At 40.7% G+C, this 121,896-nt stretch overlaps 6 protein-coding genes and 1 pseudogene across 6 annotated transcripts in view; 6 read left to right on the forward strand and 1 right to left on the reverse strand.

Moving 5' to 3' along the window:
• Nucleotides 1-2,014, forward strand: part of LOC149995289 (uncharacterized) — an 18,143-nt gene extending 16,129 nt beyond the window's left edge. Inside the window, exon 3 of the mRNA XM_090260346.1 lies at nucleotides 1-2,014. This exon is cut by the window's left edge and continues 654 nt beyond it. Within this exon, the coding sequence (XP_090116472.1) occupies nucleotides 1-1,826 (1,826 nt within the window). The 3' untranslated portion in view covers nucleotides 1,827-2,014.
• Nucleotides 2,015-6,410: 4,396 nt separating this feature from the next.
• LOC149995290 (keratin, type II cytoskeletal 8 pseudogene) lies at nucleotides 6,411-7,250 on the reverse strand (annotated as a pseudogene).
• Nucleotides 7,251-10,595: 3,345 nt separating this feature from the next.
• Nucleotides 10,596-28,287, forward strand: LOC149995291 (uncharacterized). The gene is made up of 5 exons (XM_090259169.1): nucleotides 10,596-10,715; nucleotides 10,932-11,013; nucleotides 11,873-12,144; nucleotides 12,996-13,122; nucleotides 23,235-28,287. Exons 1-5 carry the CDS (start codon nucleotides 10,596-10,598, stop codon nucleotides 25,283-25,285), a joined length of 2,652 nt encoding a protein of 883 aa, XP_090115295.1. The 3' UTR covers nucleotides 25,286-28,287.
• An 18,410-nt stretch (nucleotides 28,288-46,697) lies between these two features.
• LOC149995292 (uncharacterized) lies at nucleotides 46,698-49,619 on the forward strand. The gene has a single exon (XM_090259539.1). The coding sequence runs from the start codon at nucleotides 46,699-46,701 to the stop codon at nucleotides 48,136-48,138; it is 1,440 nt and encodes a 479-aa protein (XP_090115665.1). The 5' UTR covers nucleotide 46,698; the 3' UTR covers nucleotides 48,139-49,619.
• Nucleotides 49,620-59,651: 10,032 nt separating this feature from the next.
• Nucleotides 59,652-96,772, forward strand: LOC149995293 (uncharacterized). Its single transcript, XM_090260588.1, has 3 exons — nucleotides 59,652-59,878; nucleotides 84,725-84,851; nucleotides 93,869-96,772. The coding sequence occupies exons 1-3, from the start codon at nucleotides 59,693-59,695 to the stop codon at nucleotides 95,587-95,589; spliced, it is 2,034 nt and encodes a 677-aa protein (XP_090116714.1). The 5' UTR covers nucleotides 59,652-59,692; the 3' UTR covers nucleotides 95,590-96,772.
• Nucleotides 60,364-72,237, forward strand: LOC149995294 (uncharacterized). The gene is made up of 4 exons (XM_090260877.1): nucleotides 60,364-60,376; nucleotides 60,541-60,614; nucleotides 60,742-60,868; nucleotides 69,776-72,237. Exons 1-4 carry the CDS (start codon nucleotides 60,364-60,366, stop codon nucleotides 71,503-71,505), a joined length of 1,944 nt encoding a protein of 647 aa, XP_090117003.1. The 3' UTR covers nucleotides 71,506-72,237.
• Nucleotides 96,773-103,168: 6,396 nt separating the features above from the next.
• LOC149995295 (uncharacterized) lies at nucleotides 103,169-121,526 on the forward strand. The gene is given in 4 exon segments (XM_090259171.1): nucleotides 103,169-103,208; nucleotides 105,976-106,211; nucleotides 107,073-107,199; nucleotides 116,145-121,526. Coding segments are annotated over 4 exon segments (2,421 nt in total). The 3' UTR covers nucleotides 118,163-121,526.
• Nucleotides 121,527-121,896: the final 370 nt, after the last annotated feature.

A 121,896-nucleotide genomic window follows, 5' to 3' on the forward strand; every position in this document is an offset into this window, starting at 1 on the left:
GTGGGAAATCTTATCGCAGTAGCACTGGCTTTCGTTATCATCAGAAAGTTCACACTGGGGAAAGGCCTTATGTGTGCAGTGAATGTGGGAAATCCTTTGCTAAGAGCCGTGACCTTTATGTACATGGGAGAGTGCATACTGGAGAAAGGCCTTATGAGTGCAGTGAATGTGGGAAATCTTTTACCACCAAACACTATCTTAATGTACATCGTAGAATTCATACTGAGCAAAGGCCGTATGAGTGCAGTGAATGTGGAAAATCTTTTATTAGGAGGTATGTCCTTTATGTACATCAAAGAGTTCATACCGGGGAAAGGCCTTATGAGTGCAGTGAATGTGGGAAATCTTTCATCCGAAAGGAAGCACTGCGTCGTCACCAGAGAGTTCACACAGGTGAAAGGCCTTTTAAGTGCAGTGAATGTGGGAAGTCTTTTAGAACCGGCCATTACCTTCATGTACATCGGAGAATTCATACTGGGCAAAGGCCTTATGAATGCAGTGAATGTGGAAAATCTTTCACCTGGAAGACTGCCCTTTATGTACATCAGGTAGTTCATACTGGGGAAAGTCCTTATGTGTGCACGGAATGTGGCAAATCTTTCAACCGAAAGCAAGCACTACATTGTCATCAGAGAGTTCACACAGGAGAAAGGCCTTTTGAGTGCAGTGAATGTGGGAAATCTTTTACCACTGCCTATTCTGTTCATGTACATCAAAGAATTCATACGGGGCAACGGCCGTACGAGTGCAGTGAATGTGGGAAATCTTTTATCAGGAAGCATGACCTTTGTGTACATCAGAGAGTTCATAGTGGTCAAAGGCCATATGAGTGCAGTGAATGTGGGAAATCTTTTATCAGGAAGCATGGCCTTTGTGTACATCAGGTAGTTCATACTAGGGAAAGGCCTTATGAATGCGCTGAATGTGGGAAGTCTTTCATCCGAAAGCAAGAACTACATCATCATCAGAGAGTTCACACAGGAGAAAGGCCTTATGAATGCAGTGAATGTGGGAAATCTTTTACCACTGGCCATTACCTTCATGTACATCTTAGCACTCATACTGGGCAACGGCCGTATGAATGCAGTGAATGTGGGAAATCTTTTATCAGGAAGTATGACCTTTGTGTACATCAGAGAGTTCATACTGGTCAAAGGCCATATGAGTGCAGTGAATGTGGAAAATCTTTTATCAGGAAGCATGGCCTTTGTGTACATCAGAGAGTTCATACTAGGGACAGGCCATATGAGTGTAGTGAATGTGGGAAATCTTTCTCCCGGAAAGACACACTACAGTGTCATCAAAGAGTTCACACAGGTGAAAGGCCTTATGAGTGCACTGAATGTGGAAAATCTTTTACCAGGAAGACTGACCTTCATGGACATCAGAGAGTTCATACTGGGGAAAAAAGACCTTATGAGTGCAGTGAATGTGGGAAATCTTTCATCCGGAAAGACGCACTATATTGTCATCAGAGAGTTCACACAGGTGAAAGGCCTTTTAAGTGCAGCGAATGTGGAAAATCTTTTACCAGGAATCAGGATCTTTATGTCCATAGGCGAGTTCATACTGGGGAAAGGCCTTATGAGTGCAGCGAATGTGGGAAATCGTTTAGTACCAAAGGGTACCTTCACGTACATCGGAGAGTTCATACTGGACAAAGGCCATATGGGTGCAGTGAATGTGGAAAATCTTTCATCACCAGCCAGAACCTTCATAAACATCAGAGAGTTCATACTGGAGAAAAGCCTCAGCAGTGCAGTGAACGTGGGAAATCTTTCATCCATAGCGGTGGCCTTCAGTATCATCAGAGTGTTCACAGATGAGAAAGGCCTTAGCGTTGCAGGGAATGTGGGAAATCTTATAGTATCACTGGCCTTGGTTATTAGGAGAGATTTCACATTGTAGAAAGGCCATTAGTGCAGTTAATGTGGGAGATTTTTTAGCTAAAATTCTAGCCTTCCTGCATATATGAAGGCCCCATGGACTGAAGGTCTTAGTTGTTTAGGAAATGTACAGGGTTTGTTTGTTTGTTTTTTTTTTCTTCGTTTTTAAACAGTACTGTAGATAACTTTGAAGCATTGTTTGTCTGAATCAGGTTTCATGCAACCAAACAGCACTAGGAAGGTTCCTCATAAGTTTTATATTGGCATCATGTTTCCATGTTGCGCGATCTTTATGTATCCGGGTTTTTTTCCAGATCCACAGCACTGCGTATGTCTGTTGCTGAAGGTATTTCACCTGCACCACCTATAGGGTTTACAGAGATTGCATGAGTCAGCAGTATCATGTGTTCCCAGCAGGTCACTCTTCCGAGATTTGATGTAGAAAATTAGGAAGAGCCTAACTTTCTGGGTCTTGATTCTTGCACTGGCAGTAGTTGTAGAATTGACCTGACTCTGAGTTGGCCCAGAGAATGTCATCTGAGTTCAGCTGTCGGCCTGCAGAAGGACTGCCTTTCTCAGTGACAGGCTGTTTTTATATGTCAGGGATAGTTTTTCAGTGTCTAAATGACCAATGCAAGGACTGCCGGGCTAATCTCCCTTTGGTTTATACAATAATGGAGGCATTTTTTCTAACTTTATTTTCATCTTGGGTGTTATATTTATGGTGTGGGTTAGTATATAAACAGTTTTGGACCCTAGAAGTGTAAAGACATGAACAACTTTTATGTGTGTCTCAGTGTTCTGTTCCGTGGGGGCTGTTTGGTGCAGAAATGAACTCGGCAGTTTTTCCTAAATTTGCATTCCTGCTCCTTTCCACCTAGTAAAGGTTATGAACTCACTAGTTCTCATGAAAAGTCTTAATGCTGTGAATTTCAGGAGACACTGAGATTACTCCAAGTGCACCTGGGAATAGCATGAATTTTCTTCCATATTTAAAACAGAGGGCAATACTATTGGAGGGAATCTCTGGCTCTATTCCTGCAATAGGCCAGGTGCCTTAATGTCTGGAATTGCATGGGTGATGGTCACTGGTTGTATCACCATAGGGGTTATCACCATAGGGGTCAGGGGACACTGTGAGTGCAACAGAAACACTGGCCTAATAGGTGCTGGAGGTGACTGCAGCCAACTAGAGTGAGTTTGCCCCTTCTGAGCTTGAATCCAGAAATGTTTCTGAGAGACAGTGCAGGATCAGTGTGTACACAGATCACAGGATCTGCAGGAATATTTATCTCCTGTTGATTCTGTCATTGTCCTTGAATATCATGAAAAGGGTTTAGGCATGTGTCCAGGTAGCTGAGTTGGTTACAGTATTATCTCCTGTTAACCCAAGGCTCTCATTTCGATATCCGATCAGGGCACATAACATGGAGCAACAAAATGAATGCACATGTAACTGGAACCAGAAATCCAGATTTCTGTGTCTCTCTTTTTCTTTCTCTAAAATCAATATAGTTTCTTAAAATGTGTCTGGATTTCTCTGGTCCCTCAGATGTTCATATCAGAGACACTGATGCCCTAGTAGAATGAAAAAAAGTGTATCTGTTTGAGGGATTTTGCTATTTTTATCCAATCAGCAGTTCCATTGGTTTGAGTTACAGTAGTCCCTCTCTATATCACAGTTCACTTATCACAGCCTCACTGTATTGCATGATTTAAAAAAATATTATATTTAATTATTTATCGCGGATTTTTTGCTATATCGCGGGATTTTGTGGTACTGTATATGTATGTTGTTAAAGTTATGTAGGTTTAAGAGTGTAGAATATGTTTAAGAACATAAGTAGTGTTTATAAAAGTGGAAAAGGTTAATAAGGGAGTGGGAAAGGTTAATAAGTTACTGGAAACAGTTTATAAGTGTGGGAAGGGTTTATAAAGTCTTAAAATATATATAAATACTAAAACAAATGTAAGGTTCCTACTTCACTGATTTTCACCTATCACAGGGAGTCTAGAATGTAATACCTGCAATAAGTAAAGGAATCTTGTATTTTTTCTTGAAAGATTTTATTTATTTTTATAGAGTGGGGGAGCAAGAGAAACATCAATGTGTGTGTGTGTGGTATACATTGATCTGTTGCCACTCACATGGCCTCATTAGAGCCATTCTCAGGCATATGCCCTTACTGGTAATCAAACCCCCAACCTCTTCGTCCATAGACCAGCGCTAATTCTACTGAACCACAGCAGCCGGTGCAGTTTCACTGAGCTTTTCTTGTAGGCTGTGTTTGCTGTCTGTGAGGCAAAGTCTCATTCAGAGTGTATGATTTTTGGATTGAATATTTAATTGATAAACCAATTTCAAAATGAGTTGCACATATTAATTTTTAAAACCATTTTTAAAAAACTTAATTAGTAGACATACTTCAAGTATAATATTTGGTCAGCCTTCCCCTGTACATGACAGTGAAACCATGACCATTGTCATAATATTGACCGTTACAGGGAATTTACTTCATAGGCATTTTAATCTCAGCCCTGCACAGATCAGTTGGTAAACGTGATTGATACTCCATTGTAGTAAATAACTGCGAATAACGGTGTTTTTTCTGCTTGTGTGTACGTTGCTTATATATTTGGAGTTATTTTTTAATGATGTATTAGTAGCTTATCAGTTTTTGCAGAGGAATAATATTTTCTTTGAACATATCCCTATGAATTTATTCAAAATGAATATTTCTAATTTCTGACTTTCAAGCTAGTTAAAATATTTGTTCATAATTCTTCATGTGGACATAAATTTCAATAACCTTTGTCAATAATTCAATGCACAGTCTGAATGTAAAGTAGGTAAATGTATAAGTTACACATATTAGCAATTTGTAATCTAAACTATTATCATTTTGAATTCTCCAACAGTCTATAACAGGTTCAGTTTATCCAAATCTTTTATTTTTCACTTTTTCTTTAGCATTGTTCTGCTACTTCATTGTATTGTTTTAAGGATTGATGGTGAACTTTTTCTCAGATATGTATTTGCTCTGTGTGTATCTTTGCTCAGTGTCTGGTCCTATGTTCTATTACATCTGATAGGAGTTTTGGCAGTTTTTTATAACAAACTGACAACTAATTTTAATGCATGTTACAATGTCACTGATTTTTGGCATTTCTTGCTTTATTAAATAAATGGTATTTTCTTATTGGAGTAATGTTTTAATATTGTGTACTCTTTAAGCTTTACACCATGCAATGGATGCATTTCATTTTTAACATCTGGTATTAACATTCTTTATCAGTTTAAAATACTGAGTTTTTCACAATACAGTACGCTCTGTTTTGTATTTTCTTTTCTTTTTCTGGTCTGCTGTCAAAGGGGGTTCATGGCTTGGAACAGGTTTGTAAAGGAGAACAGATGGTAACAGGATGTGTAGGGTGGGTTCAACTCTGAAAGCTCAGAGCAGAGATAATAGGAGGGCAGTGCTCAGGCACCCTGGGTCTGAATTTCAGATTATAAACTATTGGAACTCAAAGTGAAATTACTACAGGACAGAAACCAGCCTGGAGTATGTTTATTTGGGCCGAATACGTGAAACACAGGAAGGATTTCGGGTGGAGAAAGTAACGAATTAGCCTAGGCAGTGATCTGTTTCGGCTCCCTGCAGAATTTACAGGAAAGCAGTGAGTTAGCCAGGACTGTTGTTTGGTCACACGGATGTCAGAGAACAGGGGACCTTGGAGACAGGATCAGGGGGTAACTCGGGTCGAACTGCTGCTGCCCACTGCTCCCCTGCCTGCAAATCTCCTCGAGACCCTTAGCGTTTAGGAGCAAGTAAAAGGTTCCAGAAACAACCTCTAGCGCCGCTGTGAAACACTCACTGGGTCACGTACTGAGTGGGGACCAGAGAGGCTCAGCTGAAGCTGCTGTTTCCATTGGTACAATTACTATGATTCTCCCCCTAATTCCCTGAAACATCAAAGCACTCACCGTCTGCCATTCAGTCCTCCAGGGTAACCACCTTGTATTATATTTAAAAGGTATTATTCATTTTCCAGAGAAGGGAAGGGAGGGAGAAAGACTGAGAAAGAAACATTAGTGTGAGAGAGAAACATCGATTGGTCGCTACTAAATGCTCGCCAAGTAGGAACCAAATCCACAAGACAGGCTTGTGCCCTGAGCAGTAATGTATCCATGGATCATTCGCTTTTTATGATGATGACCAATCAACTGACCACACTGTCAGCACAAAGGGAACCTCCTTTATTTTTTTATTTTTAAAATTTTTTATTTTTTGGCAGAGCCTGGTAAGACTTTATTTTGGGGGAAAAACAAAAACAAAACACTTGATATGTCTTTTAGTCAGGGGCATGGGTGAAAGGCCGTCCCCCAGGCAGTAAACTCCCCCACCCCAAGGGGAGCTGAGGACTGGGTGAGGTGGGGCTTCTGGCGGGCCTCCTGTGCTCTCCACTCTCCTGCGCAGCTCCTTTCCCACTGGCTCGGAGAACAGGAGGGACTGCAGCAGTCGTTTACTTGGACAGGAGATCAGATGAATCAGGCACCAACTTCCCATTGGGGGTCTCCATCTTCTTCACAACCACCGTCTTGGATGAGCTGGTGCTGGTGTGGCTGAAGAAGCCAGAGCTCCCACCAGAGCCAAAGCTGGCCTGGAAGCCCATTCTGTAGTTGAGGGTCCCATAAGCTGGGCTCAGCCCACTTGAGTAGCTGGTGGTGGTCTTGGTATGGATACTCACGTTCTGCATCCCAGACTCCAGCTGGTTCTCCTGGCCCTCCGGCAGCTTGCGGTAGGTGGCGATCCCCACATCCAGGGCCAGCTTGACGCTCGTGAGCTCCTGGTATTCACGCAGCTGCCGGGCCATGTCCTGCTTGGCGGTTCTCAGAGCAGCTTCCAGCTCAGCCACCTTGGCCTGAGCATCCTTGACGGCCAGCTCCCCTAGCTGCTCGGCATCAGTGATGGAGGCTTCCAGGGCAGCCCTCTGGCCTTTGAGGCCGTGGATGTGGCTGATGCTCCGGGTCATCTCAGAAATCTCTGTCTTTGTGCGACATAGGACATCCCCATGCTTCCCAGCCAACATCTGCAGCTGTTCATACTTGATCTGGTACATGGTCTCAGCCTCAGCCCGGCTGCGGTTGGCGATCTCCTCGTACTGGACCTTGACCTCGGCGATGATGCTGTCCAGGGCCAGGGAGCGGCTCTTGTCCACGGACAGCACCACAGATGTGGCGGAGATCTGGGACTGCAGCTTATGAATCTCCTCTTCATACAGCTGCCTGTAGAAGCTGATCTCATCGGTCAGCCCTTCCAGGCAGGACTCCAGCTCTACCTTGTTCATGTAAGCTTCATCCACATCCTTTTCTTGATGAGGACAAATTCATTCTCCATCTCTGTGCGCTTGTTGATCTTGTCCTCGTACTTATTCTTCAAGTCCTCCACCATCCCCTGCATGTTGCCAAACTCCGCCTCCGGTCTTTCTCCTGGGACAGTGTTTCTAGCTGCCGGCGAAGGTTGTTGATGTAGTTCTTGAACATATTGTCCATGTTACTGCGAGTCGTCTTCTGCTGCTGCAGGAGAGTCTACTTGGTCTCCAGAATCTTATTCTGCTGCTCCAGGCTCCACACCTTATCGATGAAGGAAGTAAACTTGTTGTTGAGGGTCTTGATCTGCTCCTTCTCCTGGTTGCGCACAGCCTGGATGTTGGGGTCCACCTCCAGCTTCAGGGGACTCAGCAGGCTCTGGTTCACTTGGACGGCTTTGATGGACCCTATATTCCCCGCTCCGCCGAAACCTCCAGCCAGATTCATGTTGGCACCCAGGCCAACCCAGTAGGCGCTGCCCACCTGGGAAAAGTCTAAGGAGCTGATGATGGGCCCACTGAGAATGAGTGGCTGCTGAAGGTCTGGGGGCCAGAGGTGAACACCTTGTACGTTGTCTTCTGGGTTATCCTTGTGTACATGGTGGAGGCCGGAGTGGAGGCAAGGAGGCCAAATCTGACAGAGGTTCGAAAAGGAGCCAAAAAGCTGCTGGGGAACCTCCTTTTGGATGGAGCTACAGTTTGCCTTTTCCATTGACCACACCTTGGAGTTCGACCCTCTGCAGGTCTTGGTAATTTGGGCTTGGTCTCTGCACCTCCACCACCATTTTGGGTGTCAGCTGGTGATTCCATTTAGTCTGGTGAATTTCATGCCTTACTTTGACTGCGACACTGACATTCACCCTGAAGTGGATGGGCCAGCTGGATGTGAATGGTGAATCTTCACATTCAGGAGGGATGCAGGAGACCTAAAGAATCCCATTCTCCATATCAAGTGATCACCTCTTTTTCATGCAAGGGACCCCACTACCCAGAATATTCTGTCTCTACATCCCTACTGAGTGTATGAGACAATTAAACTCACAAGTGTTCCCTGCAGGCAGGACCATGTTTTGGAACCAGGTCCTCTTTCATAATCTTCTGTTTTTATTTTTGCACGTCAAACCTTTGTTTTCAAACATAGTTCTTCTGAACACAAGCCCTCACTACAGTGCTCAGCATCTTGGGCCACAGCTAAGGCCTTTATACCATATTTCAGTTAGTGGAGAGAAACAAGTACACTTTTTAGACACAATCTAAGAAAAATTAAATGAAGTCATTTTAAAGAGAATAATAACCATGGTCACAACCTAGGTCCTCTAAGCACAGACCAGGTATTAGGCAAGTATCACCATTTGAAATCCACACATCGAATTCTAACATCAACATTATTCTGTAGTTTTCAGATTGTTTGCATGCCTGATTATCTCAACCTTTGTATTTATAGTATTTTATTAGCATGCTTTTAAAGAGTTGCTGCTTTCACTAAAGCCATCAGGAAGATTTAACCCCCTCCTTTATCAAAAAGGTGTTAGTAAAATTACCCTGCAGATTCCATTTGTAATTCATGCTCTATAATGTTGAAAAATGCACATCCAGCAGTTGGTGTAAAAACATTAAGATTCACAAAAACACGGAACAAAACACTGGGTCTTCATTCTCTTTAGTTCAAGGGTATCAAAGCTCTTAGAGTGAACATAGGAAGGTCCAGTGTGCTCATACAGTGATCAGAAGAATAATACTTCAGACAGGTATAGAGGGATCATGGAGGGTGATATTAGGCTGCCCCAAAGCAAGTGGATATGGTTCCACCCTATAATTTATTTCCTCAGAATATATTCCATGTGGCTCTTTCTCGGTATTTCATTTGCAACTCCAGAAATTATTTGTTTTCCTCCAAATGATTTTTAAATGTATTTTAGAGATGTACCTTACTTTTCCTAACAATGGAGGGTATACCTGGGGGTCTGGTTCCACAGCAAGGCTACATTTGCTACAAGATGACACATCTGTACAATGTTGGCACATCCATGAAGGTATTGAAAGTGGGCATCAAACCCTGAGAAAATGGTTTTGGATTCATAGATCTCATCTCTTTGCAAGGAAATAATCATTTCACCTGTATTTGCATATGACATTTGATACTGAATTTTTTGAGATGTGTTCTGTTTTGAAAATCTTAAGAGTATGACCTGGATCTGCCAGTACTATGTACCAAATTTACATTCAGTGCCAGGATGGCTGCAATGCCAGCATCTGTGGAGATTGAGAAAGTAGGATTCTGAACCTGAGAAAAATGTTCTTCATTTCAGTATTTAACCCCCTTGCTGGGAATTGATGATCAGTGCCCCTGGAAATTCAGTGACAGTGTCTGCATGGGACCGCACGTTATTTCTCGCAAATTATTAAGGGGTGAGCAAAGTGCACAACATTATGAATGATGATTAGTATAGTTACAAAGTGATCATTTTTGAAATAGCTAGCAGACAGAAGGCTCTGAAGCCTTAGAACAGGTTAGTCTCAATGGGTGGCAATTAATTAATGGAGGGTGAGTTCTTAGAGGTGAGAGAATTTATATGAACTATAGCTATGCTGGTAAACTCGCCAACATGAAATTTTTGTTTCAAGGAAGTGTGAGTCCTTTTTATTCATTACCAGTTGAGGGCAAGAAGTGAGGTGAGTAAGCTATTGTAACGTGTGAGGAGAAAAACGTAGAATTATGGAAGAATAGGGTGGTATTATGTTTCTTTGCTTGAATAATCCATTACTAATTATCTTAATTCTTCAGAGACTTATCTAGGTCTGTGACATACAGCAGTGAATAAAGAATTGTGATCACACCATGGCTTCCTCAGTGGCTTTATTGAAGGAATAGCCAAGAACTAACAGAAAAATAATGTTTGTAGTAAATTGTTGGGTGATAGATGATATGGAAACACAAACTGAGCAGCACTCAGGAGTTCCAAGCATGTGGATCCTGAGGATTGTAAGATCACACGATTAAGGGAGGGGAGAAAGACATTTGATTAAATGGAGACGGTGTTTCATGGACAAGAAAACGCTGTACAGTCTTCCCTTGCCAGGGGTTGGCTGAAAGTGTCAGACCACTTCTATGAATATTGTGCCAGTTTCAGTGCGCTGGAGATCGTGTTCACTACAAGGGATTTCTACAATTTCTGGTAAGAAGATTTTTTCAACTTCTCTTACATTACTTAGTTTAATGTTTTTAAATTTTGGATTACATTTCATTGTCTTTATACTTCGAATTTTTAAAAAATATTTCAATTATTTGTAGAGAGGGGAATGGAGGGAGAGATTCATGCGAAACATGATTGTTAGGAGATGCCTCCCCGCAGATGGAACGCACTGGTCGATCTTGTGGACTGCAAGCAGAGGCTTGTTCAGCAATGGAAGGAAAAAGCGTCTATGAACAATCAGTGGACGGAGAACCCCGGGCAATGGGTAGAGCGGTTTTTAAACATTCGATCTGGGGAAAACTTTTGGGGCTGCTTGTTCTGTGGTAACCTTTTGCACCATCTGTTTGCTGCCAGGCATCCTGTTTTACACCCAGACCTTGTCTCGGCATTCTAAACCCTGAGGTCACCAGGTTCCAGGAAAACTAACAGCAGGTGTTTTTCTCAGAACAGGTTCTGCGCAGGTCCTTTCCATTGCCTGCAGAGGCCTTACAATGATGTGCTAGAGAAACATGGATCGGATGACTCTCACACATCCCCAAAGGGGGACCAGTCCTTCAACACAGGTACGTGCCCTGATTGGGAACGGAATTGGCAATCCTTAGGTTTGTGGGCTAGGGCTTAATCCAGTGAGCAACATATGTCAGAGCTATACTCTAAGCTTTTAAATAGCAAAACTATTACAGATTATTATTGATTTTTAATAATCATTGCACATATGTATCAAAACTGTTATTAATATATTTCATGTGATTTTTAAAGGTTTCTGAGCTATACGTACAATAGTTTCATTATAAATATGTACTTCATTTACTCTCAATAGAAGTTCTCAATATGTTCGTAATATTATTGAAAATGCCTGAAACATTGTCTCACCTATCTTATATATGTTTGTGATAGGCAAATTTTCTTTCATTATAATTACAATACCATTTTCACATTCATAAAAACACCAATAATCGTGAGAATTGAATTATCCGACATTTAACTATTATCCTAGTTCTATTATTTTTTTCAAAGACGTGTTCTACAGTCTTGTACTATATTTGTCACATACATATATGATATTGTAAGTAGGTCATTTGTACCATAAGTTTTCTATCTCTGTAGCGAAGTAATAGCTCTTATTATGACTCACTGTTGGGGTTTGGAGATAATGTGTTATCAGTATGTACTCAAGTCGCTAGGCCAGGAAAATATAAATCTTTTAGCCATTTTCAAAATGTGTTTTTTGTGCGACGTGTCATTTCCCATGGGCCCTAGCGGCGGATCGTAGTCTTTTTTTAGCTGAATGATGTAGGAAAAGGCTGAATAACCAGTTTGGTCTCTGTAACCCGCATTACCCAGAATACCGTGCGAGGAACACCGCCCTGCCTTGTCACTGAGGGGTCGAGGAAGGCGTTTTAGTTGGTGCTTGCTGCCTAGGGCCGAACTTTCGGCGCAACGACTGGCGTTTTCTCTTTGTCCTGAGTCCATTTGAAGTCGTTCTAGACCGTCTAGGTGGCTGTGTGCTGGTGGAAGTGCGGGGAGGGCGGGGGGACAGCGCCAGAGTCGTGGTCCACGGAGCACACGGGGGAGTAAGGAGCTGGGCGAACCGGACAGGGGCCACCATGTCTCTAGTGTCCTCGTTTCCTGCCGTTACTCTCCCGCCTCCCCAACAACGTTCCTTGGCGGCCTCGCTCAGACACTTCCGTGAGGTGAGTGCGCGGCCTCCCGCATTCCCTCCTTCACAGCGTCACCGCGCGACCCCGACATCCCTGTGCCGCGTCCTACCTGTGAGGCTTCCGGTCAGGCATCGTGAGGAGAGTTTAGAAGAACAGTGTTGTGGTTTCTGAGAACACAGCAAACAGTGCAGAGTGAACACGGGGTTTTTGTGTGTAAAAGTCCCTTGCGGCTCTGCATGGTAATGGTTGACCAAAGACCAGCAGGGAGGAGGGGAGGAATTTACAGCCTCCTCCGGGGCTTTGCGGGCTGTGGGGTCCGTCAGATAAGGGGTTAGTACGGATCCTGCTGGAACATGCCAAGCCCTCTGGATACCGAATGCCTGGTTTGGGGGTGTCCCGGAGATGTACGTGTGCTACGGAGCAGGAAGGTGACAGCTGAGGGAGAGGACCTGGGGTCTGAAGACGTGAAGGAGGCACACATGCCACAGTGCTGTGCACTAGTAGAGGAAGTGAGAGATGACTGTGCCCGGTACCGGTTTGGGGGACTTAAGTATAAAGCATAAGGTCGTGTTTGGCGGTGTCTTGGAGGCATGATCTGGGAATTGCTTCTTGAGAAGAATGGAACCCTACAGCCACGTCCTAATGCTTATATGGCATTTATGTGCTCTCCGCTCCCGCTAGTGCCCCAAAGACGTTGCTGTTGCTGACGGTGGTAACACTAATTAATGGGGCTGTGATGACAGAGCGGCCAGCGCTGATATATGGGCCTGGTGTCCACAGTGAACTGGGGAGCCCCGGAGGAAATTGAGTGTGGGGACTATTTGTAAGAGAGTGTTACGGTTCTGCAATAAGACGGCTCTTGTCATTTGTTTCAATTTCGACAGGTTGATGTGACCTTTGGGGATATTGCCCTGTACTTCTCCAGGAAGGAATGGCGCCTCCTGGATGACAATCAGCGACGCCTGTACCTGGGTGTGATGCTGGAGAACTTTGACCTTATATCCTCTCTGGGTAAGACCCTCACTTTGGCCTGTTACATGGACCTGGCTGTGCATTTCCCATGCCCCCTGTTCTCTAGGGGGTTCCCTCTCCTCACATGTGGGCGGTAAGCCCTGCTTGATTTTCCAGGTTTCTGAGCAGTTGCTTTCCTTGGTAGGTGTGGTTTGTTTGCACTGCCCTTTACTCCTCCTGCAATATCAGTACCTGTTGTACTGAACTCGTAGGGAAGGATTTGTGGTTGGTAATGTTACAAGGAGGCTAATGAATACCACCTTGATTAGTGAGAATATGCCTATTTCTCTATTCCTTTTGATCATTAGTGCATATGTGGGAAATTGCTTCTACATTTTTTTTACTAATGAGTTTTGAATGTCTTGTGTGTTTTCTAGATGCCTTTTCTTGTACTGGTACATGGCTTTTAACATTGGCATAACTTTGCCTCCCAGATGTTGATTTTGCTCCTTTTTTCACTTACATGTTTTTGGCAACCCTGCATTTAGCATGCCTAGTGTTGTCAGTTTTGTAGGAAGCTGAGATGCTGGTTACTGGTTTCAGTGATAAAGTAATTTTAGGTAAGTCATGTAGAGTTTTTTGTAGACTCAGGTGTTGCTTTGTTAACACTCTACAGTATAGTGTTGACATAAGTTTATATTTACTGGTAAATCAAATAATTTATGTTACATATTCTGAACGGAACCTACAACAGCTCCAAGCTATATATTTATACATTCTGCAAGTATTTTCTCCCATCTGGAGTTCTCCTTTTCTTCCTTTTTTCTCTTTTCTTAATAATATTTTTGAATTTCTATTTTTAGATAGACTGGAAGGGAAAATAGAGGGAGAGATCTGCCAACATGAGAGAGAAACATTGATCTTTGCTCATCTCTCCATCCCTAGCCAAGGTCTGAGACACCAACCCAGTCATGTGCCCTGATCAGGAATTCAACAGGCCGCGTGTAGGTTTACAGGATAACTTACCATGAACTGAGCCACACTGTGCCGGGCTGCCTTTTCTTTCAGTTGCTCTTCTGTGTAGAAGCCTTTTCATTTGTTGTAGCTTGAACTGCTTATATCTGCTCTTTTGCATTGTGGTTGTCACAATCATTAGATTATTTCAAATCAGTTCTTCAGCTCTGAGTAGTTAGTGGGTTGCGCATCTTCCTGCAAACCGGCAGGTCATCGGTAGGATTCCCAGTCAGGGAACAGGCTTGCATGCTGGCTGGGTCCCCAGTTGGGCTGCAGAAGAGGCAACATATTGATGCGTGTCTCACGTATCCTTGATTCTCCTCCTGTCTGATCCCCGTTTACCTCAGTCTTGAATAGAAAAAGAATAAAATATTTTTTAAAAAATGCTTATACAGATGAAAAAGAAAACCAAATCTCTGAAGCATCTTCTCTAGGTTGTCTGCAAAGTGTTTTGAGTTTTAGGACTGCCATTTAATTTTTCATACAGTGTGAGCTAATTTTTGTCCATAGTTTCCACTTTTGTGATTTACATGTGATTGTGTATTTTTCCCAGCACCACTAATTAACATAACCATTTTTCTCTTTTCTTTTTTTAAATTTTAGGTATATTTTATTGGTTATGTTGTTACAGTAGTTCCAATTTTTTCCCCTTTGCTCCCCTGTTCCCAGTACACACCTTCCCTCCACCAATTCCACCCATCTTAGTTCATGTCCATGGGTCGTGCATGTAAGTTCTTTGGCTTCACCCTTTCCTATATTATTCTTAACACCCCCCTGTCTATTTTGTACCAACTGATTATGCTTATTAGTCCCTGCCACACTTCCCCATTTCTCCCCCTCTCCCCTCCCAGCTAATAACCCTCCAAATGATCCCCATACCTATGATTCTATTCCTATTCTGGTTTGCTTAGTTCGATTTTGTTTTGATTTTTTACGTTCAGTTGTTGGTAGTTGTGTTTGTTGTCATTTTAGTGTTCATAGTCTTGATCTTTTTTTTCTTAGTCAGTCCTTTCAACATTTCATATAATAAGGGCTTGGTCATGTTGAACTCTTACTAGCTTTACCTTGTCTGGAAAGCACTTCATCTGCCTTTCCATGCCAAATGATAGCCTCGCTGGATAGAGTAATCTTGGTTGTAGGTTGCTTTCATCAAATTGAATACTGATTGCCAGTTCTTTCCTGCCTACAAAGTGTCCTCTGAGAAATCAGCTGATAGTCCAATAGGCACCTCCCTGTAGGCAACTTTCTGTCTTCTTCTTGCTGCCCCGAGGACTCTGTCTTTTTCTTTCACCTTTGGCATCTTAGTCATGATGCATCCTGGTGTGGTCCCCTCTAGGTCCAGCTTGCCCAGGACCCTTGTGATTCCCAGACCTGTATGTCCATCTCCTTTGCAAAATTTGGGAAGTTTTCCTCATTTTTTTCAATTCTTGCTTCCTCATTCTGCACTAGTTGTTTTTTTCTTTCTTATGTTCCAAATCATTGATTTGAACCCCGGTTTCCTTCCCTTCACCATTGGTTTTTTATGGATTTTCCTTCGTTTCACTTAGCATAGCCTTCACTACTTCTCTTATGCGTTTGCCGTACTAAAGCATGTCTGTCAAGCCTGTGAGCATCTTTATCACCAGAGTTTTGAGCTCTGCATCTGTTAGGTTGTCTATCTCCTCATCTGTTAGGTTGGCTATCTCCTCGTCTCTTAGCTTGGCTATTTCCTTGTCGCTTAGTTCTCCTACTGGAACCTTGATCCGTTTCCCCTTTTGGACCATACTTCTCTGTCTCCTCATTCTGACAGGCTCCTGTGTGTTTTTACCTTCGCGTCCCAGGTAGAGCTGTTGCTCCTGTTATGTTGTAAGGGGCAGAGCCTTAGGGATTCCTCAGTACAAGGCGACCTGTTTCACCAAATTGTGTCGCTGTATGTGGGGGAGGTGTCCAAGAGGAAACAATGCTGCCTGACCAGCAATCGCCCCTTTTCCAGGCACCTCTCCCACTGCTGCCCTAGACTGGGGCACCTCTAGCTGCTGCCCTGGCCATCATTCCCAGAGTGGGTGGGTCTGCGGATGTTAAGGGCCATAGGGGCCCTTTAAATAAGAGGACCCTGCTGAGACCGGCAGTTTCTGCCTCCACCCCATTGCCCACTGATCTGCCCAGTCAGAAGCAATGAGGCTTGATTTTCCCCAGAGCTGAGACCCTGGGCTGTGAAGTCCGGAGAGGAGCTGGGATCGCTCCCAAGGTGTCCCTCCTGACTTTCTGAAATGTGTGACTGTACTTTCTGCCAGCCTGCTGCTGCCAACACACTGCGTCCTCTCTGCCCCAGCTCTGCCCATCCTACCTGTCTGGATGATTATTTCTTCTTTATATCTTTGTTTGCTGGACTTCCATGCAGTTTGATTTTCTGGAACTTCTAGTTGTTTCTAGTTTTGAGGTAGTTGTATTCCTTCTTAGTTTTGGAGGGAGACGCAGCATGTTGTCTACACCTCCATTTTGGCCGGAAGTCCCATCATTTTTTTCTTATGCCTTATGCCTTATAGTTCTTATGCCTTATAGTTTTTGTCAAAGATTAGTTTCAATGTTTTTTGTGTTCTTATATTGGGCTGTGTTTCTGCATTCATTTTAATAACGCACTGTTAGGTTGCTTTGGCTTTGTAATAGATTCAGGTCAGGCAGAGTGATGCCAACAAACTTCGTTTTTGCTCAGGATTGCTTGTGCCGTGTGAAGTGTTTTGAGGCTCTGTACATGTCAGGATTCTTTTGATTTCTGTGTAAAGTACGATTAGAATTGCTAAAATTACATTTAATCTGTAGATTGATTTGCATAATGTAGAAACTTTGTCATTATTAAATTTTAAGTTCATGAACACTTGCTGTCTTTCAGTCATTTGCCTTTTCAGCATTTTTTTAAGTACTGTCTTGTCCTGTTCAATGTTGAGACATTTCTCCTTTATCGGTTGCATTTATCCATGCGTATTTTATTGTTTTTGATGCCATTGTAATGTTGACTACCCTCTTCATTTCTTTATTTTCTTTTTAATCCTGAACTGAGGATATCTATATTGATTTAGAGAGAGGAGGAGGAAGGGGGAGAGAGAGAAAATTATGTATGTGAGAGAGAAACATCGATCCGTATGTCCCTCATGTGCCCCGAACTGGAACCCAGTGAGCAAACTACTTGTGTTCTCTGACCTGGAATCAAATGAATTGAGTCACCTGCCATGACTCTTCATTTCTTTTTCAAAAAGTTTATTATCAGTGTGTAGAAATGGAACTGAGATTTGTATGTTGGTTTTGTATCCATTCACTATCTCCCTTTATTTATGTGTATCTTCAATTTATTTTTTATTTATTGAAGTATATTTATTGATTATTTTGTTATATTTGTCACAATAATTTTTTCCTTTGCTCCCCTCTGCTCACTACCCCTCTTCCCTCCAGCTCCCACCCTTGGTAATTGAGCCCATGTGCCGTGCCTGTGTGTTGTCTGGTTCTACCTTTCCTGTACTATTCTTAACACCCCCTCGTCTATTTTGTACCTTCTAATTGTGCTCCTTAATTTCTGTACCATTTCCCCATTTCTTCTCTTCCCGCTCCCAGCTGATAACCCTTCCAATGGTCCCCATAGCTCTGATTTTTTTCCTATACTGGTGAGAGTTTTTTTTTTTTTTTTCCTTAGATTCTTTCAAGAGTTGAGTTCGTTTTCAGTTTAATGTTCATAGTTTTGGGAGTCTTCTTTTCCTTAAATAAGTCCCTTCAACATTTCATATAATAATAGCTTGGTGATGGTGAACTCCTTTAGCTTTACCTTGTCTGGGAAGCACTTCATTTGCCCTTCCATTCGAAATGAAAGCTTTGCTGAGTAGAATAATCTGGGTTGTAGGTCCTTGCTTTTTATCACTTTCAATACTTGTTGCCAGTCTTTTCTTACCTGAAAAGGTAAGGTCTTTTGAGAAATCAGCTCTTTCCTTTTAAACATTTTATTTAATTATTTTTTAACAAAGGGGTAGGAACAGTGAAAGAGAGCAAAGAGAAACATTAATGTGTGGTTGCCTCTCATGCACCCCCAACTGGAGACCTGGCCTACAACCCAGACATGTGCCCTGACTGGGAATTGAACCAGCAGCCCCTTGGTTCTCGGGGCATCGCTCAATTAATTCACTGATCCTTACCAGCCAGGGCTGACAGTCTTATAGGTGCCCTTTTGTAGGTAACTCTGCTCTTCTCTTGTGCTGCTTTTAAGATCCTCTCTTTATCTTTACCTTGTCATTTTAAATATGATGTGTCTGGTGGGTGTTTCTCTTTGTGTGTAGTTTGTTTGGTACTCTGTGCTTCCTGGATTTGTATGTCTGCTACCTTCACCCAGCTAGGAAAGTTTTCCTTTTTTTTTTTCCACATAACTTTTCAATGTCTTGCTCTTCCTCTTCTCCTTCTGACACCCTTATGATGCAGATGTTTAAAATTTTCCTGGAGGTTCCCAGGCATCTTCTCATTTTTTCAATTCTTTTTCTTCATTGTGTACTTACTGGTTGACTTTCTACTTCTTCTGTATGGTCCAAATTTTTGATTTCAACCCAAGCTTCCTTCCCTTCACCATTTCTTTTGTGTGGATTTCCTTCATTTCACTTAACATAGCTTTCATTTCTTCCCCTATGCATTTGTCGTAGTTAATCTTGTCTGTCAAGACTGTGAGCATCGTTATCACCAGTGTTTTGAACTCTACATCTATTACGTTATCTATCTCCTCATTGCTTAGTTCCTCCGCTGGAACCTTGATCTGCTCCCTCTTTTGGGCCACACTTCTCTGTCTCCTCAACTTGACAGGCTCTTATGACCCTTTATGTGGTGTTCTTTTTGGTGTGATGGAATTTTAGCTACCACTGCTCTCTAGGTCTCTTTTGCATGGAATACATTTGTTTTTTTTTTTTTTCTTCAAGATTTTATTTTATTTTTTTGAGATAGGGCAAGGGAGAGAGAGAATGAAGCAAAGAAACATTATTATGTGAGAGCTACATTGATAAGCTGCTACTCACTGTCCCCAACCAGGGACATGGCCTGCAACACAGGCATTTGCCCTGACCGGGAATTGAACCACTGACTTTTCAGTTTGCAGGAGGGTGCCCTACCCCCAGTCATACCCATCAGGACCACTATGTGCCTTTTGAGTGGAGAATTTGTTTAAGGAGCTGCTATTGCCACTTCTGCATTGGTTTTTTCTCTTTTTCAGCTTTTTAGTTTTTCTGTCTTGCAGTCTTCCTTTGTGATGGTGATTTCCTATAGTGTTTTCACTGACTTATCTTTTATAAAATTATTTTTGCTGGTGATTTTCAAATGACTATGTAAAAGAACTCATACTCTTAACAATTTATTTTACCTGGTAACACCTTCACTGCATCCAAGCATACCGCCTTTTGACTCTCTACCACATGTCTCTTTTTTTATTTTTTATTTTTTTGGTGTCACAATTCACATTTTTTATATTGTGTATATAATATGGTACAGAATGGTGGCTTTATTATTTTTACTATCTTTAATTTTACACCTTTATAATAGCTGCGTAATGTACATTCCACCAATCTGCCGCTGCTGTATAGTGAATTTGATATTATTCTCACCTTTGCTAATGAGAATTATACTTCCCTATCTATTCACTTTCTATTCAGTATTCTTTTATTTGATCTTGAAGTTTTTTTTGCATTCCTAGTAAGTTTGGTTGAGTGGCAGTGCAATTCCTTAGCTTCTGTTTGTCTCGAAAGTATTGCTAAGGAACAGGATTCCTGGATAAAATACGGATTGTTTTCATTTAGTGTCCTAAATATATTAGTTTTATTTTCTCCTAGTCTGCAAGTTTTCTTCAGAGGAATGTACTGATACCCTTATTGAGGCATTCTGTGTGTAATGAGTTTCTACTTCCTCTGTTTTTTCACAGCTCTCTTTGCCTTTGATTTTTGACAGTTCCATTTTTCTACGTCTTGGTGAAGTCCAGTTTGCTTTGAACCTGTACAGGAACTTGTGGGGAGGCATGCACTTGATTATTCAGAGCTCTTAAGTGTTCTACCTATCTTGGTCCTTGCCTCCTTTTCTTTTCTCTGTATTTGCCCCCACTCCCCACCCCTGTCCCCAGTGAATCCCATATGCAAGTATTAGGTATCCTGGTGGTGTTACTTTATTCACCTTGCCATATTTTATAAAATTTATTTCCATTTTTTATTTCTCTCCACCTTTATGATTTTAAATAACCTGTCTTTGACATGACATGTTCCTTTCATGAATTCTTTTAAAATTTTGTTGCATTTTTCATTTAGTTTTATATCATTTGACAACTGTATCATTTCTCCTTTATCAAAAAAAATTTTTTCTGTACATCTGATATTCTCATTTTGTTCCTGTGTCAATATGTCCTTTGGTTCCATTTGTATTCTCTGATGGCTCATGGATGTTTTTTGAAGTAAATATTTTGGATTACTTATCAGGTTTCCATAGAAATGGATCTAGTTGGCATTAATTAATGGAAAATTTTTATGTTTCCTTGGTAGTAGCTTTATTTGTAGGATTTTTTTTTAATTATGTAAGGATGTCTAAGCATTTGAGGAAGCGGAAACTCCTTTAAATTTTATGGACTAATTCTGGATAAAGAAATGGATCATCTACATGTGGATTTGGGTTGGCTCAGTTGCTGTTGTGGTTCAGTCTTGAGACAAGTCCCAGCGGCCTACTCTCCTTGATGCTACATGAGTTGAGGTCAGAATGACAAAAAATGCACAAGTCCAATTGCTTTGGTGGAATATGTTTTCTTTGATTGTCAGGTATTTTGGATTCTTTAGTGGCAAATACTGTTGGGAACATACTGATATTTTTTGTGTTCTTCCTAGAGTAGGTTGTGGACAAAGCGATTTGTTTTGGATTCCATGCCAAAGGACCTCTGTAGAGTTGCCTAATGTGTAAACTGTGGGAGCGTCACAGATTTGCAGGGGTTTCAGTGGTTCTTAAAAAATTTCCAGTATTTGTCACAGAACACTTGCATAAATTCAACTAGCGCAGTCATAGTGATTGACAGAGGTAACTCGGACCCTGGTTTTCATCCTAACCGTCTTCAGGCAGGTTTGGTAACCCACATCCCAGTCGTGCTTTCTGTGAGGTTCTATGTTTTTTGCTCTTTTGCTGCTTGCTTGTTGTTGTTGATTATTAATTGCTTTTAGAGATACAAGGGAAAACGGGTGGGGAGAGAGAGAGAAGACCGATTTCTTGTTCCACTTATGATTTTATTCATGGGTTGCTTCTTACATGTGCCTTGATGGGGATCCAATCCACAACCTTTATATATATAGATGACCCTCTCACCAGTGAGCCATCATGTCTGGTATGATTTTCTGTTTGTCTTAACTGGGTTTTTATTCCTCTTTTCTGTGGATGATTTAGTCTGTCTATAGCTGTCTGCTTGTACTGGTGGAAGGGAAAATTGTCGTATTTCTTATTCAGCCATGTTCCTGAGTCACTCACATAGGTCTTATTTTGTGGTCTTTTTGTGCTTTGTGGTTTTACAAAGTGCTGGCCATCCATCTCTTGATTTTTTAACTTAGAGTTTATATCATCTATATTCCATGGAATGGCTCCACTGGGACTTAAGGGAGGAATCATTTTTGCATCCCATGAGAAACACCACTCCGTCCATGCCAGACTGGACCTAGATCTACTTTTACCTTAGTGAATAGCTGTTGGAGATGTTTTTAACACTTGGGCTTTGTTAAGGTCATAACTAGGAACGCATTTTGTTCATCAATATTTTGTTCCCATTCCCAGTTCCTAACCCTATTCCACTCATTCTTGCTTATTGTTGAGACTTCTTAATTACTCACTTCTGAGTTTTCATTTTAATTCCAATTCCTGGCCCACAGGTAATCTGCACCTCTCTAAACTTTGTGCCTCAACCAATTTCTCTTACAGGTTTTTGTTCTGCCCCCTAACTTTCACGAATGTTTGCAGACCCTTAATGTGCGCCTTTACTGTTATATTTACCTTGAATTTCATAGGCTCTGGTACAATTAATGTTGATGAGTTTGAGTTCATTGAAATTTTCTAAGAAGTTTCACTTCACTAGCTAGAAAGGCCCTACATGAAACGATTTCAGAAGGAACAGTAAGAACTCCCTGACTATCTTCTCTGTGTTTGCATCCTATGCTTTTGTCTATTACTTGGTTAGGCCACCACCACTGACTTACTTCCGTGGCCATTAAATTATAACACCAATTTCTTCAGTGTGTAATTCAATTGTCTTGAAAATGGTTTCATAGAATCATGCCTAGGTGTGATAGATGGCATTTGTGATGAGGATACTTCTTTTTCAGTCATTTATTTCTTATTTAAATTTTATTTATTTTTAGAAAAAGGAGGAGGGAGGAATAAAGAGAGGGAGAGAACATCAGTGTGCAGTTCACTCTCACACATACCCAACTGAGGACCTAGCCTGCAACCCAGATATTTGCCCTGATTGGGAATTGTACCAGTGCCCTTTGGTTTGCAACCAGTGCTCAGTCAGTCTACTTACCATACCAGCGAGGGCGAGGGTTTTTTGTTTGTTTGGTTTTTTTTTTAAGAATTGAATGAAACTTTAATAAAATGTAGGTGAATATCAACACAATATTGTGATGTAAAAGAAAAACTGTAAAAGCAATTGTGACTCACAGAAGAAACGATTAATATACATTTCTACATAAAAATAAGACATTTAAAATATGAAATGATTGGGGGGTGATGTGAAAAAAAAAGGCGTGGAGTGTCAGAGCACCACATGTTGTACCTAGAATAACTATACTACTGACCTGATCCTGCGCCATATTTTCTTCAGTCTTCTTTCCTTTTTTTTTTTTAAGGTTTTATTTTTTTTTATTTTTAGAGACAGGGGCAGGGAGGGAGAAAAAGGAGAAGAGAAACATCCGTATGTGGTTGCCTCTTATGCGCTAACCAGACCTGTCTTGCAATCCAGGCACGTACCCTAACTAAGAATCGAACCCATGACCTTTTGGTTCGCAGCCCAGTGCTCGATCCACTGAACCACACCAGCAAGTGCTATCTTATCTCTAATGGTAGCATCCTTCAGTCACAACACCACACAGATTCAGAGGATATTTTTCTTTAATATCACATATACTTCACCTGCTTTTCCTTTCTTTCAGGTTGCTGCTGTGGAGCAGAGGATATAGAAGCACCAATTGAACAGGATGTTTCTGTAAAAGTGTCAGAGGAAAAGAGTTACAAGGTAACTTTGTCTCCTCAGAAGAGCCACCCCTGTGAGAGTTGTGGGGCAGTTTGGAGAGACATTTCTCACTTCATAGAGGAGCAGGAAACACAGCACATTCAGAAACTGTTGAGGTGCGGGGCATGTGGAAAACAATGTAATTTCAGTACAAAGTGTCACCAGCACCAAGAGTTTCATGAGACAGAGAAGCTTTTCATGACAGAGGTGGACAGCATGTCACTTGCCAAGTGTTACAATTATAGTATGTCGCAGAAACTTTTTACCTGTAGTGAGGTTGGACTGGCCATTCTTTCAGAATCAGAACATCTCCAACAAGAGGCTACTCAAACCAGAGAGAGACCAGACAAAATTTTGACAGCTGGCATGAGTATTCAAAGAAAAAATTATTTCACCGTCAATAAATGTGAAAAAGCCATTTGCTGCAACCACGCATATGTTCAGCACAAGGAACTTTCTACCGGAAGACAGTATTTTGCATGCTCTGATTGTGGAAAGCATTTTACCAGAATTTCCAATTCTTATTATCAGAGAGTTTACACTGGACAAAAGCTCTGTCACTGCAGTGAATGTGAGGAATTTTTAATCAGAAAGGAAGCAATACATCGTAATCTGAGCGTTCACACAGGTCAAAGGCCTTATGAATGCAGTGAATGTGAGAAGTCTTTTACCAGGAGGAGTGACCTTTGTGTACATCAGAGACTTCATACTGGGGAAAAGCCTTATGAGTGCAGTGATTGTGGGAAATCTTATACCAGAAAGTATGACCTTTCTGTACATCAGAGAGTTCATACTGGTGAAAGGCCTTATGAGTGCAGTGAATGTGGGAAATCTTTTTTTCGAAAGCAAACACTACATAGTCATCACAGAGTTCATGCAGGTGAAAGGCCTTACGAGTGCAGTGAATGTGGGAAATCTTTCAAACGAAAACAAGTACTACGTCTTCATCAGAGGATTCATACAGGTGAAAGGCCTTATGAGTGCAGTGAATGTGAGAAATCTTATACCAGAAAGTATGACCTTTATGTACATCAGAGAGTTCATACTGGCGAAAGTCCTTATGAATGCAGTGAATGTGGGAAATCTTTCATCCGAAAGCAAGCACTAGATCATCATCAAAGAGTTCACACAGGAGAAAGGCCTTATGAGTGCAGTGAATGTGGAAAATCTTTTACCACAGACCGTTACCTTCATATACATCGTAAAACTCATATTAAGGAAAGGCCATATACGTGCAGTGAATGTGGGAAGTCTTTTACCAGGAGGAGTGACCTTTATGTACATCAGAGAGTTCATACTGGTGAAAGGCCTTATGAGTGCAGTGATTGTGGGAAATCTTATACCAGAAAGTATGACCTTTCTGTACATCAGAGAGTTCATAGTGGCGAAAGTCCTTATGAATGCAGTGAATGTGGGAAATCTTTCATTCGAAAGCAAGCACTAGATCATCATCAGAGACTTCACGCAGGTGAAAGGCCTTATGAGTGCAGTGAATGTGGGAAATCTTTTACCACAGACCATTACCTTCATATACATCGTAAAATTCATACTCAGCAAAGGCCATATACATGCAGTGAATGTGGGAAGTCTTTTATCAGGAGGAGTGACCTTTATATACATCAGAGCATTCACACGGGTGAAAGGCATGCGTGCAGTGATTGTGGGAAATCTTTTACCACCAACCGTTATCTTCATATACATCGGAGAATTCATACTGGGCAAAACCTGTATGAGTGCAGTGAATGTGGGAAATCTTTCATCCAAAAGCAAGGACTACTTCGTCATCAGAGAGTTCACACAGGTGAAAGGCATGAGTGCAATGATTGTGGGAAATCTTTTTCCACCAGCCGTTACCTTCATGTTCATCAGAGAGTTCATACTGGGCAAAAGCTGTATGTGTGTAGTGAATGTGGGAAATCTTTCATCCAAAAGCAAGGACTACATCGTCATCAGAGAGTTCACACATATTAAAGGCCTTACGAGTGCAGTGAATGTGGGAAATCTTTCATCCATTACACTGCCCTTCAGTATCATCAGAGATATCATTAAGGATAAAGGTCTTATAAATACAGTTAATGTGGGAGATTATTTAACCAAAATTCTATCCTTCACATATAAGGGTTACCATGGGCTGAATATCTGAGTTGCATAGAAAATATACAGTGGTTTTTGTGTGTGTTTTTTAACAGTACTAAAGTTAACTTTTTGAAGCATTGTTTGTTCAAATTTTATACAGCCAAACATCAGCACTAGGGAGGTTCCCCATAATTTATTTGTATGGGTGTTGTGTTTCCATGTTTCACTGTTTTTATCTATCCAGGTCTTTTTTAGATCCATGTCACTGCTGATTTCTGTTGTTCAATGTATTTCATCTGCATCACCTATGGGTTCCCTGACTTTGCATGAGTCATCAGTATACTGTGCTCATACAATGTCGCTTTTCTGTGATTTGTTGGGGAAAATTAGAAATAGCTTTGCTTTTTAAAAGATGTTGATTCTTGCACTCTAACTAGTTGTAGAATTGACCGGACTCTGAGTTGCCCAGAGAACAACATCATCTGAGTTCAGCTATCAGCTTGCAGAAGGACTGTCCTTTCAGTGACGTGCTTTTTTTATATGCCAGGAATAATTTTTGAGTGTCTAAAAACCAATGGAAATCCTTCCAGACTAATCTCTTTTAAAGTAATGGGGACCTTTTTACCAAGTCTTCTTTAATCTGGGTGCTATATTTTTGGTGTGGGGTAGTTTATAAACAGTTTTGAACCCTAGAAGTGTAAAGACATGAATAACTTTTATGTGTGTCTCGAAGTTGCTGTGATCTGTGGGAACATTTTGTACAAAAATGCACTTGGCAGTTTTTTCCAAACTTGCATTCCAGCTCCATTCCAGGTAGTTAAGTCCGTGGGCTCTCGTTTCCATGAGAAGTCTCAATGCTGTGAGTTTTAGGAGACAGAGAAATAGATCACTCCATAGAGGAGGTAAGTATGACAACCTCAGGTACAAATGGAAACAGCATGAGTTTTTTTCCATATTTGTCAATTAGGCCAGTACTGTTGAAGGGACTCTCTCATCCTTGTCATGCAGTTGGCCATGTGCCATAATGTGTGCAGTTGCATGGGTGGTGGTCACTAGTTGTAGTGCCATAGTCGTCAGAGTGACCGCAACAGAAACACTGGCCCGATAAGTGGTGGAGGAGACAGCGGCCAACTAGAGAGAATTTGCTCCTTCTAACGTGCAACCAGAAATGTTTCTGAGAAAGAGACTGCAGAATCTGCAGGAATATTTATCTTCTGTTCATTCAGTCATTGTCCTTGAATATAATGAAAAGTTTTTATGGGTGTGGACAGGTAGTCCTGTTGGTTAGAGTATCAACTTTTGATATGCCAAGCTCCTGATTTCAATATCCAGTCAGGGCACATACAAGAAGCAACAAATGAATGCACACATAACTGGAAGAAGAAATCCAGATGTCTCTCTCTTTCTCTATTTTTCATTTTCTCTCTAATATCAATAAAATTTTCTTAAAATCATACTGGATTTCTGTACACTCCCAAATGTTCATGTCAGAGCCACTGGTTTCCTGGTTGAAGGATTAAAAAAAAGTGTGTCTATAGTTAAGGGATGTTACTGTTTTGACCCAAACAGCAGTTATTTTTGGTTTCAATGAGTGTTTTTGTTTCTTAAGAGAGGTTTTCTTTATTTGTAGAGAGACAGGGAAGGAGAGAAACATCAATGTCTGTGTGTGATAAACATTGATTTATAGCATCTCACATGGCCCCATCTGAGGACCTGGCCCTCACCTCAGGCATGTCCCCTGAATGGGAATCGAGTCTATGACCTCTTGGTCCATAGACCAGCACTTATTCCAGTGATCCACTGTAGATAGGGTAGTTTCAATGAGTTTTTATTGTTGGCTATATTCCCTGTCTTGAGGGAAAGGCTCATGCAAAGTGCAGGAGAACGTGCATTGAATATACAGTAGCTAAACCTATTTGCAAAATGAGATGAACATACCAGTTTTAATACCTTTTACCATTTTAAAAAGGCTTTAATCATTAAACTCATATATCAACTGTAATATTTGGTCAGCCGTCATTTATACCTGACACTGAAATCATCACCATTTTCTTAATATTGACCATACTGGGAATTTACTTCATAGCCATTTTAATCTTGGCTTTTCACAGTTCTGTGCATAATCTTGATTTACGTTCCATTGTACTAAATAACAGAATAACAGTATTTTATGGTTTCATTTATGTGGCATATATATTTGGAAAATTATTAATTATAAATTAGTAACTCCTGTTTTTTCTTGGAAGTATTATTTTCTTTGAACTTATTACTATGAATATATTCATAATGATTATTTCTAATTTTTGACTTTGAAGCTGGTAAAAGTATTAGAGCTTAATTCTTTATGTGAACATAAGTTTAATTAACCTTTGTCAGTAATTCAGTGCACAGTGTTGAATTTCAAAGTAGCTTAATATTAAAGTTATTCAGGTTAGCAATTTCTGATTTAAACTGGTTGTACCTTTTTCCATTCTGCAGCAATGTATGACAGGTTCAGTTCCTCAAATCTTTTCACTTTTTTTAAACATTGTAATGCTGTGTCACTGTTGTTTTATTGTATTGTTTTAAGGATTCCTGGGGAGCCTTTTCTCAGATGTGTATTTGCTATGTGTGCATCTTTGCTAAATGTCTTATCCTATGTTCTGTTTGATCTGAGAGGAGTTTTGGCAGTTTTCTGTAACAAAATGACATAAAAATTACAATGATGCATGTTAGAATTTCACTAATTTCTGTCCTTTCTTGCGTTATTATATGTTTCTTTTGTTATTTTAATGATGTTTTAATATTTTTTATACATTCTATACTTTGCACCATGCAATGGATATTTTTCATTTTCATCTCTGGTATTAACATTCTCCATCAGTTTGAAAGGTCCAGTCATTCCATAATACAATAAGGCCTGATTTTGATTTTTCTGTCATTTTTCTGGTTTCCTATCAAGGGGGTTCTTGGGTTGGAAGAGATCTGTAAAGGAGACCAGATGGCAACAGGACGGGGAAGAAGGGTTCAACTCTGAAAACTCAGTGCAGAGGTAATAGGAGGGCAGTGCTCAGGCACCCTGTGTATGAATTTCAGATTATAAAATATTAGGACACACAATCAGATTGTTATAGGACAGAAAGCATCCTGAAGTATGTTTATTTGGGCTGAGGAAAGTGAAAAACGGGAAGAACTTAGGTTAGTGAAAGTAACAGGAGAGAGCCTAGGCGGTGGTCCACGTTGGCTCCCTTCAAATGTTTTAGGAAAGGAGTGAGCCAAGGCGGTCATTTCCAGGCCAAGCACCTATCATTTAGCCAATATCCACGACCACTTTTGTTTTGGGCTGTGTTTGAAGATAAAATCACGGGTGTCTCTGTTTTCTTTTTTTTTTTTCGTTAAATATTTTATTTACTTCATTTTATTATAGAGAGAAGGGGGAGAGGTAAACATCAATGTGTGGTTGCCTCTTTGGCGACGCCAGCTGGGGACCTGGCCCAGACCCCAGGCCTGTGCACTGATTGGGAATTTACTACCGACCTTTGGGTTGGCAGGCCGGCGCTCAATCCACTGAGCCACACCTGCCACGTCAAAATCAGATTTTGAGTACTGGCTGACCCACGTGTGAAGAGACACTGCGCATCCTATGCAGGTCCACACCTGGGAATCTGCAGGTGTCCTGCTAGAGCTCCTGGAATCAGTTGGCTGAATGTGCCAGGTGGGTGATGCTGGCGCTTACCGTGGCCTTTGAGGATCAATAGAAGGAACAAATCAGTACTTGTCAATGCCAGGATTCCAGGGTTTGCTATTTGAGGTTTCACTTAATTCTTAAAAGAACCCGCAAAGTGGAAACTAATATTGAATTGCTGTGAACATGCAGGATTGGAGAAAAGAGTACGTTCTCAGTTTACTCACCACACAAGTGTCAAATTGAAGTGGCCACATTTAATCCAGTATTCCGGCTCCAGAGGCAGAAACAACCTCTAGCGCTGCTGTGAAACCCTCACTGGGTCGTGTACAGTGTGGGGACCAGGGAGGTCAGCTAAAACTGCTGTTTCCGTTGGTACAATTACTATGATTCTGCCCCTAATTCCCTGAAACATCAAAACACTCACCCTCTGCCACTCAGTCCTCCAGGATATCCTTCTCTTATAATTTTAAATGTACTTGTCCATTTTTCAAGGGAAGGGAGGGAGAAAGAGTGGAACAGAAACATCGATGTGAGGGAGAAACACTGATTGGTCGCTATAAATCCTCACCAATTAGGGAACAAATCCATAAGACAGGCATGTGCTCTGATTGCAAATGTATCCATGGATCATTGGCTTTGTATGATGATACCCAATCAACTGACCACACTGTCAGCACACAGGGATCCTCTTACATGGAGCTACAATTTGTCTTTCTCTTGACCCTACACTGGAATTTGATCCTCTGCAGATCTTGGTAATTTGGGCTTGGTCTCCGCCTCTTCACCACCATTTTGGGTGTCTGACTCTGATTCCCTTTACTCTTGTGAGCTTCATTCCTCATTTTGACTTTGAGAATGTTGTTCCCATGCAGCACTGACATTCACCCTGCAGTGGATGGGGCTGCTGGATGTGAATGCTGGGACTTCACATTCAGAAGTGATGCTGCTGACCTACAGGATTTCGTTCTACATTTTGGGTGCTCACCTCTTTTGTGCAAGTGACCCACTGCCCAGAATATTCTGTTTCTCTATCCCTACTGGGTTTATGAGACAATTAAAGTCACAAGTGTCCCCTGCAGGCACGACCATGTTCTGAAAACAAGTTCTTTATACTCTCCTGTTTCTGCACGTCAAAGCTTTGGGTTGGAACATAGTTCTTCTGAACACAATCCCTCATTACAGTGCTCAGCATCCTGCGACACACGTGAGAGAGCTTTTACTCCCGATTCCAGTTAAAATAGAGATAGAAGCACACTTCTTAGGAAACAATCTTTATTAAAAATTAAATGGAGGTCTTTTTACAAAGAATAATAACCATGGTCACAGCCAAGGTCCTATAAACACAGACTAGATATTAGGCAAGTAGCACCATTGAAACTCCACACATTGAATTTTAACATCAATGTATTCTGTAGCTTAGAGTTTCTTTACGTGCCTGTTTATGTTGCTATTTGTATTTTATAATATTTTATTAGCATGCTTTTTAAAGAGATTTTTATTTCGCTAAAGACAGCATGAAAATTCAACCCTCATCATTATAAGACATATTAGTAAAATGTTCCTACAGATTCCATTTGTAATTTGTGCCCTGAATTGGTGAAAATTGCACATCCAGCCATTGCTATAAAAACATTGAGGGTCACTAGAATACTGAGTAAAACACAGTCTTCATTCTCTTCACTTCATGAGTAACAAAGCTTATAGGAAAAACATCTGAAGGTCCAGTGTGTTCACACAGGGATCAGAGGAAGATTATGCCAGACAGGTGTAGAGGGACCATGGAGAACAGAGATTAGGCTGACACAAAGCACCATTGCCATTGAGTTCCTCAGAATATATTCCATGTGGCTCTTTCTCAGTATTTGATGCAACCTCAGAAAATATTTACTTTCCTCCAAGAGTTCTCAATGTATATGGGGAATTTGCTTACTCTTCCTAACAATAGAAGGTATACCTGGGTGTGTGGTTCCACAACAGGTTTACATTTGCTACCCAGATGTGTACTGTGTTGACACATCCATGAAGGTGTTGAAGTGGGCATCTTACCCTGAGAAATAGGTTTTAGATTCATAGATCTCATTTGTTTACAAGGAAATTTTATTTCACCTGTATTTGCATATGACATTTCATACAAATTGTCTGAGATTTGGTCTGTTCTGAAAATCTTAAGAGTATGACATGGACCTGCGAATACTGACTACGTACCAAATTTATATGGTGCCAGGATGACTGCAATGCTGGCATCCGTGCGGGTTGGGAAAGTGGGCATCTGAACTTGCGAGAAAACGTTCATTTCAGAATTTAACCCCCTTGCTGGGTAATGATGATCATAAATACAGTGACAGTGTCTGCACTGGACAGCTGATTAGTTCTGGCATAAAATTAAGGTGTGAGCAAACTTCAGAAGGTATGAAAGATCATTATGTATCTCCATATGTATTCATTAGAATTTGAGTGGAGGAAAAGTGACAAAAATATTGTAAGGTGTGACCAGAAAGATGCAGAATTATGGAATAGGCATGGTCTTATGTTTCATTGCTTTACTAATTCATTACTAATTATCTCTTCAGAAGCCTCTCTAGGTTTATATATACAGCAGTGAATAAAAACATTTGATTGCAACCAGGGTTCTTCAATGGCTTTATTGAAGGAGTAGCCAAAAGATAACACAGAGAAGAAAAGTATATAATAAGTTGCTGGGTGATAGATGATATGGCAACATAAACTGAGCAGCACTCAGGAGTGCCAAGCATGTGGATCCTGAAGAATTTAAGATCACACAGTTAAAGGAGGGAGAAAAGAGATTTGAAATAATGGTGAAGGTGTTTCAGGGACAAGAAAACGCTGCACAGTCTTCCCTGCCAGGGGTTGGCAACAGTGTCAGACCACTTCTATAACCATTGTTCCAGCTTCAGTGTGCTGGACATTATGTCCATTTTCAGTGATTTCTATAATTGCTGATAAATATTAAGATATTCTTCACTCCTCTTGATGGGGTACTCAAAAATTGGAAAATTTTCGTTTTAGGTAACAGTTAATACGCTTAAGTAATCAATGTATGTAAAAAGGTGTTGTTTCAGGAACTGAAGGTAAGACCTACCTTGATTCCAGGTTACCATAAGCAGTTCGACCTTTGTTTCTCAGGACTGCAGCAACCAAGACAGTATCTGAGCCATTGTACTCCAGGGAGAGGTGACCGCCAACCAAGGCACAGATGAAGGAATCTTGAAGCTCTTATTTGATTAAACTTTTTCCTGAATCCCAAACACCTTACTTACTCTTCGCTTTATAAAAAGGTCCCGTTCATAGTGGAATTTAAGACAGTCTGTTAGGGGATAAACTCTGTCTTCTCTGATCCTTGACCATGTGAATAAAGCGCCCACAAAAATTCAATCCCTGTCTCTGCTTATTGGGTCTGGTAGGTGACAGACAGCACAAACACCCGCTTTTCTGGTTTCACTGTTACGTTACTTAGCTTAAATCTTTTTTTAATTTTGGATTAAATTTCAGTGTCCTTTTACTTTGAATTTTAAAATAGATTTTATTTATTTATTTGTAAAGAGGGGAAGGGAGGGAGAGAAACATGATGTGCTAGAGAAACATGGATCGGTTGTCTATGGCACATGCCCAAGAGGGTACCTGTCCTACAACCCAGGCATGTGTGGTGACTGGGAATGGAATTGGCAGCCTTTAGGTTCACAGGCTGGGGCTCATTCCCCTGAGCGACATCAGCTAAGGCTATGCTCTGAATTTTTATTTTAATTAAAAGAAAATTTTAAACATTTATTTCCAGAGCGAGCGCTGTGGAGTGAGAAAGAGGGAAAGATAAAGGAGTGGTTGCGTCTCGCGCCCCGCTACTGTGGACCTAGTCTGCCTCCCAGGCACGTGCCCTGACTGGGAATCCAACAGGGGATCCTTTATTCCGCAGGATAGCGCTCAATGCCCCGAGTCTCGCCTCCCAGGGCTACAGTGAGTTTTTAAATAGAAAAAGTTCTTACAAATTCGTATTGATTTTTAATATTCATTGTGTGAGAAACGCTCACAATAAAACAGGGGGACACAGGACTTAAGCAGTGGGCCAGGCATTGTTTATTCACAGGTCTGCAGAGCTGGACACCCAGCCATATCAGGGACATGCATGTGCCTGGAAGCAGACAAACTTATTTTACACTAAATCGAGTTTCCTCCCTCTTCCTCCTCCTCTCTTCACCCCAGTTTCTCCATTTCCTGGATAATCCAGAGTTAAAATCTGATGCAATTAACTAAATTAACTGAGGGTAGTGATTAACTAAAGGTAATCTGGTTATAGATTTGTCTCCAGCTCTCCCTTGAAGATTCCCTAACTTCTTGCTGGGCTGTCTAGCTATATTTTTCCGTTTCGTGGTGTTTGGTGCTGAATATCTTCCCCCTTTGATCTCAAAGGCATTTTTCCTAAGCTGCAGAATGTCACTTCCGGACTTGTAGGTATGCTAATACTGTTGACTGACTCAGGAAACCCTCTAATTCACGATTTAATTACAGTTGTCTTTTATTGCTAATTATTATCTACAGTTTGAGTCCCAGTTTCTTTGTCCTTTACGACTGCATATATGCAAGCCGATATTACGTTATTTATATTTCATGTGATATTTAAATTATCTGAGCTTTACATAAGTTTCATTATCAATATGTACTTCATTTACTCTAAATATAATTTCTAAATAAGTTTGTAATCTTACCACATTGAAAATGTCTGAAACACCATGTTACCTGATATCTTGCATATGTTTGTGATAGGCAAATTTCCTTTCAGTATGATAATGTAACAGAACGCGCAAGCTTTTCAGTTATAAGGGGCCCGATTGCCCACCCGCATACCATAACTCTCAATACCAGAGTTTGGTGAAAAGAAAAATAATTATTTATTTAAAGGTTATGTTACAAAGCAAAAGGGGGTTCTTTCACCTGGTGCCTTGGTGTAATACCCAACAACTAGTGTTGAGGAAAACAGGTCTTTATTTACAATATTCCAACCTGGGGAGGACAGTGAGCACTTCAGCTCAGAGCCCTGTTTTCCCACGGGACCCAGCCCTTCCCTTGCTCCCCAAAAGGCTAGAAGCCAAAAACATAGTCCAAAGTTCCCCATCCCTTATCTCTCAGCTGTCTCCTTCAGGATCTGGGGTACAATGTCATCAGCCTCTGTATAAAAGTCCAGGAAAACATGTGCCATGGTGCACTGGGACACGCATGGTTCTCTCTGCCGTTTGAAAGCTCCATGATGTTCTCCCTTCTCAAAACCGAATGGAGAACCCAGTCAAAATGTCTGCTGTCTATTTTTAAACCCCTGACCACGTCCTCTAATGCAGTGTGTGTGGTAACCAGTTCTGACCATTCACAAAACCTTGCACAGGCTCTGTATGGTTTTTCCGTACCATTGCATGGTCAAAACCTCTCCCATCTTCTTGGGGCCTTGAAAGAACCAAAGGCATTTGCATAACTGAGACACTAAGCTTCTAGCCATAGTCATGTAAAGCCGTCTTTAAAGCTGTTGTTCCCTTTTCCCCATCCCCCAACCCGCAAGCTCTGGGGATTTTTGGACACCCCCACTCTGTAACAGTTATACAGATTTAGATTATGGTGGATTTTTGCTGTTAAGTCTTATTTTCTTTAAAACACCCACAAACACACAGTTCTGCCTCTTCTACCAAGCCAGGCTACTTTTAGAAAAGTCAGAGATACACTTTCATTACCTGCCAGACACGGTTCAGTTTTACCAGTAGCTCCCAATGATGGGAGCATGATTGGGGAGGTTTTTGGTGTCGTGGTGCTCTCCAGCTCTTAATGCAGAACCACATGGAGTTCTCAGCCTCCTTGTAAACCTCATGGAGTTTTCCTTTCTGTTTCAAAGATGCACGGTATCCTTCTCTGCCCTTCTTGCAAACCACGTGGATCTTTTCTCCTCCCTCTAAAATGGTAGCTGCCTTCTTTTTAAATCCCTCACCTGTGGCCTGTGAAGCAGTAGGCATGGTAACCGGTTCTGACCACTCACAGAACCTTGCAGAGGCCCTGTATGCTCTTCCCTCACCACTTTCTGGTCAAAACCCCTCCTATCTGTTTGCGTCCCTGGAAGAACCAAAACCCTGTGCATAGCATAACTAAGACACTGTTACCAGCCATAGTTATGCAAAGGCATCTTAAAACCTGTTCCCTTTTCACCATCCTCCAACCCATAGTATTTGGGGATTTTTTTTCGGGGGGTACCCCCACTCTGTAACAATAATACAATACTATTTACACATTCATAAAAATACTAAAAATCATGAGAATTGTCCAAAGTTGTAAAAAATTTATTCATTTCTAATAACATTCAAATTATATCAAAACAGTAGTCCTCTAATTTTTATATTATGATTCATAGTTCTATTTTTGTTTAAGAAAAGGCATTCCTAAAATCTTGTATTATATTTGTCACATGCATATATAATAGTGTAAGTAAGTAATTTGTATGGTAAATTTTTCCAGACTCTCAGGAATACCTCTTATTGTGAGAAACGCTCACAATAAAAACCGGGACACAGGACTTGAGCAGCAAAGCGAGGCGTTTATTCACGAGTCTGCAGTCGGGCGCACCCTCAGTCAGGAGAATGTGCGCCCCAAGTAGACAAAGAAATCTGGTTTTATAGTAATGCAATTAGCTCCCCCTTCCCTGTCCTTCTCCACCATTTCTCCATTACTGGTTACTCTGGAGTTACAACCCAACACGATTATCTAAATGGCCCTATTGTGATTTGTAAATATGCTACTACTGTGAACTCCCTTCTCTGATTTTCCCTTTGTCTGGTGATGACTGTCTACTGGTTTGGGAGTCACTATTTCCTTGTTTCTTACATTATGACTCACTGTATGGGCCTCTGATAATGTTTTTTTATCAATATGAACACAAGTCTCTGGGCCAGGAAAAGATGAAAACTTTCTTTAGCCACTTCCATAATATGTCTTGTGACGACCTGTCATGTCCCATGGGCCCTAGTGGCGGATCATGATTTTTTTTTTTTTTTTTTTTTTTTTGCTGACGAGATCTTAGAAAAGGACAAACTACACTTTGGTCTCTGCAACGCATATTACCCAGAATACCATGCAAGGAATACCCCGCCCCTCCTAGCCACTGAAGGTTCGCACAAGGCGTTGCCATTGGCGCTCACCGCGTAAGGCGGGACTTCCGGCGCGAGAACGGTCACTTTGTCTTCACTGAAAGTGGGTTCGACCAGTTCTCTGAACCTCCCGGTCTCTGGGTGCTGCTGGAAATGCGGGGGCGGGGAAGGCGCCAGAGTCGCGGTCCACAAAGCACACATGAGAGTAAGGAGCTGGGCGACCCTGACAGGGTGAACCTGACAGGGACCGCCATGTCTCTGGTGTCCTCGCCTCCCGCCGTTACTGTCTCGCCTCTCCGACAGCGACCGTTAACGGCCTCGCTCAGACGCCTCGCTGAGGTGAGTGCGCGGCCTCCCGCATTCCCTCCTTCACAGACTCACGGCACGAACGCTACATCCCTGTGCCGCGTCCTGTCAGGCTTCGCGTCAGGCATCGTGAGGAGGGTCATCGGAAGAGTGTTGTGGTTTCTGCACACACAGCAATTACAGTGCAGAGTGAACACGAGGTTTTTGTATCTAAAATTCCCTTAGAATCTGGGTCTTGATTATTGACGCAAAGAGCAGCGGGCAGGAAAGGAGAAGTTCAGATCCCGTTTCGGGCCTTTGCCGGGCTGTGGGATCCGTCAGATAAGGGGTTATTCCGGACCCTGCTGGAACATGACAAGCCCTCTGGATGCCATATGCCTAGTTTTGGGTGAGTCCGGAGATGTACGTGTACTACGGAGCAGGAAGGTGACAGAGCTGAGGGAGAGGACCTGGAACCTGAAGACGTGAAGGAGGCTGACATTCCACAACGGCGAGCACTAGCAGAGGAAGTGTGAGATGACTGTGCCCGGTACCAGTTTTGGGGACTAAAGTGTAAAGCAGAAGCCCATGTTTGGCTGTGACTTTCAGACATTATCTGGGAGACTGGCATTCCTTGTGGGGGGAAATGAGAACCTACAGTCACGTTCTAATGCTTATATGGCATTTATGTGCCCTCCTCTTCCCTCTAGGCCCCAAACAGCAGCTGTTGCTGAGCGTGAGTAGAGTAATTAATCGGGCTGTGATGACAGAGCGGCCAGCACTGGTATATGGTCCTAGTGTCCCAGTGAACTGGGGAGCCCTGGAGGAAATTGAACATGGGGATGAATTGTAAGAGAGTGTTACAGTTCTGAGATAAGACGGCTCTTGTCATTTCTTTCAATTTTGACAGGTTGGTGTGACCTTTGGGGACATTGCCCTGTACTTCTCCAGGAAGGAATGGCGCCTTCTGGATGACAATCAGAGACACCTGTACCTGGGTGTGATGCTGGAGAACTTTGACCTTATATCCTCGCTGGGTAAGACCCTGACTTTGGCCAGTTACATGGACCTGGCTGTGCATTTCCCATGCCCCCTGTTCTCTAGGGGGTGCTCTCTCCTCACATGTGGACCATAAGCACTGCTTGATTTTCCAGGTTTCTGAGCAGTTGCTTTCCTTGGTAGGTGTGGTTTGTTTGCACTTTCCTTTTATCCCCCTGGAATAGGAATTCCTGAAATAACCAACACATAGGGAAGGATTTGTGGTTGGTAATGTTGCAGGGAGCCTAATGAATACCACCTTGGTTAGTGAGAAAAAGCCTATCTTTCTATTTCTGTTGGTTATTTCTACATATTTGGGAAATTTTGCATTTTTTTGGCTAATGAATTTTGAATGTCATGTGTATTTAATAGATGCCTTTTCACCTAGTGATACCTGCTTTTAATATTGGCATAATTTTCCCTCCCAAATGTTGATTTTGCTGTTCTTTTTGTGCTCCTTCAATGCTTTTGCCAACCTCGCGTTTAGCATGTCTGTTGTTGCCAGTTTTGCAGGAAGCTCAGATGCTGGTTACTACTTTAGTGAGAAAGTAATTTTAAATAAGTCATGTTGATTTTTTTTTTTTTGGACTCAGTTGTTGCTTTGTTAATAGCCTACAGAATAGTGTTGACATAAATTTGTATTTACCGGTAAATGAATTACGTCACATTTTCTGAACGGAATCTACGGCATCTTCAAGCCATACATGTATACGTTCTGCAAGTGTTTATCTCCCATTCCGAGTTTGCCTTCTTTTTTTTCCTTTTCTGAATACATTTTTCAATTTCTATTTTTAGATACAAAGGAAGGAAGGAAAATAGAGAGAACCGCCAATATGGGAGAGAAACATTGATCCTTTGCTTATATCTCCAGCCCCAACCAGAGTCTGAAACAGGAACCCAGTCAAGTGCCCTGATCCAACAGGCCACCTGTAGGATTACAGGGTGACTTACACCAGCTGAGCCACACTGGGCAGGGCTGCCTTTTCTTTCAGTTGCTCTTCTGTAGAGAAGCCTTTTCCTTTGTTGTAGGCTGAACTGCTTATATATGCTCTTTGCATTGTGGTTGTTGTCATGTTTAGAAAATTATTTCAAAAACTAATCTTCAGCCCTAAGTAGTAAGTGGGTGTTGTGTCTTCCTGGAAACCAAAAGGTCATCTGGTTGGATTCCCAGTCAGGGAACAGGCTTGGGTTTCTAGCTGGGTCCCCATTTTGGGGTGTGGGACAGGCAACAAATTGATGCTTTTCTTGCACATCTATGAATCTCTCCCTCTCTGTCTTCCTCTCTTCCTCTTCCTGAAAAATAATGAATAAAATCTTTTTAAAAAATTATGATGTAGATTAAAATGAAATAGAAATCTCTAAAGCATCTGTTCTAGGTTGACTTTAAAGTATTTTAAGTTTTAAGACTGACATTTAATTTTTCATACGGTTTGAACTAATTTTAATTAGTGATTTTCATTTTTGTGGTTTACATGTGATTATCTATTTTTCCCGGCAGCATTAGATAGGAAAATCATTTTTTTCTTATGTACTAAAGTTTTTGTTAAAGATTAGTTGAATATTGGTGTCTGTGTTTATTACTTGTTGTGGTGTGCTATTCTGTTGGTCTGTGTTTCTGTATTGATTTTAATAACACACTGGTTCTTTGGCTTTGCAATAGATTCAAGTCAGGAAGTCAGATGCTAAAAAAATTTGTTCTTGCTCAAGATTGCTTTTCCTATCAAGGTATTTTGAGGTACTGTACTCTACAGGATTCTTTTTGATTTGTGTTAAAATACCATTGGAATTTCCAAAATTGCATTTATCTCTAGATTGATTTGGGAAATATAGACACTTAATCTTTATTAAATTTTAAAATTTAAATGTAGTTTTTAATTTGAACACTAGCTGTTTTTCAGGCATTTGCCTTTACATCGTTTTCTTTAAGCACTGTATTGTCCTGTTCAATATTCAGATTTTCATCTTTTTCAGTTTAATTTATTGATATGTATTTTATTGTTTTTGATGCTATTGTAATGTTTACTATCTTCTTCATTTCTTTATTTTTTTCTTAATCCTCACGTGAGGTTATGTACATTGATTTTATAGACAGAGTAAGGGGGAGACAGAGCGAATCATGTTATGTGACAGAGAAACATCGATGGGTTACCTCCTACATGAGCCCCAACCTGGGACCCAACAAGCAACCTATTTGGGTTCTCTGACCTGGAACATAGAAACTGAGCCACTTGGCCATGAGTCTTCACTTCTTTATCAAAGAATTTATGATTAGTATGTAGAAATGGAACTCAGATTTGTAATTTGAATTTTGTGTCCAGTCACTTTTCTTCATTTATTTATGTATTCTTTAATTTATTTTTTGTTTTTATCTAAGTATATTTTATTGATTATGTTGGTATACTTTTCTGAGTTTTTTTTTTCCCTTTGCTCCCCTCCACTCACATGTCACTTTCCTCCAGTGTCCCATCTTTCTTAGTTCATGTCCATGGGGCACACCTATGTTCTTTGGCTTCTTTCTTTCATATATATATATTTTTTTCTTTTTAGAGAGAGAGCGGAAAGGAGAAAGACATCAATGTGTGGTTGCCTCTCATGCGCCCCCAACTTGGGACCTGGCGTGAAACCTGGTCATGTGCCCTGACTGGGAATCGAACCAGTGACACTTGATTTGCAGGCCGACACTCCATCCACTGATCCACAGCAGCCAGGGCATTTCCTGTGTATTCTTAACATCCCTCTGTTTATTTTGTTGTACCGATTATACTTCTTAAAATCTGCACCATTTCCCCATTTCTACCCTTTCCATTGCATCTGATAACTCTCCCAATGATACTCATACCTAAGATTTTGTTCCTTTTCTGGTTGTTTGCTTAGGGTTTTGTGTTTGTGTTTGTGTTTTAGATTCTGTTGATAGTTTTGAGTTTGATCTCATATTAATGTTCACAGTATTGAGCCTCTTCTTTTTCTTAAATAAGTCTCTTAAACATTTTGTATAATAATGGCTTGGTGATGATGAAATCCTTTAGCTTTACCTTGTCTGAGAAGTACTTTATCTGCCCTTTCATTCTAAATGATTGTTTTCTGGATGGAGTAATCTTGGTTGGGGATCCTTGGTTTTCATTACTTTTAATACTTGTTGGCAGTCCCTTTTTGCCTGCTGAGTGTCTTTTGAGAAATCAAGTAATGTTCTTTTTTTTTTTTTTTAAAGATTATATTTATTCCTTTTTAAAGAGAGAAGGAAGGGAGAAAAAGAGGGAGAGATACATCAATGTGTGGTTGACGCCTGCGAGCCCTCAACTGGGGACGTAGCGTGCAACCCAGTCATATGCCCTGACTGGGATTTGAATTGGTGACCCTTTGGTTCACAGGGTGGCATTTAATCCACTCATCCACACCAGCCAGGGCTGATGGTCTTATAGGAGTAGGTAATTCTCTTCTTTTCTCTTGCTGCTTTTAAGATTCTCTCTTTATCTTTAACCTTTGGGATATTAATGATGCTGTGTGTTGGTGTGTTCCTCCTTGGATCTGGCTTCTTTGGGATTCTCTGTGCTTGTTGAATTTCTATGTCTGTTTCCTTTACTAAGTTAAGAAATTTTTCTTCATTGTTTTATTCACATAAGTTTTCAATGTCTTGCTCTTTCTCTACTCCTTCTGCCACCCCTATGATTCATATGTTGACAGGTTTAAAGTCCCAGAAATTCCTTCTTCTTGTTTATTCAATTTTTGTTTTTTGATTCTGTACTGGTTCAGTGTTTATTTCTTCATGAGGTTTCAAATTGTTGTTTTGAACCCAAGCTTCATTCCCTTCTCTCTTTGTTTCTTGTGTATTTCCTTCGTTTCACTAAGTAGCCTTCATTTCTTGTATGTATTTATCGTAGTTACTCTTGCCTCTCAAGACTGTGAGCATCGTTACGACCAGTGTTTTGTACTCTGTCTCTGCTAGGTTGCCTATCTTCTCATTGCTTAGTTCTCCCACTAGAACCTTGAATGCTCCCTCTTTTGGGCCATACTTCTCTGTCTTCTCTACTTGACAGTCTTCCTCTTTTTCCCTGTTTGTCTTAGGTATGGCTGTTGCACCAGTTATGTTGTAAGTGGCAGAGCCTTAGATATTCGTCAGTACGGGGCAAGCTGTTTCATCATGTTGTGGTGCTGTATGTCTGGGATGGATCTCAGAGAGAACAATGGCACTTGATCTTGCATCTCATTTAAATTGGTGCACCTCTAGCTGTTGCCCTGGTTGTGTTTCTGAGAGTGGATGGGTTTGCACACATTCTAGGAATGTCAGGGCCTCTACACAAATGGACTATGCTGGGAGACTGAGAGATTCTCCCTCCACTTCAAACTCCACTGATTTTCAGAGAGTCCGAAGCAATGAGGCTTATTGTCCCGGCAGTGGAGTCATGAGCTGCACACACCAGTCTGGTGCTGAGATCTCTCCCCAGGTATCTCTCCAGATGCTTTTATTATATTACTGCTTTTTCCGCTGGTCTGCCACAGCACTGCCTTGCTGCAAATGCTGCTGCCGCACTGCATCCTCTTTGTCCCTCCTGTCTGTCAGGATAAGTATTACTTCCTTATGTCTTTGTTTGTTGGGCATCCATGCAGTTCCATTTTCTTGTAGTTCTGGTGGTTTTTACCTTTCAGGTTGTTGTGATCTTATTGTTGTGGAGGATGGTAAAGCGTGTGGACCTAAGCTTCTGTCTTGGCAGGAAGTCCTGTTTATTTGTAAAAATTTTTATTTATTGATTTCAGAGAAGAATGGAGCCTGACGCACAGGGAAAAGGAAAACATTTTTCCGTGGTTCCAACCATATCTGCATTCATAGCCGAATGCGTGTTTCCTCATGGGGTATTTTTCTACAATCTAGGTGTATTGGAACCTGGTTAGGGCTCTGAATTTTTTTTTAATTTCAGGAGATTACTGTGGAAATTTGACAGTTTTTTCTTCGTAGGGTCATGTCATGTGCCAGTACCTGTCATGATGATGCATTGTGGTTTGTGGTGTTGGGTGCAGTGTCATGTCTTAAAGTGTTCTTTAAATTATTTGAGTCCTTTGTTTTAGTGTAACTAAAGGTTTTCCAATTATATGTCTCTTCCAAAAAATTGCTTTTAGATATTTTCTTTTTTTGTCTTCTCTATTTCCTTTAATTTCTTTCTTTCCTTTGCTAGGTTTGAGTTTACTTTCTTGTTGTTTTTAACGTTTTCTGAGTTGTAATGATTGGTTATTTATTTCAGGTATTTTCTCGTTTTTTTTTTAATGTAGACATCACTATAAAATTTCCTCTTAAAATTGCATTTTATACATAAGCTGTGGTAGATTATCTGTATACTATGCCCCTAGATATTTTTTAGACATTTATTTACTTTTGATGCTATTTTATAGTGATTTGACTGTTTTGTCTTTTTTAAAAATTTTTTTGCTGCTGATTTTAAAGACTTCATAAAACCTCTCATTCTCTTTACACTTTATTTTATACTGGTAAGATCTTTACTGCATCCAAGCATTCTACCTTTTGACTCTTTACCATATATCCCCCCTTTTTTTTTTTTTTTCTGTCACAATTCACAAGTTTTATGTAGTGTATCTAATAGGGTACAGAATGGTGGCTTCATTATTTTTACTAGATTTAAATTTAAACCTTCATGATAGCTGCGTAATATGCATTCCACCAATACAGTGCCACTGTATAGTGAATTTGATTTTATTCTCACTTTTTCTAGTGAGAATTATATTTCTTCATCTATTCAAGTTTGTAGTTAGTACTGTTTCATTTGATCTTCAAGAAGTTTTTTTTGGCATTCCTAATAAGTCAGGTTGAGTGGCAGTGAAGTTCTTTAGTGTTTGTTTCCCTGGGAAACTATTTCTTTCTGAAAAAACTGTTTCTGGATAAAATATTAATTGTTTTCATTTATTGTTCTAAATATAATATTTTCATAATCTCCTAGTCTGCGAGTGTTCTTCAGAGGAATCTGCTGATACCCTTATTGAGGCATGCCCCTGTGTGCAAGGAGTTTCTACCTTCTTTGTGTTTTCACAGCTCTCTGTGCCTTTGCTTTTTGACACTTTAGTTTTTCTTTCTCAGTGAAGCCCACTTTGCTTTGAACCTGTATAGGAATGTGTGAGTAGGCATTCACTTAATTATTCAGAGCTTTTTTTCATATTTGGGAAGTCAGTCCTCAGCTCAGTGTTTTAAAGTAAATGTTCTACCTATCTGGCTCCTTGCCTGCCTTTTCTCTGTCTCTGACACACACACACACATACACACACACACACCAGTGATTCCCACAATGCAAAACGCAGGTACCCTTGTCGTGTTACGTTTTTTACCTTGCTATATTTTCAGTTTTTAAAAAAGTTTATTTATTTTTAGAGAGAGGGGAAGGAAGTGAGAAAGGGTGACAGAGAATCATTAATCTGGGATGTGGCCGGCAACCCAGGCATGTGCCCTGATTGGGAATCAAACCAGTGACCCTTTGGTTTCCAGGCCAGCACTCACTCCACTGAGCCATAAAATCCAGGGCCACATATTATAAAATGTTTATTTTTATTTTTGTTTCTCTCCACCTTGATGCTTTTAAATTACATGCTTTTTCATGACTTATTATAACAATTGTTATTACAGTTTTTATTTTTTCCATTTAATTTGACAATTGCACTATATCTTATATGTATATTGTTCTGTATATTTGATATTCTCCTATTGTTCCTGTGTCAGTATCTCCTTTACGTTGGGTCCATTTGTATTCACTGGTGGCTCATGGGTGTTTTTGAAAGTAAATATTTTGGATTCCTTATCCGGTTTCCATAGAATTTCATTTATTTGGTATCAATTATTGGAAAATTCTTATGCTCTCTTGGTAGTGACCTTATATGTACCATTTATTTTAACTACGTAACGATGTCTAAACATTAGAGGAAGTGGAAACTCCTTTCAATTTTATGGCCAGAGAAAAATTTCATCACATCTGGGTGTGTGGTTGGCTCAGTTGCTGTTGTGTTTTAGTCTTAAGACGAGTCCCAGCGTCCTACTCTCCTTGATGCTACGTGAGTTGAGGTCAGAATGACAAAATCTATAGAAATCCAAACTGCTTTCGCAGAATTTCTTTTCACTGATAGTTGGGTGTTTCAGAGTCTTTGGTGGCAAATGTTGCTGGGGACAACTTGATTTTTTGTGTTTTTCCAGGTCTAGGCTGACAACAAAGAGATTTCTTTTGGATTTCATGTCAAGAAACTATAGGGCCCTCTGATGGGTAAACTGTGGGAGCTTCACAGATGTTGCAGAGGCTTCTGTGATTCTTAAAAAATAAAAATTTCCAGTGTTTATCACAAAACAGTTGAATAAAGTCAACTACCACGATCACTGTGGTGACTGAGACCCTTGTTTTTGATCCTAACCATTTTCAAATGGGTTTGGTAACCCACACTTAAGTCATGCTTTCTATGAGGTTCTTTGTTCTTTGCTCTTTTGCTGCTTTGTTGTTGTTATTGATTATTAATTACTTTTAGAGACACCAGGTAAACGAGGAGGCGAGAAAATGAAATTCTTCTTCCAGTTATTTATGCATTCATGGGTTGCTTCTTCTATGTGTTTTGACTGTGGATCGAACCCAAACCTTGGTGTATGAAGACGACCTTCTCACCAACTGAGCCACCATGTCAGGTCTGATTTTCTATTTGTCTTAACTGAATTTTTATTCCCCTTCACTGTGGAGGATTTAGTCTGTCGGTAGCTGTCTACCTGTACTGGAAGAAGAGAAAATTGTCATACTTCTTATTTGAGCATGTTGTTGAAGTCACTCACAAAGATGTTTTTCTGTGATCTCTTTCCTCTTCGTTGTCCTCTCATAGTGCTGGCCATCCATGTCTTCATTTTTTCTCTTTGAAGTTATATGGCCCATATTCCATGTAACGACTCCACTGGGATTTAAGGGAAGAATCATTTGTGATTCCACAGAGTAACATGACTCCATCGACGCCAGACTGGATCTAGATCTACTCTTGCCTCATAAAGGGCTGTAGTTTTCATGCTTAGGCTTTGTTGAAGTCATAGCTAGGAATCTATTTTGTTCATAAGTATTTTATCCCCATTTCCTGTTCATCAGCCCATTCCTCTCATCCTTGTTTTTCGTTGAGAGTTTGTCAGTTACTCAATTCTAAGTTTTCATTTTCACTGCCATTCTGAGCCCACAGATCATCTTGACTTCTCTAAACTTTGTCCCGCAACTATTTCTCTTATAGTTATTTTTTCCTCCCCTGTAACATTGGTCTATGCTTGCAGATATTTGGTGTGTACTGTCACCATTGTATTGACCTTGAATATTATAGGCTTTGGTACAACTGAGGTTGACAAGCTTGAGTTAATAGAGAGGATTCTACACAGCCTCACATGACCGGTGGGAAAGGTCCTACAGGAAGCCTTTTGAGGAAAGACAATGAGTAGTCCCTGACTATCCTCTCTGTGTTTCATTCCATGCTTCTGTCTATTACTTGGTTAGGTCACCACCACTGAGTTACTTTTGTGGCTATTAAAGTATAACACCTATTTCTTCACTGTGCTACTGAACTACGAATGGTTTCATAGATTCATGGCAAGGTGTGAATGCTGTCCGTTTGTGATGAGGACATTTCTTTTTTAATAATTTTTGTGATGATGTTACTTATTTATTTTTAGAGAAAGGGCATGGTAGGAAAAAGGGAGGGAGAGACACATTAATTCATGGTTGCCTTGTAACTGAGGACCTGGCCAGCAATCCAGGTATTTGTCTTGACTGGGAATTGGACCACTGCCCATTGGTTTGCAACCGGCACTCAATCCGCTCAACCAAAGCAGTCAGGGTGACTATATTTCTTCTAAAAACAAGATATACTTCTCAAGTTTTTCCTTTCTTTCAGGTTGTTGCTGTGTAGCAGAGGATGTGGAAGCACCGATTGAACACGATGTTTCTGTAAGAGTTCCCGAGGCATTAAATCGCAAGGCAGCTTTGTCTCCGCATAAGAGCCACCCCTGCGAGAGTTGTGTGGCAGTTTGGAGAGACATTTTTCACTTCATAGAAGAGCAGGAAAAGGAACACATTCAGAAACTGTTGACATGTGGGGCATGTGGAAAACAATATTATTTTAGTACAAAGTGTCGTGAGCACCGAGACCTTCAGGACAGAGAAAAGACTTTCATGGGAGTGGTGGACAGCATGTCACTTGCCAAGGATTGCAATTATAAAGTGTCCCAGAAGCCTCTTACCTGTAGGGAGGTTGGACCGGACATCCTTTCAGAGTCAGTACATCCCCCACAAGAGCCCACTCACAGCAGAGAGAGGCCAAAGAGCAACTTGATGCCTGGAGTGACTACTCAAAGAAAAAAGTATTTCACCCTGAGTGACTGTAAAAAAGCTGTTCGCTGCAAGCATACATATGTTCAGAACAAGGGAGTTTCTACCAGAAGACCATATTTTGTGTGCCGTGATTGTGGAAAATATTTTACCAGAATTTCTAATTCTTATCCAAAGACAATTCACACTGGACCAAGTCTCTATCATTGCAGTGAATGTGGGAAATCTTATCGCAGTAGTACCGGCCTACGTTATCATCAGAGATTTCACACAGGTGAAAGGCCTTATGAGTGCACTGAATGTGGGAAATCTTACCGCTGTAACAATGGACTTCGTTATCATCAGACATTTCACACAGATGAAAGGCCTTATGAGTGCAGTGAATGTGGGAAATCTTATCGCAGTAACACTGGCCTTCGTTATCATCAGAGAGTTCACACAGATGAAAGACCTTATGAGTGCCTTGAATGTGGGAAATCTTTTACCACCAATGGCAACCTTCATGTACATCAAAGAGTTCACACTGGGGAAAGACCTTATAAGTGCAATGAATGTGGGAAATCTTTTACCTGGAAGCAGGGCCTTGATGCCCATTGGCGAGTTCATAGTGGCGAAAGGCCTTATGAGTGCAGTGAATGTGGGAAATCTTTTACCTGTAAGGATACCCTTCATAAACATCAGCGAGTTCACACAGGTGAAAGGCCTTATAAATGCAATGAATGTGGAAAATCTTTTACCTGGAAGCGGGGTCTTGATGCCCATTGGCGAGTTCATACTGGCGAAAGGTCTTATGCATGCAGTGAATGTGGGAAATCTTTCATGCGAAAGCAAGCTCTAAAAGGCCATCAGAGAGTTCACACAGGTGAAAGGCCTTATAACTGCAGCGAATGTGGGAAATCTTTTATCTGGAGTTCGGACCTTTGTCGCCATCGCAGTGTTCATACTGGGGAAAGGCCTTATGAGTGCAGCGAATGTGGGAAATCTTTTAGTATCAGACAAAACCTTCATAAACATCAGAGAGTTCATACTGGGGAAAGGCCTTATGAGTGCAGTGTATGTGGGAAATCTTTTAGTATCAGGCAAAACCTTCATAAACATCAGAGAGTTCATACTGGGGAAAGGCCTTATGAGTGCAGCGTATGTGGGAAATCTTTTAGTATCAGACAAAACCTTCATAAACATCAGAGAGTTCATACTGGGGAAAGGCCTTATGAGTGCAGCGTATGTGGGAAATCTTTTAGTATCAGACAAAACCTTCATAAACATCAGAGAATTCATACTGGGGAAAGGCCTTATGAGTGAAGCGTATGTGGGAAATCTTTTAGTATCAGACAGAACCTTCATAAACATCAGAGAGTTCATACTGGGGAAATGCCTTATGAGTGCAGCGTATGTGGGAAATATTTTAGTATCAGACAAAACCTTCATAAACATCAGAGAGTTCATACTGGGGAAAGGCTTTATGAGTGAAGCGTATGTGGGAAATCTTTTAGTATCAGACAAAACCTTCATAAACATCAGAGAGTTCATACTGAACAAAGGCCTCATCAGTGTAGTGAACCTGGGAAATTTTCCATCCATAGCGGTGGCCTTCAGTATCATCAAAGTGTTTACAGAAGAGAAAGGCCTTTGGGTTGCAGGGAATGTGGGAAATCTTATACTATCACTGGCCTTGGTTATGAGGAGAGACTTCACATAGGAGAAGGGGTTATGAGTGCAGTTAATGTGGGAGATGTTTTGCAACAATTCTAACCTATCTTCACATGGACGGAAGGTCTGGTGTTTCGTAAACATACGGGGCTTATTTTGTTCGTTTATTTAACAATACTATAGGTAATTCTTTGAAGGATTGTTTTTCTGAATCAAGTTCCATACAGCCAGAAACAGCACTAGGAGGTTCCACATAAAAATATTTTATATCGGTATCATGTTTCCATGTTGCACGAATTTTAGGTATCCAGCTGTTTTCCAGACCCACATCACTGCATATGTCTGTCCCTGAAGGTATTTCACCTGCACCACCTATAGTGTTCCCAGAGATTGCTTGAATCAGCAGTAACATGTGCTCCCAGAAGGTCACTGTTCCCTGATTTGGTGGAGAAAATTAGGAAGAGCCTAACTTTTTAACTCTTGAAACACTGTCATTAGTGGTACAATTGTCCTGACTCCAGATTAGCCAGAGAACGTAATCTGAATCCAGCTGCCAGCCTGCAGAAGGACTGCCTTTTTCAGTGAGGCTATTTTTATATATCAGCGATAATTTTTCAGTGTCCAATGTCGAATGCAAGAATTGCTGGGCTAATCTCCCTTTGGTTTATACAATAATGGAACTGTTTTTCCTAACTTTTCTTTCATCTTAGGTGCTGTATTCATGGTGTGCGTTAGTATATAAACAGTTTTGGACCCTAGAAGGGTAAAGACATGAACAACTTTTATGTGTGTATCAGTGCCTCTGTTTCATGGGGATAATGTGGTGCAGAAAGGAACTCCGCAGTTTTTCTCAAATTTGCATTCCTGCTCCTTTCCACCTAGTAAAGATGGTGGGCTCTCTAGTTCTCAGGAGAAGTCTCAATGCTGTGAATTTCAGGAGACACTCAGATTAGTCCAAGGAGAGGGTAGCTATGACAATCTCAAGTGTGCCTGGGAATAGCATGAATTTTCTTCTGTATTTAAAACAAACGCTAATACTATTGGAGAGAATCTCTGACTCTGTTTCTGCAATAGGCCAGGTGCCTTAATGTCTGCAATTGTATCGGTGATGATCACTAGTTGTAGCACCTTAGGAGTTAGAGTAAACTGTGACTGCAACGGAAACACTGGCGTATTAGGTGCTAGAGGTGACTGCAGCCAACTAGAGGGCATTTGTCCCTTCTGAGCATGAATCCAGAAATGTTTCTGAGAAATAGTGTAGGATCGGTGTGTACACAAATCACAGGATCCACAGGAATATTTATCTTCTGTTGATTCACTCATTCTCCTTGAATATAATGAAAAGGGTTTATTGTGTGCCGTGGTAGCTCAGTTGGTTATAGTATCGTCTCCTGATATGCCAAGGCTCTGATTTCAATATCCAGTCATGGCACATATGTGGAGCAACAAATTAATGTACACATAACTGGAACAAGAAATCCAGACTTCCCTCTCTTTCTCTCTGTCTCTGTCTCTGTCTGTCTGTCTCTCTCTCTAAAATCAATATAATTTTATTAAACGTGTGGATTTCTGTGATCTCTCATATGTTCACGTCAGAGCTACTGATGCCCTATAGAATGAAAACTAAAGTGTATCTGTAGTTGAGGGATGTTGCTATTTTGACTCATCCAGCAGTTATGTTAGTTTGAGCTGTTTTTTCTTAAAACATTTTCTTTATATTTATAGAGAGGGGGAGTGAGAGAAACATCAGCCTGTGTGTAACATACATTGATTTGTTGCCATTCACATGGCCCCATTAGAGCCATTGTCAGGCATATGCCCTTACTGGTAATCAAACCCCCATTTTATTCGTTCATAGACCAGTGCTCATTCTACTGAACCACAGCAGCCAGTGCAGTGTTTCACTGAGTTTTTCTTGTCAGCTGTATTTGCTGTCTGTGAGGCAAAGTCTCGTTCTGAGTGTATGAAATTTGTAATGAATATACAGTTGCTAAACTTATTTTCAAAATGAGTTGGACATACTAATTTTCAAAACCTACCATTTTTAAAAAGCTCAATTAGTAGACATTTTTAGTATAATGTTTGGTCAGCCTTCCCCTGTACATGACAGTGAAACCATCGCCATTGTCATAATATTGGCCGTTACAGGGAATTTACTTCATAGACATTTGAATCTCAGCCCTGCACAGATCAGTTGGTAAACGTGATTGATACTCCATTGTAGTAAATAACTGCGAATAACGGTGTTTTTTCTGCTTACATTTACATTGCATATATAATTGGCGCTTTATTAATGATGTATTACTAGCTTATCAGTTTTTGCTGAGAAATAGTATTTCCTTTGAACATATCACTGAATTTATTCAAAATTATTATTTCTAGTTTTTGACTTTGAACCTGATTAAAATATTTGTTCATAATTCTTCATGTGCAAAGTCTGAATGTAAAGTAGGTAAATGTTTAACTTAGACATATTAGCAATATGTAATCTAACCTATACTGTTTTGAATTCTCCGGCAGTCTATGACAGGTTCACTTTACCCATATTTAAAAAATTTTTTTAATTAATTTATTTCCAGAGAAGGGAAGGGTTGGAAAAAGAGAGGGAGAGAAACATCAATGTGTGGTTGCCTCTTGCATATCCCGAACCGGGAACCCGGCCCACAACCCAGGCACATGCCCTGACCGGGAACCAAACCAGTGACCTTTTGGTTCTCAGGCCAGTGCACAATCCACAGAGCCACACCAACCAGGGCTATCCAAAACTGTTATTTTTCACTTTTTATTTAACGTACTGCTACGTCACTGTTGTTTCATGGCATTGTATTAAGGATTGATGGTGAACCTTTCCTCAGATGTGTATTTACTATGTGTTTATCTTTGCTCAATGTCTGATCCTGAGTTCTATTTCATCTGATAGTTTTGGCAGTTTTTTATAACAAACTGACAGAACTAATTTTAATGCACGTTACAATGTCACTGATTTCTGGCCTTTTTTCCTTTATTAAATTAATGGCATTTTGTTATTGGAGTGATGTTTTCATATTTTGTACTCTTTTTAAGCTTTACACATTTCATTTTTAACGTCTGATATTAACATTCTTCATCGGTTTAAAATATCCAGTTTTTCATAATACAGTAAGCTCTGTTTTATATTTTCTTTCCTTATCCTAGTCTGCTATCAAGAAGTTTCTTGGCTTGGAACAAGTTTATAAAGGAGAGCAGATTGTAACAGGATGTGTTGGGTAGGTTCTACTCTGAAAGTTCAGAGCACAGGTAATAGGAGGGCAGTACTCAGGCACCCTGGGTCTGAATTTCAGATTATAAAATATTGGGACTCACAGTGAAATAGCTACAGGACAGAGACCAGCCTGGACTATGTTTATTTGAGCTGAGGACAAGGAAACACGGCAAGGATTTTGGGTAGAGAAAGTAACGAGTTAGCCTAGGCAGTGATCGGTTTTGGCTCCCTACAGAATTTACAGGAAAGGAGTGAGTCATCCAGCACTACTGTCCGGTCACACGGAGGTCAGAGAACAGGGGACCTTGGAGACGGGATCAGGGGGTAACTCTGGTCGAACTGATGCTACTCAATGCACCCCTGGCTGCAAGTCTCCTGAAGAACTTTTGAGTTTAGGATAATGTAAAAGTTTCCAGAAACAAACTCTCGGGCTGGTGTAAAATGTTCACTGGGTCACGTACCGTGTGGGGACTATGGAGGCTCATCTGAAGCTGCTGTTTCCATTGATAGATTGCTGTGATTCTCCTCCTAATTCCCTACAACGTCAAAGCACTCAAGCTCTGTCACTTAGACCTCCAGGATAACCTCCTTTTGGTATATTTAAAAGATTTTATTCTTTTTTCAAAGAAGGGAAGGGAGAGAGAAAGAGACAGAAATATCTATGTGAGGGAGAAACATCAATTGGTCACAACTATAGGCATGCCGAGTAGGGAAAATATCCACAAGACAGGCATGTGCCCTGATCAGGAATGTATCCACAGATCATTCCCTTTGTATGATGACCAATCACTGGTAACAGACATCACACAGGTAACCTCCTTTTAGATGGAGATACAGTTTATCGTTCTGTTGATCCCAGTTCGGACTTTGACACTCCCCCGGTCTTGGTAATTTGGGCTCAGTCTCTGGACCTCCACCACCGTGTTCCGTGTCACGCAGTGATTCCACTTAGTCTGGTGAATTTCATGCCTTACTTTGACTTTTCAACTGTTGTTCCTGTGTGGCACTGACATTCACCCTGAAGTGGACAGGCCTGCTGGATGTGAATGGGGGAACTTCACATTTGGAAGTGATGCTGGATATCTAAAGGATACATTCTCCATATCTAGTGCTCAACTCTTCTTCGTGCAAGGGACTCACGAAACAGAATATTGTTTCTCTATATCCCTACTGGGTGTATGAGACAATTAAAGTCACAAGTGTACTTTGCAGGCAGGACCTTATTTTGGAACCCGGTCTTCCTTCATAGTCTCTTGTTTCTGCATGTCAAACCTTTGGGTTGAAACATAATCCTTCTGAACACAAATCCTCACTGCAGTGCTCAGCGCCCTAGGTTCCATGTGAGAGACCTTTTACTCCAGATTCCAGTTAGCATAGAGAAAAAAGCACACTTCTTAGGACACAAACTTTTTTAAAAATTAAATGGAGGTCATTTTACAGAGAAAACCATGGTCACAGCTGAAGTTTTCTAAGCACAGATTAGATATTAGGCAAGTAGCACCATTAAAACTCCACACATTGAATTCTAACATCAGCATTATTCTGTAGCTTAGATATTCCTTACAAGGCTGTTTATGTCGCTGTTTGTATTTTATAATATTTTATTAGCATGCTTTTAAAAGAGAATTTTATTTCACTAAAGACAGCACGAAAATTCAACCCTCATCTTTAGAAGACATATTAGTAAAATGTTACTACCGATTCCATTTGTAGTTCGTGCCCTGAATTGGTGAAAACTGCATATTCAGCCATTGCTATAAAAACATTAAGGATCACTAGAATACTGAATAAAACACAGTCTTCATTCTCTTCATAGGTAACAAAGCTCACGGCAGAAACATCTGAAGGTCCAGTGTGTTCACACAGGGATCAGAGGAAGAATACTCCAGACAGGAGTAGAGGGACCATGGAAGAGACAGATTAGGCTAACACAAAGCACCATTGCCATTGAGTTCCTCAGAATATGTTCCATGTGGTTCTTGGTATTTGATGCAACCTCAGAAAATATTTACTTTCCTCCAAGAGTTCTCAATGTATATGGGGAATTTGCTTACTCTTCCTAACAATAGAAGGTATACCTGGGTTTGTGGTTCCACAACAGGTTTACATTTGCTACCCAGATGTGTAGTGTTGACACATCCATGAAGGTGTTGAAGTGGGCATCTTACCCTGAGAAATAGGTTTTAGATTCATAGATCTCATTTGTTGACAAGGCAATATCATTTCACCTGTATTTGCATATGACGTTTCATACCGAATTTTTTGAGAATAGGTCTGTTCCAAAAATCTTAAGACTATGACATGGACCTGCAAATACTGACTATGTACCAAATTTATATTTGGTGCCAAGATGACTGCACTGTTGGCATTCGTGGGGGTTTGGAAAGTGGGCATCTGAACTTGTGAGAAAACTTTCATTTCAGGATTTAACCCCCTTGCTGGGTAATGATGATCATAAATACAGTGACAGTGTCTGCACTGGACAGCTGATTAGTTCTGGCATAAAATTAAGGTGTGAGCAAACTGCAGAAGGTATGAATGATGATTGGTGAAGTTACAAAGTGAGCATTTTTGAAATAGCTTGAAGACCAAAGTCTCTGGAGCCTGAGAACAGGTTAGTTCATTGGGTGGTAATTAATGGACAGTGAGTTCTAAGAGGTGAGAGAATTTATGGGAACTATGCTGGAAAAGTGGTTATCATAAAATTTTTGTATCTCCAAAGGGTGAGTCCTTTTTATTCATTGGAATTTGAGTGGAGGAAAAGTCAGGTAAAATATTGTAAGATGTGACCAGAAAAATGTAGAATTGTGGAATAGGCATGGTATTACGTTTCATTGCTTTAATAATCCATTACTAATTATGTCTTCTAAGGTTTATTTAGGTCTATCATATACAGCAGCACTAAAAACGTGATCGCAACCAGGCTCGTTCAATGGCTTTATTGAAGGAGTAACCAAGGGTTAACACAGAGAAAAAAATCTTGTAGTAAATTGTTGGGTGATAGATGATATGGCAACATAAAATGAGCAGCACTCAGGAGTGCCAAGCATGTGGATCCTGAAGATTTTAAGATCACACATTTAAGGGAGGAGAAAAAGAGATTTGAAATAATGGGGAAGGTGTTTCAGGGACAAGAAAACACTGTATAGTCTTCCCTGCCAGGGGTTGGCAACAGTGTCAGACCACTTCTAAAACCATTGTTCCAGCTTCAGTGTGCTGGAGATTATGTCTATTTTCCAGGGATTTCTATAATTGCTGGTAAGTATTAAGATGTCCTTCAACTCCTCTTGATGGGGTACTCAAAAGTTGGAAAATTTTAGTTTCAGGTAACAGTTAATATACTTAAGTAATCAATGTATGTAAAAAACTGTTGTTTCAGGAACTGAAGGTAAGACCTACCTTGATTCCAGGTTACCATAAGCAGTTCGACCTTTGCTTCTCAGGACTGCAGCAACCAAGACAGTATCTGAGCCATTGTACTCCAGGGAGAGGTGACCGCCAACCAAGGCACAGATGAAGGAATCCTGAAGCCCTTATTCGATTAACCTTTTCCCTGAATTCCAAACCCCTTACTTACTCTTCTCCTTATAAAAATGTCTTGTTCATAGTGGAATTTAAGACAGTTTGTTTGGGTACAAACTCTCTGTCTTCTCTGATCGCCGACCATCTGAAGAAAGCGCCCACAAAGATTCAATCCCTGTCTCTGCTTATTGGGTCTGGTAGGTGACAGACAGCACAAACACCCGCTTTTCTGGTTTCACTCTGTTACGTTACTTAGCTTAATATTTTTTTAATTTTGGATTATATTGCAGTGTCCTTTTACTTTGAATTTTAAAAAAGGTTTTATTTATTAGTAAAGAGGGGAAGGGAGAGAGAGAAACATGGAAAGGTTGCCTATGCCACATGCCCAACAGGGGACCTGACCTGTCCTGCAACCCAGGCATGTGCGGTGACTGAGTATGGAATTGGCAGCCTTTAGGTTCACAGGCTGTGGCTCAGTCCCCTGAGTGACATCAGCTAAGGCTATACTCTAAAGTTTTATTTTAATTAAAAGAAAATTTTAAACAGATTTTATTTATTTCCAGAGCCACCGCTATGGAGTGAGAAAGAGGGAGAGAAAGATAAATGAGTGGTTGCGTCTCGTGCCCCGCTACTGTGGACCTAGCCAACCTCCCAGGCACGTACCGTGACTGGGAATCCAACAGGGGATCCTTTATTCAGCAGGATGGCGCTCAGTGCACTGAGTCATGCCTCCCAGGGCTACAGTGAGTTTTTAAATAGAAAAAGTTCTTACAAATTTGTATTGATTTTTGATATTAATTCTGTGAGAAACGTTCACAATCTAACAGCAGGACACAGGACTTAAGCAGTGGGCCAGGCATTGTTTATTCACAGGTCTGCAGAGCTGGACACCCAGCCATATCAGGGACATGCGTGTGCCTGGAAGCAGACAAGCAAACTGATTTTACACTAAATCGAGTATACTCCCTCTCCCCCCCCCCCACTTCTCTCTCCCCTGTTTCTCCATTTGCTGGATAATCCAGAGTTACAATCTAACGTGATTAACTAAATTAACTGAGTGTAGTGATTAACTAAGGGTAATCTAATTATAGGTCTGCCTCCAGATCTTCCTTGAAGATTCCCTAACTTGTTTGCTGGGCTGTTTAGCTATATTTTTCTGTTTCCTGGTGTTTGGTGCTGAATATCTTCCCCCTTTGATCTCAGAGGCATTTCCTGCGCTGAGCTGGAGAATGTCACTTCCAGACTTGTAGGTATGCTAATACTGTTGACTCTGACTCGGCAGACCCTCTAATTGACGATTTGATTACAGTTGTCTTTTGTTGCTAATTATTTCCTACGGTTTAAATCACCAGTTTTTTTGTCCCTTACAACTGCACATATGCTTACCGATATTACTTGTTATTTATATTTCATGTTGTCAGATCATGTACACCTGGGCTTTGGTAATCAACCTGGCCCGGGACTTAGAATTTCCCAAAAGATATGTTGATAGACTGAAACATTCCCAGAGGAAATGCTAATGGATTTAGCCATTCCCAAAAGATATATGGATGGCCTGAAACTTTCCCAGAGGAAATACTAATAGACTTAGTCTGGAATGTTAACTAAGCTGGTGTGGGAGGGGGGAAAGCAATGAGATGTAAATGACCTACTGAAATGTCAATAAGCAAACTCCCCTTTCCTTTGTTCCCTCAATAAACCAGTTATCTGTTCCCACAGCATTCTCTGGGTGAATTCTCAGAGCAGGGCTACCCTGACACATGTGATATTTAAAAATTTCTGAGCTATACATAAGTTTCATTATAAATATGTACTTCATTTACTCTAAATATAATTTCTAAAGAAGTTTGTAATCTTACCACATTGAAAATGTCTGACATACCATCTTACCTGATGTCTTGCATATGTTTGTGATACGCAAATTTTGTTTTACTATGATAATGTATCAGAATCTGTGAGCTTTTCAGTTATAAGGGACCCAATTGCCCACCCCCATAGCATAACTCTCAAATACCAGAGTGTGGTCAAAAGAAAAAGAACTGTTTATTTAAAAGTTATGTTACAGAGCGAAAGGGGGTACTTTCACCTGGTGCCTTGGTATAATACCCAACAGCTAGTGTTGAGGAAAACAGGTCTTTATTTACAATATTCCAACCTGGGGAGGACAGTGAGCACTTCAGCTCAGAGCCCTGTTTTCCCACGGGGCCCAGCACTTTCCTTGCTCCCCAAAAGGCTAGAAGCCAAAAACATGCCCCAAAGTTCCCCATCTCTTATCTCTCAGCTGTCTCTTTCATAATCTGGGGTACAATGTCATCAGCCTCCATATAACAGTCCAGCAAAACATGTGCCATGGTGCACTGGATCACGTATGGTTCTCTCTTTGCCCTTTCAAAGCTACATGATGTTCTCCCTTCTCAAAGCCACATTGTATTCTCCCTTCTGAAAACCTCATGGAGAACCCAGCCAAAATGTCTGCTGTCTATTTTTAAACACCTGACCACGTCCTCTAATGCAGTGGGTGTGGTAACCAGTTCTGACCATTCACAGAACCTTGCATAGGCTCTGTATGCTCTTTCCATACCATTCCATGGTCAAAACCCCTCCCATCTTCTTGAGACCTTGGAAGAACCAAAGCAATTTGCATAACTGAGACACTAAGCTTCTAGCCATAGTCATGTAAAGCCGTCTTAAAATCTGTTCCCTTTTCCCCATCCCCCAACTCGCAGGCTCTGGGGATTTTTGGACACCCCCACTCTGTAACAGTTATACAGATTTAGATTATGGTGGATTTTTACCGTTAAGTCTTATTTTCTTTAAAACACCCTCAAACACACAGTTCTGCCTCTTCCTACCAAGCCAGGCTACTTTTAGAAAAGTCAGAGATACACTTTCGCTACCTGCCAGACCCAGTTCAGTTTTACCAGTAGCACCCAATGATGGGAGCATGATTGGGGAGGTTTTTGGTGTCGTGGTGTTCTCCAGCTCTTAATGCAGAACCACATGAATTTCTCAGACTTTCTGTAAACCGCATGGAGTTTTACTTTCCCTTTCAAAGATGCATGTTATCCTTCTCTGCCCTTCTTGCAAATCACGTGGATCTTTTCTCCTCCCTCTAAAATGGTAGCTGCCTTCTTTTTAAATCCCTCACCTGTGGCCTGTGAAGCAGAAGGTGTGATAACCGTTTGTGACCACTCACAGAACCTTGCAGAGGCCCTGTATGCTCTTACCTCACCACTTTCTGGTCAAAACCCCTGCCATCACTTTGGGTCCTTGGAAGAACCAATACCCTGTGCATAACTAAGACAGTAGTTACCAGCCATAGTTATGCAAAGGCATCTTAAAACCTGTTTCCTTTTCCCCATCCCCCAATCCATAGTATTTTTTGGGGGGGGGGTACCCCCACTCTGTAACAATAATACAATACTACTTTCACATCCATAAAAACACTAAAAATCATGAGAATTCAATTGTCCAATACTGTAAACAATTTATTCATTTCTAATAAGATTCAAATCATATCAAAACAGTGGTCCTCTATTTAATTTTTATATCATGATTCATAGTTGTATTTTTGTTTTAAAAAAAAGACATAGCTAAAGTCTTGTATTATATTTGTCACATACATATATAATAATGTAAGTAGGTAATTTGTATGGTAAATCTTTGCATACTCTCAGGAATACCTCTTATTATTGTGAGAAATGCTCACAATAAAAACTGGGTAACAGGACTTGAGCAGCAAAGCGAGGATTTTCACAAGTCTGGAGAGTTGGGCGAACTGTGTCTCAGCCAGGAGAATGTGCGCCCCAAATAGACAAAGAAATCTGGTTTTATAGTAATGTGATTAGCTCCCCTTCCCCTCTCCTTCTCCCCCGTTTCTCCATTACTGGTTACTCCGGAGTTACAACCCAACACGATTATCTAAATGCCCCTATTGTGATTTGTAAATATGCTACTGCTGTCAACTACCTTCTCGCATTTTCCCTTTGTCTGGTGATGACTATCTTTCTACTGGTTTGGGAGTCACTATTTCCTTGTTTCTTACATTATGACTCACTGTATGGACCTCAGATAATGTGTTTTTATTAATATGAACACAAGTCTCTGGGTCAGGAAAAGATGAAAACTTCTTTACCACTTTCATGATATGTCTTGTGACAACCTATCATGTCCCATGGGCCCTAGCGGCAGATCATGATTTTTCTTTGCTGAAGGGATCTTAGAAAAGGCCCAGCTACACTTTGGTCTCTGCAGCCCATATTACCCAGAATACATTGCGAGGAATACCACGCCCCTCCTAGCCACTGAAGGTTCGCGAAAGGCGTTGCTATTGGCGCTCACCGGGTAAGGCGGGACTTCCGGCGCGAGAACGGTCACTTTGTCTTCAGCCAAAGTGGGTTTGACCAGTTCTCTGAACCTCCCGGTCCCTGGGTGCTGCTGGAAATGCGGGGGCGGGGAAGGCGCCTGGGTCGTGGTCCACAGAGCACACACGAAAGTAAGGAGCTGGGAGACCCTGACAGGGTGAACCTGACAGAGGCCGCCATGCCCTTGGTGTCTTCGCCTCCCGCCGATACTTTCCCGCCTCCCCGACAGCGACGGTTGGCGGCCTCGCTCAGACGCCTCGCTGAGGTGAGTGCGCGGCCTCCCGCTTTCCCTCCTTCACAGACTCACGGCACGAACGCTACATCCCTGTGCCGCGTCCTGTCAGGCTTCGCGTCAGGCATCGTGAGGAGGGTCATCGGAAGAGTGTTGTGGTTTCTGCACACACAGCAATTACAGTGCAGAGTGAACACGAGGTTTTTGTATCTAAAATTCCCTTAGTATCTGGGTCTTGATTATTGACGCAAAGAGCAGCGGGCAGGAAAGGAGAAGTTCAGATCCCATTTCGGGCCTTTGCCGGGCTGTGGGATCCGTCAGATAAGGGGTTATTCCGTATCCTGCTGGAACGTCCCAATCCCTCTCTGGATGCCGAATGCCTAGTTTTGGGTGAGTCCAGAGATGTACGTGTACTACGGAGCAGGAAGGTGACAGAGCTGAGGGAGAGGACCTGGGGTCTGAAGACGTGAAGGAGGCAGACATTCCACAACGGCGAGCACTAGCAGAGGAAGTGAGAGATGACTGTGCCCGGTACCTCTTTTGGGGACTTAAGTGTAAAGCAGAAGGTCGTGTTTGGCTGTGACTTTGAAACATGATCTGGGACACTGAATGGCATTGCTTGTGGGGAAAAATGAGAACCTACAGTCACGTTCTAATCCTTATAGGGCGTTTATCGGCTCTCCGCTCCCCTCTAGGCCCCAAACAGCAGCTGTTGCTGAGCGTGAGTAGAGTAATTAATGGGGCTGTGATGACAGAGCGGCCAGCACTGGTATATGGGCCTGGTGTCCCTAGTGAACTGGGGAGCCCTGGAGGAAAGTGAACATGGGGACGAATTGTAAGAGAGTGTTACGGTTCTGACATAAGACAGCTCTTGTCATTTCTTTCAATTTCGACAGGTTGGAGTGACCTTTGGGGACATTGCCCTGTACTTCTCCAGGAAGGAATGGCGCCTCTTGGATGACAATCAGAGACGCCTGTACCTGGGTGTGATGCTGAAGAACTTTGAGCTTTTATTCTCACTGGGTAAGACCCTCACTGGCCAGTTACATAGACCTGGCTGTGCATTTCCCATGCCCCCTGTTCTCTACGGGGTGCTCTCCTCACCTGTGGGCGGTAAGCACTGCTTGATTTTCCAGGTTTCTGAGCAGTTGCTTTCCTTGGTAGGTGTCGTTTGTTTGCACTTTCTTTTTATCCCCCTGGAATAGCAATTCCTGAAGTAATGAACTTGTAGGGAAGGATTTGTGGTTGGTAATGTTGCAGGGAGGCTGATGAATACCACCTTGGTTAGTGAGAAAAAGCCTACTTTTCTATTCCTGTTGGTTATTTGTACATATTTGGGAAATTCTACATTTTTTTGGCTAATGAATTTTGAACATCATGTGTATTTAATGCCTTTTAAGCTAGTGATACTTGCTTTTAATATTGGCACAAGTTTTCCTCCCAAATGTTGATTTTGCTCTTCTTTTTGTGCCCTTTCAGTGCTTTTGCCAAGCCTGCATTTAGCATGTCTGCTGTTGCTAGTTTTGCAGGAAGCTCAGATGCTGGTTGCTAGTGTTAGTGAGAAAGTAATTTTATATAAGTCACGTAGATTTTTTTTTTTTTTTATGGACTCACGCGTTGCTTTGTTAATAGCCTATAGAATAGTGTTGACATAAGTTTGTATTTACTGGTAAATGAATTTACGTGACATTTTCTGAACGGAATCTACGGCAGCTTCAAGCCATACATGTATACGTTCTGCAAGTGTTTTCTCCCATCCTGAGTTTGCCTTCTTTTTTTTTTTTTTTCTCTTCTTAATACATTTTTCAGTTTCTATTTCTAGATAGAAAGGAAGGAAGGGAAAATAGAGAGAACCATCAATATGGGAGAGAAACATTGATCCTTTGCTTATCTCTCCAGCCCCAACCAGAGTCTGAAACAGGAACCCAGTCAAGTGTCCTGATCCAACAGGCCACCTGTAGGATTACAGGGTGACTTACACCAACTGAGCCACACTGGGCAGGGCTGCCTTTTCTTTCCGTTGCTCTTCTGTAGAGAAGCCTTTTCATTTATTGTAGGCTGAACTGCTTATATATGCTCTTTGCATTGTGGTTGTTGTCATGTTTAGAAGATTATTTCAAAAACTAATCTTCAGCCCTAAGTAGTAAGTGGGTTGATCGTCTTCCTTTTTACCAAAATGTCATCCGGTTGGATTCCCAGTCAGGGAACAGGCTTGGGTTTTTAGCTGGGTCCCCAGTTGGGGGTGTGGGACAGGCAACAAATTGATGCTTTTCTTGCACATCTATGACTCTCTCCCTCTCTGTTTCCCTCTCTTCCTCTTCCTGAAAAATAATGAATAAAATCTTTTACAAAAATTATGATGTAGATTAAAATGAAATAGAAATCTCTAAAGCATCTGTTCTAGGTTGCGTTTAAAGTATTTTAAGTTTTAGGACTGACATTTAATATTTCATACAAGTTCAACTTATTTTTATTAGTGATTTTTACTTTTGATTTACATGTGATTATCTATTTTCCCTAGCAGCATTAGGTAGGAAAATCATTTTTTTCTTAGGCCTGAAGTTCTTGTCAAATAGTAGTTGAATAGTGTTTATTTCTTGTTGTGGTATGCTATCCTATTGGTCTGTTTTTCTGTATTGATTTTAATAACACACTGGTTCTTTGGCTTTGTAATAGATTCAAGTCGGGAAGTCAGATGCTAACAAAATTTATTGTTGCTCAAGATTGCTTTTGCTATCAAAGTCTTTTGAGGCTCTGTACTCTACAGGATTCTTTTTTGATTTGTGTTAAAATACCATTGGAATTTCAAAAACTGCCTTTCTCTGTAGGTTGATTTGGGTACTATAGAGACTTTATTTTATTTAATTTTAAAATTTAAATTTAATTTTGAATTTGAACACTAGCTTTCTTTCAGGCATTTGCCTTTACATTGTTTTTTTTAAGCACTGTATTGTCCTGTTCAATATTCAGATTTTCATCTTTTTCAGTTTAATTTATTAATATGTATTTTATTGTTTTTGATGCTATTGTAATGTTTACTATCTTCTTAATTTCTTTATTTTTTTCTTACTCCTGACCTGAGGTTATGTACATTGATTTTATAGACAGAGTAAGCGGGAGAGGGAGCGAATCACATTATGTGACAGAGAAACATCGATGGGTTACCTCCTACATGTACCCCAACCTGGGACCCAACAAGCAACCTATTTGGTTTCTCTGACCTGGAGCATAGAAACTAAGACACCTGGCCATGACTCTTCACTTGTTTATCAAAGAATTTATGATTAGTATGTAGAAGTGGAACTCAGATTTGTAATTTGAATTTTGTGTCCAGTCACTTTTCTCCATTTATTTATGTATTTCTTTAATTTATTTTTTTGTTTTTGTCTAAGTATATTTTATTGATTATGCTGGTACACATTTTTGAGTTTTTTTTCCCTTTGCTCCCCTCCACCCACATGTCACTTTCCTCCAGTGTCCCACCCTTCTTAGTTCATGTCCATGGGACATATCTATGTTCTTTGCCTTCTCCCTTTCCTATATATTCTTTTTTTTAAAGAGAGAGAGGAGGGGGAAAGGAGAAAGAAACATCAATGTGTGGTTGCCTCTCATGCGCCCCCAACTTGGGACCTGGCGTGCAACCTGGTCATGTGCCCTGACTGGGAATCGAACCAGTGACACCTGGTTTTCAGGCCGATGCTCAATCCTCTGAACCACAGCACCCAAGGTGTTTCCTATATATTCTTAACATTCCTCTGTTTATTTAGTATGTACCAATTATATTTCTTAATCTTTGCACCATTTCCCCATTTCTACCCTTTCCCATTGCATCTGATAATCCTCCCAATGATTCTCATACCTGTGATTTTGTTCCTTTTCTAGTTGTTTGCTCGGGGTTTTACGTTTGTGTTTGTGTTTTTGTTTTAGATTCTGTTGATAGTTTTGAGTTTGATCTCATATTAATGTTCACAGTATTGAGCCTCTTCTTTTTCTTAAATAAGTCTCTTAAACATTTCCTATAATAATGGGTTGGTGATGATGAAATCCTTTAGCTTTACCTTGACCAAGAAGTACTTTATCTGCCTTTCCATTCTAAATGATTGTTTTCTGGATGGAGTAATCTTGGTTGGGGATCCTTGGTTTTCATCACTTTCAATACTTGTTGCCAGTCCCTTTTTGCCTGCTGAGTGTCTTTGAGATATCAGTTAATAATCGTTTTTTTTTTAAGGATTTTGTTTATTTATTTTTAAAGAGAGGAGAAGGAAGGGAGAAAAATAGGGAGAGATACATCAATTTGTGGGGACCTAGCGTGCAACCCAGTCATATGCCCTGACTGAGATTTGAATTGGTGACCCTTTGGTTCACAGTGTGGCACTCAATCCACTAATCCACACCAGCCAGGGCTGATGGTCTTATAGGAGTAGGTAATTCTCTTCTTTTGTTGCTTTTAAGATTCTCTCTTTATCTTTAACTTTTTGGATATTAATTATTCTGTGCCTTGGTGTGTTCCTCCTTGGATCTAGCTTCTTTGGGATTCTCTTGCTTGCTGAATTTTTATGTCTGTTTTATTTACTAAGTTAGGAAATTTTCTTTCACTGTTTTTTTCACATAAATTTTCAATGTCTTGCTCTTTCTCTTCTCCTTCTGCCACCCCTATGATTTATATGTTGACACGTTTAAAGTTGTCTGAGAAGTTCCTTCTTCTTGTTTATTCAATTTTTGTTTTTTGATTCTGTACTGGTTGAGTGTTTATTTCTTCATGAGGTTTCATATTGTTGTTTTGAACCCAAGCTTCCATCCCTTCTCTCTTTGTTTCTTGTGGATTTCCTTCATTTCACTAAGTAGCCTTCATTTCTTCTCATATGCATTTATCGTAGTTACTCTTGCCGGTCAAGACTGTGAACATCGTTATGACCAGTGTTTTGTACTCTCTCTCAGTTAGGTTGTCTCCTTATTGCTCAGACCTCCCACTAGAACCTTGAATGCTACCTCTTTTGGGCCATTTTTCTCTGTCTTCTCAACTTGACAGCCTTCCTCTTTTCCCCTCTTTGTCTTAGGTATGGCTATTGCACCAGTTATGATGTAAGTGGCAGAGCCTTAGATACTCGTCAGTGTGGGGTGACCTGTTTCACCACGTTGTTGTTCTGTATGTGTGGGATGGATCTCAGAGGTAACAATGGCACTTGCTCCTGCATCTCATTTAAACTGGTGCACCTCTAGCTGTTGCCCTGGTTGTGTTTCCGAGAGTGGATGGGTTTGCACACATTCTAGGAGCGTCAGGACCTCTACACAAATGGACTATGCTGAGAGACTGAGAGATTCTCCCTCCACCTCAAACCCCACTGGTTTTCAGATAGTCAGAAGCAATGAGGCTTATTGTCCTGGCACTGGAGTCATGAGCTGCACAGACCCGTCTGGGGCTGAGCTCACTCCCCAGGTGTTTCTCCAGACGCTTTTAATATATTACTGCTCTTTCCGCTGGCTGGCCACAGCTACTGCCTTGCTGCAAATGCTCCTGCCGCACTGCCTCCTCTTTGTCCCTCCTGTCTTATCAGGATGAGTATTACTTCCTTATGTCTTTGTTGGGCATCCATGCAGTTCCATTTTCTTGTAGTTCTGGTGGTTTTTACCTATGAGGTTGTTGTGATCTTATTGTTGTGGAGGGTGGTAAAGTGTGTGGACCTAAACCTTTGTCTTGGCTGGAAGTCCTGTTTATGTATTTGTAAAAATTTTTATTTATTGATTTCAGAGAAGAATGGAGCCTGATGCACAGGGGAAAGGGAAACATTTTTCCGTGGTTCCAACCATTTTTGCATTCATAGGCCATTTCGGTATTGTTCTACAATCTAGGGGCATTGAAACGCGGACAGGGTTCTGAATTTTTTTTAATTTGGGAAGATTACTGTGGGAATCTGACAGTTTTTTTTTTTTCCCATAGGGTCATGTCATGTACTGGTACCTGTCATGATGATGCATTGTGGTTTGTGGTGTTGGGTGCAGTTTTATGTCTTAAATTGTTCTTTAAATTATTTGAGGCCTTTGTTTTAGTCTAACAAAAGGTTTTCCAATTACATGTATCTTCCATAAAATTGCTCTTAGATATTTTCTTTTTTTGTCTTCTCTATTTCCTTTAATTTATTTTTTCCTTTCTTAGGTTTGAGTTTACTTTCTTGTTGTTTTTAAAGTTTTCTGAGTTGTAATGATGGATTATTTATTTCAATTTTTTTTAATGTAGAAATCACTATAAAATTTTCTCTTAAAATTGCATTTTATACATAAGCTGTGGTAGATTATGTTTCTATATACTATGCCCCTAGGTATTTTTTAGAGATTTATTTATTTTTGATGATATTTTATAGTGATTTGACTGTTTTGTGTTTGTAAAATGATTTTTGCTGCTGTTTTTCAAGACTTCATAAAACCCCTCATTTTCTTTACAATTTATTTTATACTGGTAAGACCTTTACTGCATCCAAGTATTCTACCTATTGAGTCTTTACCACATATCCCTTTATTTATTTTTCTATGTCACAATTCACAAGTTATATATAGTGTATCTAATAGGGTAGAGAATGGTGGCTTCATTATTTTTAGTAGATTAAATTTTAAACCTTTATGATAGCTGCGTAATATGCATTCTATCAGTCCGGTGTCACTGTATAGTGAATTTGATTTTATTCTCACTTTTTCTGGTGAGAATTATACTTCCCCATCTATTTGAGTTTCTATTTAGTACTGTTTCATTTGATCTTAAACAAGTTTTTTTGGCATTCCTAATAAGTCAGGTTGAGTGGCAGTGAAGTTCTTTAGTGTTTGTTTCTCTGGGAAAGTATTTTTCTGAAAAGCTGTTTCTGGGTAAAATATTAATTCTTTTCATTTATTGTTCTAAATATAATATTTTCATAATCTCCTAGTCTGCAAGTGTTCTTCAGAGGAATCTGCTGATACCCTTATTGAGGCATGCCCCTGTATGCAAGGAGTTTCTACCTTCTTTGTGTTTTCACAGCTCTCTTTGCCTTTGATTTTTGACACTTTAGTTTTTCTTTCTCGGTGAAGTCCGGTTTGTTTTGAACCTGTACAGGAACTTCTGAGTAGGCATTCACTTAATTATTCAGAGCTTTTTTTCATGTTGAGGAAGTCAGTCTTCAGCTCAGTGTTTTAAAATAAATGTTCTACCTATCTTGGTCCTTGTCTGCCTTTTCTCTGTCTCTGACACACACACACACACACACACACACACACACACACACACAGTGATTCCCATAATGCAAAGAGCAGGTACCCTTGTCGTGTTACTTTATTGACCTTGCCGCATTTTAAATTTTTAAAAAAGATTTTATTTATTTATTTTTAGAGAGAGGGGAAAGGAGTGAGGAAGGGTGGCAGAGAATCATAAATTTGTGGTTGCCTCTCACATCCCCAACCGGGGATGTGGCCTGCAACCCATGCATGTGCCCTGATTGGGAATCAAAACAGCGACCCTTTGGTTTGCAGGCCAGCACTCAATCCACTGAGCCATAAAAGCCAGGGCCACATTTAAAATTTTTATTTTCATTTTTGTTTCTCTTCACCTTGATGCTTTAAAATGAAATATTTTTCCATGACTTACTTTAACAATTTTTATTACAGTTTTCATTTGTTCCATGTAATTTGGCCATGGCACTATATCTCTTTTTATTATATGTATATTGTTCTGTATATTTGATATTCTCCTATTGTTCCTGTGTCAGTTTCTCCTTTACGTTGGGTCCATTTGTATTCTCTGGTGACTCATGGGTGTTTTTGAAAGTAAATATTTTGGATTCCTTATCAGGTTTCCATAGAATTTCATTCCTTTGGTATCGATTATTGGGAAATTCTTATGCTCTCTTGGTAGTGGCCTTATATGTCATGTTTATTTTAACTATGTAACGATCTCTAAACATTAGAGGAAACGGAAACTCCTTTCGATTTTATGGCCAGAGAAATAGTTCATCACATCTGGGTGTGTGGTTCACTCAGTTGCTGCTGTGTTTTAGTCTTAAGACGAGTCCCAGCAGCCTACTCTCCTTGATGCTACATGAGTTGAGGTCAGAATGACAAAATCTATACAAGTCCAATCTGCTTCCACAGAATTTCTTTTCACTGATAGTTGGGTGTTTCAGAGTCTTTGGTGGCAAATGTTGCTGGGGACAACTTGATTTTTTGTGTTTTTCCAGGTCTAGGCTGTCAACAAATAGATTTGTTTTGGATTTCATGCCAAGAAACTCTATAGGGCCCTCTTATGAGTAAACTGTGGGAGCTTCACAGATGTTGCAGGGGCTTCTGTGATTCTTAAAAAAGAAAATTTCCAGTGTTTATCACAGAACACTTGTGTAAAGTCAACTAGCATGATCACAGTGGTTCACAGAGGTGACTGAGACCCCTGTTTTTGATCCTAACCATCTTCAAACGGATTTGGTAACCCACACCCCAGTCATGCTTTCTATGAGGTTCTGTGTTCTTTGTTCCTTTGCTGCTTTGGTGTTGTTGTTGTTGATGATTATTAATTAATTTTAGAAACACCAGGTAAAGGCGGAGGCAGGAAAATAAGTTTTTTATTCCAGTTATTTATGCATTCATGGGTTGCTTCTACTATGTGCCTTGTCCGAAAATCAAACCCCCAACCTTGGTGTATGGAGATGACCTTCTCACCAACTGAGCAACCATGTCAGGTCTGATTTCCTATTTGTCTTAAGTGAATTTTTATTCCCCTTCCCTGTGGAGGATTTAGTCTGTCGGTAGCTGTTTACCTGTACTGGAAGAAGGGAAAATTGTCATACTTCTTATTTGAGCATGTTGCTGAAGTCACGCACAAAGATGTTTTTCTGTGGTCTCTTTCCTCTTCATTGTCCTGTCATAGTGCTGGCCATCCATGTCTGCATTTATTCTCTTTAAATTTATATGGCCTATATTCTATATAACAACACCACTGAAATTTAAGGGAAGAATCATTTGTGATTCTGCAGAGTAACATCACTCCATCCATGCCAGACGGGACCTAGATCTAGTCTTGGCTCCTAAAGGGCTGTTGGAAATGTTTTCACAATTAGGCTTTGTTGAAGTCATAGCTAGGAATCTATTTTGTTCATAAGTATTTTATCCCCATTTCCTGTTCATCAGCCCATTCCTCTCATCCTTGTTTTTCGTTGAGAGTTTGTCAGTTACTCAATTCTAAGTTTTCATTTTCACTGCCATTCTGAGCCCACAGATCATCTTGACTTCTCTAAACTTTGTCCCGCAACTATTTCTCTTATAGTTATTTTTTCCTCCCCTGTAACATTGGTCTATGCTTGCAGATATTTGGTGTGCGCTGTCACCATTGTATTGACCTTGAATATTATAGGCTTTGATACAACTGAGGTTGACAAGCTTGAGTTAATAGAGAGGATTCTACACAGCCTCACATCACCAGTGGGAAAGGTCCTACAGGAAGCCTTTAGAGGAAGAACAACGAGTATTCCCTGACTATCCTCTCTGTGTTTCATTCCATACTTCTGTCTATTACTTGGTTAGGTCGCCACCACTGAGTTACTTTTGTGACTATTAAACGGCTATTTCTTCAGTGTGCTACTGAATTGTATTGAAAATGGTTTCATAGATTTATGCCAAGGTGTGAATGCTGTCCGTTTGTGATGAAGATATTTCTCTTTTTATAATTTTTGTGATGATGTTACTTATTTATTTTGTTAGAAAGGGGATGGTAGGAAAAAGGGATGAAGAGATATATCAATTTGTGGTTGCCTTGCAACTGAGGACCTGGCCAGCAACCCAGGTATTTGTCTTGACTGGGAATTGGATCACTGCCTATTGATTTGCAACCAGCACTCCATCCACTCAGCCAAAGCTGTCAGGATGACTATATTTCTTCCTAAGACAAGATACACTTCACAAGTTTTTCCTTTCTTTCAGGTTGCTGCTGTGGAGCAGAGGATGTGGAAGCACTGAATGAACAGGATGTTTCTGTAAGAGTGTCAGAGGCAACGAATCACAAGGCAGCTTTGTCTCCCCATGAGAGCCACCCCTGTGAGAATTGTCGGGCAGTTTGGCGAGACATTTCTCACTTCATAGAGGAGCAGGAAACACAGCATATTCAGAAACTGTTGAAATGTGGGGCATGTGGAAAACGATATTATTTCAGTACTAAGTGTCACGAGCACCGAGACCTTCACAAGAGAGAAAAGACTTTCATGGGAGCGGTGGACAGCATGTCACTTGCCAAGGATTGCAATTATAATGTGTTCCAGAAGCTTCTTACCTGTAGAGAGGTTCAACAGGACATTCTTTCAGAGTTAATATATCCCCCACAAGAGACCAATCACACCAGAGAGAGGCTAAAGAGCAACTTGATGCCAGGAGTGACTACTGAAAGAAAAAATTATTTCACCCTGATTGACTGTAAAAAAGCTGTTCGCTGCAAGCATACATATGTTCAGAACAAGGGTGTTTCTAACAAAAGACCATATTTTGTGTGCTGTGATTGTGGAAAATATTTTACCAGAATTTCTAATTCTTATCCAAAGACAATTCACACTGGACCAAGTCTCTATCATTGCAGTGAATGTGGGAAATCTTATCGCAGTAGTACCGGCCTTCGTTATCATCAGAGATTTCACACAGGTGAAAGGCCTTATGAGTGCAGTGAATGTGGGAAATCTTATCGCTGTAACAATGGACTTCGTTATCATCAGAGATTACACACAGGTGAAAGGCCTTATAAGTGCAGTGAATGTGGGAAATCTTATCGCTGTAACACTGGCCTTCGTTCTCATCAGAGATTACACACAGGTGAAAAGCCATATGCGTGCCGTGAATGTGGGAAATGTTTTACCACCAATGGCAAACTTCATGTACATCAAAGAGTTCACACTGGGGAAAGACCTTACAAGTGCAGTGAATGTGGGAAATCTTTTTCCAGCAATGGCTACCTTCATGTACATCAAACAGTTCACACTGGGGAAAGGCCTTATGAGTGCAGTGAATGTGGGAAATCTTTTACCTGGAAGAATGCCCTTCATAACCATCAGCAAGTTCACACAGGTGAAAGGCCTTATAAATGCAATGAATGTGGGAAATCTTTTACCTGGAAGCAGAGCCTTGATGCCCATTGGCGAGTTCATACTGGTGAAAGGCGTTATGAGTGCAGTGAATGTGGGAAATCTTTTACCTGTAAGAATACCCTTCATACACATCATCGAGTTCACACAGGTAAAAGGCCTTATAAGTGCAGCGAATGTGGGAAATCTTTTATCTGGAAACATGGCTTTAATTCCCATAGGCGAGTTCATAATGATGAAAGGTCTTATGCGTGCAGTGAATGTGGGAAATCTTTCATGCAAAAGCAAGCTCTAAAAGGCCATCAGAGAGTTCACACAAGTGAAATGCCTTATAAGTGCATTGAATGTGGCAAATCTTTTATCTGTAATCTGGAACTTTGTCACCATCGCAGAGTTCATACTGGGGAAAGGCCTTATGAGTGCACCATATGTGGGAAATCTTTTAGTATCAGACAGAACCTTCATAATCATCAGAGAGTTCATACTGGACAAAGGTCTCATCAGTGTAGGGAACCTGGGAAATCTTTCGTCCATAGCGGTGGCCTTCAGTATCATCACAGTGTTCACAGAAGAGAAAGGCCTTAGGGTTGCAGAGAATGTGGAAAATCTTATACTATCACTGGCCTTGGTTATGAGGAGAGATTTCATCATAGGAGAAGGCATTATGAGTGCAGTTAATGTGGGAGATGTTTTGCAACAATTCTAACCTACCTTCACATGGAACGGAGGTCTTCGGTGTTTAGGAAATGTACAGGGTTTATTTTTTTCATTTAACAATACTGTAGGTAATTTTTTGAAGGATTGTTTTTCTGAATCAAGTTCCATACAGCCAGAAACAGCACTAGGAGGTTCCACATAAAAAATTTTTATATCAGTATCATGTTTTCATGCTGAACGATTTTTAGGTATCCAGGTCTTTTCCAGATCCACATCACTGCATATGTCTATCCCTGAAGGTATTTCACCTGCACCACCTATAGTGTTCCCAGAGATTGCATGAGTCAGCAGTAACATGTGCTCCCAGAAGGTCACTGTTCCCTGATTTGGTGGAGAAAATTAGGAATAGCCTAAGTTTTTATCTCTTGAAAAACTCATCAGTTGCAGAATTGACCTGACTTCAAGTTGTCCAGAGAACGTCATCTGAGTCCAGCTGCCAGCCTGCAGAAGGACCGCCTTTCTCAGGGACAGGCTGTTTTTATATACCAGCGGTAATTTTTCAGTGTCCAAAAGATGAATGCAAGAATTGTTGGGCTAATCTCCCTTTGGTTTATACAATAATGCAGGTGTTTTTCCTAACTTTTCTTTCATCTTAGGTGCTGTATTCATGGTTTGGGTTAGTATATAAACAGTTTTGGACCCCAGAAGGTTAAAGACATAAACAACTTTTATGTGTCTATCAGTGTCTCTCTTCCGCGGGGATAATTTGGTGCAGAAATTAACTCAGCTGTTTTTCCCAAATTTGCATTCCTGCTCCTATCCACCTAGTAAAGATGGTGGGCTCTCTAGTTCTCAGGAGAAGTCTCAATGCTGTGAATTTCAGGAGACACTCAGATTAGTCCAAGGAGAGGGTAGCTATGACAATCTCAAGTGTGCCTGGGAATAGCATGAATTTTCTTTTGTGTTGAAAACAGAGGCTAATACTATAGGAGGGAATCTCTGGCTCTGTTCATGCAATAGGCCATATGCCATAATGTCTGCAATTGCATGGGTGATGGTCACTAGTTGTAGCACCATAGGGGTAAGAGTAAACTGTGACTGCAGGAGAAAGACTGGCCTACTGGTTGCTGGAGGAGACTGCAGCCAACTAGAGTGAGTTTGCCCCTTCTGAGCGTGCATCTAGAAATGTTTCTGAGATATGGTGCAGGATTTCTGTTTACATAAATGACAGGATTCACAGGAATATTTATCTTCTGTTGATTCAGTCATTGTCCTTGAATATAATGAAAAGTGTTTAAGTGTGTGCGCAGGTAGCTCAGTTCATTACAGTATCGTATCCTGATATGCCAAGTCTCTGATATCAATATCCTGTCAGGGATCATACATGGAGCAACAAAGGAATGCCCACATAACTGGAACAAGAAATCCAGACTTCCCTCTCTGTTCCTCTGTCTTTCTCTCTCTCTCTTTCTCTCTAAAATCAATATAATTTTCTTAAACGTGTGGATTTCTGTGGTCTCTCATATGCTCATGTCAGAGCTACTGATGCCCTAGTAGAATGACAACTAAAGTGTATCTGTAGTTGAGGGATGTTGCTATTTTGACCCATCCAGCAGTTATGTTAGTTTGAGTTGTTTTTTCTTAAAACATTTTCTTTCTTTATATTTATAGAGAGGGGGATTGAGAGAAACATCAGTCTGTGTGTAATGTACATTGATGTGTTGCCACTCACATGGCCCCATTAGAGCCATTCTCAGGCATATTCCCTTACTGGTAATGAAACCCCCATCCTATTCATCCATAGACCGGCGCTCATTCTACTGAACCACAGCAGCCAGTGCAGTTTCACTGAGCTTTTCTTATCAGCTGTATTTGTTGTCTGTGAGGTGAAGTCTCATCCCGAGTGTATGAAATATGTAATGAATATACAGTTGCCAAACCTATTTTCAAAATGAGCTGGACATATTAATTTTCAATACCTACCATTTTTTAAAAGCTAATTAGTAGACATTTTAAGTATAATATTTGGTCATCTTTCCCTTGTACATGACAGTGAAACCATCACCATTGTCATAATATTGGCCTTTACAGGGAATTTACTTCACAGACATTTTAATCTCAGCCCTGCACAGATCAGTTGGTAAATGTGATTGATACTCCATTGTAGTAAATAACTGCGAGTAACGGTGTTTTTTCTGCTTACATTTACATTGCATATATAATTGGTGATTTATTAATGATGTATTACTAGCTGATCAATTTTTTCTGAGAAATAGTTTTTTCTTTGAACATATCACTGAATTTATTCATAATGATTATTTCTAGATTTTGACTTTGAAGCTGGTTAAAATATTTGTTCATAATTCTTCATGTGCAAAGTCTGAATGTAAAGTAGGTAAATGTATAAGTTACACATATTAGCAATCTGTGATCTAAACTATACCATTTTTAATTCTCCAGCAGTCTATGAGAGGTTTAGTTTATCCACATTTTTGAAAAATTTTTATTTATTTCTAGATAGGGAGAGAAACACCAAAATGTGGTTGCCTCTTGTTTATCCCCAACCAGGAGCCTGGCCCACAACCCAGGCACATGCACTTATTGGGAACCGAACAAGTGACCTTGGTTCTCAGGTCAGTGCACAATCCACTGAGCCACACCAATCAGGACTATCCAAATCTGTTAATTTTGACTTTTTCTTTAATGTACTACTATATCACTGTTCTTTCATGACATTGTTTTAAGGATTGATGGTCAACTTTTTCTCAGGTGTGTATTTGCTATGTGTGTATCTTTACTCAATGTCTGATCCTGTGTTCTATTTCATCTGATAGGAGTTTTGGCAATTTTTTATAACAAATTGACAGAACTAATTTTAATGCATGTTACAATGTCACTGGCTTTTGGCCTTTTTTCCTTTATTAAATATATGGTATTTTGTTATTGGAGTGATGTTTTAATAGTCTGTACTCTCTTTAAGCTTTATACATTTAATTTTTAACGTGTGGTATTAACAATCTTCATCAGTTTAAAATATCCAGTTTTTCACAGTACAAGAAATCTGTTTTGTATTTTCTTTTTTTTTTTTTCTGGTCTGCTGTCAAGGGGGTTCGTGGCACGGAACAGGTTTGTAAAGGAGAGCAGATGGTAACAGGATATATGAGGTGGGTTCAAGTCTGAAAGCTCAGAGCAAAGGTAATATGAGGATGATGCTGAGGCACCCTGGGTCTGAATTTCAGATTATAAAATATTGGGACTCACAGTGAAATTGTTATAGGACAGAGACCAGCCTGGAGTATGCTTATTTGGGCTGAGAACATGAAACAGGAAGGATTTCAGGTGGGGAAAGTAACGAGTTAGCCTAGGCAGTGATCTGTTTCGGCTCCCTGCAGAATTTACAGGAAAGGAGTGAGTCATCCAGGACTGTAGTTCGGTCACACGGAGGTCAGAGAACAGGGGACCTTGGAGACAGGATGAGGGGGTAACTCGGGTCGAACTGCTGCTGCTCACTGTACCCCTGGCTGCAAGTCTTCTGGGGACCCTTTGAGTTCAGGAGGAATTAAAAGGTTCCAGAAACAATCTCTAGCGCTGCTGTGAAATATTCACTGGGTCATGTACAGCTTGGGGACTACGGAGGCTCATCTGAAGCTGCTGTTTCCATTGATACGATTACTATGATTCTCCCCCTAATTCCCTAAAACGGCAAAGCACTCACCCTCTGTCACTCAGACCTCCAGGATAATCTCCATTTAATATATTTAAAAGATTTTATTCATTTTCCAAAGAAGGGAAGGGTGGGAGAAAGACTGAGACAGAAATTTTGATGTGAGGGAGAAACATTGATTGGTCGCAACTTTAGGCACGCCGAGTAGGGACCAAATCCACAAGACAGGCATTTGCCCTGATCAGGAATGTATCCACCAATCATTCCCTTTGTATGATGACCAATCAACTGATCACAGACATCACACAGGTAACCTCCTTTTAGATGGAGATAGTTTATCGTTCTGTTGATCCCGGTTCGGACTTTGACTTTTCCCAGGTCTTGGTAATTTGGGCTCAGTCTCTGCACCTCCACCACCGTGTTGGGTGTCACGCGGTTATTCCACTTAGTCTGGTGAATTTCATGCCTTACTTTGACTTTGCGACTGTTGTTCCTGTGTGGCACTGATATTCTCCCTGAAGTGGATGGCACAGCTGGATGTGAATGGGGGAACTTCACATTTGGAAGTGATGCTGGAATTCTAAAGGATACCATTCTCCATATCAAGTGCTCACCTCTTTTTCGTGCAATAAGCTCATGACACAGAATATTCTTTCTCTACATCCCTACTGGGTGTATGAGATAATGAAACTCACAAGTGTACTTTGCAGGCAGGACCATATTTTGGAACCAGGTGCTCCTTCATAGTCTCCTGTTTCTGCATGTCAAACCTTTGGACTGAAACAGTTCTTCTGAACACAAACTCTCCCTACAGAGCTCAGCGTCCTGGGTCACACGTGAGATACCTTTTACTCCAGATTCCAGTTAGCATAGAGATAGAAGCACAGTTCTTAGGACACAAACTTTTTAAAAAATTAAATGGAGGTCATTTTACAGAGAAAATAGGCAAGTAGCACCATTGAAACTCCACACATTGAATTCTAACATCAGCATTATTCTGTAGCTTAGAGATTCCTTACATGCCTGTTTATGTTGCTTTTTGTATTTTATAATATTTTATTAGCATGCTTTTAAAAGAGAATTTTATTTCACTAAAGACAGCACAAAAATTCAACCCTCATCTTTAGAAAACTCATTAGTAAAATGTTCCTAAGATTCCATTTGTAATTTGTGCCCTGAGTTGGTGAAAACTGAACATCCAGCCATTGTTATAAAAACAGTAAGGGTACCTAGAATACTGAATAAAACACACAATCTTCATTCTCTTCACTTCATGCGTAACAAAGCTCATGGCAGAAACATCTGAAGGTCCAGTGTGTTCACACAGGGATCCAGACAGGTGTAGAGGGACCATGGAGGACAGAGATTAGGCTAACACAAAGCACCATTGCCATTGAGTTCCTCAGAATATATTCCATGTGGCTCTTTCTCAGTATTTGATGCAACCTCAGAAAATATTTACTTCCCTCCAAGAGTTCTCTATGTATATGGAGAATTTGCTTACTTTTCCTAAGAATATAAGGTATATCTGGGTGTGTGGTTCCACAACAGGTTTACATTTGCTCCCCAGATGTGTACAGTGTTGACACATCCATGAAGGTGTTGAAGTGGGCATCTTTCCCTGAGAAATAGGTTTTAGATTCATAGATCTTATTTGTTTACAAGGCAATATCATTTCACCTGTATTTGCATATGACATTTCATACTGAATTTTCTGAGAATTGGTCTGTTGCAACAATCTTAGGGGTATGACATGGACCTGCGAATACTGACTACGTACCAAATTTATATTTGGTGCCAGGATGACTGCAATGTTGGCATGTGTGCGGGTTGGGACAGTGGGCATCTGAACTTGTGAGAAAACTTTCATTTCGGGATTTAACCCCCTTGCTGGGTAATGATGATCATAAATACAGTGACAGTGTCTGCACTGGACAGTCAATTAGTTCAGGCATAAAATTAAGGTGTGAGAAAACTGCAGAAGCTATGAAAGGTGGTTAGTGGAGTTACAAAGTGAGCATTTTTAAAATAGCTTGTAAAGCAAATTCTCTGGAGCCTGAGAACAGGTTAGTCTCAGTGGGTGGCAATTAATGGACAGTGAGTTCTAAGAGGCGAGAGAATTTACATGAACTATATGCTGGAAAAGTGGCCATTATAAAATTTTTGTATCTCCAAAGGGCGAGTCCTTTTTATTCATTGAAATTTGAGTGGAGGAAAAGTGAGGTAAAATATTGTAAGATGTGTCCAAAAAATGCAGAATTATGGAATAGGCATGGTATTATGTTTCATTGCTTTAATAATCCGTTACTAATTATATTATGTCTTAAGAGGCTTATCTAGGTCTATCATATACAGCAGTGACTAAAAACGGCATCGCAACCAGGCTTGTTTAATGGCTTTATTGAAGGAGTAGCCAAAAGCTAACACAGAGAAAAAAATTTTGTAGTGAATTGTTGGGTGATAGATGATATGGCAACATAAAATGAGCAGCACTCAGGAGTGCCAAGCATGTGGATCCTGAAGATTTTAAGATCACACAGTTAAGGGAGGGGAGAGAGATTTGAAATAATGGGGAAGGTATTTCAGGGACAAGAAAATGCTGTACAGTCTTCCCTGCCAGGGGTTGGCAAAAGTGTCAGAGCACTTCTATAACCATTGTTCCAGCTTCAGTGTGCTGGAGGTTATGTCCATTTTCCTGGGATTATTATAATTGCTGGTGAGTATTACAATGTTCTTCAACTCCTCTTGGTGGGGTACTCAAAAGTTGGAAAATTTTAGTTTCAGTTAACCGTTAACATACTTAAATAATCAATGTATGTATAAAGCTGTTGTTTCAGAAACTGGAGGTAAGACCTACCTTGATTCCAGGTTACCATAAGCAGTTCGACCTTTGCTTCTCAGGACTGCAGCAACCAAGACAGTATCTGAGCCATTGTACTCCAGGGAGAGGTGATCGCCAACCAAGACACAGATGAAGGAATCCTGAAGCTCTTATTCGATTAACCTTTTCCCTGAATTCCAAACCCCTTACTTACTCTTCTCCTTATAAAAATGTCTTGTTCATAGTGGAATTTAAGACAGTCTGTTAGGGGACAAACTCTCTGTCTTCTCTGATCGCCAACCACCTGAAGAAAGCACCCATAAAGATTCAGTCCCTGTCTCTGCTTATTGGGTCTGGTAGGTGACAGACAGCACAAACACCGGCTTTTGTGGTTTCACTCTGTTTCGTTACTTGGCTTAATATTTTTTGAATTTTGGATTAAATTACAGTGTCCTTTTACTTTGAATTTTAAAATAGATTTTATTTATTTATTTGTAAAGAGGGGAAGGGAGGGAGAGAAACATGGTGTGCTGGGGGAACATGGATTTGTTGTCTATGGCACATGCCCAACAGGGGACCTGTCGTGCAACCCAGGTATGTGCGGTGACTGGGAATGGAATTGGCAGCCTTTAGGTTCACCTGGGGCTCAGTCCCCTGAGCGACATCAGCTAAGGCTATACTCTGAATTTTTATTTTGATTAAAAGAAAATTTTAAATAGATTTTATTTATTTCCAGAGCGAGTGCTATGGAGTGAGAAAGAGGGAGAGAAAGATAAATGAGTGGTTGCGTCTTGTGCCCCACTACTGTGAACCTAGCCCGCCACCCTGCATGTACCCTGACTGGAAATCCAACAGGGGATCTTTTATTTAGCAGGCGGGCGATCAATGCACTGAGTCATGCCTCCCAGGGCTACAGTGAGTTTTTAAATAGAAAAAGTTCTTACAAATTTGTATTGATTTTTAATATTCATTGTGTGAGAAACGCTTGCAATAAAACAGCAGGACGCAGGACTTAAGCAGTGGGCTAGGCATTGTTTATTCACAGGTCTGCAGAGCTGGACACCCAGCCATATCAGGGACATGCATATGCCCGGAAGCAGACAAACTTATTTTACACTAAATCGAGTAACCTACCTCTTCCTCCTCTTCCCTTCTCCCCAGTTTCTCCATTTGCTGGATAATCAGAGTTAAAATCTGATGCAATTAACTAAGTTAACTGAGGGTAGTGATTAACTAAGGCTAATCTGGTTATAGGTTTGTCTCCAGCTCTCCCTTGAAGATTCCCTAACTTCTTGCTGGGCTGTCTAGCTGTATTTTTTTGTTTTCTGGTGTTTGGTGCTGAATATTTTCCCCCTTTGATCTCAAAGGCATTTTTCCTAAGCTGCAGAATGTCACTTCCAGACTTGTAGGTATGCTAATACTGTTGACTCTGACTCGGGAGACCCTCTAATTCACGATTTAATTCAATTATTTTTTTTTTTGCTAATTATTATCTACAGTTTGAGTCACCAGTTTCTTTGTCCCTTACAACTGCACATATGCAAACTGATATTACTTGTTATTTATATTTCATGTGATATTTAAAAGTTTCTGAGCTTTACATAAGTTTCATTATCAATATATTTTATTCTAAATATAACTTCTAAATAAGTTTGTAATCTTACCACATTGAAAATGTCTGAAACACCATCTTACCTGATGTGTTGCATATGTTTGTAATAGGCAAATTTCCTTTCAGTATGATAAAGTAACAGAACGCGCAAGCTTTTCAGTTATAAGGGGCCCAATTACCCACCCCCATAGCACAACTATCAATACCAAAGATTGGTGAAAAGAGAAAGATATCTTTATTTAAAGGTTATGTTACAAAGCCAGGTTATGTCACCTGGCACCTTCGTATAATACCCAACAACTAGTATTGACTCCGTCTTTCCCTTGGATCCTTCAGCTGCGAAGAGAGGGGGGGTCTGCTGCATGGGCAACAGCAGACCCTCCATATCACCCTACCCAGGCTCTGTAGCTTCAGCTTCACTGGAGAGGACACTCCAGCGTCATCGCAAGATGTCGATTCAACACGGGAGGAGACAGATACCGTGTCACTCCCGAGTCGGACTGCACAGCCATTCTCGGCGGTGCAGATAGACTCTTAAGAAGCTACACCATCGTCTCTTGAGACAGACGGCTGCCGACGCGTGTTGAGGAAAACAGGTCTTTATTTACAATATTCCAACCTGAGGAAGACAGTGAGCACTTCAGTTCACAGCCCTGTTTTCCCATGGGACCCAGCACTTCCCTTGCTCCCCAAAAGACTAGAAGCCAAAAACATGCCCCAAAGATCCCCATCCCTGATCTTTCAGCTGTCTCCTTCAGGATCTGGGTACAATGTCATCAGCCTCTGTATAACAGTCCAGGAAAAAATGTGCCATGGTGCACTGGATCACGCATGGTTCTCTCTTTGCCTTTTCAAAGCTACATGATATTCTCCCTTCTTAAAGCCGCATTGTATTCTCCCTTCTGAAAACCTCATGGAGAACCCAGCCAAAATGTCTGCTGTCTATTTTTAAACCCCTGACCACGTCCTCTAACGCAGTGGGTGTGGTAACCAGTTCTGACCATTCACAGAACCTTGCACAGGCTCTGTATGCTCTTTCCATACCATTCCATGGTCAAAACCCCTCCCATCTTCTTGGGGCCTTGGAAGAACCAAAGCTATTTGCATAACTGAGACACTAAGCTTCTAGCCATAGTCATGTAAAGCCATCTTAAAATCCGTTCCCTTTTCCCCATCCCCCAACCCGCAGGCTCAGGGGATTTTTGGACACCCCCACTCTGTAACAGTTATACAGATTTAGATTATGGTGGATTTTTGCCATTAAGTCTTATTTTGTTTAAAACATCCACAAACGCACAGCCAGGCTACTTTTAGAAAAGTCAGAGATACACTTTCGCTACCTGCCAGACCCAGTTCAGTTTTACCGGTAGCTCCCAATCATTCGAGCGTGATTGGGGAGGTTTTTGGTGTCGTGGTGTTCTCCAGCTCTTAATGCAGAACCACATGAAGTACACAGACTTCTTGTAAACCGCATGGAGTTTTACTTTCCGTTTCAAAGATGCACGGTATCCTTCTCTGCCCTTCTTGCAAACCACGTGGATCTTTTCTCCTCTCTCTAAAATGGTAGCCACCTTATTTTTAAATCCCTCACCCATGGCCTGTGAAGCAGTAGGCGTGGTAACCAGTTCTGACCACTCACAGAAACTTGCAGAGGCCCTGTATGCTCTTCCCTCACCACTTCCTGGTCAAAACCCCTCCCATCTCTTTGGGTCCTTAGAAGAACCAATACCTTGTGCATAAATAAAACACTAGTTACCAGCCATAGTTATGCAAAGGCCTCTTAAAACCTGTTTTCTGTTCCCCATCCCCCAACCCATAGTATTTGGGGATTTTTTTTAGGGGGGTACCCCCACTCTGTAACAATAATACAATACTATTTACACATTCATAAAAATACTAAATATCATGAGAATTCAATTGTCGAATATTGTAAAAACTTTATTCATTTCTAATAAGATTCAAATTATATCAAAACAGTAGTCATCTATTTAATGTTTATGTTATGATTCATTGTTTTATGTCCCTGGCTGGTTTGGCTCAGTGGATTGAGCGTCGGCCTGCAAGCTAAGTGTCACTGGTTCGATCTTCCAGTCAGGGCACATCAGAGAAGGAAAACTCTGACTCCAAAAAACCTCCGCTGCCTTGCGGCATACCTCTTCAGGGGAAAGGCGAAGGGAGTAAACCCCGACAGAAAATCCGGAGCAAGAGTCCCTATGGCGGTTTGACGTTGTAGTCAACACCGGCAACTCCTGCGGCGCACCTGAAGCCAAGCTGTATTGACTCCGTCTTTCCCTTGGACCCTTCAGCTGCGAAGAGAGGGGGGGTCTGCTGCATGGGCAACAGCAGACCCTCCATATCACCCTGCCCAGGCTCTGTAGCTTCAGCTTCACTGGAGAGGACACTTCAGCGTCATCGTAAGATGTCGATTCAACACGGGAGGAGACAGATACCGTGTCACTCCCGAGTCGGACTGCACAACCATTCTCGGCGGTGCAGATAGACTCTTAAGAAGCTACACCATCGTCTCTCGAGACGGATGGCTGCCGACGACATAGTTTTATTTTTGTTAAAAAAAAAAAGACATAGCTAAAGACTTGTATTATATTTATCACATACATATTTAAGAGTGTAAGTAGGTAATTTGTGTGGTAAATCTTTCCAGACTCTCAGGAATACCTCTTATTATTGTGAGAAATGCTCACAATAAAAACCGGGACACAGGACTTGAGCAGCAAAGCGAGGCTTTTTTTTACGACTCTGGAGTTGGGCGCACCCTCAGCCAGGAGAATGTGCGCCCAAAGTAGACAAAGAAATCTGGTTTTATAGTAATGTGATTAGCTCTTTCTCCCCTCTCTTCCCCCGCCCCCATTTCTCCATTACTAGTTACTCCGGAGTTACAATCTAACGATTATCTAAATGCCCCTATTGTGATTTGTAAATATACTACTACTGTCAACTCCTTTCCCCCATTTTCCCTTTGTCTGGTGATGACCATCTTTCTACTGGTTTGGGAGTCACTATTTCCTTGTTTCTTACATTATGACTCACTGTTTGGGCCTCAGATAATGTTTTTTTATCAATATGAACTCAAGTCTCTGGGCCAGGAAAAGATGAAAACTTCTTTAGCCACTTTTATGATATGTCTTGTGACGATGTATAATGTCCCATGGAACCTGGCGGTGGATCATGATTTTTTTTGCTGAAGGGATCTTAGAAAAGGCCCAACTACACTTTGGTCTCCATAACCTATCGTCGTCGTCGTCGTCGTCGTCGGCAGCCGTCCGTCTCGAGAGACGATGGTGTAGCTTCTTAAGAGTCTATCTGCACCGCCAAGAATGGCTGTGCAGTCCGACTCGGGAGTGACACGGTATCTGTCTCCTCCCGTGTTGAATCGACATCTTGTGATGACGCTGGAGTGTCCTCTCCAGTGAAGCTGAAGCTACAGAGCCTGGGCAGGGTGATATGGAGGGTCTGCTGTTGCCCATGCAGCAGACCCCACCCTCTCTTCGCAGCTGAAGGGTCCAAGGGAAAGACGGAGTCAATACAGCTTGGCTTCAGGTGCGCCGCAGGAGTTGCCGGTGTTGACTGCAACGTCAAACCGCCTTAGGGACTCCGGCTCCGGATTTTCTGTCGGGGTTTACTCCCTTAGCCTTTCCCCTGAAGAGGTACGCCGCAAGGCAGCGGAGGTTTTTTGGAGTCTGAGTTTTCCTTCTCTGATGTGCCCTGACTGGAAGATCGAACCAGCGACACTTAGCTCGCAGGCCGACGCTCAATCCACTGAGCCAAACCAGCCAGGGTTTCTCCATAACCTATATTACCCAGAATACCATGCGAGGAACACCACGCCCCTCCTAGCCACTGAAGGTTCGCAAAACGCATTGCCATTGGCGCTCACCGCGTAAGGCGGGACTTCGGCGCGAGAACGGTCACTTTGTCTTCCCCGAAAGTCGGTTTGATCACGTTCTCTGAACCTCCCGGTCCCTGGGTGCTGCTGGAAATGCGGGGTGGGGACGAAGATGGCGCCAGAGTTGTGGTCCACAGAGAACACATGACAGTAAGGAGCTGGGCGACCCTGACAGGGTGAAACTGACAGGGGTCGCCATGTCCCTGGTTTCCTCCTCTCCCGCCGTTACTGTCTCTCCTCCCCGACAACGTACCTTGGCGGCCTCACTTCGATGCTTTCGTGAGGTGAGTGCGCGGCCTCCCGCATTCCCTCCTTCACAGACTCACGGCATGAACGCTACATCCCTGTGCCGCGTCCTGTCAGGCTTCGCATCAGACATCATGAGGAGGGTCATCGGAAGAGTGTTGTGGTTTCTGCACACACAGCAATTACAGTGCAGAGTGAACACGAGGTTTTTGTATCTAAAATTCCCTTAGTATCTGGGTCTTGATTATTGACGCAAAGAGCAGCGGGCAGGAAGGGAGAAGTTCAGATCCCCTTTCGCGCCTTTGCCGGGCTGTGGGATCCGTCAGATAAGGGGTTATTCCGGATCCTGCTGGAACATGCCAAGCACTCTCAGATGCCATAGGCCTAGTTTTGGGTGAGTCCGGAGATGTACCTGTACTACGGAGCAGGAAGGTGACAGAGCTGAGGGAGAGGACCTGTGCTCTGAAGCCGTGAAGGGGGCAGACATTCCACAACGGCGAGCACTAGCAGAGGAAGTGAGAGATGACTGTGCCCGGTACCTCTTTTGGGGACTTAAGTGTAAAGCAGAAGCCCATGTTTGGCTGTGACTTTGAGACATGATCTGGGACACTGAATGGCATTGCTTGTGGGGAAAAATGAGAACCTACAGTCACGTTCTAATCCTTATAGGGCGTTTATCTGCTCTCCGCTCCCCTCTAGGCCCCAAACAGCAGCTGTTGCTGAGCGTGAGTAGAGTAATTGATGGGGCTGTGATGACAGAGCGGCCAGCACTGGTATATGGGCCTGGTGTCCTCAGTGAACTGGGGAGCCCTGGAGGAAATTGAACGTGAGGACGAATTGTAAGAGAGTGTTACGGTTCTGACATATGACAGCTCTTGTCATTTGTTTCAATTTTGACAGGTTGGTGTGACCTTTGGGGACATTGCCCTGTACTTCTCCAGGAAGGAATGGTGCCTCCTGGATGACAGTCAGAGACGCCTGTACCTGGGTGTGATGCTGGAGAACTTTGAGCTTTTATTCTCACTGGGTAAGACCCTCACTGGCCAGTTACATGGACCTGCCTTTGCATTTCCCATGCCCCCTGTTCTCTAGAGGGTGCTCTCTCCTCACATGTGGACGGTAAGCACTGCTTGATTTTCCAGGTTTCTGAGCAGTTGCTTTCCTGGTAGGTGTGGTTTGTGTGTACTTTCCTTTTTTTCCCCTGGAATAGCAGTTTCTGAAATAACCAACACATAGGGTAGGATTTATGGTTGGTAATGTTGCACGGGGCCTAATGAATACCACCTTGGTTAGTAAGAAAAAGCCTATTTTCTATTCCTATGGGTCATTTGTACATATTTGGGAAATCTACATCTTTTTTGGCTAATGAATTTTGAATGTCATGTGTATTTAATCAATGTCTTTTCACCTAGTGATACATGCTTTTAATATTGGCATAATTTTCCCTCCCAAATGTTGATTTTGCTCTTCTTTTTGTGCCCTTTCAGTGCTTTTGCCAATTCCGTATTTAGCATGTCTGCTGTTGCCAGTTTTGCAGCAGGCTCAGATGCTGGTTACTAGTGTTCCTGAGAAAGTAATTTTAAATAAGTCACGTAGATTTCTTTTTATTGGACTCAGCTGTTGCTTTGTTAATAGCCTATAGAATAGTCTTGATATAAGTTTGTATTTACTGGTAAATGAATTTACGTGACATTTTCAGAATGGAATCTACGGCATCTTCAAGCCATACATGTATACGTTCTGCAAGTGTTTATCTCCCATTCCGAGTTTGCCTTCTTTTTTTCCTTTTCTTAATACATATTTCAATTTCTATTTTTAGATAGAAAGGAAGGAAAGGAAAATAGAACCGCCAATATGGGAGAGAAACATTGATCCTTTGCTTATCTCTCCAGCCCCAACCAGAGTCTGAAACACGAACCCAGTCAAGTGCCCTGATCCAACAGGCCACCTGTAGGATTACAGGGTGACTTACACCAACTGAGCCACACTGGGCAGGGCTGCATTTTCTTTCACTTGTTCTTCTGTAGAGAAGCCTCTTCATTTGTTGTAGGTTCAACTGCTTATATATGCTCTTTGCATTGTGGTTGTTGTCATGTTTAGAAGCTTATTTCAAAAACTAATTTTCAGCCCTAAGTAGTAAGTGGTTGTTGTGTTTTCCTGGAAACCAGAATGTCATCTGGTTGGATTCCCAGTCAGGGAACAGGCTTGGGTTGCAAGCTGGGTCCCCACTTGGAGGTGTGGGACAGGCAACAAATTCATGCTTTTCTTGCACATCAATGAATCTCTCCCTCTCTGTCTCCCTCTCTTCCTCTTCATGGAAAATAATGAATAAAATCTTTTACAAAATTATGATGTAGATGAAAATGAAATAAAAATCTCTAAAGCATCTATTCTAGGTTGTCTTTAAAGTATTTTAAGCTTTAAGACTGACATTTAATTTTTCATACGGTTTGAACTAATTTTAATTAGTGATTTTCAATTTTGTGGTTTACATGTGATTATCTATTTTTCCTAGCAGCATTAGATAGGAAAATCATTTTTTTCTTAAGCCCAGAAGTTTTAGTCAAAGATTAGTTGAATATCAGTGCCTGTGTTTATTATTTGTTGTGGTGTGCTTTTATATTGCTCTGTGTTTCTTTATTGATTTTAATAACACACTGGTTCTTTGGCTTTGCAACAGATTCAAGTCAGGAAGTCAGATGCTAACAAAATTTGTTCTTGCTCAAGATTGCTTTTGCTATCAAGGTATTTTGAGGCTCTGTACTCTACAGGATTCTTTTTTGATTTGTGTTAAAATACCATTGGAATTTCCAAAATTGCATTTCTCTGTAGGTTGATTTGGGTACTATAGATACTTTATCTTTATTAAATTTAAAAATTTAAATTTAAGTTTGAATTTGAACACTAGCTGTCTTTCAGGCATTTGCCTTTACATCGTTTTTTTTAAGCACTGTATTGTCCTGTTCAATATTCAGGTTTTCATCTTTTTCAGTTTAATTTATTGATATGTATTTTATTGTTTTTGATGCTATTGTAATGTTTACTATCTTCTTAATTTCTTTATTTTCTTCTTACTCCTGACCTTAGGTTATGTACATTGATTTTATAGACAGAGTAAGGGGGAGAGGGAGCAAATCACGTTATGTGACAGAGAAACATCGATGGGTTACCTCCTACATGTGCACCAACCTGGGACCCAACAAGCAACCTATTTGGGTTCTCTGACCTGGAACATAGAAACTGAGCCACCTGGCCATGACTCTTCATTTGTTTATCAAAGAATTAATGATTAGTATGTAGAAATGGAACTCAGATTTGTAATTTGAATTTTGTGTCCAGTCACTTTTCTCCATTTATTTATGTATTTCTTTATTTTTAGTTTTTGTTTAATCATATTTTATTGATAATGCTGGTACACTTTTCTGACTTTTTTTCCCCCCTTTGGTCCCCTCCACCCACATGTCACTTTCCTCCAGTGTCCCACCTTCTTAGTTCATGTTCATGGGACATACCTATATTCTTTGGCTTCTACCTTTCATGTGTATGTGTGTGTGTGTGTATATATATATACACACACACACACACACACACACATACATATACATACATATATATATATATATATATATATATTTTTTTTTTTTTTTTTTCTTTTTAGAGAGAGAGTGGAAAGGAGAAAGACATCAATGTGTGGTTGCCTCATGTGCCCCCAACTTGGGACCTGGCGTGGAACCTGGTCATGTGCCCTGACTGGGAATCGAACCAGTGACACTTGGTTTGCAGGCTGACACTCAATCCACTGAGCCACAGCAGCCAGGGCGTTTCCTGTATATTCTTAACATCCCTCTGTTTATTTTGTATGTACCAATTATACTTCTTAAACTCTGCACCACTTCCCCTTTTCTACCCTTTTCTATGGCATCTGATAACTCTCCCAATGATTCTCATACCTACGATTTTGTTCCTTTTCTAGTTTTTTTCTTAGGGTCTTGTGTTTGTGTTCTTGTTTTAGATTCTGTTGACAGTTTTGAGTTTGATCTCGTATTACTGTTAACAGTATTGAGCCTCTTCTTTTTCTTAAATAAGTCTCTTAAACATTTTGTATAATAATGGCTTGGTGATGATGAAATCCTTTAGCTTTACCTTGACTGAGAAATACTTTATCTGCCTTTCCATTCTAAATGATTGTTTTCTGGATGGAGTAATGTTGGTTGGGGATCCTTGGTTTTCATCACTTTCAATACTTGTTGCCAGTCCCCTTTTGCCTGCTGAGTGTCTTTTGAGAAATCAGCTAATGTTTTTTCTTTTTTTAAAGATTTTATTTATTTATTTTTAAAGAGAGGAGAAGGAAGGGAGAAAAAGAGGGAGAGATACATCAATGTGTGGTTGACGCCTGCGAGTCCTCAACTGGGGACCTAGCGTGCAACCCAGTGATATGCCCTGACTGGGATTTGAATTGTCGACCCTTTGGTTCACAGGGTGGCATTTAATCCACTCATCCACACCAGCCAGGGCTGATGGTCTTAGAAGAGTAGGTAATTCTCTTTTTTTCTCTTGCTACTTTTAAGATTCTCTCTTTATCTTTAACCTTTGGGATAGTAATTATACTGTGCCTTGGTGTGTTCCTCCTTGGATCTAGCTTCTTTGGGGTTCTCTGTGCCTATTGAATTTTTATGTCTGTTTTGTTTACTAAGTTAAGAAATTTTCCTTTATTGTTTTTTCACATAAGTTTTCAATGTCTTGCCCTTTCTCTTCTTCTTTTGCCACCCCTATGATTCATAATTTGACATGTTTAAAGTTGTCCCAGAAGCTCCTTCTTCTTGTTTATTTAATTTTTGTTTTTGGATTCTGTACTGGTTGAGTGCTTTATTTCTTCATGAGGTTTCAAATTTTTGTTTTGAACCCAAGCTTCGTTCCCTTCTCTCTTTGTTTCTTGTGTATTTCCTTCATTTCACTAAGTAGCCTTCATTTCTTCTCGTATGCATTTATCGTAGTTACTCTTGCCTCTCAAGACTGAGAGCATCGTTACGACCAGTGTTTTGTACTCTCGCTGTTAGGTTGCCTATCTCCTCATTGCTTAGTTCTCCCACTAGAACCTTGAATGCTCCCTCTTTTGGGCCATACTTCTCTGTCTTCTCTACTTGACAGCCTTCCTCTTTTTCCCTGTTTGTCTTAGGTATTGCTGTTGCACCAGTTATGTTGTAAGTGGCAGAGCATTAGCTTTTCGTCAGTGTGGGGTGAGCTGTTTCATCATGTTGTGGTGCTGTATGTCTGGGATGGATCTCAGAGAGAACAATGGCACTTGATCTTGCATCTCATTTAAATTGGTGCACCTCTAGCTGTTGCCCTGGTTGTGTTTCTGAGAGTGGATGGGTTTGCACACATTCTAGGAATGTCAGGGCCTCTACACAAATGGACTATGCTGAGAGAGTGAGAGATTCTCCCTCTACTTCAAACTCCACTGATTTTCAGAGAGTCCGAAGCAATGAGGCTTATTGTCCCGGCAGTGGAGTCATGAGCTGCACAGACCCATCTGGTGCTGAGATCTCTGCCCAGGTATCTCTCCAGATGCTTTTAATGTATTACTGCTCTTTCCGCTGGTCTGCCACAGCACTGCCTTGCTGCAAATGCTTCTGCCGCACTGCGTCCTCTTTGTCCCTCCTGTCTGTCAGGATGAGTATTACTTCCTTATGTCTTTGTTTGTTGGGCATCCATGCAGTTCCATTTTCTTGTAGTTTTTGTGGTTTATACCTTTGAGGTTGTTGTGATCTTATTGTTGTGGAAGATGGTAAAGCGTGTGGACCTAAGCCTCTGTCTTGGCGGGAAGTTCTGTTTATTTGTAAAAAATTTTATTTATTGATTTCAGAGAAGAATGGAGCCTGACGCACAGGGAAAGGAAAAACATATTTCCATGGTTCCAACCATATCTGCATTCATAGCCGAATGCGTGTTTCCTCATGGGGTACTTTTCTACAATCTAGGTGTATTGGAACCTGGCCAGGGCTTTGAATTCTTTTTAATTTCAGGAGATTACTGTGGATATTTGACAGTTTTTTCTTGTAGGGTCATGTCATGTGCCAGTAACTGTCATGATGATGCATTGTGGTTTGTGGTGTTGGCTGCAGTGTCATGTCTCAAATGGTTCTTTCAATTATTTGAGTCCTTTGTTTTAGTCTAACTAGAGGTTTTTCAATTACATGTATCTTCCAAAAAATTGCTTTTAGATATTTTCTTTTTTTGTCTTCTCTATTTCCTTTAATTTCTTCTTTTCCTTTGCTAGGTTTGAGTTTACTTTCTTGTTGTTTTTAAAGTTTTCTGAGTTGTAATGATTGGTTATTTATTTCAGATATTTTCTTTTATTTTTTTAATGTAGACATCACTATAAAATTTCCTCTTAAAATTGCACTTTATACATAAGCTGTGGTAGATTATGTTTCTATATACTATGCCCCTAGATATTTTTTAGACATTTATTTACTTTTGATGATATTTTATAGTGATTTGACTGTTTTGTCCTTTGTAAAATTATTTTTGCTGCTGATTTTAAAGAATTCATAAAACCTCTCATTCTCTTTACACTTTATTTTATACTGGTAAGACCTTTACTGCATCCAAGTATTCTACCTTTGACGCTTTACCTTTATCCCTTTTTTTTTTTTTTTTTGATGTCACAATTCACAAGATTTATATAGTGTATCTAATAGAATACAGAATGGTCGCTTCATTATTTTTACTAGATTTAAATTTAAACCTTCATGATATCTGCGTAATATGCATTCCACGAATCCGATGCCACTGTATAGTGAATTAGATTTTATTCTCACTTTTTCTAGTGAGAATTATACTTCCCCATCTATTTGCGTGTCTATTTAGTACTGTTTCATTTGATCTTGAAGAAGTTTTTTTGCCATTCCTAATAAGTCAGGTTGAGTGGCAATGAAGTTCTTTAGTGTTTGTTTCCCTGGGAAAGTATTTCTTTCTGAAAAACTATTTCTGGATAAAATATTAATTGTTTTCATTTATTGTTCTAAATATAATATTTTCATAATCTCCTAGTCTGCGAGTGTTCTTCAGAGGAATTTGCTGATACCCTTATTGAGGCATGCCCCTGTGTGCAAGGAGTTTCTACTTCTTTGTGTTTTCACAGCTCTCTGTGCCTTTGATTTTTGACACTTTCGTTTTTCTTCATCGGTGAAGTCCGGTTTGCTTTGAACCTGTACAGGAACTTGTGAGTAGGCATGCACTTGATTATTCAGAGCTTTTTTTCAGATTTGGGCAGTCAGTCTTCAGCTCAGTGTTTTAAAAAAAAAAGTTCTACCTATCTGGCTCCTTGCCTGCCTTTTCTTTGTGTCTGCCCCTCACACACACACACACACACACAAACACAGCAGTGATTCCCATAATGCAAAGAGCAGGTACCCTTGTCATCTTACTTTTTCTACCTTGCCATATTTTCAATTTTTAAAAAAGATTTTATTTATTTATTTTTAGAGAGGAGGGAAGGGAGTGAGAAAGGGTGGCAGAGAAACATTAATCTGTGGTTGCCTCACACGCCCCCAATCGGGGATGTGGCCGGCAACCCATGCATGTGCCCTGATTGGGAATCAAACCAGCGACCCTTTGGTTTGCAGGCCAGCACTCACTCCACTGAGCCATAAAAGCCAGGGCCACATATTATAAAATTTTTATTTTTATTGTTTTTCTCTCCACCTTGATGCTTTTAAATAACATGATTTTCCATGATTTACTATAACAATTGTTATTACAGTTTTTATTCTTTCCATTTAATTTGACAATTGCACTATATCTCTTTTATTATATGTATATTGTTGTGTATATTTGATATTCTCCTATTGTTCCTGTGTCAGTTTCTCCTTTACGTTGGGTCCATTTGTATTCTCTGGTGGCTCATGGGTGTTTTTGAAAGTAAATATTTTGTTCCTTATCTAGTTTCCATAGAATTTCATTTCTTTGGTATCGATTATTGGAAAATTCTTATGCTCTCTTGGTAGTGGCCTTATATATCGCGTTTATTTTAACTATGTAACGATCTCTAAACATTAGAGGATGCGGAAACTCCTTTCAATTTTATGACCAGAGAAAAAATTCATCACATCTGGGTGTGTGATTTGCTCAGTTGCTGTTGTGTTTCAGTCTTAAGACGTGTCCCAGCAGCCTACTCTTCTTAATGCTACATGAGTTGAGGTGAGAATGACAAAATCTGTAGAATTCCAATCTGCTTCCACAGAATTTCTTTTTACTGATACTTGGATGTTTCAGAGTCTTTGGTGGCAAATGTTGCTGGGGACAACTTGATTTTTTGTGTTTTTCCAGGTCTAGGCTGTCAACAAAGAGATTTCTTTTGGATTTCATGCCAAGAAACTATAGGGCCCTCTGATGGGTAAACTGTGGGAGCTTCACAGATGTTGCAGAGGCTCCTGTGATTCTTAAAAAGGAAAATTTTCAGTGTTTATCGCAAAACACTTGAGTAAAGTCAACTACCATGATCACTGTGGTAACTTAGACCCTTGTTTTTGATCCTAACCATCTTCAAAAGGGTTTGGTAACCCACACCCCAGTCATACTTTCTATGAGGTTCTTTGTTCTTTGCTCTTTTGCTGCTTTGTTGTTGTTGTTGATTATTAATTACTTTAAGAGACACCAGGTAAACGGGGAGGCGAGAAAATGAATTTCTTCTTCCAGTTATTTATGCATTCATGGGTTGCTTCTTCTATGTGTCTTGACTGTGGATCGAACCCACAACCTTGGTGTATGAAGTCGACCTTCTCACCAACTGAGCCACCATGCCAGGTCTGACTTTCTATTTGTTTTAACTGAATTTTTATTCCCCTTCCCTGTGGAGGATTTAGTCTGTCGATAGCTGTCTACCTGTACTGGAAGAAGAGAAAATTGTCATACTTCTTATTTGAGCATGTTGCTGAAGTCACTCACAAAGATGTTTTCCTGTGGTATCTTTTCTCTTCATTGCCCTATCATAGTCCTGGCCATCCATGTCTGCATTTTTTCTCTTTGAAGTTATATGGCCTATATTCCGTGTAAAAACTCCACTGGAATTTAAGGGAAGAATCATTTGTGATTCTGCAGAGTAACATGACTCCATCCACGCCAAACTGGACCTAGATCTACTCTTGCCTCATAAAGGGCTGTAGTTTTCATGCTTAGGCTTTGTTGAAGTCATAGCTAGGAATCTATTTTGTTCATAAGTATTTTATCGCCATTTCCTGTTCGTCACCCCATTCCTCTCATTCTTGTTTTTTGTTGAGAGTTTGTCAGTTACTCACTTTTAAGTTTTCATTTTCACTGCCATTCCGAGCCCACATATCATCTTCACGTCTATAAGCTTTGTGCCGCAACTATTTCTCTTACAGTTATTTTTTTCTTCCTTATAAAATTTGTCTATGCTTGCAGATCCTTGGTGTGCGCTGTCACCATTGTATTGACCTTGAATATTATAGGCTTTGGTACAACGGAGGTTGACAAACTTGAGTTAATAGAGAGGATTCTTACACAGCCTCACATCACCAGTGGGAAAGGTCCTACAGGAAGCCTTTTGAGGAAGAACAATGAGTAGTCCCTGACTATCCTCTCTGTGTTTCATTCCATGCTTCTTTCTGTTACTTGGTTAGGTCACCAACACTGAGTTACTTTTGTGGCTATTAAAGTATAACACCTATTTCTTCACTGTGCTACTGAACTACGAATGGTTTCATAGATTCATGGCAAGGTGTGAATGCTGGCCATTTGTGATGAGGATATTTCTTTTTTTATAATTTTTGTGATGATGTTACTTATTTATATTTAGAGAAAGGGCATGGTAGGAAAAAGGGAGGGAGAGACACATTAATTCATGGTTGCCTTGTAACTGAGGACCTGGCCAGCAATCCAGGTATTTGTCTTGACTGGGAATTGGACCACTGCCCATTGGTTTGCAACCGGCACTCAATCCGCTCAACCAAAGCAGTCAGGGTGACTATATTTCTTCTAAAAACAAGATATACTTCTCAAGTTTTTCCTTTCTTTCAGGTTGTTGCTGTGGAGCAGAGGATGTGGAAGCACTGATTGAACAGGATGTTTCTGTAAGAGTGCCCGAGGCATTAAATCGCAAGGCAGCTTTGTCTCCGCATAAGAGCCACCCCTGCGAGAGTTGTGTGGCAGTTTGGAGAGACATTTTTCACTTCATAGAAGAGCAGGAAAAGGAACACATTCAGAAACTGTTGACATGTGGGGCATGTGGAAAACAATATTATTTCAGTACAAAGTGTCGTGAGCACCGAGACCTTCAGGACAGAGAAAAGACTTTCATGGGAGCGGTGGACAGCATGTCACTTGCCAAGGATTGCAATTATAAAGTGTCCCAGAAGCCTCTTACCTGTAGGGAGGTTGGACCGGACATCCTTTCAGAGTCAGTACATCCCCCACAAGAGCCCACTCACAGCAGAGAGAGGCCAAAGAGCAACTTGATGCCTGGAGTGACTACTCAAAGAAAAAAGTATTTCACCCTGAGTGACTGTAAAAAAGCTGTTCGCTGCAAGCATACATATGTTCAGAACAAGGGGGTTTCTACCAGAAGACCATATTTTGTGTGCCGTGATTGTGGAAATTATTTTACCAGAATTTCTAATTCTTATCCAAAGACAATTCACACTGGACCAAGTCTCTATCATTGCAGTGAATGTGGGAAATCTTATCGCAGTAGTACCGGCCTTCGTTATCATCAGAGATTTCACACAGGTGAAAGACCTTATAAATGCAGTGAATGTGGGAAATCTTTTACCTGGAAGCAGGGCCTTGATGACCATTGTCGAGTTCATACTGGCGAAAGGTCTTACACGTGCAGTGAATGTGGGAAATCTTTCATGCGAAAGGAAGCTCTAAAAGGCCATCAGAGAGTTCACCCAGGTGAAAGGCGTTATGAGTGCAGTGAATGTGGGAAGTCTTTTACGACCAACGGCTACCTTCAGATACATAAAAGAGTTCACACTGGGGAAAGGCCTTATAAGTGCAGTGAATGTGGGAAATCTTTTACCACCAATGCCTACCTTCATGTACATCAAACAGTTCACATGGGGGAAAGGTCTTATGAGTGTAGTGAATGTGGGAAATCTTTTACCTGGAAGCATGCCCTTCATAACCATCAGCGAGTTCACACTGGTGAAAGGCCTTATAAATGCAATGAATGTGGGAAATCTTTTACCTGGAAGCAGGGCCTTGATGCCCATTGTCGAATTCATACTGGAGAAAGGCCTTACGAGTGCAGTGAATGTGGGAAATCTTTTACATATAAGGATACCCTTCATAAACATCAGCAAGTTCACACAGGTGAAAGGCCTTTTAAATGCAATGAATGTGGGAAATGTTTTACCTGGAAGCGGGGTCTTGATGCCCATTGGCTTGTTCATACTGGGGAAAAGTCTTATGCGTGCAGTGAATGTGGGAAATCTTTTACCTGGAAGCAGGGCCTTGATTCCCATTGGCGAGTTCATACTCGTGAAAGGTCTTATGCGTGCAGTATATGCGGGAAATCTTTCGTGCGAAAGCAAGCTCTAAAAGGCCATCAGAGAGTTCACACAGGTGAAAGACCTTATAAGTGCAGCGAATGTGGGAAATCATTTATCTGGAATTCGGATCTTTATCGCCATCGCAGAGTTCATACTGGGGAAAGGCCTTATGAGTGCACCATATGTGGGAAATCTTTTAGTATCAGACAGAACCTTCATAAACATCAGAGTGTTCATACTGGGTAAAGGCCTTATGAGTGCAGCGAATGTAGGAAATTTTTCGTCCATAGCGGTGGCCTTCAGTATCATCAGAGTGTTCACAGAAGGCAAAGGCCTTAGGGTTGCAAGGAATGTGGGAAATCTTATACTATCACTGGCCTTGGTTATGAGGAGAAATTTCACATAGGAGAAGGCGTTATGAGTGCAGTTAATGTTGGAAATGTTTTATCCACAATTCTAACCTACCTTCACATGGACGGAAGGTCTTTAGTGTTTAGGAAATGTACAGGGCTCATTTTGTTCATTTATTTAACAATACTATACGTAATTCTTTGAAGGATTGTTTTTCTGAATCAAGTTCCATCCAGCCAGAAACTGCACTAGGAGGTTTCACATAATAAATTTTTATACCAGTTTTATGTTTCCATGTTGCACGATTTTTAGATATTCAGGTCTTTTCCAGATCCACATCATTGCATTTGTCTGTCCCTGAAGGTATTTCACCTGCACCACCTATAGTGTTCCCAGAGATTGCTTGAGTCAGCAGTAACATGTGCTCCCAGAAGGTGACTGTCCCCTGATTTGGTGGAGAAAATTAGGAAGAGACTAAATTTTTAGGTCTTGAAACATTCTCATTAGTTGTAGAATTGACCTGACTCCGGGTTGGCCCAGAGAACGTCATCTGAGTTCAACTGTCAGCCTGCAGAAAAACCGCCTTTCTCAGTGACAGGCTGTTTTTATATATCGGATAATTTTCAGTGTCCAAATGACGAATGCAGGAATTGTCGGGCTAATCTCCCTTTGGTTTGTACAGTAATGGAGGTGTTTTTCCTAACTTTTCTTTCATGTTAGGTGCTGTATTCACGGTGTGGGTTAGTACATAAACAGTTTTGGACCCTAGAAGGGTAAAGACATGAATAACTTTTATGTGTGTATCAGTGTCTCTGTTTCATGGGGATAATGTGGTGCATAAATGAACTCAATTGTTTTTCCCAAATTTGCATTCCTGCTCCTATCCACCTAGTAAAGATGGTGGGCTCTCTAGTTCTCAGGAGAAGTCTCAATGCTGTGAATTTCAGCAGACACTCAAATTAGTCCAAGGAGAGAATAGCTATAACAATCTCAAGTGCACCTGGGAATAGCATGAATTTTCTTCTGTATTTAAAAACGGAGGCTAATACTATTGGAGGGAACCTCTGGCTCTGTTCATGCAGCAGGCCGTGTGCCATAATGTCTGCAATTGCATGAGTGATTGTCACCGGTTGTATCATCATAAGGGTGAGAGTAAAGTGTGACTGTAACAGAAACACTGGCGTATTAGTTGCTGGAGGTGACTGCAGCCAACTAGAGGGCATTTGCCCCTTCTGAGCATGAATCCAGAAATGTTTCTGAGAAATAGTGCAGGATCGGTGTGTACACAAATCACAGGATCCACAGGAATATTTATCTTCTGTTGATTCACTCATTCTCCTTGAATATAATGAAAAGGGTTTAAATGTGTGCGCAGGTAACTGATTTGGTTACAGTATTGTCTTCTCATATGCCAAGGCTCTGATTTCAATATCCTGTCAGGGCACATATATGGAGCAACAGATGAATGCACACATAACTGGAACAAGAAATCCAAACGTCGCTCTCTGTCTCTCTGTCTTTCTCTTATTGTCTTTCTCTAAAATCGATATAATTTTCTTAAACGTGTAAATTTCTATGGTCTCTCATATGTTCATGTCAGAGCTACTGATGCCCTAGTAGAATAAAAACTAAGGTGTATCTGTAGTTGAGGGATGTTGCTATTTTGACCCATCAGCAGTTATGTTACTTTGAGCTGTTTTTTCTTAAAACGTTTCCTTTCTTTATATTTATAGAGAGGGGGGGCGAGAGAAACATCAGTCTGTGTGTAACATACATTGATACGTTGCCACTCACATGGACCCATTAGAGCCATTCCCAGGCATATGCCCTTACTGGTAATCATACCCCCATCCTATTAGTTCATAGACCGGCGCTCATTCTACTGAACCACAGCAGCCAGTGCAGTTTCACTGAGCTTTATGTCGGCTGTGTTTGCTGTCTCTGAGGCAAAGTCTCATCCTGAGTGTATGAAATTTGGAATGAATATACAGTTGCTAAACCTATTTTGAAAATGAGTTGGACATAATAATTTTCAAAACCTACTCTTTTTAAAAATTTAATTAGTAGACATTTTTAGTATAATATTTGGTCAGCCTTCCCCTGTACATGACAGTGAAACCATGACCATTGTAATAATATTGGCCGTTACAGGGAATTTACTTCATAGGCATTTGAATCTCAGCCCTGCGCAGATCAGTTTGTAAATGTGATTGATACTCCATTGTAGTAAATAACTGGGAGTAACGGTGTTTTTTCTGCTTACATTTATGTTGCATATATAATTGGCGCTTTATTAATGATGTATTACTGGCTTATCAGTTTTTGCTGAGAAATAGTATTTCCTTTGAACATATCACTGAATTTATTCAAAATGATTATTTCTAGTTTTTGACTTTGAAGCTGGTGAAAATATTTGTTCATAATTCTTCATGTGCGAAGTCTGAATGTAAAGTAGGTAAATGTATAAGTTACACATATTAGCAATCTGTGATCTAAACTATACCATTTTTAATTCTCCGGCAGTCTATAACATGTTCAGTTTATCCACATTTTTAAAATGTTTTTAGTTTATTGATTTTCAGAGAGGGAGAGAAACATCAATGTGTGGTTGCCTCTTCTGTATCCCCAACCAGGAACCCGGTCCACAACCCCGGCACATGCCCTGACCAAGACTGAACCAGTGACCCTTGGTACTCAGGCCAGTGACAATCCACTGAGCCACACCAACAAGGGCTATGCAAATCTGTTATATTTCACTTTTTCTTTAAGGTACTGCTACGTCACTGTTGTTTCATGGCATTGTTTTACAGATTGATGGTGAACTTTTTCTCAGATGTGTGTTTGCTATGTGTGTATCTTTGCTCAATGTCTGATCCTGTGTTCTATTTCATCTGATAGGAGTTTTGGCAGTTTTTTATAACAAACTGACAGAACTAATTTTAATGCATGTTACAATGTCACTACATTTTAGCTTTTTTCCCTTTATTAAATAAATGGTATTTTGTTATTGGAGTGATGTTTTAATAGTCTGTACTCTCTTTAAGCTTTATACATTTCATTTTTAACGTCTGGTATTAACATCCTTCATCAGTTTAAAATACCCTGTTTTTCACAATACAACAAGCTCTGTTTTGTATTTTCTTTCCTTTTTCTGGTCTGCTATCAAGGGGGTACGTGGCTTTGAACAGGTTTGTTAAGGAGAGCAGATGGCAACAGAATGGGGAGGGTGGCTTCAACTCTGAAAGCTCAGAGCAGAGATAATAGGAGGACAGTGCTCAGGCACCCTGGGTCTGAACTTAAAAAGTATAGGGACTCACAGTGAAATTGTTACAGGACATAGACCTGCCTGGAGTATGTTTATTTGGGCCGAGGACAGTGAAACACAGGAAGGATTTTGGGTAGAGAAAGTAACGAGTTAGCCTAGACAGTGATCTGTTTTGGCTCCCTACAGAATTTACAGGAAAGGAGTGAGTCAACCAGGACTGTAGTTTCGTCATACGGAGGTCAGAAAACGGGACCTTGGAGACGGGATTAGGGGGTAACTCGGGTTGAACTGCTGCTGCTCACTGCACCCCTGGCTGCAAGTCGTCTGGGGACCCTTTGAGTTTAGGAGGAATTAAAAGGTTCCAGAAACAACCTCTAGCGCTGCTGTGAAAGGTTCACTGGGTCGTGTATGGTGTGGGGACTATGGAGGCTCATCTTAAGCTGCTGTTTTTACTGATACAATTACTGTGATTGTCCCCCTAATTCCCTAAAACGTCAAAGCACTCACACTCTCTGTCACTGAGTCCTCCCAGATAATCCCCTTTTATTGTATTTAAAAATTTTTATTCATTTTCCGAAGAAGGGAAGGGAAGGAGAAAGACAGAAATATTGATGTGAGGGAGAAACATTGATTGGTCGCAACTTTAGGCACGCCGAGTACGGAATAAATCCACAAGACAGGCATGTGCCCTGATCAGGAATGTATCCACAGATCTTTCCCTTTGTATGATGACCAATCACTGATCACAAACATCACACAGGTAACCTCCTTTTAGATGGAGCTATAGTTTGTCATTCTGTTGATCTCAGTTCAGACTTTGACCCACCCCAGGTCTTGGTAATTTCTTCTCGGTCTCTGCACCTCCATCATGTTGGGTGTCAGGCGCTGATTCCACTTAGTCTGGTGAATTTCATGCCTTACTTTGACTTTGCGACTGTTGTTCCTGTGTGGCACTGATATTCTCCCTGAAGTGGATGGGCCAGCTGGATGTGAATGGGGGAACTTCACATTTGGAAGTGATGCTGGAATTCTAAAGAATACCATTCTCCATATCAAGTGCTCACCTCTTTTTCGTGCAATAAGCTCACGACACAGAATATTCTTTCTCTACATCCCTACTGGGTGTATGAGACAATTAAACTCACAAGTGTACTTTGCAGGCAGGACCATATTTTGGAACCAGGTCCTCCTTCATAGTCTCCTGTTTCTGCATGTCAAACCTTTGGACTGAAACAGTTCTTCTGAACACAAACTCTCCCTACAGAGCTCAGCGTCCTGGGTCACACGTGAGATACCTTTTACTCCAGATTCCAGTTAGCATAGAGATAGAAGCACACTTCTTAGGACACAAACTTTTTAAAAAATTAAATGGAGGTCATTTTACAGAGAAAATAACCATGGTCATAGCTGAGGTTTCTAAGCACAGACTAGATATTCAGCAAGTAGCACCAATGAAACTCCACAAATTGAATTCTAACATCAGCATTATTCTGTAGCTTAGATATTCCTTACAAGGCTGTTTATGTCGCTGTTTGTATTTTATAATATTTTATTAGCATGCTTTTAAAAGAGAATTTTATTTCACTAAAGACAGCACAAAAATTCAACCCTCATCTTTAGAATACTTATTAGTAAAATGTTCCTAAGATTCCATTTGTAATTTGTGCCCTGAATTGGTGAAAACCATACATTTAGCCATTGCTATAAAAACAGTAAGGGTCACTAGAATAGTGAATAAAACACACAGTCTTCATTCTCTTCACTTCATGGGTAACAATTCTCATGGCAGAAACATCTGAAGTCCAGTGTGTTCACACAGGGATCAGAGGAAGAACACTCCAGACAGTTGTAGAGGGACCATGGAGGACAGAGATTAGGCTAACACAGAGCACCACTGCCATTGAGTTCCTCAGAATATATTCCATGTGGCTCTTTCTCGGTATTTGATGCAACTTCAGAAAATATTTACTTCCCTCCGAGAGTTCTCTATGTATATGGGGAATTTGCTTACTTTTCCTAACAATAGAAGGTATACCTGGGTTTGTGGTTCCACAACAGGTTTACATTTGCTCCCCAGATGTGTACAGTGTTGACACATCCATGAAGGTGTTGAAGTGGGCATCTTTCCCTGAGAAATAGGTTTTAGATTCATAGATCTTATTTGTTTACAAGGCAATATCATTTCACCTGTATTTGCATATGACATTTCATACTGAATTTTCTGAGAATTGGTCTGTTGCAACAATCTTAGGGGTATGACATGGACCTGCGAATACTGACTACGTACCAAATTTATATTTGGTGCCAGGATGACTGCAATGTTGGCATGTGTGCGGGTTGGGACAGTGGGCATCTGAACTTGTGAGAAAACTTTCATTTCAGGATTTAACCCCCTTGCTGGGTAATGATGATCATAAATACAGTGACAGTGTCTGCACTGGACAGTCAATTAGTTCAGGCATAAAATTAAGGTGTGAGAAAACTGCAGAAGGTATGAATGATCGTTAGTGGAGTTATAAAGTGAGTATTTTGAAATAGCTTGAAGAGAAAAGTCTATGGAGCCTGAGAACAGGTCAGTCACAGTGGGTGGTAATTAATGGACAGTGAGTTCTAAGAGGCGAGAGAATTTACATGAACTATATGCTGGAAAAGTGGCCATTATAAAATTTTTGTATCTCCAAAGGGTGACTCCTTATTATTCATTGGAAGTTGAGTGGAGGAAAAGTGAGGTAAAATATTGTAAGGTGTGACCAGAAAAATGGAGAATTATGGAATAAACATGGTATTGTGTTTCATTGCTTTAATAATCCGTTACTAATTATATTATGTCTTCAGCGGCTTATCTACGTCTATCATATACAGCAGTGACTAAAAACGGCATCGCAACCAGGCTCGTTCAATGGCTTTATTGAAGGAGTAGCCAAAAGCTAACACAGAGAAAAAAAATTTTGTAGTAAATTGTTGGGTGATAGATGATATGGCAACATAAATTGAGTAGCACTCAGGAGTGCCAAGCATGTGGATCCTGAAGATTTTAAGATCACACAGTTAAGGGAGGGGGAAAGGAGATTTGAAATAATGGGGAAGGTGTTTCAGGGACAAGAAAACACTGTACAGTCTTCCCTGCCAGGGGTTGGCAACAGTGTCAGACCACTTCTATAACCATTGTTCCATCCTCAGTGTGCTGGAGGTTATGTCCATTTTCCTGGGATTATTATAATTGCTGGTAAGTATTAAGAGGTTCGTCAACTCCTCTTGGTGGGCTACTCAAAAGTTGAAAAATTTTAGTTTCAGGTAACAGTTAATAAACTTAAGTAATCAAAGTATGTAAAAAGGTGTTGTTTCAGGAACTGAAGGTAAGACCTACCTTGATTCCAGGTTACCATAAGCAGTTCGACCTTTGCTTCTCAGGACTGCAGCAACCAAGACAGTATATGAGCCATTGCACTCCAGGGAGAGGTGATCGCCAACCAAGACACAAATGAAGGAATCCTGAAGCTCTTATTCGATTAACCTTTTCCCTGAATTCCAAACCCCTTACTTACTCTTCTCCTTATAAAAAGGTCCCATTCATAGTGGAATTTAAGACAGTCTGTTAGGGGACAAACTCTCTTTCTTCTCTGATCGCCGACCATCTGAAGAAAGCGCCCACGAAGATTCAATCCCTGTCTCTGCTTATTGGGTCTGGTAGGTGACAGACAGCACAAACACCGGCTTTTCTGGTTTCACTCTGTTACGTTACTTAGCTTAAACTTTTTTAAGTTTTGGATTAAATTTTAGTGTTTTTTTACTTTGAATTAAAAAAAGATTTTATTCATTTATAAGTAAAGAGGGGAAGGGAGGGAGAGAAACATAATGTGCTAGAGAAACATGAATCGGTTGCTTATGGCATATGCCCAACTGGGGACCTGTCCTGCAACCGAGGCATGTGCGGTGACTGGGAATGGAATTGGCAGCGTTTTGGTTCACAGGCTGGGGTTCAGTCCCCTGAGTTACATCAGCTTAGGCTATACTCTGAATTTTTATTTTAATTAAAAGCAAATTTTAAATAGATTTTATTTATTTCCAGAGCGAGCGCTGTTGAGTGAGAAAGAGGGAGAGAAAGATAAAGTAGTGGTTGTGTCTCACGCCCTGCTACTGTGGACCTAGCCGGCCACCCAGGCACGTGCCCTGACTGCGAATCCAACAGGGGTTCCTTTATTCCGCAGGATGGCGCTCAATGCACTGAGTCATGCCTCCCAGGGCTACAGTGAGTTTTCAAATAGAAAAAGTTCTTACAAATTTGTATTGATTTTTAATATTTATTGTGTGAGAAATGCTCACAATAAAACAGCAGTAGTCCAGGCATTGTTTATTCACAGGTCTGCAGAACTGGACACAGCCATATCAGTGACATGAGTGTGCCCGGAAGCAGACAAGCAAACTGAATTTACACTAACTCTAGTATCTACCCCTCTTCCCCCACCCCCACCCCGTCTCCCCTGTTTCTCCATTTATTGGATAATCAGAGTTAGAATATAACGTAATTAACTAAATTAACTGAGGGTAGGGATTAACTAAAGGTAGTCTGGTTATAGGTCTGTCTCCAGCTCTCTCTTGAAGATTCCCTAACTTGTTTGCTGGGCTCTCTAGCTATATTATTCCGTTTCGTGGTGTTTGGTGCTGAATATCTTCCCCCTTTGATCTCAGAGGCATTTTCACTGAGCTGCAGAATGTCACTTTTGGAGTTGTAGGTATGCTAATACTGTTGACACTGACTTTGAGACCCCCTAATTGACGCTTTAATTACAGTTGTCTTTTGTTGCCAATTTTTCCCTACTGTTTGAGTCACCAGTTGCTTTGTCCATTACAACTGCACATATGCATACCGATATTACTTGTTATTTATATTTCAGGTTGTCAGATCATGTACACCTGGACTTTGGTAATCAACCTGGCCCTGGAGTATGTTACAGAGTAAAAGGGGGTTCTTTCACCTGGTGCCTTGGTGTAATACCCAACAACTAGTGTTGAGGAAAACAGGTCTTTATTTACAATATTCCAACCTGGGGAGGGCAGTGAGCACTTCAGCTCAGAGTCCTGTTTTCCCACAGGACCCAGCACTTCCCTTGCTCCCCAAAAGGCTAGAAGCCAAAAACATGCCTCAATGTTCCCCATTCCTTATCTGTCAGCTGCTTTTTTCAGGATCTGGCGTGCCAACGATCATTCCATGGTCAAAACCCCTCCCATCTTCTTGGGGCCTTGGAAGAACCAAAACCATTTGCATAACTGAGACACTAAGCTTCTAGCCATAGTCATGTAAAGCCGTCTTAAAATCTGTTCCCTTTTCCCCATCCCCCAACTCACAGGCTCTGGGGCTTTTTGGACACCCCCACTCTGTACCAGTTATACAGATTTAGATTATAGTGGATTTTGGCAATTAAGTCCTATTTTCTTTAAAACACCCACAAACACACAGTTCTGCCTCTTCCTACCAAGCCAGGCTACTTTTAGAAAAGTCAGAGATACACTTTCGCTACCTGCCAGACCCAGTTCAGTTTTACCGGTAGCTCCCAATCATTCGAGCGTGATTGGGGAGGTTTTAGGTGTCGTGGTTTTCTCCAGCTCTTAATGGAGAACCACATGAATATCTCAGACTTCCTGTAAACCGCATGGAGTTTTCCTTTCCATTTCAAAGATGCACGGTATCCTTCTCTGCCCTTCTTGCAAACCACGTGGACCTTTTCTCCTCTCTAAAATGGTAGCCGCCTTCTTTTTAAATCCCTCACCTGTGGCCTGTGAAGCAGTAGACGTGGTAACCGGTTCTGACCACTCACAGAATCTTGCAGAGGCCCTGTATGCTCTTCCCTCACCACTTTCTGGTCAAAACCCCTCCCATCTCTTTGGGTCCTTGGAGAATCAAAACCCTGTGCATAACTAAGACACTAGTTACCAGGCATAGTTATGCAAAGGCATCTTAAAACCTGTTCCTTTACCCCCATCCCTCAACCCATAGTATTTGTGGATTTTTGGGGTGGTGGTACCCCCACTCTGTATAAATAATACGATACTACTTACACATCCATAAAAACACTAAAACTCATGAGAATTCAATCATCCAATATTGTAAAAAATTTATTCATTTCTAATAAGATTTAAATTATATCAAAACAGTAGTCCTCTATTTAATGTTTATATTATGATTCATAGTCCTATTTTTGTTTTTAAAAAAAGACGTAGCTAAAGTCTTGTATTATATTTGTCACATACATATATAAGAGTGTAAGTAGCTAATTTGTATGGTACATTTTTCCAGACTCTCAGGAACACCTCTTATTATTGTGAGAAATGCTCACAATGAAAACCGGGACACAGGACTTGAGCAGCAAAGCGAGGCGTTTATTCACGAGTCTGCAGTCAGGCGCACCCTCAGCCAGGAGAATGTGCGCCCCAAGTAGACAAAGAAATCTGGTTTTATAGTAATGTGATTAGCCCCCCCTCCCTTATCCTTCTCCCCTATTTCTCCATTACTTGTTACTCCGGAGTTACAACCCAACACGATTATCTAAGTGGCCCTATTGTGATTTGTAAATATGCTACTACTGTCAACTCCCTTCTCCCATTTTCTCTTTGTCTGGTGATGACCATATTTCTACTGGTTTGGGAGTCACTATTTTCTTGTTTTTACATTATTACTCACTGTATGGACCTCAGATAATGTGTTTTTATTGAGATGAACTCAAGTCGAAGTGCCAGGAAAAGATGAAAACTTCTTTACCACTTTCATGATATGTCTTGTGACAACTTATCATGTCCCATGGACCCTAGCGGCGGATCAAGATTTTTTTTTGCTGAAGGGATCTTAGAAAAGGCCCAGCTACACTTTGGTCTCTGCAACCCATATTACCCAGAACACCATGCGAGGAATACCCCGCCCCTCCCAGCCACTGAAGGTTCGCACAAGGCGTTGCCATTGGCGCTCACCGGGTAAGGCGGGACTTCCGGCACAAGAGGGGTCACCCTATCTTCTCCCAAAGTCGGTTTGACCACGTTTTCTGAACCTCCCGGTCTCTGGGTGCTGCTGAAAATGGGGGCGCGGGGTCGGCGCCTGAGTCCTGGTCCACGGAGCACACACGAGAGTAAGGATCTGGGCGACCCTGACAGGGTGAACCAGAGAGGGACCGCTTTGTCCCTGGTGTGCTCGCCTCCCGCCGTTACCTTCCCGCCTCCCCGACAACGTTCCTTGGCGGCCTCGCTCAGACGCCTCGCTGAGGTGAGTGCGCGGCCTCCCGCATTCCCTCCTTCACAGACTCACGGCACGAACGCTACATCCCTGTGCCGCGTCCTGTCAGGCTTCGCGTCAGGCATCGTGAGGAGGGTCATCGGAAGAGTGTTGTGGTTTCTGCACACACAGCAATTACAGTGCAGAGTGAACACGAGGTTTTTGTATCTAAAATTCCCTTAGTATCTGGGTCTTGATTATTGACGCAAAGAGCAGCGGGCAGGAAGGGAGAAGTTCAGATCCCCTTTCGCGCCTTTGCTGGGCTGTGGAATCCGTCAGATAAGGGGTTATTCCGGACCCTGCTGGAACATGCCAAGCACTCTCAGATGCCATAGGCCTAGTTTTGGGTGAGTCCGGAGATGTACGTGTACTACGGAGCAGGAAGGTGACAGATCTGAGGGAGAGGACCTGTGCTCTGAAGACATGAAGGAGGCAGACATTCCACAACGGCGAGCACTAGCAGAGGAAGTGAGAGATGACTGTGCCCGGTACCGGTTTGGGGACTTAAGTGTAAAGCATAAGGTCGTGTTTGGCTGTGACTTTGAGACATGATCTAGGAGACTGAGTGGCATTGCTTGTGTGGAAGAATGGGACCCTACAGTTATGGCCCAATGCTTATATGGCATTCATCTGCTCTTTGCCCACAAAGTCCCCCAAGCGAGCCGCTGTTGATGAAGGTGCTAACAGTAATTAATAGGACTGATGAGAGCGCAGCTAGCACTGGTATCAGGGCCTGGTGTTCACAGTGAACTGGGGAGCCCTGGAGGAAATTGAACATGGGGACGATTTGTAAAAAGTAGTGGGGCAGTTCTCAGATAAGACTGCTGAGGTCATTTGTTTCACTTTTGACAGGTTGGTGTGACCTTTGGGGACATTGCCCTGTACTTCTCCAGGAAGGAATGGTGCCTCCTGGATGACAATCAGAGACGCCTGTACCTGGGTGTGATGCTGGAGAACTTTGACCTTATATCCTCGCTGGGTAAGACCCTCTCTTTGGCCAGTTACATGGACTTGGCCTTGCATTTCCCATGTCCCCTGTTCTCTAGGGGGTGCTCTCTCCTCACATGTGGGCGGTAAGCACTGCTTGATTTTCAGATTTCTGAGCAGTTGCTTTCCTTGGTAGGTGTGGTTTGTTTGCACTTTCCTTTTATCCCCCTGGAATAGCAGTTCCTGAAGTACTGAACTTGTAGGGAAGGATTTGTGGTTGGTAATGTTGCAGGGAGCCTAGTGAATACCACCTTGGTTAGTGAGAAAAATGCCTATTTTTCTATTCCTGTTGGTCATTTGTACATATTTGGGAAATTCTGCATCTTTTTTGGCTAATGAATTTTGAACATCATGTGTATTTAATAGATGCCTTTTCACCTAGTGATACATGCTTTCAATATTGACATAATTTTCCCTCTCAAATGTTGATTTTGCTTTTGTTTTTGTGCTCCTTCAATGCTTTTGCCAACCCCGCATTTAGCAAGTCTGCTGTTGCCAGTTTTGCAGGAAGCTCAGATGCTGGTTACTAGTGTTCCTGAGAAAGTAATTTTAAATAAGTCACGTAGATTTTTTTTTTTTTTTTTATGGACTCACGCGTTGCTTTGTTAATAACCTACAGAATAGTGTTGACATAAGTTTGTATTTACTGGTAAATGAATTTACGTCACATTTTCTGAACGTAATCTACAGCATCTTCAAGCCATACATGTATACATTCTGCAAGTGTTTTCTCTCATTCTGAGTTTGCCTTCTTTATTTTTCCTTTTTTTAATACATTTTTCAATTTCTATTTCTAGATAGAAAGGAAGGAAGGGAAAATAGAGAGAACCATCAATATGCGAGAGAAAACATTGATCCTTTGCTTATCTCTCCAGCCCCAACCAGAGTCTGAAACAGGAACCCAGTCAAGTGCCCTGATCCAACAGGCCACCTGTAGGATTACAGGGTGACTTACACCAACTGAGCCACACTGGGCAGGGCTGCCTTTTCTTTCCGTTGCTCTTCTGTAGAGAAGCCTTTTCCTTTGTTGTAGGTTCAACTGCTTATATATGCTCTTTTGCATTGTGGTTTTTGTCATGTTTAGAAGATTATTTCAAAAACTAATCTTCAGCCCTAAGTAGTAAGTGGGTTGATCATCTTCCTCTTTACCAAAAGGTCATCCGGTTGGATTCCCAGTCAGGGAACAGGCTTGGGTTTCTAGCTGGGTCCCCAGTTGGGGGTGTGGGACAGGCAACAAATTGAAGCTTTTCTTGCACATCAAAGAATCTCTCCCTCTCTGTCTTCCTCTCTTCCTCATCCTGGAAAATAATGAACAAAATCCTTTACAAAAATTATGATGTAGATGAAAATGAAATAAAAATCTCTAAAGCATCTATTCTAGGTTATCTTGAAAGAATTTTAAGTTTTAGGACTGAAATTTAATTTTCCATACGGTTTCAACTAATTTTTATCAGTGATTTTCACTTTTGTGGTTTACATGTAATTATCTGTTTTTCCCAGCAGCATTAGCTAGGAAAATCTTTTTTTTTTATTTTTTTTATTTTTTTATGCCGTGAAGTTTTAGTCAAAGATTAGTCGAATATCAGTGCCTGTGTTTATTCCTTGTTGTGGTGTGCTATTCTATTGGTTTGTGTTTCTGTATTGATTTTAATAACACGCTCGTTCTTTGGCTTTGTAATAGATTCAAGTCAGGAAGTCAGATGCTAACAAAATTTGTTGCTGCTCAAGATTGCTTTTGCTATCAAAGTTTTTTGCGGCTCTATACCCCACAGGATTCTTTTTAGATTTGTGTTAAACTACCATTGGAATTTACAAAACTGCATTTATTTGTAGATTGATTTGGGTACTTATAGATACTTTATCTTTATTAAATTTTAAAATTTAAATTTAATTTTGAATATGAACACTAGCTGTGTTTCAAGCATTTGCCTTTACGTTGTTTTCTTTAAACACTGTATTGTCCTGTTCAATATTCAGATTTTCACCTATTCATATGTATTTTATTGGTTTGGATGCCATTATAATGTTTACTATCTTCTTTATTTCTTTATTTTCTTCTTAATCCTGACCTTAGGTTATGTACATTGATTTTATAGACAGAGTAAGGGAGAGAGGGAGCAAATCATGTTATGTGACAGAGAAACATCGATGTGTTACCTCCTACATGTGCCCAAGCAACGTATTTGGGTTCTCTGTCCTGGAATATAGAAACTGAGCCACCTGGCCATGACTCTTCATTTGTTTATCAAATAATTTATGATAAGTATGTAGAAATGGAACTCAGATTTGTAATTTGAATTTTGTGTCCAGTCAGTTTTCTCCATTTATTTATGTATTTCTTTAATTTATTTTTTGTTTTTGTCTAAGTATATTTTATTGATTATGCTGGTACACTTTTATGAGTTTTTTTTCCCCTTTGGTCCCCTCCACCCACATGTCAGTTTCCTCCAGTGTCCCTTCCTTCTTAGTTCATGTCCATGGGACATACCTATGTTCTTTGTCTTCACCCTTTCCTATATGTTCTTCTCCTTTATTTTTTTTTTTTTTAAGAGAGAGGGGAAAGGAGAAAGAGAAATATCAATGTGCGGTTCCCGCTCATGCGCCCCCAACTTAAGACCTGGCCAAGCGAACTGGTCATGTGCCCTGACTGGGAATCGAGCCAGTGACACTTGGTTTTCAGGCCGACGCTCAATCCACTGAGCCACAGCAGCCAGGGCATTTCCTGTATATTCTTAACATCCCTCTGTTCATTTTATATACAACAATTATACTTCTTAATCTCTACACCATTTCCCCATTTTACCCTTTCCCATCGCATCCGATAACCCTCCCACTGATTCTCATGCCTGTGATTTTGTTCCTTTTCTTGTTGTTTGCTTAGGGTTTTGTGTTTGTGTTTGTGTTTGTGTTTTAGATTCTGTTGATAGTTTTGAATTTGATCTCATATTAATGTTCACAGTATTGAGCCTCTTCTTTTTCTTAAATAAGTCTCTTAAACATTTTGTATAATAATGGCTTGGTGAGGATGAAATCCTTTAGCTTTACCTTGACTGAGAAGCACTTTACCTGCCATTCCATTCTAAATGATTGTTTTCTGGATGGAGTAATGTTGGTTGGGGATCCTTGGTTTTCATCACTTTCAATACTTGTTGCCAGTCCCTTTTTGCCTGCTGAGTGTCTTTTGAGAAATCAGCTAATGTTCTTTCTTTTTTTAAGATTTTATTTATTTATTTTTAAAGAGAGGAGAAGGAAGGGAGAAAAAGAGGAAGAGATACATTCATGTGTGGTTGACTCCTGCGAGCCCTCAACTGGGGACCTAGCGTGCAACCTAGTCATATGCCCTGACTGAGATTTGAATTGGCGACCCTTTGGTTCACAAGGTGGCATTTAATCCACTCATCCACACCAGCCAGTGCTGATGGTCTTATAGGAGTAGGTAATTCTCTTCTTTTCTCTTGCTGCTTTTAAGATTCTCTCTTTATCTTTAACCTTTGGGATATTAATTATGCTATGTCTTGGTGTGTTCCTCCTTGGATCTAGCTTCTTTGGGATTCTCTGTGCTTGCTGAATTTCTATGTCTGTTTCGTTTACTAAGTTAGGAAATTTTTCTTCATTGTTTTTTCCACATAAGTTTTCAATGTCTTGCTCTTTCTCTTCTTCTGCCACCCCTATGATTCATATGTTGACACATTTAAAGTTGTCCCAGAAGTTCCTTCTTCTTGTTTATTCAATTTTTGTTTTTTGATTCTGTACTGGTTGAGTGTTTATTTCTTCATGAGGTTTTAAATTTTTGTTTTGAACCCAAGCTTCCTTCCCTTCTCTCTTTGTTTCTTGTGTATTTCCTTCACTTCACTAAGTAGCCTTCATTTCTTCTCATATGCATTTATCGTAGTTAATCTTGCCTCAAGACTGTGAGCATCATTATGACCAGTGTTTTGTACTCTCTCTCTGTTAGGTTGCCTATCTCCTCATTGCTTAGTTCTCCCACTAGAACCTTGAATGCTTCCTCTTTTGTGCCATTCTTCTCTGTCTTCTCAACTTAACAGCCTTCCTCTTTTTCCCTCTTAGGTATGTCTGTTGCACCAGTTATATTGTAAGTGGCAGAGCCTTAGATATTCGTCAGTGCGGGGCAAGCTATTTCATCATGTTGTGGTGCTGTATGTCTGGGATGGATCTCAGAGAAAACAATGGCACTTACTCCTGCATCTCATTTAAAGTGGTACACCTCTAGCTGTTGCCCTGGTTGTGTTTCTGAGAGTGGTTGGGTTTGCACACATTCTAGGAATGTCAGGGCCTCTACACAAATGGACTATGCTGAGAGAGAGAGAGATTTTTCCTCCACCTCAAACCCCACTGATTTTCAGAAAGTCAGAAGCAATGAGGCTTATTGTCTTGGCACTGGAGTCATGAGCTGCACAGACCAGTCTGGTCCTGAGCTCACTCCCCAGGTATCTCTCCAGATGCTTTTAATGTATTACTGCTCTTTCCGCTGGTCTTCCACAGCACTGCCTTGCTGCAAATGCTGATGCTGCACTGCATCCTCTTCGTCCCTCCTGTCTGTCAGGATGAGTATTGCTTCCTTATGTCTTTGTTTGGCATCCATGCAATTCCATTTTCTTGTAGTTTTTGTGGTTTTTACCTTTGAGGTTGTTGTGATCTTGTTGTGGAAGACGATAAGCGTGTGGACCGAAGCCTCTGTCTTGGCAGGAAGTCCTGCTTATTTGTTAAAATTTTTATTTATTGATTTCAGAGAAGAATGGAGCCTGCCACACAGGAAAAAGGGAAACATTTTTCCATGGTTCCAATCATATCTGCATTCATAGCCGAATGCGTGTTGCCTCATGGGGTATTTTTCTACAATCTAGGTGTATTGGAACCAGGCCAGAGCTCTGAATATTTTTTAATTTCAGAAGATTACTGTGGGAATTTGACAGTTTTTCTTCGTAGGGTTATGTCATGTGCCAGTAACTGTCATGATGATGCATTGTGGTTTGTGGTATTGGGTGCAGTGACATATCTCAAATGGTTCTTTAAATTATTTGAGTCCTTTCTTTTAGTCTAACTAGAGGTTTGCCAATTATATGTATCTTCCAAAATATTGCTCTTAGATATATTCATTTTTTGTCTTCTCAATTTCCTTTTTTCTTTTCCTAGGTTTGAGTTTACTTTCTTGTTGTTTTTAAAGTTTTCTGAATTGTACTGATGGGTTATTTATTTCAGATATTTTCTTTCTTTTTTAATGTAGACATCACTATAAAGTTTCTTCTTAAAATTGCATTTTATACTTAAGCTGTGGTAGATTATGTTTTTATATACTATGCCCTGAGGTATTTTTTATAGATTCACTTATTTTTGATGATATTTTATAGTGATTTGACTGTTTTGTCTCTTGTAAAATGGTTTTTGCTGCTAATTTTCAAGATTTCATAAAACCCCTCATTCTCTTTAAGTTTATTTTATACTGGTAAGACCTTAACTGCATCCAGTATTCTACCTTTTGAGTCTTTACCACAGATCTTTTTATTATTTATTTTTTTTGTTTTTGATTCCACAATTCACAACTTATATATAGTGTCTCTAATAGGGCACAGAATGGTGGCTTCATTATTTTTACTAGATTGAATTTTAAATCTTTATGATAGCTGTGTAATATACATTCCACCAATCCAGTGCTACTGTATAGTGAATTTAATTTTATTTTCACTTTTATTAGTGAGAATTATACTTCCCCACCTGTTCGAGTTTCTATTTAGTACTGTTTCATTTGATCTTCAAGAAGTTTTTTTGCCATTCCTAAATATGTCAGGTTCAGTGGCAGTGAAGTTGCTTAGTGTTTGTTTTCCTGGGAAACTATTTCTTTCTGAAAAACTGTTTCTGGATAAAATATTAATTGTTTTCATTTATTGTTCAAAATATAATATTTTCATAATCTCCTAGTCTGCGAGTGTTCTTCAGAGGAATCTGCTGATACCCTTATTGAGGCATGCTCCTGTGTGCAAGGAGTTTCTACCTTCTTTGTGTTTTCACAGCTCTCTGTGCCTTTGATTTTTGACACTTTTGTTTTTCTTTCTCGGTGAAGTCCAGCTTGCTTTGAACCTGTATAGGAAACTGTGAGTAGGCATTCACTTAATTATTCAGAGCTTTTTTTCAGATTTTGGAAGTCAGTCTTCTTCTCAGTGTTTTAAAATAAATGTTCTACCTATCTGGTTCCTTGTCTGCCTTTTCTCTGTCTCTGACACACACACACACACACACACACACACACTGATTCCCATAATGCAAAGAGCAGGTATCCTTGTCGTTTTACTTTACTGACCTTGCCACATTTTCAATTTTTAAAAAAGATTTTATTTATTTATTTTTAGAAAAAGGGGAAGGGAGTGAGAATGGGTGACAGAGAATCATTAATCTGTGGTTGCCTCTCACATGCCCCAACCAGGGATGTGGCCCGCAACCCAGGCATGTGCCCTGATTGGGAATTAAACCAGTTACCTTTGGTTTCTAGGCCAGCACTCTATCCACTGAGCCATAAAAGCCAGGGCCACATTTAAATTTTTTATTTTCATTTTTGTTTCTCTCCACCTTGATGCTTTCAAATGACATATTCTTTCCATGACTTATTTTAACAATTTTTATTACAGTTTTCATTTGTTCCATGTAATTTGGCCATGGCACTATATCTTTTTTTATTATATGTATATTGTTCTGTATATTTGATATTCTCGTATTGTTCCTGTGTCAGTATCTCCTTTACGTTGGGTCCATTTGCATTCTCTGGTGGCTCATGAATGTTTTTGAAAGTAAATATTTTGGATTCCTTATCAGGTTTCCATAGAATTTCATTCCTTTGGTATTGATTATTCAAAAATTCTTATGCTCTCTTGGTAGTGGCCTTATATGTCGCATTTATTTTAACTATGTAATGATGTCTAAACATTAGAGGAAGCGGAAACTCCTTTCAATTTTATGGCCAGAGAAATAATTCATCACATCTGGGTGTGTGGTTGGCTCAGTTGCTGTTGTGTGTGTCTTAAGACAAGTCCCAGCGGCGTGCTCTCCTTGAAGCTATGTGAGTTGAGGTCAGAATGACAAAATCTGTACAAGTACAATCTGCTTTCGCAGAATTTCTTTTCACTGATAGTTGGGTGTTTCAGAGTCTTTGGTGGCAAATGTTGCTGGGGACAACTTGATTTTTTGTGTTTTTCCAGGTCTAGGCTGTTGACAAAGAGATTTGTTTTGGATTTCATACCAAGAAACTCTATAGGGCCCTCTTAAGAGTAAACTGTGGGAGCTTCACAGATGTTGCAAGGGCGTCTGTGATTCTGAAAAAAGAAAATTTCCAGTGTTTATCACAAAACAGTTGAGTAAAGTCAACTAGCATGATCACAGTGGTTCACAAAGGTAACTGAGACCCCTGTTTTTGATCCTAACCATCTTGAAATGGGTTTGGTAACCCACACCCCAGTCATACTTTCTGTGAGGTTCTGTGTTCTTTGTTCCTTTGCTGTTTTGGTATTATTGTTGATGATGATGATTAATTACTTTTAGAAACACCAGGTAAAGGGGTAGACGAGAAAATAAATTTTTTGTTCCAGGTATTTATGCATTCATGGGATGCTTCTTCTATGTGCCTTGTCCGAAAATCGAACCCACAACCTTGGTGTATGGAGATGACCTTCTCACCAACTGAGCCACCATGTCCAGTCTGATTTTCTATTTGTCTTAACTGAATATTAATTCCCCTTCCCTGTGGAGGATTTAGTCTGTTGGTAGCTGTCTACCTGTACTGGAAGAAGGGAAAATTGTCATACTTCTTATTTGAGCATGTTGCTGAACTCACTCACAAAAATGTTTTTCTGTGATCACTTTCTTCTTTGTTGTCCTATCATAGTGCTGGCCATCCATGTCTTCACTTATTCTCATTGAAGTTATATGGCCTATATTCCATGTTTTACTCCACTGGGATTTAAGGGAAGAATCATTTGTGATTCTGCAGAGTAACATGACTCCATCCACGCCAGACTGGACCTAGATCTAGTCTTGCCTCATAAAGTGCTGTTGGAAATGTTTTCACGCTTAGGCTTTGTTGAAGTCATAGCTAGGAATCTATTTTGTTCATAAGTATTTTATCGCCATTTCCTGTTCATCAGCCCATTCCTCTCTTCCTTGTTTTTCGTTGAGAGTTTGTCAGTTACTCACTTCTAAGTTTTCATTTTCACTGCCATTTCGAGCCCACAGATCATCTTGACTTCTCTAAACTTTTTCCCGCAACTATTTCTCTTGTAGTTATTTTTTTCTCCCCTGTAACATTGGTTTATGCTTGCAGACCCTTGGTGTGTGCAGTTACCATTGTTTTGACCTTGACTATTACAGGCTTTGGTACAACGGAGGTTGACTACCTTTAGTTAATAGAGAGGATTCTACACAGCCTCACATCACCAGTGGGAAAGGTCCTACAGGAATCCTTTTGAGTAAGCACAACGAGAACTCCCTGACTATCCTCTCTGTTTCATTCCATGCTTCTGTCTATTGCTTGGTTAGGTCAGCACCACTGAGTTACTTTTGTGACTATTAAACGGCTATTTCTTCAGTGTGCTACTGAATTGTATTGGAAATGGTTTCATAGATTTATGCCAAGGTGTGAATGCTGTCCGTTTGTGATGAAGATATTTCTTTTCTAATAATTTTTGTGAGGATTTTACTTATTTATTTTGAGAGAAAGGGGGTGGTAGGAAAAAGAGAGGGAGAGATACATCAATTTGTGGTTGCCTTGCAACTGAGGACCTGGCCAGCAACCCAGGTATTTGTCTTGACTGGGAATTGTACCACTGCCCATTGGTTTGCAACTGCCACTCCATCCACTCAGCCAAAGCGGTCAGGGTGACTATATTTCTTCTAAAGACAAGATACCCTTCAGAAGTTTTTCCTTTTGTTCAGGTTGCTGCTGTGGAGCAGAGGATGTGGAAGCACCGATTGAACAGGATGTTTCTGTAAGAGTGTCAGAGGCAACGAATCACAAGGCAGCTTTGTCTCCCCAGAAGAACCACCCCTGTGAGAATTGTCGGGCAGTTTGGCGAGAAATTTCTCACTTCATAGAGGAGCAGGAAACACAGCACATTCAGAAACTGTTGAGATGTGGGGCATGTGGAAAACGATATTATTTCAGTACAAAGTGTCGTGAGCACCGAGACCTTCAGGACAGAGAAAAGACTTTCATGGGAGCGGTGGACAGCATGTCACTTGCCAAGGGTTGCAATTATAATGTGTCCCAGAAGCCTCTTACCTGTAGGGAGGTTGGACCAGACATCTTTTCAGAGTCAGTACATCCCCCACAAGAGCCCACTCACACCAGAGAGAGGCCAAAGAGCAACTTGATGCCAGGAGTGACTACTCAAAGAAAAAAGTATTTCACCCTGAGTGACTGTAAAAAAGCTGTTCGCTGCAAGCATACACATGTTCAGAACAAGGGAGTTTCTACCAGAAGACCATATTTTGTGTGCCGTGATTGTGGAAAATATTTTACCAGAGTTTCTAATTCTTATCCAAAGACAATTCACACTGGACCAAGTCTCTATCATTGCAGTGAATGTGGGAAATCTTATCGCAGTAATACTGGCCTTCGTTATCATCAGAGATTTCACACAGGTGAAAAGCCATATGAGTGCAGTGAATGTGGAAAATCTTATCGCTGTAGCAGTGGCCTTCGTTATCATCAGAGATCACACACAGGTGAAAAGCCATATGAGTGCAGTGAATGTGGGAAATGTTTTACCACCAATGGCAACCTTCATGTACATCAAAGAGTTCACACTGGGGAAAGACCTTATAAGTGTAGTGAATGTGGGAAATCTTTTACTTTGAAGCATACCCTTCATGAACATCAGAGAATTCATACTGGGGAAAGGCCTTACGAGTGCAGTGAATGTGGGAAATCTTTTTCCACCAATGGTTACCTTCATGCACATCAAACAGTTCATATGAAGGAAAGGCCTTATGAGTGCAGTGAATGTGGGAAATCTTTTACCTGGAAGCATGCCCTTCATAACCATCAGCGAGTTCACACAGGTGAAAGGCCTTATAAATGCAGTGAATGTGGGAAATATTTTACCTGGAAGCAGGGCCTTGATGCCCATTGTCGAATTCATACTGGTGAAAGGCCTTATGAGTGCAGTGAATGTGGGAAATCTTTTACCTATAAGGATACCCTTCATAAACATCAGCGAGTTCACATAGGTGAAAGGCCTTTTAAATGCAATGAATGTGGGAAATCTTTTACCTGGATGCGGGGCCTTGAATCCCATTGGCAAGTTCATACTGGGAAAACCTCTTATTCATGCAGTGAATGTGGGAAATCTTTCATGCGAAAGCAAGCTCTAAAACGCCATCAGAGAGTTCACACAGGTGAAAGGCCTTATAAGTGCAGCGAATGTGGGAAATCTTTTATCTGGAATCAGGACCTTTATCGCCATCACAGAGTTCATACTGGGGAAAGGCCTTATGAGTGTACCATATGTGGGAAATCTTTTAGTATCAGACAGAACCTTCATAAACATCAGAGACTTCATACTGGGGAAAGACCTTATGAGTGCAGTGTATGTGGGAAATCTTTTAGTGTCAGACAAAACCTTCATAAACATCAGAGAGTTCATACTCGGGAAAGGCCTTTTCAGTGCAGCGTATGTGGGAAATCTTTTAGTATCAGACAAAACCTTCATAAACATCAGAGAGTTCATACTGAACAAAGGCCTCATCAGTGTAGTGAACCTGGGAAATCTTCCATCCATAGCGGTGGCCTTCAGTATCATCGGAGTGTTCACAGAAGAGGAAGGCCTTAGGGTTGCAGGGAATGTGGGAAATCTTATACTATCACTGGCCTTGGTTATGAGGAGAGACTTCACATAGGAGAAGGGGTTATGAGTGCAGTTAATGTGGGAGATGTTTTGCAACAATTCTAACCTATCTTCACATGGACGGAAGGTCTGGTGTTTCGTAAACATACGGGGCTTATTTTGTTCGTTTATTTAACAATACTATAGGTAATTCTTTGAAGGATTGTTTTTCTGAATCAAGTTCCATACAGCCAGAAACAGCACTAGGAGGTTCCACATAAAAATATTTTATATCGGTATCATGTTTCCATGTTGCACGAATTTTAGGTATCCAGTTCTTTTCCAGATCCACATCACTGCATATGTCTGTCCCTGAAGGTATTTCACCTGCACCACCTATAGTGTTCCCAGAGATTGCTTGAGTCAGCAGTAACATGTGCTTTCAGAAGGTCACTGTTCCCTGATTTGGTGGAGAAAATTAGGAAGAGACTAAATTTTTAGGTCTTGAAACACTCCCATTAGTTGTATTATTGACCTGAGTCCAGGTTGGCCTAGAGAACTTCATCTGAGTTCAACTGTCAGTCTGCAGAAGGACTGCCTTTCTCAGTGACAGACTGTTTTTATATATCAGGGATAATTTTTCTGTGTCAAAATTACAAATGCAAGAATTGTCAGGCTAATCTCCCTTCGGTTTATACAATAATGCAGGTGTTTTTCCTAACTTTTCTTTCATCTTAGGTGCTGTATTCGTGGTGTGGGTTAGTATATAAACAGTTTTGGACCCTAGAAGGGTAAAGACATGAACAACTTTTATGTGTGTATCAGTGTTTCTGTTTCATGGGGATAATGTGGTGCATAAATGAACTCAATTGTTTTTCCCAAATTTGCATTCCTGCTCCTATCCACCTAGTAAAGATGGTGGGCTCTCTAGTTCTCAGGAGAAGTCTCAATGCTGTGAATTTCAGGACACACTCAGATTAGTCCAAGGAGAGGGTAGATATGACAATCTGAAGTGCACCTGGGAATAGCATGAATTTTCTTCTGTATTTAAAATGGCGGATAATACTATTGGAGGGAACCTCTGGCTCTGTTCATGCAATAGTCCAGGTGTCATAATGTCTGCAATTGCATGAGTGATTGTCACCGGTTGTATCACCATAGGGGTGAGAGTAAAGTGTGACTGTAACAGAAACACTGGCGTATTAGTTGCTGGAGGTGACTGCAGCCAACTAGAGGGCATTTGCCCCTTCTGAGCATGAATCCAGAAATGTTTCTGAGAAATAGTGCAGGATCGGTGTGTACACAAATCACAGGATCCACAGGAATATTTATCTTCTGTTGATTCACTCATTCTCCTTGAATATAATGAAAAGGGTTTAAGTGTGTGCGCAGGTAACTGATGTGGTTACAGTATTGTCTTCTCATATGCCAAGGCTCTGATTTCAATATCCTGTCAGGGCACGTACATGGAGCAACAGATGAATGCACACATAACTGTAACAAGAAATCCAAACTTCCCTCTCTGTCTCTCTGTCTTTCTCCCTAAAATCGATATAATTATCTTAAATGTGTGGATTTTTTTGGTCTCTCATATGCTCATGTCAGAGCTACTGATGCCCTAGGAGAATGAATACTAACGTGTATCTGTAGTTGAGGGATGTTGCTATTTTGACCCATCAGTTATGTTGGTTTGAGTTGTTTTTTCTTAAAATATTTTTTTCTTCATATATATATAGAGAGAGAGGGAGCGAGAGAAACATCGGTCTGTGTGTAACATACATTGATACGTTGCCACTCACATGGCCTCATTAGAGCCATTGTCAGGCATATGCCCTTGCTGGTAATCAGACCCCCATCCTATTAGTTCATAGACCAGTGCTCATTCTACTGAACCACAGCAGCCAGTGCAGTTTCACTGAGCGTGTCGGCTGTGTTTGCTGTCTCTGAGGCAAAGTCTCATCCCAAGTGTATAAAATTTGGAGTGAATATACAGTTGCTAAACCTAGTTTCAAAATGAGTTAGACATATTAATTTTCAATACCTACCATTTAAAAAAATCTTAATTACTAGACATTTTTAGTATAATATTTGGTCAGCCTTCCCCTGTACATGACAGTGAAACCATCACCATTGTCATAATATTGGCCGTTACAGGGAATTTACTTCATAGGCATTTGAATCTCAGCCCTGTACAGATCAGTTGGTAAACGTGATTGGTACTCCATTGTAGTAAATAACTGGGATTAATGGTGTTTTTTCTGCTTACATTTACTTTGCATATATAATTGGTGCTTTATTAATGATGTATTACTGGCTTATCAGTTTTTGCTGAGAAATAGTATTTCCTTTGAACATATCACTGAATTTATTCAAAATGATTATTTCTAGTTTTTGACTTTGAAGCTGGTTAAAATATTTTTTTCATAATTCTTCATGTGCAAAGTCTCAATGTAAAGTAGGTAAATGTATAAGTTACACATATTAGCAATCTGTGATCTAAACTATACCTTTTTGAATTCTCCGGCAGTCTATAATATGTTCAGTTTATCCACATTTTTAAAACGTTTTTAATTAATTTATTTCCAGAGAGGGGAAGGGTTGGAAAAAGAGAGGGAGAGAAACATCAATGTGTGGTTGCCTCTTGTGTATCACCAACCGGGAACCCGACCCACAACCCTGGCACATGCCCTGACCAAGACTGAACCAATGACCTTTGGTTCTCAGGCCAATGCACAATTCACTGAGCCACACCAACCAGGGCTTTGGAAATCTGTTATTTTTCACTTTTTCTTTAAGGTACTGCTACGTCACTGTTGTTTCATGGCATTGTTTTACAGATTGATGGTGAACTTTTTCTCAGATGTGTGTTTGCTATGTGTGTATCTTTGCTCAATGTCTGATCCTGTGTTCTATTTCATCTGATAGGAGTTTTGGCAGTTTTTTATGACAAACTGACAGAACTAATTTTAATGCATGTTACAATGTCACTGATTTTTGGCCTTTTTTCCTTTATTAAATAAATGGTATTTTGTTATTGGAGTGATGTTTTAATATATTGTACTCTCTTTAAGCTTTATACATTTCATTTTTAACGTCTGGTATTAACATTCTTCATCAGTTAAAATATCCAGTTTTTCACAATACAATAAGCTCTGTTTTGTATGTTCTTTAGTTTTTCTGGTCTGCTATTGTTACAGAAACAGGGGAGTCCAAAAATTCCCGGAGTTTGCGGCTGGGGGATGGGGAGAAGGAAGCAGCTTTTAGAATGCCTCCACATGCCTCAGGCTGATGGCCGGTGTCTTTCATTATGTAAATTGCTTTAATGTATCCAAAGCCTCAGGTGGTGGGAGGGATCTTGAACCAGGTGATGGTATGGAAAGCACACAGCGTACGTGGCGTTCTGCCAATAGTCAGAACTATTGGCAACACACACTGCGTCAGAGGACGCAGTCAGGGATATATAGGCAGCTGCAAACACTGTAGTGGGGGCAGGCTCTGGGGCTGTCTCCCTCGCTGGTGAGTGTTCGCAGAGGTGCTCTGGAGAAGGAGAGGAGATCCACGCGGTTTACAGAAAGAAGGCAGTTTCCAAGGAGGCTGAGAATCCAGGCAGTTCTGCATTGAGAGCTGAAGGACACCACAGCACAGAAAGGACCTCCCCAATCAGATTGAGTGATTGGCAGCTGCTGGTAAAGCTGAACTGTGTTTGGGAAGTAGGGAAATGGTGTTTCTGACCCCCCTAAAACTGGTTAGGTTTGGTAGAGGGGAGGCAAGGATATGTGTAACTGTTAAATAAACAATTTTTCTTTTCACTCAAATATAATGTTCAGAGTTGTAATTTTGGCAGCGGGCAATCGGACCCC

This window comes from Furipterus horrens, unplaced genomic scaffold (assembly GCF_987537825.1).
Source record: "Furipterus horrens unplaced genomic scaffold, mFurHor1.1.pri manual_scaffold_13, whole genome shotgun sequence".
Classification (NCBI taxonomy): domain Eukaryota; kingdom Metazoa; phylum Chordata; class Mammalia; order Chiroptera; family Furipteridae; genus Furipterus; species Furipterus horrens.

What these genes read in the sequence shown, in the direction of transcription:
- LOC149995291 (XM_090259169.1), top strand. Translation starts at nt 10,596, where the DNA reads ATGCCTCCCCGCAGATGGAACGCACTGGTCGATCTTGTGGACTGCAAG. An exon ending in CGGAGAACCCCGGGCAATGG is followed by an intron (nt 10,716 to 10,931) that starts GTAGAGCGGTTT and finishes CATTGCCTGCAG; the next exon opens with AGGCCTTACAATGATGTGCT. An exon ending in TGACCTTATATCCTCTCTGG is followed by an intron (nt 13,123 to 23,234) that starts GTAAGACCCTCA and finishes CCTTTCTTTCAG; the next exon opens with GTTGCTGCTGTGGAGCAGAG.
- LOC149995292 (XM_090259539.1), top strand. Translation starts at nt 46,699, where the DNA reads ATGTCACTTGCCAAGGATTGCAATTATAAAGTGTCCCAGAAGCCTCTT.
- LOC149995293 (XM_090260588.1), top strand. Translation starts at nt 59,693, where the DNA reads ATGCGGGGGCGGGGAAGGCGCCTGGGTCGTGGTCCACAGAGCACACAC. An exon ending in CGCTCAGACGCCTCGCTGAG is followed by an intron (nt 59,879 to 84,724) that starts GTGAGTGCGCGG and finishes CAATTTTGACAG; the next exon opens with GTTGGTGTGACCTTTGGGGA. An exon ending in TGAGCTTTTATTCTCACTGG is followed by an intron (nt 84,852 to 93,868) that starts GTAAGACCCTCA and finishes CCTTTCTTTCAG; the next exon opens with GTTGTTGCTGTGGAGCAGAG.
- LOC149995294 (XM_090260877.1), top strand. An exon ending in TGACAGAGCGGCCAGCACTG is followed by an intron (nt 60,615 to 60,741) that starts GTATATGGGCCT and finishes CAATTTCGACAG; the next exon opens with GTTGGAGTGACCTTTGGGGA. An exon ending in TGAGCTTTTATTCTCACTGG is followed by an intron (nt 60,869 to 69,775) that starts GTAAGACCCTCA and finishes CCTTTCTTTCAG; the next exon opens with GTTGCTGCTGTGGAGCAGAG.